This window comes from Danio aesculapii, chromosome 17, assembly GCF_903798145.1.
Source record: "Danio aesculapii chromosome 17, fDanAes4.1, whole genome shotgun sequence".
Lineage (NCBI taxonomy): Eukaryota > Metazoa > Chordata > Actinopteri > Cypriniformes > Danionidae > Danio > Danio aesculapii.
The window spans coordinates 2,926,569-3,049,179 of record NC_079451.1 but is presented as its reverse complement, the minus strand read 5'-3'; the positions used below and the strand labels follow the sequence as shown (position 1 = coordinate 3,049,179).

The window sequence follows — 122,611 nt, the reverse complement described above, 5'->3', positions numbered from 1 at the left end:
TGTTTTTACTGAGCATGGAAGCTTGCAGATCCATTATGTTAGCATTTAAAGGGACAGTTCACCCAAGAATCAACATTTTCTCTCACACAAATAGTTTTTAATGAATTTCTGTTGAACACAAAAGAAGATATTCTGAAGAATGTTGAAAAAAAAATGCGTATATAAAAATACTACACCAGTCAGTGGTTGTTTTTTCAGCATTCTTCAGAAAATCTTCCTTTGTGTTCAACAAGAAGAAAGAAACCAGTTTGGAACAAGCGGAGGATGAGTAAATAATGACAACATCTTCATTTCTGGGTGAACTATCCCTTTAATAAAGCAATTAAAACCGGTTTGTGTGTCTGAATGAGGAGCAGAGCAGCGACTCCACAATCTCAGTATTGCGACACATTTTTTAAAAATTCTTTGTGTTACTTGAGTGGCTTTTATTTATTATTAACACACCGTCTAAACGTGTCGAGGAATGTTTCACCTATGTGTGCAGTTGTGTGGCTCCCTAATGCGTCTGTCTCATTAACACTCATGCTTTCTGTCCACTGTAGAGCACGAGCTGGACTGTTGCTCGAGAGAAAGCTCACTTGCGCTACACGGATGCGAATGTATAGACTGTTCATTTAAATCTGAGCTGGAAGACCAATCTAATAAAGGTTTCTTCTCTTATGCTGCTTGTCGTGTCATGTAAGAGGTGAAACTAAGACACAGACACACACTAGGATGGGAAAAAGTTATCAAAACTATTCATGGCACAATTATAATAGTCTTATGACGATCATGTTTATGACAGATTTTTGACAAGTTACTTTGTTTTGAGAATGTCAGGTTGTCAGAATCTCAAACAATGTCGTCTTTGTATTTAAAATAACATAACTGAGCAGATGACATTTTAAAGAGGACCTATTAAGCCCCTTTTTACAAGATGTAAAATACATCTCTGAGTGTGTTTGTGAAGTTTCAGCTCAAAATATCACACAATTTATGTTTTCTAACTCTTTGAAACTGACCCCTTTTTGGCTTTGATTCTAATTGTGGTGTTTTGGTGACTGTCGCTTTAAATTTAAATGAAATTGTGCACTTTTTAAAAGAGGGCGGAGCTACAAATGCCTGTGTGTCAGCATAGTGGCAGATTCAAAAACAAGACTAGCGTCCTATGCTAGTGAGGGAGAGATGGTCACTAGTGGGCGGGGCTTTCCCCCTCTGATGACATCATACAAATCGAGAATGTCAGTCAAAGTGTTTCTGCAGACTGTTTTTGTCAAACGTGAATATACATTTTTAAAATTAATTTTGGCTATGTAATTTTGGCTGACTATATTCACAGACTGTTGCCACACAACTGCGTTTAAACCCCTTATAAAAGGGCTTTTGCATAATAGGTCCCCTTTAAAATATAATTAAATATTCGTGACACTGTATTTGGCACTGTACTTGATAAATTTAAACAACAAATTAATTTTGGTCCACTTCAAAAAGTGATCAAAAATATTCATGACACAATCATAATGGGCTTCATATAATAACAATCATGTTTATGACTGATTTATGACAAATTATATTGTCTTGGTAAGGTCAGGTTATCATGACAAAGATAAAAACAGGTTGTGTTGTAATTATGTCAAGATGTCATGACAAAGACATTCATTTTCCTTCAGCTTAGTCCCTTTATTCATCAGGGGCGTCACAGTGGAATGAACCGCCAACTTATCCAGCATGTTTTACACAGCGTATGCCCTTCCAGCCGCAACCCAGTACTGGAAAACACCCATACACTCACATTCACACCCATTCACTACGGCCATTTTAGTTTCTCCAATTCCCCTATAGCGCATGTGTTTGGACTTGTGGGGGAAACCGGAGCACCCGGAGGAAGCTCACACCAACAGGAGGAGAACGTGCACTCTCCACATAGAAATGCCAAATTATCCAGTCGGGACTCGAACCAGCGACCTTCTTGCTGCATTTTTATGAATCCATTTAAACCAAAGACTATAGAACATACAAGACGTGTCACTCGTATAGTTTTGAATGGGGGAAAGTGTAACGGTCAATATGATGAATAAAGCCCCGTCTTCTAGTACAGGAGCCAATCATCAATCGCTGTATACTGAGGATTCTCCTGGGGGAGGAGCTCGGACCAAATGTGAGTTTCTGCAAATTATGTGTGATTAGAACGTTTAGAAATGAAACTAAAGTGACAGTTGTTTACTTCTGTAGGTAATTTTTAATATGATCTTAAATCCTTTAGAGCAGGAGAAGCTTATTTTAACATATTTAACAATCATACTGACCCCAAATATTGACCAGTTGTGTATAAAATATTTTAGAAGCAAAAGTGTGCACTTTAATTTTGACACCCACAGACATAGTCTCATACAGAGCCTCATTTCAGTTGTCAAGTGTTGTAAAAATTTATCAATCTATTGAATTAATCAATCTATTTAAGAAACATTGGCTAGAGTTCTGCATTATAAGCTTAAATTATGAACCGAGACTGCATCAGATCTTTCTTTCAAGCTGTCAGTGCAGAAATGAACAAAACAACAGGCCTAACACAACATATAAGATTAAAATATCGAAAAATTATCCGATGGTCACTTCGGTCAATTTTCCTAACGGATAAACAGCTGTCGGTAATATTGCAGCATGCTTTCACTTTTCGCATTAGACTTGCGAAATTAGGAATGACATCCCGCCCTACTCATTTTCTCTTCGTATAGTTGTATATACGGCTATCACACAATCATAATACACTGTGATATAGCCTGGGTCGTTAGTTCGTTGCATTGTTTTGTTTTCTCACTACAATCGATCGGCTTAATCGAGCGGAGACCATCCAACACAATCTCACAACAATTCGTAACTTTTTGATTTAGTGGCTAATTGGTATGAATTCGTACGATCTAATTCATACGTTTTAGTACGATTTGCTCATCCCCCAATGACGGTTGGGTTTAGGGGTGGGGTTAGGTGCCACGCCTCCTTTTTAAAATCGGATAATTTCGTACGAATGAACTCGTACGAATTTGTACGAATTAGCCACTAAACTGACAAAACGTAAAATACTTACGTTTTCTCGTGAGATCAGGCTGGACCATCTAATTCAGGCAATCTCGGACCGATTGATTTGGCGCGGATGCGAGTGTGATTGCTCGCGTTTACGGGGCAAACGAGACCGATTCCGAAACAAACGTCTATGTGTGAAAGCGCCCTAAGATTGTATTTGCACGCAATTGACAACTTTTGTTTGTACGCCGCCCCGAGCGTCTCGCACGCTGGCCCCAGGCCGTCGGGCAGTCTGTCGAGCCCCGAATTATGCTTCGGTTCGTTTTACTTCATAACAGGAACTGCTGCATAAATGAAGGCATGTAATAGCGACACCCGGTGGTTATTTATTGAATTACGTTCACTTTTGTATAGCGGGCCAGATTCTATTGATATTTATAAAAAGCCTCTTGGGCCGCCACAAAACTGATTGCAGGCCGCTGATGGCTCGCGGGCCTGAGTTTGGACACCTCTGGTCTACATATTTAATTTCATTTAAGCGCAATGATTTGTTTCTAATCTCCAGCAAATGAATAAATGAGCAATAATAACGAAGAGTGGTCAAAAAACTGAGTTATATCCCAACACACATCCTATTCTTATGCCCTATATGGCGATGCAGACGTCTCCAAAACCTGACAGGTGGACAAATCCTAACATGTTTTTATTAAAACAAATATAAATATGCATATAATAAATAATACTGATAATAATACTAATAATATTACTTCTATACTATAATTAATAACAATTATACTAATACAAACTGTCATAAATAAACTGGAAAAGCCCCCCGAGATGAAGCATGTGGTATTTATATTGATGTAGAAAATAATCATTTCTGTAACATTTTAATCCTTTAATTGTTTTCATCTGTAAAGATGTTTGTGTATTGCTGTACATCCTGTGTGTATTAAGCAATGTGTACGCGTTACTAATGCGCTCTGTGCTGGACTTTAGATTTGCTTTTAGATGGTCAATGTCGCGGTCTATTTCAGTTCCTCAAAATAGCAACGCTCCCTTTAACACACCTCCTTTCTAGACCGGCACACCCACGAGTCCACAAAGTGGCTCAAATGGATTAACTATCTAAACAATGTGTTGCAAAACGGGAAAATTAGGGCGGCGCTGGTCTGAAAATAGCAACAAATCCTGCCAAACATGACCTGCACCTTATTGCGCCGGGTGTACGATAGGGCCAAATGCACGTGGAGCATTTAAAGATGGCTGCTGAGTGAAAGGGACTTCGTTTACATAACTGAGCAGATGACAGTCGTCATAAAACCTCCATCATATTCATGATGTGTCATGTCTGAGTATAAAGGTGTCATGATAGTCTTATGAACACCCTCTTCAAGTACAGTGTTACCTAAACACCTACTATTTAAAAAAAAAGTTCCAGGTAGTAACAAAACATTTCTTATGGTTCTGGTTTTAGTTAACCATAATTATCCTGATTCTGACCAACGCTGAATTAGTAAGCACGGATTGTGTAATTGGCAGTGATCAGGTCACACGCTAAGCTCAAAAGCCAAGGACGACAAGCTAGCAAAACATTGTTAGCCTGAGCAACACAACAGAGCAGATCCCTCATCATTCTCCAGCGTTATGAGTCACAGCGAGGACGAGCCAATGATCTCAGGCAGAAAGAAGCTTCAAAAAAGTATGGATTTCACCAAGACTCTCTCTGTGTTTGTTGCGTTTGGAGGCTGCTGCTCGCACGAATGTGAAGAAGCTTTATTTATAGTGGGAAAGGGTTTGATTATATTCAAATATTCTTCACGTTGAGCAGCATTTACCACATGAAAAACATACTGTAGTAACTTTGCTTCCGAATTGCAGGTTTTCTTTTAATATTCCTTGAACTGACATGATTAAACATCAAATGTTTCATTGACATTAAACTGAAGAAATTATTAAAATAAAATAATCAGAATGCTTAAATATGATTGGAAACATTTGATTCTTTTACTTATTGTTGTTTAAAGGGCACCTATGGTAAAAAAAAAAACTAATTTTCAAGCAGTTTGGACAGACATATGTGCATGTATGGTGTATAGACTGTCATATTGGGGTGATATAAGCACACCCAGTGCTTTTTTTTCAATTTAACAACATAAAAACGGTGGACCAATTGGAGCGGTTTTCAGATCAACCGCTACTTTACGTAGGAGAGCGGTCCCCCCGCCCACCAATATTGATTGACAGGCGTGTCCTCATATCCTCAGTTTGTTAATTCACGTCCGCCATTTTCAGCGTGAGTCGAAGCGATATCACTAAAGGAACACGCTAGCTCTATTTTTAGATGCAAGGCTCATTGGGCTCAACACAAGAGCAATATTCTCCACATTATCGCTCTAATCGGAATTATTGGTTGTATCTTTAGGTAGGTTTGCAAACATGTGTACTTCTCATTGAGTCTACATTATACTTCAGCCGTTTGCATTTCTCGCGATCCCAGAAGCTCCCTGTGATCTTAACTAGCATGCGTTTTAGAAGTCTAAACATAGGTTACTATCAGGGTACACTCAAGTCGACGGCTGGGCGCCGCGGACCGCTGCAGAAACCTATGTTTAGAATTCAAAAATGCGTGGCGCGACGATTCGGGACACTTCGAGTCTGCCACGCTACAGAGAGTTTCTGGTGTGCCGTGTCGCGGCTTCGAGCGGTGCATCCGGTGCCTCAGTCAAAGTTAATTCAGTGTGCGTGGTTATTAGTTTCTGTGTACAAGCTCGGCACTTGAAACTAGCACACAGTTGGCTGTAAAACTGTACAAAGACACAAATGATTTTGTACTCTCTGCTTGGTCTGTGTCAGAGTCGTACATGTACGACTGAATGGTGATCCTCTTTCTCCTTCTCTGAGTCTGCCTGTCAGACTCTGTTGCAAACGCAGAGCGGGTGAGCTCATGGCTCCGCCCCCTTGTTACGTTGTACATCACCTGTTTTACATTATTATTTAACCAGTTTACCTGATTACTAGCCCTAAACTGCTCCTTTTTTCGGAAATGTGTTGCGGGTCTGAATGACATGAGAGGATGTATAATTACAAATGAAATGAAGTTGACCAGACAAAACATCAAATATTTTGTGTTCATATTGTCTGCAATGAAATACAAGTCACTGCTTTCACCCAGAAATCGCTAGAGAAATTCTTTTTCGAAACTTTATTTGAGTGCGTCACTGTAAAAATATCCCTAAATTAGACGTTTTCCATATTTTGTGATTCATGTTTTAATTTTTACTTTATTTATGCTTTTGAATTGCATTATGGGACCTTGATCTTTCTTCCGACAACTTTTAACCTTGAAAAGTTCGCAAAAAGTGACTTTTATTGTCATTTTTAATAGTGTAAAGTGATGTATTGTCTTGGTTTGTGTTGAATGTTACACAACAAAAACCTTGTAATAAGCTGCCAGTACATTTTCTGCCATTTTACAGCCTTATTTCTCTATATATTATTTATTATACGCTATATTAAATGACTAAAATGTCAATAGAAATCACTTTGTTAAACTGTAAAGTCGACAGAGCAGAGATCAACATCCCATCATGCAATTCACAACCGTAAATAAACAGAAAACACTTACAGTGGTGTAACGTGATGTGAGGATGACGTGCTGTAAGTAAATAGTGGAGTCAAATCCAGAAGTCTTTTAATAATAAATACATCAGAGACTGACGAAGAGGGTCTACACTGAAAAACAACAGCGGGCGGGCGGGATCAAAGAAAAAGAAAGATGTGAGTAGAGTCACGTAAACGAGTGTGAGAACTAATGAACTAGCAGAGATAACGAGACTGTATAAAGCAGAGGACTAGAAGAGCTCTGCTGTTTCTCTGTGCGACTTTGGCTGAAAGCTTGTGAATGCCAGCTGTGCTTCTGAGAGGGATTAGAGGTTCATGTGGTTCACTCTGTTCCAGGATCAGGTGGATCTGGTTTATGATTTCAGCTTGTTGAGGAAAGGGGAGAACGGATGTACAGTATGTTGATGTACTTCCAACTGAATCTGAATATTCATTCCCTCATGGCAAACTAACAGTAAGAGAGGCGTGGCTAAGAATATTGTGTCTGAAGCGTCAACCTGACATCATCAGAGATGTACCGCCTCTCTAAACGCTGAAATGCTCAGACTTTGATTGAAGATTACCAAATGATTTTTTCCCACGGTGGATTGACCTGCACAGTTTATTTGTTCACCAAAAAAAGAACTGTGTGCTCTAGCAATATACATAAACAGGGGCGCCACTAGGGGGGGAAGTTAGAACGATTCTAAGGGCCCACACTTTTCTGGGGCCCCCAGAGATACTGTTAGGGGCCCAACATTGTAAATGTTGATTTCACATGGATTTTAATATTTAATCTCACTTTAAAGTCGGCATGAAATGGAAGTTAAGATTGTCCTTATTTTCCCATATCATTGGATGTACAACCACTTGAAACTAAATATGGGTGTATTATTTTGTCCTTTGGGATTGATTGGATTGTTAAAAGATGGGTGTTTCTAACAAAATGAAGAAAGATTGATTAATGGACAAAAGCCCGGCAGAAACAAGATATGTACTGATAGCCCTGCCCTAATGGACTGATAGCTTTGCTTTGAATGACTGATAACTCCACCCTAAGTGACTGATAGCCCCGCCCAAAATGACTGATAGCTCTGCCCTAAATTACTTATAGCCCTGCTCTAAAGGACTGAAAACTCCACCCTAAATGACTAACAGCCCCACCCTAAAGGATTAATAGCTCCACCCTAAGTGACTTATAGTTTGCCCTAAAGTACTAATAGCCCTGCCCTAAAGGACTGGTAGCTTTACCCTAAAAACTGATAGCCCCGCCCTAAATGACTTATAGCCCCACCCTAAAGGATTGATAACTCTGCCCAAATTGACTGATAGCCTGAGCCTAAAGGACTAATAGCCCCGCCCTAGGTGACTGATAGCCCTGCCCTAAAGGACTGACAGAGCTGCCCTAAGTGACTGATAGCCCTGCCCTAAAGGATTGATAGCTCTGCCCTAATTGACAGATAGCTCCGCCCAAAAGAACTGATAGCTTTGCCCTAAGTGACTGATAGCCCTGCTCTAAAGGATTGAAAGCCCCGCCCTAAGTGACTGATAGCCCTGCTCTAAAGGACTGATAGCCCCGCCCTAAGTGACTGATAGCCCTGCTCTAAAGGATTGATAGCCCCGCCCTAAGTGACTGATAGCCCTGCCCTAAAGGACTGATAGCCCCGCCCTAAGTGACTGATAGCCCTGCTCTAAAGGATTGATAGCTCCGCACTAATTGATAGATAGCTCCACCCTAACGGACTGATAACTCCACCTTAAGTGACTGACAGTCCTGCCCTAAGTGACTGATAGCTCTGCCCAAAAGAACTGATAGCTTTGCCCTAAATGACTGAGAGCTCTGCCCTAAATGACTGATAGCCCCAACCTAAAGGACAGATAGCTCCGCCCTAAGTGAATTATAGCCCTGCCCTAAAGGACTGAAAACTCTGCCGTAAATGAATTATAGCCCTGCCCTAAAGGACTAAAAACTCCGCCCTAAAGGACTGACAGCTCCACCCTAAAGGATTGTTAGCTCCTCCCTAGGTGACTGATAGCCATGTCCTAAAGGACTGATAGCTCTGCCCTAAATGACTTATAGCCCCGCCTTAAAGGACTGATGACTTCGCCCAAAATGACTGATAGCCCCACCCTAGCTTCACGCTAAATGACTTATAGCCCCGCCCTAAAGGACTGATAACTCCGCCCTAATTGACTGATAGCCCAACCCTAAAGGACTGATAGCTCCGCCCTAATTGACTGATAGCCTCACCCTAACGGACTGATAACTCCACCCTAAGGGACTGACAGCCCTGCCCTAAAGGACTGAAAGCTCCGCCCTAAATGACTGAGCCCCACCCTGTGCTGCATTTATTAGGAAGTTTGCTGAAGGTGGCAGGTGAAGCGCAGCAAGGTGTTTGCATCTTTAATAAACTATGACAGTTCGTGTTGATTGAACAGTAAGAATGATTAATAAATCCATATGAAACAGTCCCTTATGTGTGACATTGCACCTTCAGTTTCGCGCTCAGGTGCACTTTGCACTCACACTACAAGCGTATCGCGCCAAGGCCCAACCGAACCACACTCTGGCAACCTCTTCCAGCCGGGCTAGGGCCGCCCAACCGAACCACTCCCGGGTGCGGTATGGAGCACTCAAACTTGTCAAACAAACCAGGAAATGGGGGTCAAACATTCTTGGGCACGGTTCAGATAGCCTAGTGTAAGTACACCTTAAAAAACTGATAGTCCCACCCCTATGATTTATAGCCCCCCCAAAGGACTGATAGCTCCGCCCTAAAGGCATTCCATGTGACCAGAATTGCAGGAAAGTCATTTTGAGAGCGGAGGAAAGGTTATGATATTTGATTAAAGATTATGAGGGTAAATTAATTTTTACAAACTAATGAAGTACACAGATACATGGTTCATATCAAGCACTACTACATTTAGATTTCATGTCGACTTGAAAAGGTTTCCATGACTCAAATTTATCCACATCTGGGCGTTTTCTCTCAGATATCAGTAAATTTGACAAGACCCTTTTACTACATCAGTTTGACTTTGGTTTACATTACACAATGTTGATTTAACGGTTTGGAAAACAGCTGTGGCACATTAGGAGAGCTGCTGATCGGCTGGAGTGACCTCATGTGAGGAGAGAAATACATGAACTGAACAGCACAAGAACTCTTCGGACTGCCAGAGCAGCTGTTTGGTGTTTAATCCTGCTGATGTGCAACAACCTGTAACCTGCAGAGTCAACCTGAACAACAGCACAAAGCCAAAGAATTGATCTGGTTCTGTTCCGGTTAGAGGAACCGTCAATTCTTATTTATTTTTTAGCAAATAGGCTTGTTTTACAGCTATCCTAGAGTTAAACAGTTGAAATTGGCCAATTTTGGATCCATTTGGCCGATCTGGATCTTTTAGCTTAGATCATTGAATCGAATTGGACCGTTAGCATCTTGCTAATTACCATAATTTTCCTATTTAAAGCTTGACTCTACTGTAGTTACAGCATGTAATGAGACTGACAGAAAATAAAAAGTTGTTATTTTGTAGGCTGATATGACTAGGAACTCTCATTCCAGCATAACACTTAGGAAACTTTGCTGCCATAGGCTACCATGGATGCAGCAGCTGCTATGATATTACGCAGTAGCTGAAAATGGGCTAGCTTCTGTCAGTATAACCAAAGTGGAACTCCATAACTCCATAACTCCAAAGATTGGAGATTATGGGGTTAGATTTGCAACACAATTTTGTATGCTAAAGATGATTTTGAGCCTGCAAAATGTCTTGTTTGCTTGCATGTTAACAATTCAGTGTGCAAAAGATCATGTATTAAGTCCGCAAAATGCCAGACATAGGGCTCTATTTTAATGATCTAGGCGCAAAGTCTAAAGCTCATGGCGCAAAAGCATTAAGGGCGTGTCTGAATCTTGCTTTTTTAAGGATGAAAAAATACGCTCTGCCCCGCATGGTCTAACAGGGTTGAGCTTATTCTCTTAATGAGTTATGGGTGTGTTCTGAGCATACTCTGGATTAAACTAATCAGAGTTTCATCTCTCATTCCCTTTAAGAGTCAGTTGCATCGCACCATGGTGCATTTAGTATTTACATGGCGGACTTTGTAAGTCGTAAAACTGAACGCTTCACTAGCGAGAAAACAGAGCATCTGCAGCGCAAGGATAAAGAACGAGCCTCCTCCATTCAGCCTCTTTACTTTCTCTTTACTTTAATCCTTTACTTTCGAGGATTAGAAAACGATGTTGTACGCACTCCACTGAAGACATTCATTAGCCTACAGATTTAAATTTGTTTGTTAAGCGGAAAGATTTGCTTCAAAACTATTTCTAAATTCAGTTCTAATTTCCATAAAACAATGAATATTAATAACGAATTGTGGTCAAACAACTGAGTTATATCTAATCACACGTCCTGTTCTTATGCCCCATTTGGTGATGCAGACGTCTCCAAAACCCCACAAGTGGACAAATCTAAACTTGTGTTAATTAAAACAAATATAACTATGCAGATAATAAATAATACTGCTAATAATAACATAATATACAGATGCAGATTGTCATGAATAAGCTAAAAAAGCCCCCCAAGATGAAGCAGGGAGGCAGTTGTGTTTATATTTATGTAGAAAATAATCATTTTTGTAACATTTGAATCTTTTTTTCATATGTAAAGATATTTGTGTATACATCCTGTGTGTATTCAGCGATGTGTAAGCGTTTGGGCCTGCATAGGTGCCTAACTAACATGCTCTGCGCTGGACTTTGGACCTGCTTTTAGTTGGTCAATGGTGTGGTCCATTTCAGTTCCTCAAAATAGAAACCAGCCAACAATGCGCCTTAACACACCTCCTTTTCAGACCAGCACACCCATGAAGTGGAACAACGTGGCGCAAAACGTGAAAATAACTGTTGCGCTGGTCAGAAAATAGCAACAAATAGCGCCATATTGTGCCTTATTGCGCAGGGTGTATGATAGGTCTCATAGTGTGATGTATTGAACCAACAAACCAACCTTTTCCATTGAGAGAATTACAGTTTTTAATAGACCTATAATAATAGAATAGTCCTATGATCTATTTATGAAACACCTACTCTATATTATATATATGTATCAGCACATCACAGAATTTACCAGTCTAGAAAATATCTTTATCCTATATCCTCCTGAGCCCCGCACATTGACTTGTGTCCTCTGTAGTGGACATTTAGTTTTCATGAATTTTCTTTGAATTTTTTAAGCTACTCTGTCAGTCCTGTTGTACCAGCCTGATCTCACGAGAAAACGTAAGTATTTTACGTTTTGTCAGTTTAGTGGCTAATTCGTACGAATTCGTATGAGTTCATTCGTACGAAATTGTACGATTTTAAAAAGGAGGCGTGGCATCTAACCCCACCCCTAAACCCAACCGTCATTGGGGGATGAGCAAATCGTACTAAATCGTACGAATTAGATCGTACGGATTCATACGAATTAGCCACTAAATCAAAAAGTTACGAATTGCCGTGAGATTGTGTTGGTTGCACTGTTCAGAGGACATTCTGGGCTTTCTAGTGATATGTCATTTGATTGGCTGGCATGCTAGGAACCACTTCTTACACTGCATTCAAAATGGCTGACATACAAAAAAGCACATTTTATGTGAAGGAGAGAGGCATGTAAAATTGAGCTTTTTAAATGTTTTTTTTACTATTATTATTACATATATATTTGTTTATTAAAGTGTCAGGAACAATACATTTAGCTTTCAAAGCTGTTAACTTGTTTGAGTTTCAAAATATCATCCTCTTTTAAATGTCCACTATAGTGGACACCAGGACCATCTTAATGTAATTAACGACTGCATGTTGTAGGAGGCAGAACTGAAGCAGAGAGGATTCTTTATAAGATAGTTGAGGGAGACTCTGATTTAGAGTCCATTAGAGACAATTAGAGAATGACAATCAGTTTAAATCACTTTTATGTTCAATTTGTTTTGGATTAACATCACTTTTCGGCTCTCTTTCAGACTAAACTGCTTCAGGAATTTCAATACAAAAGGAAAAAATGGCTTTTGTTTTGTTTTTGTTACATAAATATTGGATTATTATCCCTTTACAGCCATATCCTGTACAGTTTTGTTGTCTGAGTGGCGGTCGTTTTGAACTAAAATGGTCCTGTGGTCCACTACAGTGGACATGCTGTAAAATTAAAAATAAAAACAAAATGTAAAAACATTTTTTAGCCCAAAGCATGTAGGAAATTACAGAATTTTTTTTTTTTTTTTTAATTATTCGGGTCTCAGGAGGATTTAACATTTCATTTTCTTAGTACATGATTTAACTACAGATGAGTCAAGCATTAAACAGGAAAATTATCAAAACTCTGGTCATTTTTAATCGGGATGCTAACGGTCTAATCTGTTTCAATGATCTATGCTAAGCTAAGCTAAAAGTGCTGCTGTCAGACCCAGAGATCGGTTGAAGGGATTCAAAAATGGTCAAACTTATCTGTTTAACTGTACGGTAGTTGTAAATTGAGACTATTTCCAAAATTAAAAGTGTATAGTGTTCCTTGAATGTGTTGAACTGCAGAGCTGCAGGAGGAAGCTGACCTTGAGTGCTCTAATACAATAGTTCTGATGCTGATGTAATCGTTCTAATGGAATATTTAGCTGCTGTGTTAGAATAGAGCGTTTTTTTCTCATCTTGGCACCAGACAGACTCTCAGAAACACTGAGTGTGTTTTTCATGACAACAGTGTGCTGCGCCAGCAACTTTCAGCTAATGGCATGTTGCACAAACACGGCACGCTTGAGAGTCCTTTTCCTTTGTTTAATATTAGAGCACATAATAAAACAAAATAAAACCCTTCACCACTGAATTAAACATTTTAAAAATTGCAACTTTTATCTCAGAATTGTGTGATACAAACAGGCAATTCTGGCTTTTTTTTCCTCCAAATTGTGAGATGTAAACTCGAAATTGCATCTTATAAAGTCAGAATTGCAGAACTGAGAGATTGTAGCACGCAATTCAGAGATAAAAAGTCACAATAACATTATTTTTCATTCTGTGGCAGGAAAATGTGCTTCCATAGATCTTAATTTTAGGTTTTGAAGGAATCAAACAACAAAAAGCCTATCCCAACTGCTAATGAACTGTTTAATGTTTATCACGCCTTCAAAAAGGAAATATATACTATTGTCCATTAATTCATATGGATTTTCACATCTTTAAATAATGCCATTTGCAACTATTTGGTCTAAAATTGAAATTAAAATTGCGTTGCAATAGGTTTATGTTGTGTGATTCCTCTAAAAGTCTAAAATTATTTCTGTGTTATTAATGCTATTTGGCCTCCATTTTAGGTCAGTCTCCATACTTTGTAACTCGCAATTGTGAGTTTATATCACACAATTGTGACTTTTCTCTCATAATTGCGAGATATAAAGTCAGAATTTTGTCTTTGTACTCGCAATCGCATCTATTTCTAGCAATTGTGAGTTTATATCACACAATTGTGACTTTATTTCTCATAATTGCAAGATAAAGGCAGAATTCTTACTTTGTAACTTGCAATTGCAACTGTTTATAACAGATTTCTGGCTTTCTAACTTGTTATTTCAACTTAATTTATCAGAATTCTGACTTTTTTCACACAATTGCTAGTTTATATCACGCAATTTTTTTCATAGAATTTTGACTAAATTTCTCAGAATTGTGAGCTTATATCTCTTTATAACTTGCAATTTCGAGTTTGCATCTCACAATTCTAAGGGGAAAAGTCAGAATTGCGAGTTTATCACACAACTCTGAGGTAAAAAGGCGCAATAAACGGTTTTTAGGCGGGAAAACTGGCTTCCATACAATCTAAACAGTAATCATCATCATCATCATCATCAGTGCTGCGCTATGATTGGCCGGCGGACATTAGGACCTGCGCGCGGCCGCCGGAGATCCGCTCGAAAGAGTCTGGAGAGGCTGTTCACTGCGCACGGCTTCATCACCATCATCATCATCACACACACACGGAGCGGGTCCTCAGCGCGCTCACAGCCGCTCATGATGCGCAGGATTCGGGCCAACGCCATCCTCATCCTCACCGTGGCCTGGATCCTCGGCACCTTCTATTACCTGTGGCAGGACAGCAAACCCTCCTCCTCCTCTTCATCCTCCTCCTCTTCCTCCTCTGCGGGCTCCCAGCAGAAGATCCACGGGCAGAAATCCTCCTCCGGGAGGCTGGAGGAGCGCACACTTCCTCTGATCGTGAGTGATGATGATGATGATGATGATGATGAAGCACGCTGATGTTTATTACCGCACATTTCACATCTCTGCTCTATGTGTGTTTGTGTGTGAACGGCGTTCACTGCTGATATATGGAGACTGTGTGTGCGTGTGTGTGTGTGTGTGTGTGCGGCGTTCATCACGTATTGGAGACCCATAAAACATGAAAACCTTACGTGTGTATGTATGTGTGTGTGTGTGTGTGTGTGCGTGTGCGTGTGTGTGTGTGTGTGTGTGAATCTCAACGTGATGTCAGGTGGATGTAAGAGGCTTTTCCTTAATCCAGCTGCAGGTGTGTGTGTGTGTGCGTGTGTGTGTGTTTTCAGATCCATGTGCTGCCTTTGTTGGGATTTAAGCTACTGTAAACTATGCGGGCTATCAGTAACCTGCTGTGTCTCCTGTCAGTAATCCAACAGGAATGTTATTAGCACTGAGTATTTGAATATTAATTTAAAAATAATATGATAATAAAGTCCTGACAGACTCAGAATGGTTTTAGTGAAGCTGATTTCTGTCAGACGATTAACAAAAGTAAACAAAAAGGAAAGATAATTGAGAGTTTCTGCCTCACATTAAACTTTTTCTTAATATTCAGAGCTTTTTATGCTCTTTTGTTTTGTTTTTTATATTTTAAATGTGACCTTATGTCACAAAACTATTCATAATGCTAAATGCTGGGATATTAATATTAAGATAAACCAGTTTTATGATGGGGTGACATGGTGGCTCAGTGGTTAGCACCGTTGCCTAACAGCAAGAAGCTTGCTAATTCGAGTCCTGGCTGGACCAGTTGGCATTTCTGTGTGGAGTTTCCATGTTCTCCCCGTGTTGGTGTGGGTTTCCTCTGGGTGCTCCGGTTTTCCCCACAGGCCGCATCTGCTATATGGAAATTTGAATAAACTAAATTGGCTGTAGTGTATGTGTGTGAATGTGAGTGTGTATGGGTGTTTCCCAGTATTGGGTTGCATTCACTGGGGCATTCGCTGTGTAAAACATATGCTGGATAAGTTGGCGGTTCATTTCGCTGTATTCTAATGAACTAAAGTGTAAATAAATGCAGGGTTACACTCATTTTATTCAATTTGTCCCAACACGAATCAATTAAGTTTACAAATTTAAGTGTATTGAACATAAAACAATTAAGTTGTCCCCCCAAAAATCTCAATAATTGTGTTTTTTCAGCTCATTTTCAATTTGTAGATTGAACAAGCAGCAATATATATATATATATATATATATATATATATATATCCCTGCTAAAAAATCCAGCTTAAATCAGCCTAGGCTGGTTGGCTGGTTTTAGCTGGTTGACCAGCCTGGTTTTAGAGGGGTTTTGGCCATTTCCAGGCTGATTTCCAGCCTGGTCTTAGCTGGTCAGGCTGGAAAATTGACCAGCTAAATCCAACTAAAACCAGCCTGACCAGCCTGGTTTAAGCTGGACATAGCTGGTTTTGGCTGGGCTCCCACCCAGGCTAGACTGGTCAAGCTGGTTTTAGCTGGTCATCACCCAGCCTGACCAGCTAAGACCAGGCTGGAAATGGCTGGAAATGGCCAAAACCCCTCTAAAACCAGGCTGGTTGACCAGCTAAAACCAGCCAACCAGCCTAGGCTGGTTTAAGCTGGATTTTTCAGCAGGGATACATATATATTTGAGTGTATAGTTTGTTAGGATAAGACAATATTTTACTGACGAAATCACCTTTAAAGTTGTTTTAATAATAATTAAAATGAAGTTTTCATATATGTATACAGTAGGAAATTTACTACAAGTCTTTGTGGAAGATGATCTTAAGCCTAATATACGAATTATCTTTGGCATAATATTAAAATCAATGGTGTTTTGAGCTTTAGGGTCACATTTAAAAAATTGCACAATTGAACTTCTTCACTCAGCATGGGTTATATGCACACAGACGTTTAATTTCAGCCAGCCAGTTATCGCTTCCTGTCTTTCCATTATAAAATGCCACGTTTAAGGTCTGTTTTCTTTAAAAATCAGTGATTTTTACTGGCTGATTGATATACAAAGTAAAGTGGGTCTCAGAACGGACAAGAAGCACTGCATTACCTTCTATTTCCCTCCGCCGTGTCTTTAAAATATAACAGTGTATTTTACCCCAGTATCTTCAGTGGAGTTTCAGTGCTCGTCTGCTGTTCAGCGCTAGCAGTCACTCTTTCATCTAGTTTTACGCTTGAACAACTAAATGAATGCTTAAGTGTATTTAACTGATTATATTTTAATTACGTTACTACATCGATGCTGGAAAAGGAACCTTATGAAATGAAAAATAGTCACATTAAGCTTTCACCAGAAGTTTATCAGCGGCGGATAAACACAGCCTGTTGACTGTTTGTGTCTTGCGATTTCAGGTTATAGGAGTTTATTGCAATAGTGTCCGGATGCAGCCTTTATGATGCAAGCTGAGATTGCATCACTCAGCGATGCAGTGTCAGACACAATGCACTCAATGGAGTGAGTGACGAGTAGGGTTTAGGGGTGGCGTTAGGTGAGCGCATTAAAAAGCATTGGATGCAGCTCAGATTGCACGGCACCAGGTCTGCATCCAGACCCCTCTCGTTTATTGTGGAAGAAGCTTTATTTAGATTATAAAATGTCATTTTTAATTTCACTGAACAGTTCCTCAGTGACACAGACATGCTTTTTCAGTTGTTTTTAAGAGCAAATCAGTTTTATGTGAACCTCTATTTTTGTAAATGTCATTCCAGCATGCCAAAAACCTAATAATTTTAAAGGCAAGATATTTCCTGTAGTACTGCTCTGAAAATGTTGAACCTTGATTCATTTCTGTTTGAATACACTGCAAAAATTATTTTCTTACATTGATTTTTTTGTCTTAAATCTTAAACCAAGAAGCATTTTCTAGACAAGCAAAACATATGTTCTTGTTTTCAGTGTTTAAGTCTTGTTTTAATGCCAAAATGAAGTGAGTTTTTCCTTAAAACAAGCAAAACAATCTCTTTTCGTTTTGACATGTTTTGCTTGTATTAATGAAAAACTCACTTCATTTTGGCATATTATTTCTTAAAACAAGACAACACGGCAAGAATCTCACGGCAATTCATAACTTTTTGATTTAGTGGCTAATTCGTACGAATTTGTACGGTCTAATTCGTACATTTTCGTATGATTTGCTCATTCCCCAATGGCGGCTGGGTTTAGGGGTGGGGTTAGGTGCCACGCCTCCTTTTTAAAATCGTACAGTTTCGTATGACTGAACTCGTACGAATTCGTAGGAATTAGCCACTAAACTGACAAAATGTAAAATACTTACGTTTTCTCATGAGAGCAGGCTGAACAAGACAATATATTTTGCTTGTCTAGAAAATGCTTCTTTTTTTAAAGTTTTTTTTTTGACATTTGGACTAGAAACAAGACAAAATATCTAAGTAAAGCATTTTTTGCAATGTACCTATAGGCATGGGTGGGTATAAGATTCTGACGGATGATAACCTTGGATAAAAATATCACATTTTCTCAGTATTGTGATTACTGCTCTAAAATAAGTTCCTTTTAAATGTCTGAGTAAAAACTTTTCCCCATTTTGAACACAATATATTTTATTTTGAGAAACATTTATAATAATTTAAGCATGTTTAAACATAAACCGTAAACATGTCAGGCTAAATAATGAAAATTAATCATTGACTACATTTACATGGACACCAATAATTCGATTTTAATGCGATTAAGACAATACTCTGATTAAGAGTTTACCATGTAAATAGCGATTTTTGATTAATCAGATTAAAGTCAAAATTGAGCTAAAGAGAAATCGAATTAAGACGTGACGATTATAGTCGCATTATTGAATTGCAGTACAGACATGTAAACACCTTAATCAAACTATTACCGTCATGTAGGGCTTTTCGCTGCGTTTTGTGACAGGATAGTCCACACACACACACACACAGCAGTTTGACACTCTGCGCCTACCGAGTCAGTGCAGACCACAGACACCTGCATGAGAAACCATAAGTATTTTACGTTTTGTCAGTTTAGTGGTTAATTCATACGTATATGTACGAGTTCAGTCGAATGAAATTGTACGATTTTAAAAAGGGAGGGTGGCACCTAACCCCACCCCTAAACCCAACCGTCATTGGGGGATGAGCAAATCGTACGAAAATGTACGAATTAGATCGTACGAATTCATACGAATTAGCCACTAAATCAAAAAGTTACGAATTGCCGTGAGATTGTGTTGAAATCAACACTCTTCCAGCAGTTCATAGTTGCATCCAATATCTCGTTTATCACGGGGGGCATGCCCGAATGAAAGTGAAAGTGTCAAACCGCAGTTAAAGTCCACAAATTAATAATGAAACACCCGAAATGACATGAAACTCCGGAGGAAATGCGGACAGTGCGGTGACGCAATAACGTTAATATAAGTATGTGCTATAACATGTAAAACGGGATCATGACAGAAACGTTCAAAAAGCGACTCATGTAAACACCTTAATCTTATTATTGTCTTAATTAGATTAAAGCAAATAATTAGATTACTGATGTCCATGTAAACGTAGTCAATGACTTCTGCTGTCTTCATTAATATCAAAAGCAGAGATTCCTTTACAGTTTAAAACTTTGGAGATCTTTTCTGCTAGAGATACTGTTGTCCTAAAAAAAATGATTGAAACATAAAAAAAAGCTACAAAACATTAAATAAAAATCTTACACAGATCTTAGGAACAATATAACTGAAAACTTTGGCGGTTTTAAAACCTTGACCTTTCCCAACCGCGGTATACCTTGAAATCGGTTATCGTCCCATGCCTAGTCCTACCAAACCAGACTACTGATATCAGTCTGAAAGATCTGCTTCTGATAAACTTATTGCAAAAGTCCTACAAACACAACGTGAAAGGGCGAATCCATTCAGATTAAGTCAGTTCAGTGTTTCTGGAGCAGCTGTTTGTTTTGCTCCTCACAGTTTGACTCCACATTCACCAGGTAGAGAGCAAACGCTCAGATCCGACTTCTCAGTAGTCTGTCGGCTTCAGGGAGAATGTGGGATTTTACTAGAAAGATTGTTAATCAATATATCGACTTCTCGCACAACACGTGAACATGACCTCAATCATTTTTGGTGATGCAATATATATCACTCCCATATATAAAGACAACTCTAGCAACATTTGGCCTGATTGTGCAACATCTCTATCTCTATTGGAGGTGTCAGTATGGTTAAAAACACTGTAGTATTTATTGTAAATTACTATAGTATATTTTCATATGGATGCCGATCTGGTAGCAGATATTTGCAACACAGGCTCATTGTGAAAACGTACCACTGCGGAAGTTTCTGGAGACAGCGAATTACGTAGGCGGAGGTACGTATGGCTGCATTTAATTTTTTTAAACGAACGCTACGGGGCGGTGTGACGCCATTCCTTTTCGCGCTTACCAGCTGACCGCTTGCCTCCGTATGGACGGCTTTCCGGCTGCAACCAGTTTGTCCCGTTAGCGCGCCACATATGTTGGCGGATTTGAGATGCAGAGAGGAGTTGACCACGAAGATGGGGGTTCGATTCCGGTGTATAGCGGTTCCAGAAAGCAGGTGAGACAAAAACAGAATCCAAAATATAAAACAAACAAGCGAATAGCAGGGTGAGGATGTGGTAAAATCTGAAAATCAGACGAGGGCATTTGTTTGGGATTGCTTTTGAAACGTGTTGGTTGGGTTTAGGGAAGTGGGTGGGCGGCTCAATCGATAAAATTAGTTGGGTTTAGGGAGGGGGGAGGGTGGGTCAGCCGATCGTTTGCTCAGTCAGTCAGAAAGTCTGTCAAAAAGTGAGTCGACAGCGGCCTCTGGTGGGTTTACGCGAGAACTACAGGCGCGAATGGCACTTGCGAGGGAAATTTGAGATCTGAAAAAGCGTAAACAGCGGCCTCTGGCGGATTCGCGAAAACGAAAACTGCAGAAAAACGTGCCGCCTGGACGTATTTCGCGGTCTCCAGAAACGTCCGTGGAGGTACGTTTTCAGAATGAGCCTGGGTTGCATATTACAGCCTCTGTTACTTTTTACCGTGCTCTTTTATTTTAACATGTATTATTATTTATTTGATTAGTATATACACATCTTCACATTCTGATTCCAATGCCTCATTATTAAATAGTTAAAATGACTATAAATAAATGAAATATTAAGAACGAGATATGATGTGTTCTTTGGAAGAGTGTACTTGCTTTGTGAAGATATTAAATTGTCATTCTGGCATTATATACGGTAATGAGTGGCATAAAATGACTATGATATCGTTTATCGTGATATATTTCGGTGCAATATATCGTACAACAAAAAATAAATATGATGACAGGCCTAAATATACATGTAGAAATCAAGCAGTTAATTGCTTCTATTGATAATTTGCTTAAATGCTAATGAAGAAGTGAGAACGCAGATGCTTTAACAGTCGGCTTAACCTGGAAGTTGCCGAGACTTTTATTTCAGTGTGTTGATGTACTCCTGACTGATTCTGAATATTAAGTAGGGGGCGGGGCTTTATCTTTGCGCACCATTCCTTTGTTACACACTAACAGTAAGAGGGGTGTGGCTTGTTATTTGTTATTTTGAAAACCAAAACAAGTCTTATATAAAGAGATCAGATATTTTGTTAAATTATTTTTATTTTTGACTATTAAAACTATTTACCTTAGTAGTGTTGGTAAATTAAAATAAATCCTAATATTCCCAAATTTATTGTTAAAAAATATTCAATAATTATCGATATCGAATGATATGAAAGATGATATCATAAACATTTTCTTCGCAACATCGCCCAGCCCTAGGTGTGGCTTAGAATATTGTGGCTGAAGCGTCAAACTGACATCATAAGCGAAGGGCCGCCTCCAAATGCAGAAGCTAATGCTCAGACTTTGATTGAAGATTAGCAAAGCAAACATTTTTATTTCAGTATATTAAAGTCCGCATGAACTGGAAGCTGCGACTGTGTTCTTTTTCTATTGTGATGCAGTGAAACAGAACTGAGAAAACAGTGGGCGTGGCTTGTTTTTTCTACTGCGAGCTGATTGGATGTAGGGAAGTAGGCATTTCATTCAGAAAGATGGGGGAAAGGGTTTGGGGAGAGTTAGTACAACCTAACAGACTCCTTCTGCTCACCATTTCTGTTTGCTGTCAAAGCTGAGAGCTGGAGGGGCGTGGTTTCGTGTGTTAGCCCCGCCCAATATCTCAGTCGGACCGAATCTGAGGATTTAACTGAAAACAAACAGGAAGTGCATTTTCAGATTTACAAGGGCAAACCATTGTTCACCAGAAAGCTAGCAATGTGAATCAATGTGGTTCGTTTTGATTTCATGTGTACTTTAAAGAATAAGATGAAAGCTTTGGCGAGAGTTCTGCTCGACTGAACTGTGTGCTGTGGCGCCATGGCAACAGGGCATCTCCAAAGCACTGGCTACATGTGACGACCACCGCTGGGTCAAAACAAAACAACAGATATTTCTCTGCTTACCTGCACCGAAAAATAAAGGATTGAAATATGATTCCTTGGATTTACTCATTAATACATGGAGATGAATTCTATGAATCACTTCAAGTGAACATTTCAACATCCGAAGATGTGTTATGGTTGACAGTTTTAACTAGAATACCCTCCTCAAGTGAGTCTCTGTAGTTTTGTTTACGTTTAGCTTCACTGAGTGCACTCTTGACATGTTGCCATGTCCACATATTCTAAGCACTCACCATGAGGCGTTTTTGATGTAAGTGATCTGCTTTGGAGATACCAAACGTAATAAACGTAGTATTTTGGTATGTGGCTTAATTGCATAATAAAGAGTTCAGGTTTAAGTTTATGATGGGCTTTCTTGTTTGCTGTTTGTTGTAGCAAGATCTGGCAACAGCTCATTTCCTGTAATGTTTTTGCACTGTGCATAAAACAAGACAGACACAACCTGAATGTGCTGTTAAATACACCACTAACAGCTAGATCCATTTGTTTTTGTGCACACTCGCGATAATTTCCACAAATGCACTTTGTAGTGGCGTAAAGTCCGTTACTACCTTGACTTTGCGTTGGTAAATGCGGTGGTCCAACACAATCTCACGGCAATTCGTAACTTTTTGATTTAGTGGCTAATTCGTATGAATTCGTACGATCTAATTCGTACAATTTAGTACGATTTGCTCATCCCCCAATGACGGTTGGGTTTAGGGGTGAGGTTAGGTGCCACGCCTCCTTTTTAAAATCGTACAATTTCGTACGACTGAACTCGTACGAGTTAGCCACTAAACTGACAAAACGTAAAATACTAACGTTTTCTCATGAGATCAGGCTGGGTGGTCACTCCTATTTATAGAACATACAGTGTGTGCATGGCCAATAGAGGCTATTATTAGCAGTGGTCTTGTTTTCACAGTCAACCCATTAGTCGTGGTAGTAATTCTCTACCAAGGGTAATCCCGCGTCAGTCTACTTTCTTTGATATCTGATCTCCGCTTGTGTTTTAGATGAGATGAAGTGACTCCTTGCACTCCATTAATGACAGAAACACATTAACTAACACAGGCTCAGTGGAAATACTGAAATGCTTCAGCCTACATTTTTGTGTGTGCAAAAACATACTTAAAGAAAGAAATTAATCAGTGTGTGCAAATCTAAGAAAATCTTAAAGGCAGGTCTTCAATCACCGAACACAATACAAATGTAAACAGAGTCGACACACTGCCACTTTAGCTCTCAATAGGCAATTTAACTGGACAACATTTCGACAACTTGTGTATTTTTCTTATTTACCTGTTTATTGGGTCATTTGGGGGATGATTGTTTGCAGGTGTGATGTCTAGAGGTTGACTATATCTCTATCGAGGGTTCTCTTGTATTTCCTGTGTTTGACACCCAGTGGTTGAACTAGGTATTGCACTCCTGGTTCAAAAAACAAGCATGCACAGGTGACCAGACTGACTACATAAACAGGAGAGAGCCTGACTATCGGGCCTAAAGGCTGATTTAAGGCTGGCTTAAGTCGTGTTCTAAATAAAAGCAACGACACACAATAGAGTTTTTGCCGTAACTAACACCTGAAATGTATATTTTAGAAACGCCTTACATTTCTTGCAGCTGAACAACAGAAAACTGACAATGATCACCTCAGGTACACCTCATGTGCTTTATTCAGTGTTAAATGCTAATAATGTGAGTTTAAATGCCGTTTTACATCACATTTATTGCCGTACTACTAAAAGCTGCAGCAGATAGTTCACCTCAGATCTTGAAAATAAAATAAACCGTCTGAAATTGAGCTTTAGAACTGAGACTCAGTGCAAACCAACACATATCAGTGATTCAGCATCTATATTTAATCATGTTAAAGATGTTTAATATGTATTAATTAGATTATAAACATTAGCGTTTCGTTGGAGTGCAGTGAGTGTACTATTCTGTGCTTCTGAATGCCTGTATTTACATTGCTGTCGTGTTTCGTCTGGTGCAAACAGCCAAATTGCTTATCACTGCAAATCTCATCACGTAGTGTGTTGTTAGGATACAGGGCTACAATGTGAATCTAATGCTAATCTAATGTTTACACTCGTAATATTTATAATATTTGCTAATTAATAACCTCCTCATGTGAAACTCTGAATCTGCGTCTCATTTCAGAGTCCACTACTGTCCACCGAAGGTCATATTTCGGTCGCAGACACATACTTTGAGAACCTTCCTTACTGGATGAATGAAATATAATTGGCTAAACTGGGTGGGTTAAAGGGACCAAAACAAAGATAAACGTTCGTTAGTCAGATAAACAAGTATGTTCACTTAGCATGTTTCTGAAATATCTGCAAACACGCTTTTCACGCTTTAGAAGACAGCACCTTTAACTTGTCTTTTAAGAGCTAAAGTGGCAGTGTTTGCTTTTTTATCTTTTCAAAAACATACTTAACCGAATGTTAGACTGCAGTTTCTAGGTAAATGAACAGTAGGGGGCAGTATGATGCCAGCAACATTTGTTCATTTTTACATTAATGATAGTTAAGGGACCTATTATCGATGAATAAATGAGTCTTTTCATGCAGTTTTCGACACAACACCAAATAATTACCTCAAAGCAACATGACGACGTCTAAGATTCGTAATGAATACGTTTGTCTCATTTATCTCTATATGTGGTCAACTAGTATGGTCATCCATAGCTCACTTTGTTTGGCGTCGAGTTCTGTAAAGTACGCTTCAACAAGAGATAAAAGCAATGTAAAATCAAGGTTAAACTATGTTGTCGTAGAACACTTTACTCTTTACTCTTTTGAAAACACTATTGGTTGGGTTTGGGGAAGGGTTTAGCTCTTCTTGTGGATGTGTACAATAAGGACGTGTAACTGAAATGTACAACAAAATGTACCATAGGTAAAGTATTTTAGATTCGCAATAATGTATTCAGCGCCCTCTAGTGGACCTGTCATCTGAAACGTACAACGCAATCGCACAGCTATTTGTAACTTTTTGATTTAGTGGCTATTCATTTGTATGATCTTAATTAATCGTTCCTCAGTGAGAGGCGAGGTTGGGGTAGGGTTTGGCACCAGACCTTCTTTTAAAAATCATACATTTTGAATTCAATTGTATGAATTTGTACGAATAAGCCATTTTCTTGATAATATGTCAAATTGGGCTGGCACCATGCAACAAAATGTACATATTTTAAATTGAGCAAAAATACAGGCTCATATTTCCAAGGAGAAACACATTAGCTAACACAGGCTCAGTGGAAATACTGAAATGCTTCAGCCTACATTTTTGTGTGTGCAAAAACATACTTAAAGAAAGAAATTAATCAGTGTGTGCAAATCTAAGAAAATCTTAAAGGCAGGTCTTCAATCACCGAACACAATACAAATGTAAACAGAGTCGACACACTGCCACTTTAGCTCTCAATAAGCAATTTAACTGGACAACATCTCGACAACTTGTGTATTTTTCTTATTTACCTGTTTATTGGGTAATTTGGGGGATGATTGTTTGCAGATGTGATGTCTAGAGGTTGACTATATCTCTATCGAGGGTTCTCTTGTATTTCCTGTGTTTGACACCCAGTGGTTGAACTAGGTATTGCACTCCTGGTTCAAAACACAAGCATGCACAGGTGACCAGACTGACTACATAAACAGGAGAGAGCCTGACTATCGAGCCTAAAGGGTTTAGCTCTTCTTGTGGATGTGTACAATAAGGACGTGTAACTGAAATGTACAATAAAATGTACCATAAGTAAAGTATTTTAGATTCGCAATAATGTATTCAGCGCCCTCTAGTGGATCTGTCATCTGAAACGTACAACGCAATCACACAGCTATTTGTAACTTTTTGATTTAGTGGCTATTCATTTGTATGATCTTAATTAATCATTCCTCAGTGAGAGGCGAGGTTGGGGTAGGGTTTGGCGCCAGACCTTCTTTTAAAAATCGTACATTTTGAATTAAATCGTATGAATTTGTTCGAATAAGCCATTTTCTTGATAATATGTCAAATTGGGCTGGCACCATGCAACAAAATGTACATATTTTAAATTGAGCAAAAATACAGGCTCATATTTCCAAAGAGTCTGGGCTGGCATTTCCAAGTGCTGAAAGAAAAGCGTATCGTGTGTGCGTAGAGATGAATCGCTGTAATGTAACTCAAGCTGATTTTTTTTATGCACCGAGTCTCTGGAGCATTGTTGCACAACACTTTGATTTATTCGCCCTGAGCAAACAGCAGATCCTCCCTTCACTGTGGCCTTTTTTGCAGCGCTAATAATCTTTTACGAGGAGAACAAACGCAGAAATATCAATTCAAGCATTTCTCTCGTGCTCGGCGGTTTAGGAAGAGTAAAAACGGCAAATCTGAGCAAGCGGTGTTTGTGTTCGTCGAACTTTTCCCGTCATCATCACTAACCGATGATGTTTGTGCAGTTCTGCTGATTTTGTTGTGCTTGTTCGTTTGTTTGCACGTAATCAGCCAATCGGCTTGGACACACAGCACAGGCCAGATGTGTCTTATCAGGGCTGAAACTGAATCTACTGATCTATTGTCATAACAAATCCAGTCCCCACAACCCACATCTACCCCTCACAGTAATGTAAAAACATTACTGTTGTCTTATAGCATTTGTATAATTGTTATAATTTAAATAATTTAAATAATTTAATTTAATAATTGTTATAATTTAAGTAATTAACTTCCTGTATCGCTGCTGTTCACTAAAGTTGTGTGTGTCAGTGATCACACATCTGCAGTAAAGCACAGCACGGTTATGAATAGAGGTTCTGGATGAAGCAGGTCTGTGGACAGCCAAGCGCATCCATAAGCGTCTGCTGCTCTCGTAAAGTGATTATGAAGTGCAGACGGAGGAATCTACACCTCGATTTTTCACTTTCTGCAGAAGCTGAAGGTGAAGTCGCTCTGAGCTGAGAGTTCCTCAAAAGCACATCAACACTCTGACACCCTATCTTCAAGGAGTGTTACAGTTCTTTGTGAAATAATCACAGTTCGACATGTGCTAGTAAAGGATTCTAAAATAGCAGGCACATCTTTAATGAAACACTTTTGAAAAATAAAAGTAATTCATTTATTTTCCTTATTCCCTTTATTCATCAGAGGTCGCCACAGCGCAATGAACCGCCAACTTATCCAGCATATGCTTTACACAGCAGATGTCCTTCCAGCTGCAACCCAGTACTGGGAAACATCCATGCACTCTCATTCAAACACATAAACTACGGCCAATTTAGTTTATCCAATTGACCTATAGCGCATGTGTTTGGACTTTAGGGAAAATCAAAGCACCTGGAGAACACCCACGCCAACATGGGGAGAACATGCAAACTCCACACAGAAATGCCAACTGACCCAGCTAGGATTCGAACCAGCGACCTTCTTGCTGTGAGGCAATTGTGCTACCCACTGAATGGTGAAAGTAAACACATAAAATTTAGTCCAAATCATTACCTGTGGCTCCTGGTGGCACACTGGGGTCTTGTGATGCAAAATGATCACTCTGTGTAAGAAATTAAACACTACCCTATTGAAATTAACTGCTTAAACCAGCCTAGGCTGGTTGGCTGGTTTTAGCTGATTGACCAGTCTGGTTTTAGAGGGGTTTTGGCCACTTCCAGGCTGGTTTCCAGCCATTTTCAGCCTGGTCTTAGCTGGTCAGGCTGGACAATGACCAGCTAAATCCAGCTAAAACCATCTTGACCAGCCTAGTTTAAGCTGGACATAGCTGGTTTTGGCTGGGCTCCCAGCCTGGTTAGGCTGGTCAAGCTGGTTTTAGCTGGTCATCTCCCAGCCTGACCAGCTAAGACCAGGCTGAAAATGGCTGGAAACCAGCCTGGAAGTGGCCAAAACCCCTCTAAAACCAGCCTGGTCGACCAGCTAAAACCAGCCAACCAGCCTAGGCTGTTTTAATCTGTTTTTTTCAGTAGGGTGTTTACAATATTGAAAGCTTTAATCCAAATCCTTGGCAAATTGTTCTCAGCGCATGTGTGAGGTAATTAATAATATACACTAATACTGAAATGGTTAAGGCATTTTAGAATGACCAAAACAACATTTAAGATGTTTTACAATATGCTCAGCCTGCTGGTTTGTCCATTCACACACATTTTCCTCATCATATGATCTCTCATAACAAACCTTTAATGCACATTCTGGAATTTGTTCAGTAAAAGTGTTTCCATCGTAGTTTAGGCGCATCTTTTTTTATAGAATAAAAGTTTATCCTGCTCAGTTATGCATGTTTTTAATGCGTATTTTCAAAAGTTATGTGCATCATGACGTTTCCATCAATCGTTTTCATGCGCATATCCAAAATACGCATTAAAATATGTGGGTGGAAATGAAAGGCTAAGGCGAGAAATACCGCTTTGTCTTTAAAAAAGGGGAGGAGACCGACAGAAACTCTGAGTTTAGAGAATAAAACCTGCTCCTGACCAGGTTAGGTTAACCACGGTATCTGACTCTGATTTAAAGTTACCTCTCTTTCAGAAACAGGCTTGACTTACCCTGCTTTCTCGAGTTTGACAAACCTGCCATTTTTAAACGGAAAACCCAGAGTTTCTCTTATTTCAGGGTTAAAATACTCTGAATTTTCACTTTACCTCCTTTCTGAAACGGGTCACTGGTGGTCATGTCTGCGGCCTAACAAAATATTACAGAAAGCAAATCTTTTTGAGATATCAACTTTAAATTTGGAATATAATTGAATCCGATATTTAGCTTTGACTTCGTCAATCTTAGGCCAAAACTTGTTTTGCAAAATACATATTGTATGTGTTATTATTATTTTCATAAACATAAAGGCACACAGCTTTTATTTGACATCACTCTTTGAGTTTTATCACTGCAGCTACATTCAGCACCAAAACGTTGAAGATCGCCAATCATTTAATTTAAACGTCATTTTCATGTCTGTGTTTAAACAGTGGGGGAGATGATTAAGGTTAAAGACTAGCACTTCTCCAAAACAATGTTACAGTCAGGGTGTGAGTTACACATTCTGGGGGGGTCAACTTTTTCGGTAAAGTTAGTTTGAGTAATACATGAGTAATAACGTACTTCAGTGAGTATTTATTTAAATTACATCTAATTTAATAATAGTTAATTACTTTTTGGTCAAACTATGCAGCTAATTTGACTTTACTTTTGGGCGATATGTAGAAACAAACAGCTGTATTTACAAGAAAAGTGTGAACAAGTTGGTTGATATGGCAAGCACGGTGCTCTAGAACAGTTTTAAACTGTTGAATGAGTTTTATTTGGCAAGGACTGACTGACTCGGTTATGCATTCAAAATGGTATGAACTGTTATAGGGGTGGTCAGATGTATATTTATATGATCTATTATTGTAATTATTGATATCATTGTTTAAAATACAGATCACAGCAAACGATTTCTCACTATTGAAAGTGCTGACCCACCAATTCATGTTTTGCTGGCATTCAGGGGGGATCAAGCATTAATTCCCCCTCTCAAACCCCCTTGTAATTCGCTCATTGGTTACAGCGTACTTTCTGTAATCTCAATGAGCAGAGCTGAGCCTCTTCAAGTGTGTCATCTCTCTTTAGCATCACCTCTAATGTGCTGTGTGTGTGTGTGTGTTTGTGTCAGGTAACTCATGCGCCGCAGCTGGAGCAGCAGGGTCAGCTCTTGGGCTTGTTTGATGAAAAGGCGTTTCTGTCCAGTAAGCAGCTGAGACCAGGTGAAGATCCCTATAGGGAGCATGCCTTCAACCTGCAGGAGAGTGACCGGCTAGGCAGCGAGCGCGCCATTAGAGACACACGCCACTATCGGTAAGATGGACATTTGTTCATTTATTTTTTATTTTTTTTTATGAAATAAGTCGCCCAAACACCAAAATTTATGAAAATAAAGAGTTGTAGTGATCATTTGTACACTGATGCACATGTAACTAGTATAAATGGTTTTTAAAGGGAGAGTTTGAAATGAAATGAAATGTACTCTCCTGTCACTTCAAATTTTTGAGTTTCTGTTGAACACAATCTTTCAATCTTTCTTTTTCAAGATACTTTGAAAAAAGTTGACTAGAAACCATTGACTTTCATAGTTTGGAATTTCCCACATTCAAAATCTTCTTTTGTGTAGCATTCAACAGAAGATAAATAACTCATAAAGGATTGGAACCACTTGAGAGAGATTAAATAATGAGTGAATGTTTATTTTTGGGTGAACTGTCTCTTTAACATGGATAATCTATATATATATATATATATATATACATAGTGCATCCGGAAAGTATTCGTAACGCTTTACTTTTTGCACAATTTTAATGTTACAGCCTTATTCCAAAATGGATTAAATTCGTTTATTTCCTCAACATTCTACACACAACACCCCATAATGTTTCCACTGATCATTCTTGAGATGTTTCAGCAACTTCATTGGTGTTCACCTGTGGTAAAAGTCATGTGATTAGACATGATTTGAAAAGGCATACACCTGTCTATTTAAGGTCTCAGGGTTGACAGTGCATGTCAAAGCACAAACCAAGCATGAAGACAAAGGAATTGTCTGTAGACCACCGAGGCAGGATTATCTCGAGGCACAAGGCTGGGGAAGGTTACAGAAACATTTCTGCTGCTCTGAAAGTTCCAATGAGCACAGCGGCCTCCATCATCCGTAAGTGGAAGATGTTTGGAACCACCAGGACTCTTCCTAGAGCTGGCCGGGCATCTAAGCTGAGTGATCGGGGAAGAAGGGCTTTAGTCAGGGAGGTGATCAATAACTTGAAGGTCACTCTGTCTGGGCTCCAGTGCTCTTCTGTGGAGAGAAGAGAACCTTACAGAAGGACAACCATCTGTGCAGATATCCACCAATCAGGCCTGTATGGTTGAGGGGCCAGACGGAAGCCACTCCTTAGTAAAGGGCACATAGCAGCCCGCCTGGAATTTGCCAAAAGACATCTGAAACTAAATTCTTTGGTCTGACAAGGCTAAAATGGAACTCTTTGGAGTGAATGCCAGGCGTTACACATGGAGAAAACCAGGCATCGCTCTTCACCAGGCTAATACATCCCTACAGTGAAGCATGGTGGTGGCAGCATCATGCTGTGGGGATGTTTTTCAGCAGCAGGAGCTGGAAGACTAGTCAGGATAGAGGGAAAGATGAATGCAGCAATGCAGGGGTGCCGCTGACCGTTCCTTGGCTGTGTTTTGAATCATTGTCTTGCTGAAATGTCCACCCCGGTTTCATCTTCATCCTCTTGCTAATGTAGATGTTGGACTGAAGCAGCTGATATTTATTTACACTGATGAAGGGCAGAGGGTTGCTGAAGAACTACTGAGAGATTTCAGCTGCTGTCTGGGCTTTCACTGCCTTTCTACACCTTCCTTTTTTCATGTGTTCATTTCATTTTATTACACAGAACTGATTTGTAAAAGAATTATTATTGTTTTCTTTGCATATATGGATTTCTTTGGTTGTTATTAACATCTTTTTCAAGATTTTCAAGTCAACGGCACCTTTAGAAATATGTTTTCTGACATGTTGAATACTTATTTTGACCACTATATATATATATATATATATATATATATATATATATATATATATATATATATATATATATATATATATATATATATATATATATATTTTTTTTTTTTTTTTTTTTAAGATTGTAATATATTACTTTTAATAGTAGCTTTACCTAACACTGCATGTCTATCATGACTGAATGAATGCACTCTGATCCACTCATCTAATGAATAAACAGCACAAACCTTTGAGGGTTGAAGCAACACAATTCTAAAATGTTTTTTTTTGGGGGATAACTTAATAATTTTATGTTCAATTCACTTAAATTTGTAAAAAAAAAAACTATGAAGTTAACTTAATCAATTTGTGTTGGGACAACATGTAGGAGTTGTGTGGAACCCTGCATTTTCTTACAGTATTAGAACAGCAATTATTGTTAATTACTGTTTATCTTTTTGACTACATTTTAGGTGTCTTTTTTCATTAACAATATGACATGCTGATGTTGTCGCTGTTAGTATCTAACAATACTCATGCAGTCCCATATTCGCCTCATCTTAGTTTTGGAAAAAAGGTCACCGTTTAATGAACATTTATCACCCTTTTTTGTTGATGAAATTAAAACTGAGGTCAAAAACAACTAGATTAAAGAACGGTGGATTACTTAGAAAATGAGCCTTCAAAATTTGAGTCAGTTCTGAATATTTCTTTGACAAGCTACGCTTTTCTGACAAGCTATGGTTTTTTTCACCAGTTTTTTTTTAAATGCAAACCAATGGGGATCAATCTGACTCACAACAGAAATCCAGTATCAACTAGAACCAAACAATGTTCTGAAATATGAACTCAAGAAGAAATAATGAGGCTGTCAAAGCAGTTTGATGATAAAATTTCAGATTAAATAGCTAAACTTTAGCATTAAAGCTACAAACTGCAGCGTCAAAGTTCTTTTAAAGGAGATAGTTCACCCAAAAATGCCTAATTCATTTATGATTTACCCACTCTTTACTTGTTCCAAACCTGAGTTTTTTCTGTTGAACACAAGAGAAGATATTATAAGAATGTTGGTAATCTGTAAGCATTGACTTCCATTTGTTTTCCCTGCTGTGGACGTCAGCGGTTACCAGTTTTTAGCAGAATATCTCGGCTTGTGTTCAAGAGAAAACCTCATAGTGGTTTGAAATAAGTGGCGGCACGGGGGCTCAGTGGTTAACACTGTCGCCTCACAGCAAGAAGGTCGCTGGTTCGAGCCTCGGCTGGGCCAGTTGGCATTTCTGAGTTTGCATGTTCTCCCCATGTTGGCGTGGGTGTCCTCCGGGTGCTCTGGTTTCCCCCACAGTCCAAACACATGCGCTATAGGGGTAAGCAATGTGAATGAGTGTGTATGGATATATTCCAGTAGTGGGTGGCAGCTAGAAGGACATCCATTGTGTAAAACACATGCTGGAATAGTTGGCGGTTCATTCCGCTGTGGTATTGACCTCTGAAATAGAGACTAACCCGAAGGAAAATGAATGAATGAATGGTTTGGAAGAAGTCATACTCGCCCTTGACAGAATTTTCAGCTTTGGGTGAACCGTCTGTCCCTTTAACACATTGTACAAGGTTGGTTTAAATGCATTCCTTAATGCCTGTAATCTGTGTGCTGGTCTTCAGTGTGTGTAATGTTGTCCTGCTGTGGACAGTTAAAGTCCTGACACTCCTGTCTTTGTGTCTGCGTTCACAGATGTGCCTCCATGACCTTTGACCCCGACCTGCCGCCCACCAGCATCATCATCACGTTCCACAATGAGGCTCGCTCCACCCTGCTGCGCACTATTAAGAGGTGAAAACACATATCCAACGTAACGTAATTGATTATCATTTTAGCTGTGGTGTGTTCTTCTATATTGTATTTAAAGTTAATGTTTTTAAAACACTGCTGCAACATTTACTACAAACATATTTAAATGTATGATGAACAAATTCTAGCAGAAATTACCTTTTAGTTTTTGTCAGTACAATTAGCGGTTCAGTAACGTTAAATATACATATAAAGTTGTACTACAACCCTACTCAATTAGGTCTTTGTTGGGAATTTATACACTTACCGGCCACTTTATTAGGTACACCTGTCCAACTGCTCGTTATTGCAAATCACATGGCAGCAACTCAATGCATTCAGGCATGTAGACATGGTCAAGACGATCTGCTGCAGTTTAAACCGAGCATCAGTATGGGGAAGAAAGGGGATTTAAGTGACTTTAAACGTGGCATGGTTGTTGGTGCCAGACGGGCTGGTCTGAGTATTTCAGAAACTGCTGATCTACTAGGATTTTCACGCACAACCATCTCTAGGGTTTACAGAGAATGGTCTGACAAAAAGAAAATATCCAGTGAGCAACAGTTCTGTGGTCGCAAATGCCTTGTTGATGCCAGAGGTCAGAGGAGAATGGCCTGACTGGTTTCAGCTGATAGAAAGGCAACAGTAATCGTGTCAACACCACAGCCTACCTGAGTATTGTTGCTGACCATGTCCATCCCTTTATGACCACAGTGTACCCATCTTCTGATGGCTACTTCCACCAGGATGCGCCATGTCATAAAGCGTGAATCATCTCGGACTGGATTCTTGAACATGACAATGAGTTCACTGTACTCAAATGGCCTCCACAATCACCAGATCTCAATCCAATAGAGCACCTTTGGGATGTGGTGGAACGGGAGATTCGCATCATGGATGTGCAGCTGACAAATCTGCAGCAACTGTGTGATGCCATCATGTCAATATGTAGCATTTCCAGTATCTTGTTCAATCTCTGCCACCAAGGATTAACGCAGTTCTGAAGGCAAAAGGGGTCCAACACGGTACTAGCAATGTGTACCTAATTTTGACTGCATTATAATTTTGATACGCTGAATGATTTCAGTTATTTCACAGCTACAGTCAAAAATCATACCAAAACACAACAGAAGACTTTGGAGGAGATACTAGCACTACACACAGGAGTAGTTTGAGCAATAAAACCTGACAAATGTCTGAAATAAAACATCTATAAGTGTCTTTAGGTGTAGAAACCATAGCATAAGAAGAATAATTGACCATTGAATTATTAGAAAATAATGCACACCTGAGGTGTGACAGCCAGATCAGGTATGCAGTATATTTCTAATAATTCAATGGCCTGTTCCCAGTTATTCCTCACTTAAACACTCTTTAGAATCTTCCTTGTTTTATTGGTGGTTCCACAAAGGGTTGTTTTTGTGATATATTATTCAAACTATTAATGTTTTTGAAGAACTGTGCACTAACATTTGGGTTGGGGTTTTGTATATTTCACACTCCTCTTCAAAATCAAGCTTCTGTATAGTTTATATGCCAGTAAACGCTGCTTGATCAGTTTGAGAGTGATTGAATGATTGAACATTCGGTTCACACTTAAAGCTGTAGTTGGCACATTTATTTCAGCTCTTGCATGTAAATTAAACTCATAATCTCAGTGTTGTTAGTGCTGTGAGAATCAGTTTGAACGCTGCTGGAAAACACAGCATTCATCTCTTTTCATCCTCTTTTAATTTCAGTGTACTAATGAGAAGCCCACCTCATCTGATACTGGAGATTATTCTTGTGGACGACTTTAGCTCTGATCGTAAGTACAGCTTAATTTCACTGCAATGCAAACGTGTTTACACACACATAGACGCACACTTGCATTCACACACTTAGGGCCTTATCATACACCCAGTGCAATGTGGTATCAAGCTCAAGCACCTATGGGTGTGCTGGTCTGAAAAGGAGGTGTTAAGGTGTTTGTTGACATGTTGAGGAACATGAAGTAGACCGCGCCATTGACCAAATAAAAGCTGATCCAAAGTCAATGATGCAGTTTTTTTTTGTTATTTAAAGAGTGTGTAAAGAGGTCCAAAACACACATGCATATAGACATTATTATTATTGTGTACATGCATATAAAAATGGCTGGCTCCACCTTCTTCTTTACCTCAGGGGGCTTTGGTGAATTTCGACTTGTTTTGTAGATGGTCTAGTCCAGGCATAGGCAAACTTGATCCTCGAGGGCCGGGGTCCCTGCAGAGTTTTGCTCCAACACTAATCAAACACACCTGAACACCCTAATTAGAGTCTTTAAGATCACTAGAAAGCTACAAGCAGGTGTGTTTGATTAGGGTTGGAGCAAAACTATGCAGGACACCGGCCCTCCAGGATCGAGTTTGCCCATCCCTGGTCCAGTCTTTAACATCCCGCACGAGCAGATCCGGTTCCTTGTGCGCGTCTTCATGTAAATAGTGAATGGCATGAATGCAACTTGGTCTAAAGTAGGGAAGTTTGGATCATTGTACTGACTCGGACCTTTAAGTCTCGTTCATTGAGATGAACGAATCTTTTTTTGAGTCATTTCCTTCCTTTCGTTCAATTTGCTCATCAAAACTCATCTACAACTACACCAAACATTGATCACACTACAAACAAGTCATAACTAGAATGCTTTAAGAAAGAGAAAATAATCAGTTATTGTTTACCTGGTCTCACAAAGGCTGCGCCGGACCATATGTGTGCGCTTGCAAGTTTAAATCCGTCCCCACAAGGTCAAAATTGACTGGTATTGCTGTACTTGAGGACATTTGGTCCCCAGAACTTGGGGAATACAAGGTACACACTTACACAGACACTTACAAACAGGTTTTAATGCTTTTTGGGAACTCTCCATAGCTGTAATGATGTTTCTACTGTACAGAGTGTATAAACTTTCCTATTTCCCGTGACTAGACCTCAAAACTAAACCCTCACAGTAAACATTCTGCCGTTTATCATTTTCATAATATTTCATTATGTGGGATTTATGTGGTTTTCCTCTTGTGAGACAGAAAGTTCCCACAAGGTAAAAAGAATGACTGGTAATGCTATACTTGTGGGGACATTTGGTCCTCGTAAAGTCTCCATCTGGAGCTCCTTCATGGGACTCGACACTTGTAAACACTCACTTGATCAGGCTCGCGGCTCTCAGCACTGCCCACACTTGTCACAGCTACCAAGCCAACCAATCACAGAGCTTCGTTACGCATCATTGCGATGTGTAGTTACATTTTTTAAGAGGTGCGCATCAGTGTTGATGCCAGCCACAGCGAGGGGTATGCGCCCGCACGTAGGCTGGACTGGACCATACATGTGCGTTTAATGCAGAAGTATAAATCAGCTTTTAGAAAAAACCCTAAACCCAGTGCTCACAAGAAACAATTTGCATTTTTACATTTTCAAAATACTTAATTCTGTGTGATTTATGAGCCGTTTTCCTTCTGGGGACCAAAACAAATGTCCCCACAAGGTCAAAATTGACTGGTATTGTTGTACTTGAGGACATTTGGTCCCCAGAACTTGGGGAATACAAGGTACACACTGACACAGACACTTACAAACAGGTTTTAATGCTTTTTGGGAACTTTCCATAGCTGTAATGATGTTTCTACTGTACAGAGTGTATAAACTTTCCTATTTCCCCCATCTTGACCTCTAAACTAAACCCTCACAGTAAACATTCTGCCGTTTATCATTTTCATAATACTTCATTATGTGGGATTTATGTGGTTTTCCTCTTGTGAGACAGAAAGTTCCCACAAGGTAAAAATAATGACTGGTAATGCTATACATGTGGGGACATTTGGTCCTCATAATGTCATGAATACATTATGTACACACACACACAAATGTAGTGTATTCTGCTTTTGCATGTGCTGCTATGTGCACTATGAGGATCTCTTAGTGAATGTTTCTCACTGTATGAACAACGAGTCTGAATCCGCCTCTACTGTTGTCATGGTGAGGAAACAAACGGCACCATCAGAACTGAGCTCTCCTGTGATTAATGTTGCGCAGCGCTAGAGAGAGACGTGCGTTTGGCAAATGAGCATTTTCCTTTTACAGAGAACATGTTGAGCTCAGGCACTCTTTTCTTTGGCATGAAGACCACACAAACCTCAAAACACATGCGGATCAGTGAGAGTGGAGATAAGACTGCTCTACTGATGGCTTCAGGTCTGATTCATGACAGCGACTGTTTCAGGTTTCTGAGCTAATATATTGGAGGTCTCCTCAGGGTTATGACCATGAGCCAGTTCAGTTCTGTGTAAATATGCCTGTGCATTTATGATTCCATAAAAATAATTATATTCAATTCACCTTTATTTGTATAGCGCTTTTACTATGTAGATTGGGTCAAAGCAGCTTCACATAGAAGATCATAGTAAATTGAAACAGTGTAGTTTTCAGTGTTTAAGTTCAGTTCAGTTTAGCTCAGTTCAGTGTGGTTTAATAATCAGTGAGAGTCCAAACACCGAAGAGCAAATCCAACGATGCGCAGCTCCACGGATCCCGAATCATGCAAGCCAGTGGCGACTGCGGCGAGGAAAAAACGTCACTATTATATACACTGAATATGCTGTAAAAATGAGGTTCTGTCAGTTTTTCAGTACAAATATTGATTCAGTATAAATCAGTATATTGTGCGTTTACTCTGAGAAACAAAATCGTTTTGTTTTTTGAAAAATCTATTGAATTTCAATCAATCAAAAAAGGGGCAACTATGAGTAAACCCGTTGCCTTTAAAGCGATTAGTTGACTTTACCTAAACAAGCGAGTAAAGGCATTGTTGTAAAGCATTTAGCTTGAATAAATGCATTGCTTTGAAAGAGATTAGTTGACTTTACTTAATTAACTGAGTAAAGGCATTGCTTTGAAAACGATTCGTTGACTTTACTTAATTAACTGAGTAAAGACATTGCTTTGAAAGCGATTCGTTGACTTTACTTAATTAACTGAGTAAAGACATTGCTTTGAAAGCGATTCGTTGACTTTACTTAATTAACTGAGTAAAGACATTGCTTTGAAAGCGATTCGTTGACTTTACTTAATTAACTGAGTAAAGGCATTGCTTTGAAAGTGATTCGTTGACTTTACTTAATTAACTGAGTAAAGGCATTGCTTTGAAAGTGATTCGTTGACTTTACTTAATTAACTGAGTAAAGGCATTGCTTTGAAAGTGATTCGTTGACTTTACTTAATTAACTGAGTAAAGGCATTGAGTTTAAAACGATTCGTTGACTTTACTTAATTAACTGAGTAAAGGCATTGCTTTGAAAGTGATTCGTTGACTTTACTTAATTAACTGAGTAAAGGCATTGCTTTGAAAGCGATTCGTTGACTTAAAGGTGCAGTAGGTGATTGTCTTTTGATTTTAAACATGTGTTGTTGTGCTGGTTGAAAGTCTCTTCACATTCCAATAGTATTGATTAAAGTAAATTATCTAAATGTCTTTATATGTATTTTTATACTCTGGGTAAGGTATAAGAGTAAAAAATGTTTGTCCAGTTAAAGATTGTCAGGCCGACAATTCCCATAATTCTGATTAGTATCTCAAACTGTCTATCAGCAAATAGCACGTGCAGACCATTTGCACGCACGCCACGCATTCATGTGCACACGAGACAGTCACAGCGGTAAAAACAAATGCTGAATCAAAATGAAGCACTTAATAAAAAAAAGAAATATTTTATTTGCTAAGTTGTTAGACGTGACTTAATGACATAAGAGAATTGTTCAAATAATGGACTTTTTTTAAAGATAGTACATTTAATGTAATGTTTTCTCGATCATAATTGCATAATAAATAGAAATGTGTTAAAGTTTAATATTAACTTTAATATTAATAAATAGTCATATTTACAGCATGCTCCATTATTAATAATGATAGTTAATGCTTTGATTAATATTAATTAATGAGCAATAAATTAGTTCTATTATTTACTACTCTTTATAATGACCCAGTCAGTTGGCATTTCTGCGTGGAGTTTACATATTCTCCCTGTGTTGGCATGGGTTTCCTCCGGGTGCTCCGGTTTCCCCCACAGTCCAAACACATGCGGTACAGGTGAATTAGGCGTAGTTTATGAATGTGAATGAGTGTGTGTGGATGATTCCCAGTGATGGGTTGCAGCTGGAAGGGCATCCGCTGCGTAAAACATATGCTGGATAAGTTGGCGGTTCATTCCACTGTGGTGACCCCTGATGAATAAAGGGACTAAGCCGAAGGAAAATGAATGAATGAATAGAAAAAGGGGCTCAAACTCGCTAAAGCTAACAGGCCAAACTGTGGTGCCCTGCTAATAACAGAGTCATGCAATGGGAGGCGTTGTTCATGGCGGTGTAGTTCTAGTGTGTATTTAGAAATTACCATGTTTATTCACAATGATTACTGCTTACAAATTAGTGTCAGTGATGGCAGCTCGCAGATGTTCTGCCAGGGTTCAGGGCACCGACCGAAAGGCTGCCGGATTGCAGTTTCCTGACCGCCTCCATTCTGGAGAAACACACACTCAACCAAGCAAACCTGAGCATGAGTTTAGTCTTCTGAAGGGCACTTTAAATCCTGTTACTGCCAGTGTTAATCAACACGCCTGATCTCAACTTCCATCAGCGGAAGCATGTGACAGGCGGATCTTCACATCTCAGTGTTTTTAACACATGCAGATAATCGCAAACACTTGGCAGATTTCTGCACTTTATCACCTTTTAGTGCACTTTGCTAGTCAGGTGCTGCTGCTGTTACTACCTACACTTCCAATAAGTGACGTTTTTAAACGATTTTTGAGAGGAGTATGGGATATGATTGATCCTGGCATCCGTAATTAGAAATAATCCAATCTGATTAATCCAAGCCTACAATAAACAGACCGAGTTCCCTCTACTGCCATATCTTCGTTTTGGATGAATCCCCTCTTCCACCCCATCTCCTCTTTTTCCTCCTTTACCAGGGGGAGCTCTCGAGACCTCCCTGATCTTGCATCCCCTTACATGCTAATTGACCTGGCGGGAGCCCTGGGCTCAATTATCTCCCGATCTCAGGATTCTTTCCCAGGACAGCATGCCAAACCTGCTAATAGTGTCAAGCATAATCTAAATGTGAACTCTTGAAATATATAATTATATGTAAGGATAGGTAGTTGGTCTAGGTGGCTTTTGGTGGTGCATTGGGTAGCTCTGTTGCCTCACAGCAAGAAGGTCATTGGTTTGAGTCCCGACTGGGTCAGTTGGCATTTCTGTGTGGTTTGCATGTTCTCCCTGTGTTTGCGCCTCCAGGTGCTCCGGTTTCCCCCACAGTCCAAAGACATGCGCTATAGGTGAATTGGGTAAACAAAATTGGCCGTAGTGTATGAGCGTGTGTATGGGAGAATGCATGGGTGTCTTCCAGTACTAGGTTGCGGGTAGAAGGGTATCTGCTACATAAAACATATCCTAGATTAACGGTATATTAGCTTTCTCAAGCCAACAGAATGAATTGATTGGTTTGCTTGTTGTTATTTTTTTGGTAAAAGAGACTAAATGTGTAATCTATTAAAACTAAAACAGACAACACAGCATTACAGCAGACAAAGAGTTTATTAAATTACTTAGCAGAACCCCAGGGGTCACACTCGAACACATTAGCAACCCCAGAGCAGCCTAGCATTGTGAGGAGCTTTCCATGTTTAGGCAGATCATTTGTTACGCAGAACATTCCTTAATAATTAATGCTGAATATCATTTCCACACGTCTAATTTCATCGCAGCATCAGTCCACACACACACACATGTTTGTGAGCCACATGCTAGTTGACAGGCTCAGTGTGAATGTGTGTGTCAGATCAGCAGGACATCTGGCATTACAGTGAGTGTGACTTGACTTTTGTTCTGACAGTAATCTGTGGTTTATCCTCCCCGACACCATCTGCCACTCTTCCAGTCGTCTTTCTCCAACATATGCAACACACACACACACACACACACCACCATAGACAATATGTACTTGCTTTTATGTCCCGGTTGGGACTTAAACCTGAATGCACACAGACTCATGGGGACTTGAAATTGAGGGCAAACATGCTTACGCAGTCAGAATGAAGTGTTTTGAGTTTGGGATAGGGTTAGGGTAGGGAGAATATATGGTTTTGTGTTCCTACATCTAAGAGAGTCCCCACCGGTACAGTATATAGGACCAAGTCTGTGTGTTTGTGTGTGTGTGTAAACATATTTATATGTTTTACAAGGACACAAAGTTGTATAATGACATGAGAATTACTTAAAGTGGTGGTTTACAGCAGTGTTTCTCAACCACGTTCCTGGAGGCCCACCAGCATTGCATGTTTTGGATGTCTCCTTTGTCTGTCACACCCATTTCAGGTCTTTCAGTCTCTGCTAATGAGTTGATGATCTGAACTAGGTGTGTTTGGTTAAGGAGACATGGAAAATATGCAAAGCTGGTGGTCCTCCAGGAACGTGGTTGCGAAACACTAGTTTACAGGGTCACATAGTGTGTCCCTGTAATTCAAAACTCTTAAAAATCATACTTGAGTCTTTTGAAATTGAACATTTGCACAGTGTCGAGATCCCGAAGCACAGGTGTTTCGAAACACTGTACTGAAGCATGATCCGAAACACCCAGGTCACTTGAATAAAGTGTTTCGAAACACCTGGTCACGTGACTAACGTGATTCAAAGCATCGATCAGTTCAGAAGCGTTTCGAGACTTGGAGAATCTGCATTTGACTGACAGGGTCATACATAAGCTTTTGTCTCGTATGGCCTAGTGGACTGTGCGTGTGCATGTTGTTACAGTCTTCATCTGACTTTTGGGTTCGAATCCCGACTTGTACAAATACTCCAAAATTGTGATTTAATGTATTTTAATCATGTTACTGTTATGGTGTAGTCTAGATAGGATACAGCTGCTGATACGCCATCAATTTAGCATCATTTTTGTAACTGAAAAACAATAATTAATATTTTACAGTACTGTGATTGTTGGGTTTAGGGTTGGGGTAGACGTTAATAAAATACAATAAATGGGAAATTTAATGAATAATATAAATAATTCTTGTTAACTTCAGTCCACAACTGTATCTGATCTAGCAACAGCCCTGTTTTATGACCAAAACAAGCTATATTTATTCACAAAGTGTTTATTCGGATGTCAGAGCAATGTTGAAACAAAACGATACACAAACAAAGCATCACTAACTAATATTAAAGCATTTCAAAATAGCTTTATCCGCCGGGATTCGAACAAACAATCCCCGCATGGAAGTCAGGAACCCTAACCACTCCACTATTTCACTTGAGGGTTGGATCTTACAAAGTGGGGTTTAATACCTCAATTTGCTCAACTGTTCTTCGCTGAAGCTGTTCCAGTGCAATACATAAAAAATGACCACTAGGCGTCACTGTAGAGTGGGGTTTTGAAACGTTTCGAAGCGTCGACACATTTGCTTCAACTGTTTCAGTGTTTCACGAAGCCTCGCTTTGCCCACCACTAAGCTCAGGACATCAAGGGACCGCAAGGCAAGTTCAACAGGCATGACTCAAAAACCGAGTCAGGAACACAGACAAAGTGACAACTTAAATACACAGGCTGGAACAAGTCACAGGTGATCAAAATTAAAGTAAACAAGGACACACAAGGAAGAACAAAGGTAGAGGGGAAACACGAGGACCTCTAGGGGAATGGAGACAAAGTGCAGGATGGTGACAGAAGTAAAGTGAACTTCATTTTTTTAGGTGCACTCCTTGAAAAATGTTTTGGCCTACATCTTGTATTGAATAATATACTGATACAACTCTGATGAATAGTAATAAGCGATTGAAAAAATAACGAAAACCTATGGTTAAAAGGTCAACCAGGTGGTTGTGGTATCTGTTAAAGGGTTAATAGTAACAAGTTACAACAGGTTTACTCATGTTTTTGAAGAAACTAATCCTTTTTTTACTGCAGAATGATTTCTGAGGATTCATTTGACACAGAATTTGATAATTCAGATTTACATTACAGCAATAAATAATGATGTAAAATCATTTTTAATTTACAATGTTTATTTTACAAGCACACTTGTAGGTTGTTTTTAAGTGAACAATTAATCTGTGTACATTAATCCACTGAAAAAAAAAGTTTTGGTTATCTTCAATCAAAATCTGAGCATTTGCTTCTGCGTTTGGAGGCGGTCCTTATCTGATGATGTCAGTTTGACGCTTCAACCACAATATTTTGACCTAGCTCCTCTTACCGTTAGTTTGCTATGAGGGAATGATGCGCAAAAAGAAAGCCACGCCCCCTACTCAGTATTCCAGTTTCAGTCAGAAGTACATCAACGTACTGAAATAAAAGTCTCAGCAATTTCCAGTTCTTATGAACTTTAAATTCTAATATAATATAAGTAAAATGTTACTGTATTCATGTCAGAGTATCGTCAGTCAACACATTCTGCTTGTGCTGAAACCTGTTTTCTTTCACCCTGCTGCAGTGTGTTTCCACTGATCCGCATCAGCAGAAGAATGCAGATCTCCAATAAGCATTAGTGCAAGGAAAGCCAATGAATATCATTTAATTAAAGAGCTGAAGCAGCTCTGCTACTGGTGTCTGGCCTGTCAGGGGGTTTCATTTTCACCGCGGTTCCTCTAGAGGGCTAGATTTACCTGATTTGTGTGTTGTGATCCAGCTGTAATTAATCCTTCCTCCTCAAAGGTCACTCGCGCGCAAGGCAGTGTGTGTGTTTCTTTCATGGAGTGTTTATGTGGCTCTTGTCTGTTACATCCTTACCTGCTAATGCTTTAGAATAAAAGGATAGTTCACCCAAAATGAAAAATTCTGTCATCATTTACTCACCCTTCACTTGTTTGGGTTTCTTTCTTCTGTTAAACATAATATTTTTGAAGCAAGCTGGAAACCTGTAATCATTGACTTCCATAGGATTTGTTTTGCCTACTATGGACTGGGGTACCGCTTGGGGGGGTGGGGGCGTAGTACAATTCCATGGGTTCACGCAGTTTTGGGGTCCCCAGAGAGAATATCAGAGGCCCAAATGACTACCGCCCCCCTGCTCTTCACTTTTGTCCAAGACAACCCCCCCCACGCACTTCACTTTTGTCAGTGAAAACACTCCCTGAACCAACCTGTCCGCGACACCCCCCACTTCTCATCCTCAAACCTCACCCCTCCCCCCAGTCTTCACTTTCATCCATAATAGGTTGTCATAGGGCCTGTGCCGGCTAGCGGCATCCCTGACTACGGATGTCTGTAACTTGTGTCCATCCACCTCTTTATATGTGCATTTTGTAGCACTGCAGACACGTATGTGTATGTGTGAACGCTCAGCTGTGAGCAAAGTGTTTTCATCAGTCGGTTGCTCTGATACAGACTATCCCCCCTCTATTGTTACAAGTTGAAAGTCTTTAGCAGATATTTATTAATATTGTGATACTCGTGATTTGTGAGTCATACAGCTCCGGATAACTCGAAACCATTAGTCTTACCACTAGTCTCTCCTCCATCATTAAAAGGCTCTGTAGTCGTCTTGACAACACAAACACTGGTGTCACCCCAACAGAAACCTCGCCTCTTGCTTTCATTTGACTGGAGAATGACACGATTGACATATCACAATTTTCAACTCAGAGTTGCGGGCGCACCGTGCGTAGCGGTTAAAACGCAAGGCATACAGGGCGCATAAGCAGATTGCGCAAATTGCATGTAGCCATTAATAAACCATTGAAAAAAGGCGCCTCTCAACACAAAAAGCACGTTCAGTGTGATCAAGGACTTAGGGCTCATTCACATCGAACAAGTCTTTGCTTCTTTGCAAGTCTGTGATGCGATATTATGATTCATTCATTCATTCATTCATTCATTTTCTTTCGCTTTTCTGGAGCCAGGTCGAGGGGGCAGCAGTCTCAATAGAGGACCCCAGACTTCCCTCAATCCAGACACTTCCTCCATCTCCTCCGATGGGATCCCGAGGCATTCCCAGGCCAGCCGAGAGACATATTCCCTCCAGCATGTCCTGGGTCTTCCCCGCGGCCTCCTCCCGGTGGGACATGCCTGGAACACCTCCCTATGTCGACATCTAGCCACCTCAGCTGACTTCTCTCGATGTGGAGGAGTAGTGGCTCTACTCCGGGGTGACAGAACTCCTCACCCTATCTATAAGGGTGCACCCTGCAACCCTGTGAAGGAAACTCATTTCGGTGGCTTGTAGCTGAGATCTTGTCCTTTCGGTCATGACCCAAAGCTCATGACCATAGGTGAGAGTAGGAACGTAGATTGACCAGCAAATCGAGAGCTTTGCCTTTCAGCTCCTTCTTTAACGCAACAGACCAATACATCGACCGCAATACTGCTGCCACTGCACTGCTGTGCCTGTCAATCTCACGTTTCATCCTTCCCTCACTCAAGAACAAAACCCCAAGATACTTGAACTCCTCCACCTGGGGTAAGGACTTTCCTCCAACCTGGAGATGGCTTGCAGGTGCTGATTCTCATCCCAGCCACGTCACACTCGGCAGCAAACCACCCCAGTGCATGCTGAAGGTCCATGTTCGATGAAGCCAACAGAACAACATCCTCTACAAATAACAGAGATGAAATCCTGTGCTCCCGAAAACCACATCCCCTCCGGCCCAAGGCTGTGCATAGATATTTTGTCCATAAAAATTATGAACAGACTTGACGGCATTATGAACTGTATTGTTCATAATATGTATTGTATTGTTGATATTATTATCTGCTGTAATAACGACAAGAAAGCCTCGATTAGAAAACGGAAAGCAAAATGTTATGATAAGCACTTGAAGATACATTATATAAAATATGTATTGCCCCACCTCCAAGTTCTTCTGATTGGTCCACTGGTTTGGGACCTGGCAGTGATCAGCTGTGCAGCATGTGAAAGTTGAAGATTTTTTAACTTGACACGCATCTAAAAAAACAAAAAGACGCGAGCATAATAGTCCGTAAAGTCTTTACATCTACCTCTTTACATTCAAAACAAAAAAAAATTGTACTTTGCAAAGGAAAAACGCATTTTGCATTACTCATTATGTGTGAATGGGCAAATCAGCAGAGACAGAGTGAGAAATATTGTGTTTGGTTAAAACCCCTCATCCAAAATATGTCATCACAGTGGTTCAGTATTATTATTACCTCAAGAACTGAGTCTGTGCGTTCATTGCGTACACAAAAAATGACTTATAATTTAAGACAAAAGGCCCCACTGTGGCTTCTCTTACATTTTTCATTGATATTTGGCACCAGATAATCAAAAAGTAATGATTTTCCTTGACTCATTGCATGGACACACTGCTTTGTTTTGTAAATATTTGATTTGATATTCTAGTTTTGCTTATAATTTCTTTATTTGCTCATCATATTTAGTGGAAACATGTCTAAAAATTATCAGATTTAATCTTCTTTCAAAATATCTTGTTGAACAGAATAAAGAGACTCATAAAGATTTGGAAGCACCTGAGGATAAGTTTAGAGTGTAAGTTTACCTTTTTGGGTAAACTCTTAATTTGAGGTGAACCTTTAATTTGAGGTGTTGATACACACACTCCTTCAGAATGCTCATAGGTGCATGCTGGGTAATCTGACCTCTCTCTTTCTCTTTCTCTCTTTCTGTAGCTGAAGACTGTCGGCTGCTCTCTCAGATCCCAAAGGTTCGCTGCCTGAGAAACGAACGCCGGGAAGGTATGAATGAAATAAGAGCTAAAACCACTATAAAACTGTTTCTTCTTTGGCTCTCTGCGAAGGCGGTTGCACTTTTTTCCTCTCTCTCCCATATCTCTCTTAGCTGGCTCCTTTTGTCTCGTCTTTTTCTATCTCTGAGGCTGTCCTTGCCCTGCTCTCCAAACAAATAAGGAATTATGGATTTGATCAACTGGTCTCTGAACGCAATTGACACCATCTTCTTGAAAAGAAGTTTGGGTTCAGGGGAACCCAACTGTCCTACGGGGACAATCGCAGCTGGATACATGATGAACGGGTGGGAGAAGTGGCACGTCATGTGCCTGGCTGCTCTGTCCCTGGAGGATATTGAAGATATCTATCTATTCGGAACTTTGATAACAGGGTTTCTGCTGATGGGCTGCTGATGAGATTACTATATATGGGCAGTGTTGATTCAGTTCAATAATAGCATAGATATATATAATAGAGAACTACATAAATAAGGATTTTTAGGATTTAGATGCCTCTTACACTGTACTGTTTTCTTATACTGTAATCTTATACCGAGAAGAGAGACCTTGTTATGTCCCTGTTTCCCTGTATGTCCATATATATATGACCTTTAAGCTTCATTTATATTCTCGTTTAAGAAGAAGCTTGTTTGCAGAGTTTTATTGTGGAGCAGTGAATGTGTGATGGCCTTATCTCTGGAATGTGTCTAATGAACACGTGTTTCTCAGGTCTGATCAGGTCTCGGGTCAGAGGAGCGTCTGCCGCTTCAGCCTCCATCCTGACCTTCCTAGACAGCCACTGCGAGGTCAACACTGACTGGCTGCAGCCCATGATCCAGAGAGTCAAAGAGGTGCGCTTACATCACACACACACCATGAAACAGTGCACCCCACAATAAAACATGTCATCACTTTCTCACATATGTATATGTGTGAATGACAGCTTCAGGTCTTCATAAAGAGATCAAATGAATATAAAAATGACAGATTCTCTTATGAGTAGGACTCATTTGACCACACAGCCTTCATAGTTATTCCAAGTCCTAATTTGGTGGTTGGTTAATTGACTAATTCATAAATTGAATAATCAGTTAATCGATTGATTGATAGATTGAGTGGTTGATTGATTGATTGATTGGTTGGTTGAACAGTTTCTTGATTTAATTGATTGATTGACTGATTGATTGATTGAACAAGTCATTGATTGGTTGGTTGGTTAATTGATTGGTAGAACAGTTTATTGTTTCATTGGTTTGTTGAACAAATCATTGGTTTGCTGATTGGTTGAGCAGTTTTATTAAATTATTGGTTGATTGATTGAACAATTCATTGATTGGTTGAGCAGTTTTGTTAATTTATTGGTTGATTGGTTGAACCGTTTATTGATTCATTGATTAAACAATTCATTGGTCGATTGATTAATTGATTGAACAATTAGTTCATTGGTTGGTTGGTTAATTGATTGGTAGAACAGTTTATTAATTCATTGGTTTGTTGAACAAATCATTGATTGGCTGATTGATTGATTGATTGATTGGTTGATTGGTTGATTGATTGATTGATTGATTGATTGATTGATTGATTGATTGATTGATTGATTGATTGATTGACCAGTTTATTGGTTAATTTGTTGATAGATTGAACAATTCATTGATAGGTTGAGCAGCTTTATTAATTTAGTGGTTGATTGACTGAACAATTCATTGATTGGTTGAGCAGTTTTATTAATTTATTGGTTGATTGAATGAACAATTCATTGATTGGTTGGTTGGCTAATTGATTGGTAGAACAGTTTATTGATTCTTTAGTTTGTTGAACAAATCATTGGTTGGCTGATTGATTGATTGATTGATTGATTGATTGATTGATTGATTGATTGATTGATTGATTGATTGATTGATTGATTGATTGATCAGTTTATTAGTTTATTAGTTTATTTGTTGATTGATTTAACACTTTATTGATTGGTTGAACAGTTTATTGAATCATTGATTAAACAATTCATTGATTGGTTGGTTGGTTAAATGAATAACAAATTAATTAATAGGGGAAGTATGCAATTTCGTACACAGCCTTTGTTTTTGCTATCAGAAAGTTTTGTTTATATTAACAGATAGTTGCTAGGCAACAGAGATGCATATTCAAAGGCACAGGCAAAATTAGTGGACACTGAAATGCATGCGGGACAACACAGTGGCTCAGTGGTTAGCACTGGTTGCTGTTTCTGGTTGCTGGTTTGAGTCCTGGCTGGACCAGTTGGCATTTCTGTGTGGAGTTTGCATGTTCTCGTCATGTTGGCGTGGGTTTCCTCCGGGTGCTCTGGTTTCCCACACTATACAAAGATATGCGGTACAGGTAAACTGAATAAACTAAATTGGCCATAGTGTATGTGTGTGAATGAGAGTGAATGGGTGTTTCCCAGTACTGGGTTGCAGCTGGTAGGGCATCCGCTGCGGAAAAGATATGCTGGATAAGTTGGCGGTTCATTCCACTGTAGCGACCCCTAATGAGTACAGGGACTAAGCAGGAAAATGAAAGAATGAATGAAATGCATGCGTTAATTTTGACCGCTAAGGTAGTTCAATAAAGAAATAATCCAAACTTTTGAGTGTCTTGTAATTTTAATAAAGTAACAATGGTAGAAAGACATTTAGAAGATATCAGGGTATTACAGGTGCGTGGGTTTTCTCTTAACAAAGTTTTTCAATTAAAACTTTTCAAACAGTCAAAATGGCCGCCTCGGTATTTCTAATGTTAAAAATGAAAAATGTGGATCACCTTCCTAATTTCAGACAGTTTATGCAGTTATGAGTAGGTTTCTGTGTTCCAATGTTTACGTAAAATAACGTAACAATAAAACATTACTACCTTGCTTTGGTTACTTTTGCCTTTTATTCTTGCTTAAAAACATCCAGTGTCTCATACTGATGCCATGACCTGTCAAACGTGTAGATCATCACACCCCAAAAACTAGCCTGACAGACGCTCACAGCAGCCTAACATTGCTCCGTGTGTCACAACACTCAATAGAATCCAGTTCACAGTTTATCATCATGAATTCAATTCATATTTTCCAGCTATTCTTCAAACAAGTCTGTCCTTTGTGCGCAGCATTGTTCTGTGTATTGATGGGAAACACTGATCATGTCTACTTTAGAACCGTTTTTGCTTCAGGACTCATATTTTACATTAGACATCAAGCAGTGACGCAAACAGAACCACAGTTGTTTACTGTATGAAATGAAAGACAAATGTCCTAAATCTTTAACACTGAAACAAAGGCAATATAATATGCAAATGACGTAGTTTTTGGATAACTGACGACTTCTATTGTCATTTGAATCAGTGAATCATTTACTGGAGACTCACTCTGAACAGATGAATTCAATCAGTGAGTTGTTCACTATAGACTCACTCTGAATGGATCAGTTGAATCAGTGAGTTGTTTACGGGAGATTTGCTCTGAATTGATCATTTGAATCAGTGAGTTCTTCACCAGAGACTCACTCTGAATGGATCAGTTGAATCAGTTACTTGTTTACTGAAGACTCACTCTGAATGGATTATTTGAATCAGTGAGTTGTTTACAGGAGACTCACTCTGAACATATCATTTGAATCAGTGAGCTGTTTACTGGAGACTCACTCTGACTGGATCAGTTGAATTAGTGAGTTGTTTACCAGAGACTCACACTGAATGGATAATTTGAATCAGTTACTTGTTTACTGAAGACTCACTCTGAATGGATTATTTGAATCAGTGAGTTGTTTACAGGAGACTCACTCTGAACATATCATTTGAATCAGTGAGCTGTTTACTGGAGACTCACTCTGACTGGATCAGTTGAATTAGTGAGTTGTTTACCAGAGACTCGCTCTGAACAGATCATTTGAATCAGAGTTGTTTACCAGAGACTCACTCTGAAAGGATCGTATGAATCAGTGAGTTGTTTACCAGAGACTCACACTGAATGGATCATTTGAATCAGTTACTTGTTTACTGAAGACTCACTCTGAATGGATTATTTGAATCAGTGAGTTGTTTACAGGAGACTCACTCTGAATGGATCAGTTGAATCAGTGAACTGTTTACCGGAGACTCACTCTGAAAGGATCGTATGAATCAGTGAGTTGTTTACCAGAGACTCACACTGAATGGATCATTTGAATCAGTGAACTGTTTACCAGAGACTCACTCTGAAAGGATCGTATGAATCAGTGAGTTGTTTACCAGAGACTCACACTGAATGGATCATTTGAATCAGTTACTTGTTTACTGAAGACTCACTCTGAACAGATTATTTGAATTAGTGAGCTGTTTACTGGAGACTCACTCTGACTGGATCAGTTGAATCAGTGAGGTTTTTACCAGAAACTCACTCTGATTGGATCAGTTGAATCAGTAAACTGTTTACCGAAGACTCACTCTGAACAGATCATTTGAATCAGTGATTGTTTACTGCAAATAGATTGTTGAACACAAGTGTTGTTTGAGCTTGGCACATGGTCATTTTCATACATTTGCACACATTTGTGCACCCATGGGTGAGCTGGTCTGAAAAGGAGGCGCGTTGTTGACACATTTCTATTTTGAGGCATCTGAAATAGACTGTGCCATTGACCAACCTAAAGCTGGTCTAAAGGATTTTATTTATTTATTTACAGACTACATTAGTGAAAGGCGGGTTCAAAAATGTGGGTACACATTGCTTATTACACACACGGGGATGCACAGCAGCACACAAATATCTTAAACAAGTATGCCTTAAACACCCATAACTCGTAAAAAGATAAGGACAACCCTTTTAGACCAATCGTCAGCTGTTTTTCCTGTCCATAAAATAGCACACACACACACACACACACACACACACACACACACACACACACAAATAACACAGTGTTGGGATTAAGTCTTTCTGCAATGCGTGAGCTGATGAATGCCTGAACTGATGAACAAGATGACCAAGATGTCTGAACACCGGTTCACACGACAGCTTGTCAGGATGTACGTTTTGAATGTTCTATTCTCAGATATACTTTCTCTGTCTGTGTGACCTCAGCAGAAAGTGACAGAGTTTTAGCGGTGTGAGCATTCAGCTTCAGAAATGAGTCACAAATGGCCAGAGTCCAGTCTGGTTCTTCAGAGGGATGTTTTCCCAGAATCAGAGGGAGAGGACGGCAGTTTGTCTTCTCACAGCTGCGCCGTGTGGCGTCTCTCATGCTAAATCATCAAGAGCGATCACCATCTTCATCTTCATCATCTCCTCAACCACTTTCTCCAGCAGAACAGCTTTGTTATGGAGCCATGATGAAGCTTTTCTATAGCGGTATAGCTGCAATGTGACTGATTCTTCACTGTGCTAATGCTAAAAGGAGCATCAAACATACAGTTGAATGCAAAATTATGAGCCCTATGATATAATATATTCCTCATATGCTGTTTATCAGAGATTTTTCAACACATTTTAATATATAACAGCTTTACTAACTCATTTCTGTAGTCTTTGCCATGACGACAGTACATATTTTACTAGATGTTTTGCAAGATACTAGTAGTTAGCTTAAAGTGACATTTACATTTGGTTTATTTATAAGCTAATTTCGAGCGGATCGCGTACTTATGATTGACCACAGCTGGTCCTGCATTAGCTAACACACGATTTACAAATCAGAAGAATCCTAACACACTATAAATAACCAGAGATTCTTACCTTAGTTACCTTCATCCTGAAAAATCGCTCATTCCACCTCAGTAATAATACTTTAAAATCTATTCTGAATGTAACTGGAGCCAGCGTAAAGACTTGAGGATAGATGTGATGTGCTCTGATTTTCTTTGATCCTGGCTGCAGTGTTCTGGATGAGCTGCAACTACCTTTTTGGGAAGGCCAGTGAGGAGGCCATTACAGTAATCCACCCTGCTGCTGATAAAACCATGAACAAATTTCTTGAAGTCTTCGCTGGAAACAAAGCATCTAATTCATGTTTTTGAGATGATAGTATGCTGATTTACTTACTGCTTTGACATGACTTCTGAAAGTCAGATCGGACTTCAGAATCATTCTTGACCTTATTTTTTGTTGTTAAAATCAGATTTAGAAAATTCAGATCATTATTTGGGACAGTATGCAGGCATTTAAATAGCTCTGAGAGTGCTGTTTATGGGATGGACTCTGGGCTTCCCCGCACATACTGAAGCTCTGAGTTCAGTGGTTTTGTATAAAGCGTCAGCTCTAATTGAAAACACTTGATTTTCTTCTGCAGCTGTAATATGAACTTCCCCCGGCACCAGTTTTTTTAGATGACACACATGCTTACATGCTCATAAATAGTTTTTATGAACGCACACGTATACTCAACAACAAAGTTTCAATCTTGTAAAGTACACAGCATTTATGCTGTAATAAATCAGAAATCCAGCCTTGGTGTATAGTCATTTTAAAAACTGGATGCGTGCTATACTTTGTTTTATTGCCTTGCCAATAAAATACATTAAAATTAGTCAGCAGTGCTGTGAGGATGTTTGAATACAGCTGTCGAGCGAGAGACCATAAATTTGACATCTTTCTCTCTTATGACAGCCTGATCCTTCTCTCTCTCTCTGTGCTTTGGAAAGTTATTTTAGTTTTCTGGACTGTTGGATCAGATGGATACAGAAAAATAAAATGCATTTGAGTTTAAAGAATACGCTTTATCTTCATCAAAAGTTAGAGTTATATTGAAGAAGTGGAATTAACAGAGTTGATGAATAATTTTTGGTGGACAATGCAGTTCCAGTCTTATAGTTCTGTATTGATATATTCTTCAATATATATTTGCTGTACCGAGTACTCAGTATGATTACAATTGTCATGTTGGAATAGATTACCATTAACGACAAAAGGAGGAGAAGATTTACTTTTATTTATTTATTTATTTTTGTTTGCTTTTGTTTTGTTTTTAATATATATATATATATATATATATATATATATATATATATATATATATATATATATATATATATATATATATATATATATATATATCAATGCTCAATTGGTACTAATGGGCCCAAAGTGTGCCAAAAAAATATCCCCCACACCATTACACCACCACCACCTGCCTGATCTGTTCATACAAGACAGGACGGATCCATGCTTTCATGTTGTTGATGCCAAATTCTGACCCGACCATTCGAATGTGGCAGCAGAAATGGACACTCATCAGACCAGGCAACGTTTCTCCAATCTTCTATTGTCCAGTTTTGGCGAGCCTGTGTGAATTGTAGCCTCAGTTTCCTGTTCTTAGCTGACAGGAGTGGCACCCGGTGTGGTCTTCTGCTGCAGTAGCCCATCCGCCTCAAGGTTGGACGTGTTGTGTGTTCAGAGATGCTCTTCTGCAGACCTCGGTTGTAACGAGTGCTTATTTGAGTTACTAGCCGCGTTTCCACTATCGCGCCAAGGAGGGCCAACTGGGGCTTCGGGGCGGGGTTACGTACAAAGGCGGAGTTTTCCTGTCAGGTAAAGAGGAGACAAGATGCTTTCTTCCCTTACATTTGTTTTGCTATCGCGCTTTATCAACTCACTAAGAAGAAGAAAAAATGGATTGCAGACAGTACTGGTCAGTTGAGGACACCAGGGCTCTTCTGAACATTTGGGCCGAGGAAAATGTTCAGAGGCAAATAGACGGCGTTAAATGCCGCTGAACTCGAATGTCCTTATCCAGGGATTGCTGTCTGGTCTTACACCAACCGACCACAAACAGTAAAAAAGCAATCGCTTCGGTGTTCTCCATCTTCCAGCTCTCGTAGTGATGCCAGGTTGTGTTTGTGGTTATAATTTGAGTTTTTTGTTCCCGCTGAAGTGGGCGGGTTGTGTGACGGGTTGTGTGACGTTTGATTCGGGGGACGTTCTGGGGGCGGTGTTTGCGTGACGCGCTGCGAGCAACTAGCCCGACAGTGGAAACGCGACATGATTTCGGCCTCATTTCTCAACCTCCCGGGCTATTGACCCGGCCTGGCCCGATAAAAGCCCTGGCTCGCACTGGCCCGATAGTGGAAATGCGGCTATTGTTGCCTTACTATCAGCTGGAACCAGTCTGGCCATTCTCCTCTGACCTCTGGCATCAAAAAAGCATTTGTACCCACAGAACTGCCGCTCACTGGATATTTTCTCTGTAAACCCTAGAGATGGTTGTGCGTGAAAATCCCAATAGATCAGCAGTTTCTGAAATACTCAGACCAGCCTGGCTGGCACCAACAACTATGCCACGTTCAAAGTCACTTAAATCCCCTTTCTTCCCCATCCTGATGCTCGCTTTATACTGCAGCAGATCGTTTTGACCATGTCTACATGCCTGAATGCGTTGAGTAATGCAAATTAAGTTAATGTAATTGGTTACTACCCACCTCTGCGTACGAATGAAATTGTATGAAGTGAGTGTGTCCATTGCAGGGTCGAGCTGCGGTGTGTAAATGGCCACAGATCATTGCGCTTTTTACAGTGCGATTGGTTGTCATGGAGACACACATAAACAACAGTCGCCAGGTGTTTCTGCTGCTCTGAGATGCGCTGATGAGCGTGTAAATGAAGTGAACACAAGCGCCGGTGATGAACTGTGGACGTAATGAAGTGGTGTGTGTGTGTGTGTTGCAGGATCACAGCCGTGTGGTCAGCCCCATCATCGATGTCATCAGTCTGGATAACTTCGCCTATCTGGCCGCTTCTGCAGACCTGAGAGGAGGTGGGAGAACTCTGTGTGTGCGTGTCTATGTTTGTGTGTGTGTGTGTGTGTGTCTGTGTTTGTTTTTGCATGTTTGTGTTTCTCCGTGTGTGTGCATGTATGTGAGTGCATGTGTGTCTGTTTATTTGTGTGTGTTTGTGCTTGTCTGTCTGTATGTATTTGTGTGAGTGTGTGTACACATGATTGTGTGTCTGTGTGTTTGCTTGGTGTGCGTGTATGTGAGTGCATGTGCGTCTGTATGTTTCTATATTTGTGTGTGTTTGGCTGCTCGTGTCTGTGTGTGTGTATGTGAGTTCATGTGTATCTGTGTGTGTGTGTGTGTGTGTGTGTGTGTGTGTGTGTGTGTGTGTGTGTGTGTGTGTGTGTGCGTGCGTGCGTGCGTGTGTGTGTGTGTCTGTGAGTGTGTGCATACTTGTGTTTGTATGTATTTCTGTATATCTGTTTGTGTATGTGTGTGTGTGTGTTAGTGTGTGTGTGTGTGTTTGTGTCTGTCTGCATATATGTGTGTATGTGTGCGTGTGTGTTTCTATAGGTTTGTTTCTGCGTGTGTGTCTGCATGTATATGGTGTATGAGTATGCATGTGTGTTTATAAATGTGTGTGTGTGTGTGTGTGTGTGTGTGTGTGTGTGTGTGTGTGTGTGTGTGTGTGCGTGTGTGTGTGTGTGTGTGTGTGCGTGTGTGTGTGTGTGTGTGTGTGTGTGCTCGTGTCTGTATGTGTGTGTTTGTTTGTCTGTCTGCATACGTGTGTGTGTGTGTGTATGTATGTCTGTAGAAGAAAAGTTCAGGTGACTCACACACACACATTTCCCCCCTCTAATATCAGGTTTCGACTGGAGTTTACACTTCAAGTGGGAGCAGATTCCTATAGAGCAGAAAATGGCCAGAAATGACCCCACACAGCCCATCAGGTCTCTCTTTCTCTTCATTTACTATAAATGAGGCATTTACATAAATAAAAGATCATCTTCTAGCAAACAGATAACTAGAGTGAAAAGATATATCTGAACACATGTGAAATATATGCTGTGAACATGACATGTTTTATAAATGTGAAGTCCAAATATAAATCTGCATGTCATTTGCATATATAATGCTATACATCAGTTTTCTGCATTGCTGAACTGAAATCTGCTGACAGTTTCTGAATGTAAATGGCTGTATTTTCTGTATTTACCAACTGCTGTTTACACAGGACGCCTGTAATAGCTGGAGGAATCTTCGTCATAGAGAAAGGCTGGTTTAATCACCTGGGCCAGTACGACACACACATGGATATTTGGGGAGGTGAAAACTTTGGTAAGTGTTGCTCAGATGTCAAAATATTTTTTCTTCTTGCTAGAGAAATAATTGTGTGCTGTAGTAGATGCCGCTCATTAATATAGTTAGTGTATGGTTAAAAACGAGTTCCCATCAAACAAAAGTTAAGATTGTACATTTTCCCATATCGTGACATACATCCAATTGAAGCGCTCCTGAAGTGGCAGTGCATGATTTGTCCATTGGGAACTGATTGGATCATTAGAAGACGGGCGTTGCCAACAAAATGGAGGAAGATTGACGATTGGATGAAAGCGGGAAAGAAAGAAGACACACGCCCTGATAGCCCCACCGTAAAGGACTAACAACCTTGCCTGAAAGGACTAATAGCCCCACCTCAAAGGACTGATAGCCTCGCCCCAAAGGACTAATAGCCACACCTTAAAAAAGTAATAGCCCCACCCTGAAGAACTAACAGCCCTACCCGAAAGGACTGATAGCCCTGCTCTAAAGGATTGTTAGCCCCACCCTAAAGGACTGATAACCCTGCTCTAAAGGACTAATAGCCCTGCTCTAAAGGATTGTTAGCCCCGCCTTAAAGGACTGATAGCCCTGCTCTAAAGGATTGTTAGCCTCGCCCTAAAGGACTGATAGCCCTGCTCTAAAGGATTGTTAGCCCCGCCCTAAAGGACTGATAGCCCTGCTCTAAAGGATTGTTAGCCCCGCCCTAAAGGACTGATAGCCCTGCTCTAAAGGATTGTTAGCCCTGCCCTAAAGGACTGATAGCCCTGCTCTAAAGGACTAATAGCCCCATCCGAAAGAACTGATAGCCCCTCCCCCAAAGGACTGATAGCCCCGCCCTAAAGGACTAATAGCCCTGCCCTAAAGGACTGATAGCCCTGCTCTAAAGGACTAATAGCACTGCTCAAGAGGATTGTTAGCCCCGCCCTAAAGGACTGATAGCCCCGCCGAAAAGACTAATAGCCCTGCCTTATAGGACTAATAGTCCAGCCTTAAAGGACTAATAACCACGCCCTAAAGGATTGATAGCCCCACCCTAAAGGACTAATAGCCCCATCCGAAAGAACTGATAGCCCCTCCCCCAAAGGACTGATAGCCCCGCCCTAAAGGACTAATAGCCCCGTCCTAAAGGACTGATAGCTCCGCCCTAAAGGATGGATGTCCCCGCCCTAAAAGGCTGATAGCCCGGCCATAAAGAACCAATAGCGCCACCCTAAATGGCTGATATCCCCACCCTAAAGCGCTGATGTCCCTGCTCTAAAAGACTGATAGCCCCGTTCTAAATGACTAATAGCTCCGCCCTAAAGGACTGATATTCCCGCCCTAAATGGCTGATAGCTCTGTTATTAAGATACTGATTATAACATTATTAATTTATGAGATTGAGGGCTTTTTTTATTACTAAGAAATGAAGTGCAGAGAACAAAACATATATATATATTCGCTTAAAACAAGCACTACTATATAAAAATAAGCAGAGCGCATTTTAATTTCATGATAAGCTTAAATTGTGACCCTGCCTTATGCACTATAAAACTACAACTGATATGTGTAAGAACAGTAAAGACATTGAAAAAATGAACACAATTAACGAAAAACAAACAACATTTAATTAATTTTAATTGCTTAAAATAAAAAAATATATAAAAACAAAAGCAACAACAGGATCTCAATGAGACAAAAAAAAAACACTGGCAAGCCTGGCTTGAGTTTAGAGCCCTCTAGTGGCTGTAAGGAGAGGAACCTTGCACAAATGTGACCCTGGACCACAAAACCAGTCATGACTGCGTTGTTTCTGACTAATAATGCTATTTCGATTCGATTTGCAATTTAATTTAATAAACTGCTCAATATTCTCAATAGTGTGTAGCACAGACATTAACAGAATGGATCACAACATGCTTTATTGCATGTTTGTGTTTTATTCATATATTTATTTCACATTCATATTTGTGATTAGCTAAGCATAATATTTAGACAGTGATTCAGAGAGCAGATCTGAGCAGATAATATTGTATTGATATTACTGTAAACTTAATAACTAAATCATTTTGGCTAAGGTATGTCTTTAAAAGCTGAATGAGTACTGCTGACGGTACGAACTAACTTTACCATCTGAATAAGTAACAAACACTGATCACACACTTACCAAATCTGTGGAGACAGGATAACCAACATCAACAGGAACCGCATCTTGTTTTAAAAGGAGACGAGTGGCAAATCCGGATTTCACCATTTGCAAATGCGAGAAGCTCTAGGGTAAAAAAATGTTACAAACATATTTTCAGCGCTTGTTAGCAGACCACTGTAATCCACACATGTGCGTCCACACGCGAGCTGTGCTCTCATTGCAGGGAAATGAAAAACAAAACCTTCGTTGCGGCACATTTATAAATCTAACACTGGCAACCCATGTCTTCGAACAATTTTTCTTCTTCCACTTGTTTTAATTTCTGTTGGCAACACAACGTGGCGTCTCTCTGAACACTGTAACAGGTAAAAGGAGTCTTCGAATCTATCATGCGTATTAATGAAGTTGCACCTCATTCACAATAGAGTGCGTTGATTGGTTCGAATCAAGTCTTTCTCTTGAGCTAATGCTGAAAACTCAAAGACGTCACGTTGTACCCGCGGTACAGACAGCCAATCTCCACACTGGAATTGACATAAGTATCTAATCGCCGTGACATATCTTAAACGTATTTACATTTACATTACATTTACATTCTCATTTAGCAGACGATTTTATCCAAAGCGACTTACAAATGAGGACAAGGAAGCAATTTACACAACTATAAGAGCAGCAGTGAACAAGTGCTATAGACAAGTTTCAGGTGTGTAAAGTCTAAGAAGCAAAGCATTAGTAATGTTATTTTTTTTGCGAGAGAGAGAGAGAGAGTACAGATAGTGGTATATCCAGAGAGGCAGTTGCAGATAAGGACGGAAAGTGGAGACTAAATAGTTGAGTTTTTAGTCGTTTCTTGAAGACAGCAAGTGACTCTGCTGTTCTGATGCAGTTAGGGAGTTCATTCCACCAACTGGGCAGATTGAATGCGAGAGTTCGGGAAAGTGATTTCTTCCCTCTTAGGGATGGAACAACGAGGCGACGTTCATTTACAGAACGCAAGTTTCTGGAGGGCACATATATCTGCAGAAGTGAGAGCAGATACGAAGGAGCAAAGCCAGAGGTCACTTTGTAAGCAAACATCAGAGCTTTGAATTTGATGCGGGCAGCAACTGGCAGCCAGTGCAAACGGGTGAGTAGCGGAGTGACATGTGCTCTTTTGGGTTCATCAAAGACCACTCGTGCTGCTGCGTTCTGAAGCAGCTGAAGAGGTTTGATAGAATTAGCTGGAAGCCCGGCTAGCAGAGAGTTGCAATAATCCAGTTTGGAGAGAACAAGAGCTTGAACAATGAGTTGAGCTGTATGTTCAGATAGGAAGGGTCGGACCTTTCTGATGTTATAGAGTGCGAATCTGCAAGATCGAGCAGTTCTAGAAATGTGCTCAGAGAAGTTCAGTTGGTCATCAATCGTTACTCCAAGGCTTTTTACCATTTTGTATGCAGTAATGGTTGCCCCATCCATCTGGATTGAAAAGTATCGTATCGTATTTATTGTATCGCATCGACGTATCGTATCTTTTTAAACCGGAAGAACGAATTTACTCGAAATAACGCAAAAACAACCAACTTCCACTTTTTTTTGTGAAATATAAGTGTCTGAATAGTGTTTTTACCAACGCGGGACACATATATGACTGTCAACATCTTTAAAATTAGTTTTGGTGTCTCGTGACCCTTTAAATATTGATGAATTATGTTTCTATGTTTAGGCATGAATTGTTTCCATGTCTTGTGGTTTTCTGTTGGTGTAGAGCTGTCGTTCAGAGTGTGGATGTGTGGCGGCAGTCTGGAAATCCTGCCTTGCAGTCGCGTGGGCCACGTCTTCAGGAAACGACACCCCTATGACTTCCCAGAGGGCAATGCACTCACCTACATCAAGTAAACTTTACCAAACCTATAATCTAGAGCTGCTTTTCCACCGCATAGGATGGTTCGGTTTTGCTCAGCTGACTTTTAAGTGTGTTGTGTCAAATGTTCAATGACGCTGGTACTAATGATGAATCTCTCTGACTATTAAGGGATCAGCAGTGTGTATATGTCACGTTTTGGTAAATTAAGGTAAATCAGTAGCAGGTCTTGAGAATTTGCAAATCTGAATATGACAATATTTAGTATTGATGTTTGTGTTTGTAAAGTCAAATTTACACTGAATCTCTCGATTTGCAAACACAGAGAATAATTCGAAGTTGCAGATGAATAGCTGTGAAGTCGTCAGATGTCATTCAGAAATCATTAAGTAAAGATATTCCATTTTTACTACCATCATTAGTAATCTGCATTGCTGGGAACTCAACTTGTGCGATCTTAAATGTGATTATCTCAATGTTTTTTATTTTAAACCCTCAGATTCCAGAGTTTCAATCTGTTTTTCAGTGCTTTTTTTAGACAATTTGCATAAAATCAACAGAAAATGGTAAATTTTGCTAATAACAAACCGATCTAAATGGTGTAAAGAACAATCACCTCACAAAAACGCATTGTCTTAACCGTATCCATTGGTGTGTATAAATAAAGCACTGACATTTTATGTGTGTCTGTGTGTGTGTGTGTTTTAGGAACACACGGAGAGCTGCTGAGGTCTGGATGGATGATTATAAGCAGTATTATTATGCTGCAAGACCATCAGCGCAGGGCAAGGCCTTCGGGAGGTCAGACATCTTTTTTTATTACCTGTGTACAGGTTTCCATGTAAATCTAGTTATGTTGACCTGGTGAAAGGATTTGGATGTCTTGATTAATTTGAATTCAGATTATAAACCTATTTACTGTATTTTCTTCCCAAATTCTTTGGGATATTTATTTGCAATTCTACTACATACAGTTGAAGACAAAATCATTAGCCCTTCTGGGAAATTTTTAAGTGCTGATGTTTTGTTTGTTCTACACATTTTTAAAGATGCAGTATGTAAGTTTGACACCCAGTGGTGTCAAAACATGCAAGAGCAGGTTGCCAGATTGACGACACCAACAAAGGCTGATTTAAGTTGTGTTCTAAATAAAAACAACGGCACACGATAGAAGGAATATTTCATATTAAAATGAGTTTTTGTTTTAACCAACACCTGATATTTATATTTTAGAAACAGAACAACAGAAAACTGACAATGATCAGCTCAGGTACACCTCATGTGCTTTATTCAGTCTTAAATGCTAATAATTTGAGTTTGAATGCCATTTTACATCACATTTATTGCCGTACTACTGAAAGCAGCAGCAGATAGTTCACCTCAGATATTGAAAATAAAATAAACCATCTGAAATTGAACTTTAGAACTGAGACTCAGTGCAAACCAACACATATGAGTGATTCAGCATCTACATTTAATAATGTTAAAGAGGTTTAATATGTATTAATTAGATTATAAACGTTAGCGTTTCGTTGGAGTGCAGTGAGTGCACTATTCTGTGCTTCTAAATGCCTGTATTTACATTTCTGTCGTGTTTCGTCTGGTGCAAACAGCCAAATTGCTTATCACTGCAAATCTCTTCATGTAGCATGTTGTTAGGACACGTGGTTACAATGTAAGCTGCTAATCTAATGTTTACGCTCGTAATATTTATATTATTTGCTAATTAATAACCTCCTCATGTGGAACTCTGAATCTGCAGCTCATTTCGGAGGCTGCTACTTTCCACCGGAGGTCGCATTTCAGTCGCGGTCAGATGCTTCGAGAGCCTTTCTGACTGATTGAATCAAATACAAAGTTTTCCAACAAGGAAACCCGGGGTGCTGAAAGATAATTGGCTAAAGTGGCAGTGGGCGGGTTAAAGGGACCGAATTAAAGACAGACGTTCAGGCACATAACTCACATTTTCAAGTCAGAATATCTGACGTCAGCATTGTTTTTCAGATAAACAAGAATGTTCAGTTAGCATGTTCCTGAAATATCTGCAAACATATGGTATTTTTGCTTTAGAAGAGTCAAAAGATTACACACGGCACCTTTAATCAACAGTTTTATTAACTACTTTTTAATAGCTTTTTTTGCCATGATGACAGTACATAATATTTTACTAGTTATTTTGTAAGATCCAGCTTAAAGTGCCATTCAAAGGCTTAACTAGCCACCTATATTAACCACCTCATGTGGAACTCTGAATTTGCGTCTCATTTCGGAGGCTGCTACTGTCCACCGGAGGTCGCATTTCAGTCGTGGTGGCATGCTTTGAGAGCCTTTCTGACAGAATGAATCAAATACAAGGTTTTCCAACAAGGAAACTAGGTCAACTAGGCAAGTTGGGTTAATTAGGCAAGTCATTGGACAACAGTGGTTTTATAGCCAGTATATTAGCCAAAATTTGCTTTTTTTTTATTTCAGCCAAACTAAACAGGAAATGCCAAATAAATGTCCTTGATTCATTAAAGATCCCTTCAGAAATATTTGCTAATAATTTTGCCTTTACTTTAAATCAGATTTATATTCTGCAAATGGACGAATCTGTCCAAAACATTCAGAAATAAAAGCCACAAACCAACATAATGATGAGAAAAAGACAAACAACTGTTCAACTGGCTATAAATGTACTGGGGCAAACAAGGAACAGGTGAACACAATGAGTTGCTATGGAAACCAAAAAGCAACCAACAACCAAACGCATATGGTGACTGGCACAAATGATGTGAATGAAAAATACAGCAGGGACTAACCGGGTTCTGTCTGTCTATACAGTATTGCAGATCGACTTGCTCTGAAAAGGAAGTTGAACTGTAACTCTTTCCGATGGTATCTGGAGAACGTGTATCCTGAACTCAAGTGAGTCACTGCACTGAGTGCCTGAGCATTAAAAAATGACATCTTTCATGAATTATTAAGTGCTATGTTAGATGTGTTTTGTTGTGTTTGTCAGAATTCCAGAGCAGGAGGAGGCCTACAGTCTTCTCAAACAGGGTGGTCTGTGTCTGGAGAGCCACGGCACTGACAGTCTGGGTTTAGCGGAATGTCGGAGCACACCCAGTATACCAGCCTCACAGGTGAAGATTACATGAGCATTACATTATACACTGAAGCTGAGCAGGGCTGAGCCGGGTCTGTACCTGGATGGGAGACCACATGGGAAAGCTAGGATGCTGCCGGAAGAGGTGTTAGAGACCAGCAGGGGGCGCTCAACCTGTGGATTGTGTGGGTCCTAATGCCCCAGTATATTGATAGGAACTCTATACTGCTCAGTGAGCGCCGTCTTTCGCATGAGTCGTTAAACCGAGGTTGCGACTCTCTGTGGTCGTTAAAAATTCCAGGATGTCCTTCGAAAAAGAGAAGGGGTTTAACCACGGCATCCTGACCAAATTTGCCCACTGGCCTCTCTCCATCATGGCCTCCTGACCATCGCCATTTCATAACTGGCTTCATCACTCTGTCTCCTCTCCACCAATCAGCTGATGTGCAGCCTGACGCAATATGGCTGCCATCACATCATCCAGGTGAATGCTGCGCATTGGTGGTGAATGAGGATATTCCCCCCCAAAAATGTGTGTCAAGCACTTTGAGTGTCCTGAAAAGTGCTATATAAATGTAAGGAATTATTTTATTATTATTATGCAGTGGTGTGAAGTAAGAAATTACAAATACACAAATTACTGTGAGTAGGTTTTCTCAGGAATTGTACTTTACTAAGTATTTTTTTAAAAATGTTTGCTTTCACTTAAATACATTTTTAGTGCAGTTACGCCACTGTTTTCCTTCAACCTGCAGTTTTTCTTGTCTGTGGTGATTGGCTAAAGTAGAATAATCAGTCCTGTGATTCCAATCCAATCAAATCGCACATAGAAAATCGCATCCTACATAACAATCTCAAGACCCAGAAGAAACAGAATCATTATACGCAATGACTGAGAGACAGTTTAGAGCGCATATCACTGATGAGAATCTTATATCAGCGCTTTACAGTTTGTTTGAGCTTTTTTAACCAATACTCTTAAACCCCTACTCTTTTTCGAAGGACATCCTAGAATTAGACCACAGAGAGTCGCAACCTCGGTTTAACGACTCATGCGAAAGACGGCGCTCACTGAGCAGTATAGAGTTCCTATCAATATACTGGGGCATTAGGACCCACACAATCCACAGGTTGAGCGCCCCCTGCTGGTCTCTAACACCTCTTCCGGCAGCATCCTAGCTTTCCCATGTGGTCTCCCATCCGGGTACAGACCCGTCTCAGCCCTGCTCAGCTTCAGTGTACCATTAGCCGCATTTCCACTATCGGGCCAGTGCGAGCCAGGGCTTTAATCGGGCCATGCCGGGTCAATAGCCCGGGAGGTTGAGAAATTTGGCCGAAATCATGTCGCGTTTCCACTATCGGGCTAGTTGCTCGCAGCGCGTCACGCAAACACCGCCCCCAGAACTTCCCCCGAATCAAACGTCACACAACCCGTCACACAACCCGCCCACTTCAGCGGGAACAAAAAACTCCAATTATAACCACAAACACAACCTGGCATCACTACGAGAGCTGGAAGATGGAGAACACCAAAGCGATTGCTTTTTTACTGTTTGTGGTCTGTTGGTGGAAGGCCAGACGTCCTCATTTCTGCAAACGCCGTCTATTTGCCTCTGAACATTTCCCTCGGCCCAAATGTTCAGAAGAGCCCTGGTGTCCTCAACTGACCAGTACTGTCTGCTATCCATTTTTTCTTCTTCTTAGTGAGTTGATCAAGCGCGATAGCAAAACAAATGTAAGGGAAGAAAGCATCTTGTCTCCTCTTTACCTGACAGGAAAACTCCGCCTTTGTACGTAACCCCGCCCTGAAGCCCCAGTTGGCCCTCCTTGGCCCAAGGTATTCGGCGGGCCGAAAAAGGCCGGACGCTGGCCCCAAGGAAGCCCCGCTTTGGCCCGATTACGCCCCGGAAGTGATAGTGGAAACGCGACTGGCCTTGGCTCGCCCTGGCTCGCTCGCTTTAGGCGCGATAGTGGAAACGCGGCTATTGAGTTGACCGTAATGTAGAGACATGAGCAAAATAGTTTTTTTTTATAACTGAAATTATAGTAGAGTTTAATTTAGTAGAGTAGAAACACAAAAAAATCATGATAATTGAAGCTGAATGGATGATTCTGGAAAAATAAGTATAGCAGGAGTCTAAGTTCGTATTTTAAACACAAAATCTCCGTAAATACACATAAACACATTATTTTAAGAAGTAACTTGAGTTTTATTATTCAAAACGGTTTTGTTTTTGAAACGTAATAGAAAGTTGTTCTTAGAGACGCAAAATGATCTGCAACCGTCCAGAAATGACTACACAATTAATTATCATTTTGCATCACCCAATGATCCATCTGTTCTCTTTTCGCAGAAGTGGAGCCTGATTGAGCCTCAGATCCGTCAACACGACCTGTGTTTGGCCATCACGGCCTTCACCGCAGGGTCAAAGGTCAGACTAGAGCCCTGCAACATCAAAGAATCCAGACAGGTGCGTGAACACATTACTGACCCACGGACAGCTAAAGTTTTGATGACTTTAACGAAAACCAATCGCATGTATGTTTGACGTCTGCGATTTGAGCTTAAAAGTTCACTGAAGTCATTTCAAGCTGAAGATTAAGCCCATGTCCACGCTAAAAAGCATATTCTTCCCTCCGTTTTGGCCTTGGCCACATTGAGACAACGTTTTTAGGTAACCAAAACTTATCTTTTTGAATGAAACGCTGTCTAAACTGGATAAAGTTAAATAAACGTCATTTTGCTGTTACGTTTCATAGAGATGTAAAGTAAATAAACAGCAGGCGGATATGACAAAGTACATGAACAAAAGAGCTTTCAGTCGTTTTAGTGTGGATGATGGAAAGAATTAAAAACTATATTGTGGACATTAAACGTTTTAGACGAAATCATCTGGATTAGACGTAGCCTAAATGTTGCCCCTCATAAAAGCTGCAGTTTTCTTTTACACTTTGCTTTATAACTTTTCCTCCATCCACTTGCTCAAAGCTTTCAGCCACAAACGGACGTCTTCCTATAAGCCCACTGCATATGCTTCCACTTACAAGCTTAGCTGGCTCAGTAGGACTGGCTTTTATCCTTTTTCCCCCTCCATGTTTCATCGGTCTGACCTCCGCTCCCATCTACTCAGTCATGTTCGGCTGATTTAGGATATCTCCAGAAATCAAAACAACATCCCTAACAAACAGATCAGATTCCATATAGAGGAGATTTACTGCTGCAGTCTTTGCATGATGCATGATGACGAGAGCTTTCAAGAGTACTCTACGAATCAAGACTTGTGTGGCTTAAAATAACCTAAATAATGGAAGATTTGAACTTGATTTGATTAGCAGTGCCTGACTTATTTTTCTTAATGCAATACATTGTTGTTGTTCATCAATGTCCAGATTTTAAAGTATCCCTGCTGAAGAATCCAGCTTAAACCAGCCTAGGCTGGTTGGCTGGTTTTAGCTGGTTGACCTGCCTGGTTTTAGAGGGGTTTTGGCCATTTCCAGGCTGGTTTTCAGCCATTTCCAGCCTGGTCTTAGCTGGTCAGGCTGGAAAATGACCAGCTAAAACCAGCTTGACCAGCCTAGTTTAAGCTGGATATAGCTGGTTTTGGCTGGGCTTCCGGCCAGACCAGCTAAGACCTGGCTGGAAATGGCTGGAAACCAGCCTGGAAATGGCCAAAACCCCTCTAAAACCCGGCTGGTCGACCAGCTAAAACCAGCCAACTCGCCTAGGCTGGTTTAAGCTGGATTTTTCAGCTGGAATCTCTCCACTTTTTTGAAAACAAGCTGATTCAACAACTCTCCTAGAGTTATTTTTTGATCCATTCAGCCGATCTCCGAGTTTGGGGGGAGCACTTTTAGCTTAGCTTAGCTTAGCATAGATCATTGAATCATTCATTCATTTTCCTTCAGCTTAGTCCCTTATTTATCACGGGTCACCACAGCAGAATGAACCGCCTACTATTCCATGTTTTACACAGCGGATGCCCTTCCAGCTGCAACCTAGTACTAGGAAACACCCATACACTCTCATTCACACACACGCACTCATACACTACGGCCAATTTAGCTTATTCAATTCACCCATAGCGCATGTGTTTGGATTGTGGGAACACCAGTCGCATCTTTTTAATTCTCCAATTAAATGAAAGCAGAGGCGGGGTTTCCGTTGAGGTGACAGCAGTGTTTGTGTTGTCAAGATGATTACGGATTTTCCCTGCTTTAAATGGGAAAATTGTTACAACTCTGGAAACGTCATTTTTGAGCAAGATGCTAATGATGTTATCAGATTCAATGATCTATGCTAAGCTAAGCTAATCTAAAAGTGTTCCCGCCAGACGTGGAGATTTGATTCACTCCCCAAATTGATTCAAAAATGGTAAAACTCCATTCCAGAGGAGTTGTCAATTGAATGTTGCTTTAATGCCTTTTAATGTTTTAGAGCAGGGGTCACCAAACTTGTTCCTGGAGGGCCGGTGATTTTAGCTCCAACCCTAATCAAACACACCTGAACAAGCTAATCAAGGTCTTACTAGGTATTCTTGAAACAATCAAGCAGGTGTGTTGAGGCAAGTTGGAGCTTAACCCTGCAGGGACACCGGCCCTCCAGGACCGTGATTGGTGACCCCTGTTTTAGAACCATACTACAGTAACGTATTTGTAATACGATAGTCCCTATGGTAACACAACAACTATAGTAATGTAAACAAATGACCCAGTACTGTAGTTTTCTACAACTATAGGGTATTTAAAACTGCAGTACATCACACTTTACTGCAGTAAGAGCTACAGTAAACTACAGCATTGGTCCTCAAGCCCCAGGCTCAATTGGTACCGGGTCGCACAAGAAATCATGAATTATTTCTGTTTTATTTATTAAGTCTGAGTCTGAACGATCTTTTATTTTAGAAAAATGAGCGTATTCTCTCAGTTACGTCTTGAGCGCCCAAATTTAACCCAGAAACAGCAAAATGAGTAAGAAACAGACGACTTTGGAAAGTTTCTATGTTAAGGGAAAAATGCCCAGTGAAGGACCCACGAGCTGCCAAGGAATGGATTCGGAAGCCATTTGTCAACAAATCAGGTGAATCCACCATGGCTGGGCAAGAAGAAAATCAACTGCTGGTGATCCCAAATGATGGCACACCCAGTTGAAAACATTTTCAGAATTCAGTGAGCGCGTCACGAGTCACGTGACAAGAGCTGACCAATCAGCTTCATGTTTTGTATGGAATATATACATTTCTGCACTCATAAATAAAACTTGTATCAGAGTGCAGCAATGTTTTGTCAACTGGTCATCATCTGAGAAAACGGTTGATGGTTGCCTAGCAGTCTACGTACACCCACCTTCTCGGGCCGCGGTAAAATTGTCAATCGTTGACCGGTCCGCCGAGACAAAAAGGTTGCGGACCACTGCACTACAGTATTTCGGACAGTTTATTAGTTCACTGTAGTTAATACTACAGCATACATATCAACAAAAAAATACACAGTGTAATACACTTAAGTATCTGTTTTATGTGGCGGATGCCCTTCCAGCCACAACTGGTTTTAAACCATAGTTGGTGATTCATTCCGCTGTGGCACCCCCTGATAAATCATGGACTAATCTAAAAGAAAGTGAGTGTGTGAGGGTTTAAAAACACTATAGAACCTACGATCAATTACTATAGTGTTTTTTTCTCGTGTTTTTTTGCATGTTCTGTGAAAAAGGCTTCATTTTTAGTCCCCATTCTGTAGTTCGACAGTGGAAAGTTCTGCCTCCATTATCTGTAAACGTTATTAATCCTTGTGTTTTTGCTTGTAGAAATGGAAGCCTCGAGGTCCGGCACTTCAGCACATGATCAGCGGCTTATGTCTAGACAGCCAGCCCCCCTCAGGGCCTCCAGCCATCGCTCAGTGCCGCCCCCAGGTGGCCAGCCAATCCTGGGAGCCGCAGCTGGTCACCTGACTCTGAGAGCTCACAGGGGCGGGGGAAGGGGTGGAGTTTAGTGAGGTTGCTGAGCTCGAGGGAAAAACGTTTGCACACTGTTTTAGTTGAAGGTGCTGCTCTGAAAAGAATCCAACATGGCTGTGTCCAAAAGGTCTGACCTCGGTGTTTTGTTGTGGAAAAGAACATTTTCGCCTGCCAGATTTAAGTCGGCTTCGCAACAAAGCGTTTTCGGACACGGCCATTGACTTCACATGGCAAGGGTCGGCTGCTTTGTGACATCTTGGGTTGCTTTACTTTTCTGGAATGTTGCGTTGAGGTATCAACAAAAACAAGAGAAAAGATGTATATAAATGCCTTTTACTACCTTTCAGACCCATTACTTGTATATATTCCCTCATTCCCATGAAGACTGTGGTTTATAGCGGCATAGGCTTTAAAGGAACTCTCCACTTTCTTTAATAAAGGCTTGCTTTAGAGTTAAAGTTGACCATTTTTGAATCCATTCAGCCGATTTCTTGTTTTGGAGGAGCCATTATTAGCTTAGCTTAGCATAATGAATTGAATCGGATTAGACCATTAGCATTTGGTTAATTTTTTTTTTTAAAGAGTGATCATTTTATGATCAAATCCTAGTAAATCTCTTGTGTTATCTGATGGAGTGCAACAGTGCATAGTCATACATCATGGTACGGCAGCAGAGTTTCTTGACTATTACGCCAGAATGAAAGTATAGTTCCTAGCAATATTTTAACCTTAAAAGCAGTGCACAGGCTAGCACCTGGTTACATTTTTGCAGTGTTGGGCAGTAGCGTGGCTATAAGTAGTGACGCTACTAGCTTAATTACATTTCTCAGTAGCGTGGCGGTAATTAAATAGCTTTTCAGTAGCGAAGCTATTTTAATAGTCAAGTAGCGCAGTAGCGTCCACACAAGCTACATTTACCGATAGCGAATTAATAAGCAACGACTCCGACATTCATGGAGATGTGAGGCCGGTGTCTAGCCGATGAAAGTAAATCCATATGATGGCGAGAATGACGATTTCTTCTTCTTCCTGTTTTACGGTGGTCGATAACAAACTTTTTGGTGCATCACTGCCACCTCTCGCTATGGTCGGTGACGTCGCCAACCAATTAGGCTAACATGCTTGATGGAAAGATGACTGAGGGAGAGGAGTTATTCTGAAGCAGGTTTCCTCGTGACCATACCTCGAGAAGTACATGTTAAGATGCAATAATGTCAATTCTGATGCTCTGCTCAAAAAATACTTGTGAAGTACTTTTTTCATTATATATATATATATATATATATATATATATATATATATAGAGAGAGAGAGAGAGAGAGAGAGATAGAGATAGAAAGAGAGAGAGAGAGACCTTTCCCTACTGAAAAAACCAACTGGTTGGCTGGTTTTAGAGGGGTTTTGGCCACTTCCGGGCTGGTTTCCAGCCATTTCCAGCCTGGTCTTTGAGTCTAAAAAAATAAGTATTAAAATATTATTATATTAGGCTAAAAATAGTAATTTTTCAATTTCCATCAGTCCTGTTTTATGACGTAACTTCAGAAGACTCATATTTAAATTTTAAATTTTTTTAACAAAATGCTAACGGTCCAATCCGATTCAATTCATTATGCTAAGCTAAGCTAAAAGTGCTTCCACCAGAACAAGAAATCGGCTGAATGGATTCATAAATGATTTAATTCAACTATTTAACTCTACGAGACCTGTAAAATGAGCCTTTAAAAAAAAAAGGTTGTTAATAGTTGTACTCATGAAGGACTGTTTTTATTCATCACTGTGGAAGATTTAATTTTATTCCCAGATATGTTCAGTATTAGACTGGGATTAAGTGCAATGCCTCAAGATGAACATGTATATACCACAGAAACTGTCATTCAGCGACAGAAAGGCTTTAAGACATCGAGAAGTTAATCCTGAACAGCGCTCTGAGGTTCTGTTGGAAAAAACATGCTGTAACAAAAGACAGAAACGGCTCCAGAATGATTCAAGTCAGACAAGATTTAATAACCAAATGTTTTATTAAATAACGTCAACTTAAATGAGGTGGAAAGTGCTTTCACTGAGCTTTTGTTCTGCATGGTACTGTGCATCAGCACAGAGAAAAGGCGTCTGCGAACGCGTCAAGCCCAAAGACTGTTTTCTTTTTTATTTGTTTGCCTTTTGAGAGTTTGTATTTACTTGAAGCTGCGACATTTTTCATTTCCAACGTGTGCTAGGAATATGTTGTTTAAAAAATTAAAGAGAATCTAAAATCCTGAGTCTGTCTTCATATGCTACACTGAAAAAAATTATTCAAAGATGATTCCTTGGATTTACTCAATTTTTTTACGTCAAGTGGTTGTAAACAATTTATTTGGGCTGAATTTAAACAAACAAATTAAGTTGAACATTGCTCAATTTAATTTGTTTGTTTAAATCCAACTCAAATAAATTGTTTGCAACAGTTTTGCATGCAACACTTTTTTCAGTACAGTAAAAATGATCATTTCACTGTTGCTGCATATAGCGAAAACTGAATGCTGTGACACAGTTTTAGACACGGAGACTGTTAAAAAAAGTCCCTTTTAGTAGCACAGACATTCGTGGATTCATCAGTCTAGCGATCGATAATTGGCTCCTGTACTAGTAGTAGGAGGGGCTTCATTCTATTGACCGTTACACTTTTCCCCATTCAAAACAATACGAGTGACACGTGTATTTTATAATAATAATCATTTTAAATAGCGATAATTGCTAAATAGCAGCTATTCCATTTCAGTTGGTCTTATTTCAGTATTTATCTACAAAAGTCAAACATTAAATAGAAAAATTAGCGAAAATCTTTGGTCATTTTTGAGTGAGATGCTAATGGTCTAATCTGATTCAACGATTTATGCTAGGATAAGCTAAAAGTGGTCCACCAAACCCGAATATCAGCTGAATGGATTAAAAAATGGTAAACGCAGCTGTTTAACTTTAGGTGAGCTGTAAAATTAGCCTATTTCAAAAAAATTTGTAGTGTTTCTTGTCTCTCACAAGTAAAATGTCTATGCCCTCTAGTGGTTACTTATTTAAACTACATGTGACCTCTTCTTTTAGTGCTTCGGCTCTGCATGGATGAATGCGATTTGTCGCACGGAAGCTTGCATAGAAATCTTGAAGAAGAGGAAAAAAGATATAATATAACCATGCAAGACCTATCGAAGCCCGTCTCCACTGCTAAATAAAAAAAAAAAACAAGCATATTGTAACTTTTTCATCTAAGGATGTTGACTATTTTCTCAACATGATATAAACTCGCAATGATTTTTTTTTCTCAGACGTAAACTCAAATAAATAACACCAGAACAACCTCATATAAATATGCAATTCCCGGAAATATCGTTAGAATAGTGATATATAATCTCGCAATTTTAAGAAATAACATCAGAATAGCACAATATACTGTAAACTTGGTTTAACGTCACGTCTTAAATTTGTTCATTTGAGTTGACACAACATGAATGAATTGTGTTTAACCCGGTGTAATTACAGTGTAATTCTAATCCTTTTGAAAACGTGGTTAGCACTGTCCCCTCACAGCAAGAAGGCCGCTGGTTCGAGCCTCAGCTGATTCAGTTGTCATTTCAGTGTGGAGTTTGCATGTTCTCCCCGTGTTGGCGTGGGTTTCCTCCGGGTGCTCCAGTTTCCCCAACAAGTCCAAAGACATGCGGTACAGGTGAATTGGGTAAGGTAAATTGTCAGTAGTGTATGAGTGTGAGAGAGTGTGTGGGTGTTTCCCAGTGATGGATTGGTGCTGGAAGCTGGAAATCATGTGCTGGATAAATTGGTGGTTCATTCTCCTGTGGTGACCCCAGATTAATAAAGGGACTAAGCCGAAAAGAAAATCAATGAATGAAAAAGTTATGAACGCGAATCGGATGTTATGCAAAGGTGTAAGAATGCAAATGGCTACAGGTTATCCCAGGGATGGGCAAACTCGATCCTGGAGGGCCGGTGTCCCTGCATAGTTTTGCACCAACCCTAATCAAACACACCTGCTTGTAGCTTTCTAGTGATCCTGAAGACTCTAATTAGGGTGTTCAGGTGTGTTTGATTAGTGTTGGAGCAAAACTCTGCAGGGACACCGGCCCTCCAGGATTGAGTTTGCCTATGCCTGGGTTATCCACATCAATAAACCTTTGCGAAATGACATCTGAAAATCACTTGTTTAATAATTGCTTGCAGTTTTCACAGCTATACAACAAATTGAATAAGTCACAGAAATTGAGGTTATGAAATCGTTGCATAAAATGTATCACGTCTAGTGATAAGTCCATGTACAGGAAGTATAAAAAAATCATATATTTATATATATTTATAGAGTAGATAACTATAATAAATTGGCAAGATGTAAACAGTTCATACATATGTGCATACATGACGCCTGCGTCAAAAACGAAAAAAAAATGCAAATGTAGGCAGCAAATGGTGAATAAACCACGAAGAATCATCCAGTTAACACGGCGAGGCCGCGACAGTTGTCTCCAACCATTCGATGAGTGTTTTCATGAATTCATAACAGCCTCTAAAGCCCGGCTCAAACTGTGCGATTTTGAATAATCCTATATGACTGTAGCATGTCTGACCGCACGAAGATGATCCCCATTTCACATTGTAAGAACTCAGTTGTCAGATTGAATGGCAATCAAGGCAAAACATGGGCTGCGTTCCACTCCAATTTTACACCGTATCCAAACTACAGTTGAAGTCAGAATTATTATCCCCCCTGAATTATTAGCCCTTGTTTATTCCCCCGAAAATACCTGTTTAACGGAGAATTTCTAAACATAATAGTTTTAATAACTATTAAGTTGTTATTATTATTACTTAGTTATTTATATACTTATATTATTAATATCTAAGGTTATGTGATAAGGCAAGTTATTTTATAGTGATGGTTTGTTCTGTAGACTCGAAAAAATACATAGCTTAAAGGGGCTAATAATTTTGAACTTAAAATTTTCTTTTTTTTATATTAAAAACTGCTTTTATTCTAGCCGAAATAAAGTAAATAAGACTTTCTCCAGAAGAAAAAATATTATTATTATCATCAGACATACTGTGAAATTTCCTTGCTCTGTTAAATAATTCTGACTTCAACTGTACATGTGACATGACAAGTTTAACTTGACAGGTACATGTGACAAGTTTAGTCCTATCCATCTGTAACAACGACGCATGAAATTTCTTTTTTACAAACAGTTTCTATTTCTGCAATATCGCAGCAAAACAACAGCATAAACTACTATGACAATGATCCCCTCAGGTAGTGATTATGGGCTGAATTGAGTGTTAAATGCTACCAATGTGAGTTTGAATGGCATTATATGTGACGTCTTGGTATACTACTGAAAGCAGCAGCAGATCACCTCAGATCTAGTCAATTAAATAACTAGTAGGCGGTTAGAGAATGAAAGTCAGAACTGTGATTCAGTGCAAACCAACAACATCAGTCACTGAGACTGTGCACTTTTGATCAAGTTAAACAGGTTAAATATGTATTAATTAGATGATGTTGGGAGCGCAGAGGCTTTTATTTAAATGTTTCTGTCATGTCACGTTTAGTGCAGACAGACAAATTGCTTGCCACTGGAATCTTGTTGCGTTGCATGTAGTTAGGACACAAGTAAAAACTTGCGAACTTCCCTTCCCTTGTTCTCTAGAGAGAATCCCTGCCACCATTTTCGAGTGTGTTCCACTTCATCAAGTAAATGAGGGAAGTTTACACGGACATACCCTCAATTTTGACCAAGGGAGCAAGTCGGCTTTATATGTCCACTTTAGCACCTATATGTCCCAGAATGCAATGCAATTGTAATGTCACAACAGTGTAGTTCCCAATTGCTCAAGGGGTTTTGAGCAGGGGTGCCCAATCCTATTCCTGGAGATCTACCTTCCTGCAGAGTTCAGCTGCAACCTTGACCAAAAATCCACCTGTCATTAATTACCAAGTGCTCCTTCAGATCCTACTTCATTGGTTTTGTTGTTTCTGGGGTTGGAGCTGAACTCTCCAGGAAAGTAGATCTCCAGGAACAGGACACTCTCCAGGAACCAGAACACTCCTGGTTAAGGGCATTTAATTTAAACCCATTCAGGTGCTCCGCCAGTACTGAACACTTTTGTGACGTAATCAATGACACCGTGTCCAAACTACGTGACATGACATGACATGCAATCAAAAGGTATCAAAAATATAAAAAAGGTCTGAGAAGTTTTGTCGTATCCATCTTGCACGTAGCGTCCACTACTAGCAGAGCACCTGAATGAGTTTAAATCAAATGCCCTTAACCAGGAGTGTCCTGGTTCCTGGAGAGTGTCCTGTTCCTGGAGATCTACTTTCCTGCAGAGTTCAGCTCCAACCCCAAAAACAACTAAACCAATGAAGTAGGATCTGAAGGAGCACTTGGTAATTAATGACAGGGGGATTTTTGGTCAAGTTTGCAGCTGAACTCTGCAGGAAGGTAGATCTCCAGGAACAGGACACTCTCCAGGAACCAGGACACTCCTGGTTAAGGGCATTTGATTTAAACCCATGCAGGTGCTCCGCCAGTACTGAACACTTTTGTGATGTAATCAATGACACCGTGTCCAAACTACGTGACATGACATGCAATCAAAAGGTATCAAAAAATATTTAAAAAAAGGTCTGAGAAGTTTTGTCTTATCCATCTTGCATGTAGCGTCCACTACTGGCAGAGCACCTGAATGAGTTTAAATCAAATGCCCTTAACCAGGAGTGTCCTGGTTCCTGGAGAGTGTCCTGTTCCTGGAGATTTACTTTCCTGCAGAGTTCAGCTCCAACCCAAAAACAACTAAACCAATGAAGTAGGATCTGAAGGAGCACTTGGTAATTAATGACAGGGGGATTTTTGGTCAAGTTTCCAGCTGAACTCTGCAGGAAGGTAGATCTCCGGGAGAGCACCTGAATGGGTTTAAATCAAATGCCCTTAACCAGGAGTGCCCAATCTTGTTCCTGGAGATCTATTTTCCTGCAGAGTTTAGCGTCAACCCCCAAAACAGCTAAACCAATGAAGTAGGATCTGAAGGAGCACTTGGTAATTAAAGACAAGTGTGTTTGATCAAGGTTGCAGCTGAACTCTGCGGGAAAGTAGATCTCCGGGAACAGGATTGAGCACCACTGCCCTAAACCTCTTGAGCACTCTGGAGCTATTACCACTCGGGAACCCTTGAGCACCCGGGAACTACCTAACAGGATTGGGCACCACTGGTTAAGGGCATTTGATTGAAATCCTTTCAGATGCTCCGCCAGTAGTGGTCACTTTTGTAACGTAATCAATGACACATCTAAAAGAGTATGAGATGGAGGGAAGTTAGCGAGTAAGGGCATAAAAATTGGACTGGAATGCAGCCACGGACACGAAAGAAAACCAGAATTTGACACCATCCATCCGTGACACTTTCACTATCCCGCGATCTGACGTGATATCTCATGGTAAACATTGACAAACTGTAACAACTAATTTGCTATAATAATAAAACCAGAAAAAACGGTTTTGCTGATTGCGTCCACAGATTCTGCGCTCCTATCGGTTGTTGGTTTGAAGTTCGTCGCAGTTGAATCACACTGCAGGAAACCTTCTGAAACTGCCAGAACTTCCGAAACTTCAGAAAATCTGATCTCAACGGCCAATAAAGTGGCGTTCAATGAACGTGTCAAACCAACACCACAGATTTTAGCCTATGATTACAGGAAACTTTTCCCAAAATTTGTCTCATGTCTGAAATTGCACAGTGTGAGCAGGGCTTGAGACGATTCTTTCCAGAATTGAAATGGACTAACAAACATAAGGCACTTCATGACCACATACACACCTATAAAAAAACACTCCTGAAAAGTTCTGTAACTGCCAACGCACAGCCCCAGTTTGACAAAGCCATCCGCCGCTGTGTTTTTGTTTTGTTGAGTCTCAGATCTCCGACCTCACAGGTCAGAGGACGCCATTCGCTCTAGCCTAAAATGTCCAAGTGCTTCGAGCCAAGTGCTTGAGCTAGCCGGAGACGAGCTAACCTGTAAACAGTGATGTGAAATGTGTGGTTTTCCTCATTTGGCCTCCGCCTGCTCCAGGAGCGGATTGGCCTCTTTCTCGGGGGTCTTGACGCTGTCCGTCCTCACGATGCAGGTGGGCCGGTGGCGATTGAGCATCAGTATGAGCTGCTGCCGCTCGTGCTTCAGCTCCTCGATCTGTGCTTTCAGCTCCGAGTTCATCATCTCCAGGCGCTCCGACTCCTTCAGCGGGAGAGTTGAGGATGCATTAGTACCAGTGCTGGGTGTAGTTAGCTGCAAAGCAACTACTTACTGTAATTCAGTTACTTCTAACTGATAAAGTAATTTTTAAGTCACTTATTTAAATGTATTTGAATAAATAAATGACTGAATTAATTAGGGCTGAACGATAAATCATATTTAGTCAATAGATCGTAATGTTTCATATCAGCATTCTAATAAGCAGTGACAATACATACTTTATTATCAGGAAAATCTCAACACGTCATAATCCTAATAACTCAGATAAATCATAATAACTCAGTTAAGCAACATGTTGTCGAGGTTGTGTGTTTATTAATTCTGTTTAATGAAATAATGGCAGTTGAATCTTCTGTTTATTCCTACGCTATAAGGATTTCCCATAGGCTGGCATTTCACCCTGGGTTTCTTCAGAGCATATTTACTAACGTGAACTAATATTGAGGAATACTTGTGCGGCATTTGTTGAACATACTTTGACATTTACTAAACCATTTGTTGCAGCTGGAAAGGCATCCGCTGCGTAAAACATGTGCTGGATAAGTTGGCGGTTCATTCCGCTGTGGCAACCCCAAATTAATAAATGGACTAAGCCGAAAAGAAAACAAATGAATAGTCCATTTTTAAAATCCAAAATCATGTTTGTTAACATTAGTTACAATTACACGGCTGTCTGGAATACTCAATTCTGATTGGCCAGATTTTGAAGTATGTTATTCCGAGATAACAACTCCTGTTTTCGTTTCTGTCAACTATGAGTTAACTAGTTTAACTATTACAACTCCGAACAATGTTTTGTGTCTAATTTTTATGTTTTGTGGCAAGCAGCCATGTAATAAGTAGGATAAAGTACATCCAGACGGTTGTTATCGCGGAATAAATCCCTTCAGTCTAAGCCTATCAGGCTTTATATATAGTTAACATGAACTAACAATGACGAACCTTATTTCCATTAGTTATTATAAAAAAATATGAATACTGTAATAAATGTTTATACATTAGCTAACATTAACTAATACAACCTTAGTTAGCAAAGAGTTCAATTTCTATTGTCTGTGTTGATGTTTTTGTGGATTTTATGTATTATTTTATGTAGTCAAGTGATTGAATTGCTTACTAAGCAATTAGGTCACTTTTCAGACGAAGTCATTTAAATAGTAATTTAAGTACAGTTTATTTATAAATTAATTACAAGAGGATCACGTGCTTATGATTGCTTGCAGCTGGTCCTGCAGTATCCAATTTATGATTCACCAATCAGACGATTCCCAAGCCACTATAAATACCGAGTTCCATATAACAGCCATTTTCGTTTTGAAGAATCCCCCCTTCCACCCCTACTCCTCCTCCTTTCCTAGATGGTTGACATGGTGGCCCATTGGATAGCACTGTTGCCTCACAGCAAGAACATCACTGGTTCTACTCCTTACCAAACCAGCCGATGTTTCTGTGTGGAGTTTACACGTTCTCCCCGTGCTCACGTGGGTTTCCCCGGGTTCCCCGGTTTCCCCCCACCATCCAAAAACATGCAACTTAAGTTAATTGACTAATCCAAATCAGCACCATAGACATGCTCCTCTAAGTAGTTATCTCTTAAGAGCAATCCCTATCTGTTCATTAGCTACAACAGCAGGGGAGTTCTTGAGATCTACCTGAGCTCAAACTCCCCTCTCGCCTTGCAAATGTGAGGGAGCCCCGGGCTCGAGGATCTTGAGCTCAGGGCTCTCTCCCGGAACAGAATACCAAACAAGCTTTATAATCAATCAACAGCTAAGTGTGAACTCTTGAAACACCATTTTAATGATGTAATTAGCAATGAATTACATTTTGAAGTAACTTACCCAACACTGATTAATACTGCATGTTTGTGCTACCGCATTCAGAGTGAATCAAAACTGTATTTTCAAAATGGGGTGTTGTTCAATAGTTTCAGGACAGCTTTGATGAAAGGTGGTGATCCACTCCAAATGTTGACTACTCTACATGTTGACTCACTACTGAGACTTTTACCTGGACTTACCTTCTGTAGATACTCGGTCCGCTCTTTCTTTTTGTTTCGACATCTGGCTGCCGCCACTTTGTTTTTCTCTCGTCTTCTTTTCCTCCGCTCTTCCTCTTCATCTTTCTGCATGAAAGACAACAACAAAAACAAAATGTCTCACCCTCAGGTGGTTCCAAATCTTTAGGAGTTTCCTTTTTCTGTTGAACACAAAAGAAGACATTTTGAAAAATGCTATAAATCCGTAACCAGGAAAAAACAAATACCATGGAAGTCAATGGTTACAGGTTTCGAACATTTTTCTAAATATCTTATTTTGTGTTCAACATAAAAAAGCAACTCAAACAGGTTTGTGACAAGTGAAGGATGAGTAAATGAAGACAGAATTTTTTTTTTGGGAGAACCAGGGCTCCCACTCTTTCATGGACACCAAACCTAAGGATTTTCAGAGACTTTTACAATCACTAATAATTTTATTAGTGCATAAATAGCGTCATGAAAGTCCTTCCTGCATTTAACATTTCACTCACATGTATTTACATTATAATCACATTAAAAATTCATAAAATATCAATGATAATGTTTTGAATGTGATTTTTTTTTTTAAATTTTGACCGTTTTAATCAGTCATGTTTAAGAAACTTTAATACAATTAAATATACTGGTAATAATCAAATGCGGTTTATGAAATATCGATCAAATGCATTATTTGTCATTTCTTGCAAAAGATTTAAAGGGCATTTCACCCCTTTTACAAGATGTAAGATAAACCTTTGGTGTCTCCAGAATGTCTCTGTATAGTTTCAGCTCAAAATACCCATCAGATCATTGATTATAGCCTCCAGAATCTGCCCATTTTGGTGTCTGAGTACATTGTCGCTGTTTTTGTAGCCTGTGGCTTTAAATGCAAATGAGCTGCTTTTCCCCGCCCACCACTCCGATGTGCATGTCTGCTTCTCATCATGCGTTATGTCAGATAAACAGCAGTCAGTGATAGAGACGGACTCTGATGACGCTGAAACACAGCCCATTAGCCAAAAACACCAAGTAAGTTTATTGGATGTATTTGTTGTGGAGTTTATTCAAGCCTTTCTGAAATTATGAGTCTCACACAAATGCCGTTTGCAGTGCTCGCGCGCACGCGCACACAGACACACACACAGATACAAATACATATATATATATATATATATATATATATATATATATATATATATATATATATATATATATATAAAGAGTTCAGATTTTGAAGTATGTTATTCTGAGATAACTGTTTTCGTCTATAAGTTAACTAGTTTAACTATTACAACTCAGAACAATGTTTTGTGTCTAATTTTTATGTTTTGTGGCAAGCAGCAATGTAATAAGTAGGATAAAGTACATCCAGACGGTTGTTTTCGCGGAATAAATAAATAAATATATATATATATATATATATATATATATATATATATATATATATATATATATATATATATATATATATATATATATATACACAAAAACCTGTAAATGCCGTCTGGAATTTTCTTCTAAAATGAGTATTTTTATCAGGCTCTCTAGTGTTTAGGTTCAGTAATTTCAATTTTATAGCAAAGAATGTTATTTTCCTGGTTTTCAAAATGAAATAACTCAACATAAATAAAGGAGGCTGAGAATAATGCTCATTTTCGATGGAAATTTCAGATGGCATTTAGAGGTTTTGGCATCTGAACTCTTCATATATACATTTACTGACACCATGCGGCCGTGGTGATTATAGCGGTTAAGAATTACAGCAACTGTATTTAGTCTTTATTACAAACATGTTCTGTTTTAAAAGTGTTTTAAACTCGCATTTAATCACATAAAAAAAAATCTGAAAAAAAAAAATTGCTAAAAAAATGTGAAAAAATGTTCTGTGGACGTGTGTTTAGATGGTATTATAGAAACATGGCACTGGTCAATCAATCGGCGAATGGGGAAAACTACACTCCTACGTCACGTTGTGGTGGGCCTCAAAACCACTGGGATTTGAGTCCTATTTTAATAAAAAAAGAGACTTATTGTCTTTATAAAATGAAAGCGACTTTGAGAAAATCTCAATATTATACAGGCTTTTTCCATGGGAAAGCTATTAAACATTTCTGAAAAGATTGTTTGCGACATGGAAGAAAGTAAAGTTGTATTTGTCTGTAATAAACCTCACTGCGGGTCTTTCAGTTCAATTCAATTCAATTCACCTTTATTTGTATAGCGCTTATACAATGTAGATTGTGTCAAAGCAGCTTCACATAGAAGATCATAGTAAATAGGAACAGTGTAGTTCAGTTTGTAGTGTTTAAGTTCAGTTCAGTTTAGCTCAGTTCAGTGTGGTTTAATAATCACAATTTAATAATTTCAGGTCTCTGCTGATTATGTAAAAAGAAACCCTGGACTGCTGGTGATTACGAAATGCTTGAGTCTTTGTCAGGATTGACTAATAATAACTCGAGCTGTGGGATATAAAGAAGAGTTCTTCAATAAATATCATTCAGTCAGGCTACATTAGCATTAGCCATTTTCTCACCTCTTCATTAAACAGAGCTATTCACAGCCTTTCATTAGCTCCATTTAAAGCTTAATTTACACTAAGATTTAAAAAGTCACTACTGATACTATACTATTATCACTAACATTCAACTAAATGAAACCCTGCGAATGTAATGTAAAAACCCCTGAATGTTTATAAACGTGTGTTCACATTTAATCTTACAGTTCTCTGTCATTTAGCTCAGTTAGCAGTGAGCTAAGGGCTATTATTAGTGAGGTCTTCGTGTGTTAGATTTGCTCTAAAATATTTCCTTGATTTGTTTGTGTTATTATCGTGTCTTTTATAAGGTTTTCTGTATCTCCAGTACAGTACATAAAAAGATCCAGCGATTTCATTCTGAGTCAGTCAGTGTCTGTCCGCTAGATGGAGCCACTGCAGCGTGGTCATGAGTGTAAACAGCACTGTGCAAGATTCACACACTGCAAGAAAACACCACAAGGGGGCGCCAGTAATACTAATAATAATTCACAATCAGCATTCTTCTGCCTTTTTCAGTCAAATTTAGGCACTTTTCAAGCACTTTCCAGGAGAATTTAACTTTACCAGCGCTTCACAAGTGTATCAAGATAAATATATGTAATAATAATCCATAAATACATACTTCATCACATTATATCAGAAGCTATAGCTATATATTGCTGCAAATTGGCGTCACGTTGGCACAGTGGGTAGCACAATAACCTCACAGCAAAAGGGTCGCTGGTTCGAGCCCCGGCTGGTTCAGTTGGCATTTCTGTGTGGAGTTTGCATGTTCTCCCCGTGTTGGCGTGGGTTTCCTCCAGGTGCTCCGGTTTCCCCCACAGTCCAAACACATGCTATGTTGAATCGGTTATGCTAAATTGTCCGTAGTGCATGTGTGTGAATGAGTGTGTATGGGTGTTTCCCAGAGATGGGTTGCAGCTGGAAGGGCATCCGCTGCGTGGAACATAGGCTGGATAAGTTGGCGGTTCATTCCGCTGTGGCGACCCCAGATTAATAAAGCGACTAAGCTGAAAAGAAAACGAATGAATGAAAGTTTGCTCACCTCAGCTTTGATCGGAAGTGTCCGCTTGCCCAGTTTTCCCAGTAGATGTAAAGGGGACAGCATGGCCCCAATGTGGCAGAGGTCTGCATATTTCAGGTGTTCAGAGAGTGTGGTGGCAGAAATGCCCGCTAGAGGGCCCAAACTGGGCAGAGAGCCCGCCGTCACTGAGGGGTCCGGGATCTGACCGGGCATCATGTCACAAACACCCGCGACCACAGCTGAATAACAAGAAAAGAAAACAGCAGAGGATGCTTAGTAGACTGTCCAATGCAAGCAAATCAGTCTTTCGAAGCAAACTAACTAATATTATGACTAAATAATTAATATTAACGCTGCACATTATATCAAACAATTATAGTTATCTTGACAATGGTATAAGCAATATCCATATCACAAATAAGATCAATAAGTAAACTGTATGTGTCAAGCATTTGTCTGCTATATGCATAGGTTGTTTATCCAAATCTGACCAATCAGATGAGGACTTTACTATCTTTTACTATCTAAAATGACAACAGCCAATAAGAATCAGAGTTTCCACTGAGGTTTTCAATATTTTATGGTGTTTTAAAGTCTAAATGTTTTCACCTTGACTTTTTAAAGATTTAATCAGCTCCGAAAAATGTCTCTTACATGTTTATTTAAGTATATATTGTATAAAATTCCTGATAAAATAGCGTTTGCGAGCTGGTCATATCGTTACCGCAACATTCAACACCAATATTGCATATTTTCCTAGTATTATGCGGCCCTAATTAATATTATAACACATTTTTCTTAAAAACATTGTGTAATTCTTAGTGTGCTGCATGCAGATGAGTGGGTTTGACAAACCACCTGTAAGTGACACACTTTTTTCCTCTTCATATGCATCGGACACCTTCTTATGAGCATCACATACTTTGTGCAATAAGAAAACATTGAGCAAGTGTTCTGCACACACACACAGGTGAGTGGGCTTGACATGCTCGGAGGGAGATGAAAAAACCTAACATTAAAGTAATATACTGCTAATCTCTCATGAACCTCACTTGTTGTAAGTCGCTTTAGTTAAAGAGTCTGCTAAATGAGTAAATGAAAACTGCACAATATTGGGACGAAAAAAATATGAAATTGTGATATTTTGATGTTCTGCAACATATATACACTCACTGGCCATTTTATTAGGTACACCTATCCAACTGCATATTAACGCAAATTTCTAATCAGCCAATCACATGGCAGCAACTCTGATGCGGAGTATAAGAATGGGGAAGAAAGGTGATTTAAGTGACTTTGAAAGTGACATGATTGTTGGTGCCAGATAGGCTGGTCTGAGTATTTCAGAAACTGCTGATCTACTGGGACTTTCACGCACAACCATCTTTAGGGTTTACAGAGAATGGTCCGACAAAGAGGAAATATCCAGTGAGCGGCAGTTCTGTGGGCGCAAATGCCTTGTTGATGTCAGAGGAGAATGGCCAGACTGGTTCCAACTGATAGAAAGGCAACAGTAACTCAAATAACCACTCGTTACAACTGAGTTCTGCAGAGGAGCATCTCTGAACACACAACACGTCCAACCTTGAGGCGGATGGGCTACAGCAGCAGAAGACCACACCGGGTGCCACTCCTGTCAGCTAAGAACAGGAAACTGAGGCTACAATTCACACAGGCTCACCAAAACTGGACAATAGAAGATTGGAGAAACGTTGCCTGGTCTGATGAGTCTCCATTTCTGCTGCTGTCAACAACATGAAAGCATGGATCCATCCTGCCTTGCCTTGTATCAACGGTTCAGGCTGGTGGTGGTGGTGGTGTAATGGTGTGGGGGATATTTTCTTGGCACACTTTGGGCCCATTAGTACCAATTGAGCATCGTGCCAACGCCACAGCCTACCTGAGTATTGTTGCTGACCATATCCATCCCTTTATGACCACAGTGTACTCATCTTCTGATGGCTACTTCCAGCAAGATAACCCGCCATGTCATAAAGCACAAATCATCTCAGACTGGTTTCTTGAACATGACAATGAGTTCACTGTACTCAAATGGCCTCCACAATGACCAGATCTCAATCCAATAGAGCATCTTTGGGATGTGGTGGAACGGGAGATTTGCATCATGGATGTGCAGCCGACAAATCTGCAGTGACTGCGTGATGCTATCATGTCAATATGGAGCAAAATCTCTGAGGAATATTTCCAGCACCTTGTTGAATCTCTGGCACGAAGGATTAAGGCAGTTCTGAAGGCAAAAGGGGGTCCAACACGGTACTAGTAAGGTGTAGCTAAAAAAAGTGGCCGGTGATTTTATGTTCAAAATATCAAGCAGGCAGCTACAAATCTCTGCTAAAGGGTTAATAAGAAGTGCAGTGCTAGATATGCCAGAGTAGCCAGTTTCTGTTTGTTCATTTACAAGCTTTGCGGTCATTTGTCAATACAAAAATCACAAAATCAATCCAAAAATGACGTTATAATGGAAGAAAAAACAGCCACGAACATAATTAAAGGGTAGTAAATTTGAACAGCACACAAGAGTCAACTAATTAAGTGTAAAATAACATTGTTTACAGTAGCCAACACTTGAAGTGGATCAAAACCTTTCGTCAAAGTCTTAAAACAGTTCAACAAACACCAAATAAGTACAATTAATCTTTGTTAAAGCTACAAATTTAATAAGTTCTTCTGCCTAAACATTTGAAACGCACTCGAAAACTTACAGTTATGGGTCTCAAAGAATTATATTTCACTCTATAGGTGTTAAACTTTGTTGTAATAATTGTAACCCCAACTCGAGATTGTAGATCATTATAGCATCACCGATGCTGAAACAATATGGCACAGCCATAAAACAAAGCAAATCATGAGGAAAAGAAATCCTAAAGTAATGCCTTTAGTGTCCTAAATCAATGATTTAATAACTTTACCAAAATAAAAGTCCCACTCAAAACACAACCAATGCAGGAAATCCAACAAAACAGCATGATGTTTTATCCCGATCCTCAATCTGTCACTAGAATCCATTATCAAACAGACTGCAGCAAACGACACACATTCCTTCAAACACATGCGCTGTCAACTCTTTACATAAGACATCCAGAATCTCTCTCCTACATCTGACAAACGTATAGAAATGACCACTTACAGACCCTTGGCAAGAGAAGCTGCTCTTTTTTTTCACAAAACTAGACCCAGACACATTCTCCGCTGAGAAGCCGCTGAGAGAGGAACTGAGCGCCAGCCAAGGTCCGCCCTCTGCCCGTGTTTCCTCCGTCCAAATCTGCGTACAGTTCTGCTGTCAGCCGAGAGGAATGCGGCCGCAGAGGAACAGGACAATGTCATCGGCCTACACCAGCCCTGCTCAAATAAAAACCTTTCAGATGCACCAAGCATTCTGTAGCTTGAGGAGGGGGGGGGGGGGGGGGGATACGATTTCCTTTAGAAACCTTCTTAAAACCTGCTCAAATAGTTTGCTCCCTAACTAAAGACCAATGTGCTTCTTGAAGAAACAGCGAAAAAAATCACTGCCATATGTGAACGTCTGCACAGCACTTCTGACTCACAGGAAGCACTTAATTAGTCATTGCTAAGGCAAGCTATCATTGCTCTTACTGAGAGTAAAGCCGTGGTCAAACTAGAGTTTTAGCATGTCAAATTGTGTCGTATGGCACTGTGAAAAGGGGTGAGATAAAACAAGATGATAAGACATCGATAATGTAAACGATTGCTCCACATTTCACATTTCTGTACAGAGAGCTCAGGTTTTGATTACGGCTGCAGAAAATATGGCAGATTCTTGTTGAGTATTGCGATGACGATATTTCTTACAACATAACATTTCCCTAGAACAATGCTGTAATAATGATATTAAACAGGTAAAAGATCTACACTTAAAATTTGTGTCGAGGTGCAAACATCACATACTTTAAAACACTATGAATGAGTGAAAACCTCCGCAGATATTCGTACTCTGATTGGCTGTTGTCGTTTTCCGCCATTAGCGTTTATTATCAGCTCTGGGTTCAACTTTGGACTTCAGCCTATAGTAGAACAGCAACTACAGCAACTTGGATATGGAGCCAGATCAGTCTCAAAAATAATACATTTACTAAATAAAATTCATACGTTCACAACAAAATTAACATTTATAAAATCCAATTTGTAAATTCAAAACACGATTCATAAATACACAAATCCAATTCGTAAATTCAAAACACGATTCATAAATACACAAATCCAATTCGTAAATTCAAAACACGATACGAAAACACACAAATCCAATTCGTAATTTCCAAACACGATTCAAATATACACAAATACAATTCGTAAATTGAAAAAACACGATTCAAAAACACACAAACCCATTTGTAAACTCAAAATATGATTCAGAAATTCACCAATCCAATTTGTAAATTGAAAACACGATTCAAAAACATACCAATCCAATTCGTAAACTCAAAACACGATTCAAAATCACACCTATTTAAATTCGTAAATTGAAAACACGATTCAAAAATACGCAAATCCAATTCATGAATTTAAAACACAATTCAAAAACACAAATCCAATTCGTAAATTCAAAACACGATTCATAAATACAAAAATCCAATTCGTAAATTCAAAACACGATAAGAAAACACACAAATCTAATTCGTAAATTAAAAACACGATTCAAAAATACACAAATCCAATTCGTAAATTCAAAACACGATACAAAAACACACAAATCCAATTCGTAAATCTAAAAAACATGACTCAAAAACACAAATCCAATTCGTAAACTCAAAACACGATTCAAAATCACACCCATTTAAATTCGTAAACTGAAAACATCTGATTGGTCAAATTTAGATATTACATATTCTATTACCGCGATAACGATTATCTAGCAATATATTGTGCAGCGCTAGGTTTGATGTTGAACTTAGGAACGCAGTGAAATGTGAAAGCTTGCGTTTCTGGTCCTATGCATTCACATGCGTATGAATGGAAGTCTACGGGGTCTATGCGTGGCGGCGGATTTAATCATTTAAACAAACCCCAAGTAAGCCTCGTCATGTGACATTTGATTTGCGAACCGTTAAAAGTGCAGTATGAAGGATATCTGCAGGTATTTTCTCGAATAATTTTTGAATAATGACAGAACTTTCATTTGGGTGTTCATTTAGTTTGGGTAAACCCAGTAATGTAATGAATTACATTTTAAATGAGTGTTATTTTATTACAGTTACATATAGTCAATGTAATTGTGTTACTTATGTTACAAATATAGTTTTTGGAAGAAATAAAATGCTTCTTAAATAACATTTTCTCCTGCAACTTCAGTTAATAAGCATGCGCTTTTAAATTGCTGGAGAACGCCATCTGAAATGGCTGCTGTCAAGAGTGCTTGCTTCTTCAAGTGGAAATACAGACATTAATTTCATTGAGCGTAAAAACTCAAATATTGCTGTGAAATTCAGTCAATGTACAGCCTCTAAAACAGTGTTTCCCAATCCTGTTCCTGAAGGCACACCAACAGTCCACATTTTCAACCTCTCCCTAATCAAACACACCTGAATCAACTCATCAGAACATCAGAAGAGACTCCAACACCTGAAGTTAATGGGTCAGAAAAGGGAGACATCCAAAATATGTACTGTTGGTGTGCCTCCAGGAACAGGGTTGGGAAACACTGCTCTAAAGAACTTGCGGCTGCTTTTAACTTGACCAGCGACTTGTTCAAGCACTTAAACAGAAAACATTCTATGACAATACTCCTCACCAAGGAGTGAATATTAAATATTAAAAAGAGTTTATTTCGTATTGCTTTTAGGTATATTTTATATGTTTTAAAAGTAACTTCAAAGTAAAGTAATCAGTAATGTAATCAGATTACAATTTTCCAGTAGTAGTCAGTAATTTGTTATCTATTACTTTTTTAAAGTAACTTACCCAACACCGTCCAGGATCGACACAGATGTTAATCCAGTAACATGTCCTACTTGGTGAAATCAGGTTAGATCAGTGTTTCCCAACCCTGTTCCTGGAGGCACACCAACAGTACATATTTTGGATGTCTCCCTTATCTGACCCATTAACTTCAGGTGTTGGAGTCTCTTCTGATGTACTGATGAGTTGATTCAGGTGTGTTTGATTAGGAAGAGGTTGAAAATGTGTACTGTTGGTGTGCCTTCAGGAACAGGGTTGGGAAACACTGGGTTAGATAATAGAACCACTTTAAACTATCATATGAGCCATAATCGTTAATTAATAAACTACTATTTATTGTGGTGTATGTTCACAATTTTATAAACAGACCCGAGATTCTTTCATTCAGAAAGATTTGCAGAGTAATTTGTGCTTTAGATAATGATCAGAATGCCAAAACTACAGGGTGTGTGATATTTGTAGTCTAATATGATATGGTAATAGTCGTTTAATGCTATATAAGCTTACATTATTGAGTATATCACTCACTTTAAACGAAACAAACACATATTTAGAGAACTAAAGCTTTGGCGGTGTGATGAAGCCTAATAGACTGCAGTTAGAAACAGCCTATAATTCAAGTAATGAAACCAGAAAATATCCTCGGCAATCCATATGGCAGTGTTAATGACGTACTGAATGATGTTAATTGACTTTTTTATTTAACTCTAAATAAAGCTGAAAGAATTATGACCCGAAGCGACCGTGCAGAAACACACTTCAACACTCTCAGATGGTGTGAAGTCACTTTATGTCAAATAACCCTTGTGTGTTGAAATGCCCATCTGAGTGAGCGTCTGAAGTGAAAGTAGTCTGTTCCACTTACGCTCTTTTACTTTCAAAATCACTAGTGTGTTTGAAGAAGGGCTTAAACCTGACCTTAAACTACAGGGCTGTGGAACGCTTGATTCTGATTGGCTGTTGAATGTTTTAAGGCATGCTGATCTAGGCAAACCATACAGTATATAGTTACGACGGATGTTAATGTTATTATCATCTTCTCGGACATCGTCATCAATATAATTGTATATATATATTGTTAATAAATATTGTACACAATAAACAATGGTGTTTACTTACTTTGTTTCACAATTATTGCGATCGAGACGGGCGAATGGGGAGCGTTGCTTCCGATCGCCATTCAATATAATAGACTGAACAGTGTTCTATCATTTATCACAGATGATCAGTCATTATTATCTGTAAATATCGCAGATACTCGTTTGCTGGCCTTGCTGAATGATCTAAATTGGACAGGTTTCATTTATATAATTGATTCATCAATTTATCATGAATAGCAAGTTAATATAAGCAAGAATACATCTTTATATGTAATAAATGTTTAACACTATATTAATATTTTAATATTAATTTTAATATTTTAATATATTTAATATTTTACTCAAGCAATTTGATAGTATTTGCTTAATTTTCTAATAACTTTATTAGCGATTTCCCACATCAAACACTATAGGAATTTATAGTAAGCAATATATTGTTTTTAAACCATAACGTACTGGTAATTTGTTGTAATTATAGTTGCAACAAATTTAGCATTACAAATTAACTGATAATAATTAATTAAAAACAATATATATATGGTTTGAGCCTCGGCTGAGTCAGTTGGCATTTCTGTGTGGAGTTTGCATGTTCTCCCTGCGTTCGCGTGGGTTTCCTCCGGGTGCTCCAGTTTCCCCCACAGTCCAAAGACTTGTGGAACAGGTAAAATGTCCGTAGTGTATGAGTGTGAATGGTTGTGTGTGGATGTTTCCCAGAGATGGGTTGTGGCTGGAAGGGCATCCGCTGCGTAAAACCAATGCTGGATAAGTTGACGGTTCATTCCGCTGTGGTGACCCCAGATTAATAAAGGGACTAAGCCGAAAAAGAAAATGAATGAATGAATATATATATATATATATATATATATATATATATATATATATATATATATATATATATATATATATATATATACACACATATATATATATATATATATATATATATATATATATATATATATATATATATATACACACATATATATATATATATATATATATATATATATATATATATATATATACACATATATATATATATATATATATATATATATATATATATATATATATATATATATATATATAAATACATATACATATATATATGTATATATTATATATTACTAAAAGACAAAGTAAAAGATAGTAGTTTATAATCAGATAATCAGTTAAGATAAAATAATACATAAACTATATTATATACTGTTTAAATGATTAACTATAGTAATTAATTTTAATGTGACACATTATTGTTTGCTTTTTATATTTTACAACAAAGCGATTTTAATCAATTATGATAATATTAAGATCCAGAATTAGTTTATTACACTTAATCCTGCAATTAGACGGTCTGTTATGTTTTCTTTGTGTATGTGGACACTTGAATAACGTCATAAGTGTTTAACCTATTATTTTTATTTACATAATTTAAGTTCAGAAACTGCGAGATGTTAAAATATTCGTTAAGATATAATAATAATGACTGAAATGGGAAATCATATTTGTGAAACTCAATAGGTGGCGATAATGCTCCTAAGGAGTTAGTAGTTACCATATATGATTTGCCTAGATCGTTTGTGCCTGAAACGTGTGCGGTTCTGCGGGTCTGCAGCTGGATATATCTCATGACTTCAGTTACTTTACAGTGAAAAATCACATCAAAACACAACAGAAGGCTTTATATTAGATGTGTAAGAAACTAGTCAACACATTGAGGGCGAAAACTGGTGACTGTCGCTTTAAATTCAAATGAGGTTTTTCAGAAGAGGGCGGAGCTACAAATGCCTGTGTGTCAGCATAGTGGCAGATTCAAAAACAAGACTTACATCCTATGCTAATGAGGGTGACATGGTCACTAGTGGGCGGAGCTTTCCCCCTCTGATGACATGTACAAAGGGAGAATGTCAATCAAAGTGTTTCTGCAGACAGTTTTCTCAAGTGTGAGGATAAAAGATAAAACTAATACATTTTTACCATTAGAGGCTGGTAATATTTACATGACGAAATCTTAACTTAAAACCCTAAATAACTCTGTAATCGGGATTATTTTTAAGTGTGATTGTGTGCATTTCATGACCACGTAAGATGGCCTTGGGGAGGTGTATGAAGTGTGTCGCTTTCAGCCTACACACAACCCCGCACACTCAATCTACACAAGCCATCTCACTGAAAGCCCCAATGGAAAAACCGTTTCCACCGTAAAAACTTCGAAACTTTTAGCACACTTCCAAATGAAACTTCATACAAGCCAGTCAAGACAAGTATGTATTGAGGGAATGACAGCATGACGGATTTGGAAAAATAAACAGAATACAACACTGTTCTCTTTGTTTAGGTTTTGACTGGAAACTTCTATAGAGCGCTGCGATTCAGAGTGGGCAAAATTACCCCCCGCTCCAGCCGATGTGACCGTTACCACCTTATATTCATGTCATACTGCATTAACACAGGATAAATTAGGTTGACAACAAGACAACTGATGAATAAAGATGATTAAAGTCCACAAAATAATTCCAATACTCAATTCAGAAGCATAGTAAGAGAAATGATGTTCAGCTTTTAAAACCAAAGTGACTTTGAGAGTTTAATAGGATGTTGTAAGTCACATATCTCACATTTTTCATGCCGTCTTCCTACAGTATATACAGCACTGAAAATCATTGCAAATGTTCGCTGTTTCACATTAAACGCGAGTGAAACTCATCTAAGCAAACATTTTTCAATCATCAAAAAATTTCAAGCGGTTTTTAAAAGAAATATGTTGAACTGCTTTAAATAAAGCACACGTCTTAAAGGGTTAGTTCACCCAAAACTTTCAAATTTACTCACTATTTACTCTCAGTGTTATGATCCCCAGCGATCTAGCGGCTGCACATCATTGGTAAACACACAGTTCGCTAAAGAAGAGTCAGTTGCACCATGGTGCATTTGGTATTTACATGGCGGACTTTGTAAATGGAAAAACTGAACGCCTCCACTAGCGAGAAAACAGTGAAACTGAGCATCTGCAGCGCGAGGATAAAGAACGAGCCTCCTCCATTCAGCCTCTTTACTTTCTCTTTACTTTCTTGGAACAAGGAAATGGTGTTGTACGCACTCCACTGAAGACAATCATTAGCCTACAGATTTAATTTCGTTTGTTAAGCGCAAAGATTTGTTTCTAAACTATTTCTAAATTCAGTTCTAATCTCCAGCAAACTAATAAATGAATAATAATAATGAAGTGCGGTCAAACAACTGAGTTATATCCAAACACACGTCCTGTTTTTATGCCCCATTTGGTGATGTAGATGTCTCCAAAACCCAACAGGTGGACAAATCTAAACTTGTTTTAATTAAAACAAATATAAATCTGCATATAATAAATAATACTGCTACTAATAATATTACAAAAATGCTAATTGTCATGAATAAACTGAAAAAGCCCACAGAGATAAAGCAGGGAGGTGTTTATATTTATGTAAAAAATAATTATTTTTGTAACATTTTAATCTATTTTTTATATATATATGTAAAGATATTTGTGTGTTGCTGAACATCCTGTGTGTATTCAGCAATGTGTAAGCGTTTGGACCGAATAGATTCATAACTAACATGCTCTGCGCTGGAATTTTGACCTGCTTTTAGTTGGTCAATGGCGCGGTCTATTTCAGTTCCTCACAACAGCAATGAGCCAACAATACGCCTTAACACACCTCCTTTCTAGACCAGCACACCCATGAGTCCACAAAGTGGTGCAAATGGATTTGTATGGAATAAAATCGCTGTCATTAATATTTCGCGCGTAAATAAAATTCACGCATCCGTAATTATAAAATCGTAAAGGAAAACGGAGCGTACTCGTAATTTTACGAGGCTACAATTCCAAAATCTGCGATTAGAACAGACACAGATAGGACATTTTGTTTTTCTGTTTGTTTATGACTGATAATTTTACGATGGGTGTACTTTACAAACACGAATTACAGTTTCTCCACGGACACGAAGTCCTGATTACGAGTACGAATCAAACAGCGAGACTTCACTGTCTAAATTACGTCACCGCTTCCACAGGCATTAATAAACAAGCGAGAGTCATCGATCATAACGGCGCGCCTGCTGGACGTTCGAGCTTACACACACCGTCTCAGATAAGATTTCTGTTATTCCCTCTTTGAGAAATGTCCGTCATGAGCTGTAATAAAGGTTGAGACTCAATGAGGTCCTATTTCGCTGTGTTTCTTGGACATTTTACTGAATCAAAATTAAGAACGGGCCGAGGATAGAGAGCTAGCATAATGTAAGTTAACGTTACAGGCAGCGAGCGCAGAGTCTCTCAGTGAATCACTGAACGGTGTTTAACTATAACATGACATATGTTGATTAAGTCACCTGCTGTATTTTATTCCATAGATTTGCTATTCAAACAATTTAGCGCAAAATGTTAAAATTACTGTTGCACTGGTCTGAAAATAGCAACACAACGCACCGTACACATCTTGCTGCTTATTGCGATGGGTGTATGATGGGGCTCATAGTCTAAGTTTAAGAAAGTTTGTGTATTTAAAAGCAGGAGGCTGTTTTGGAACTTTGTGAGTTTTGCTTACTTTTTGTTTGGTTATTTGTGTTCACTATGCACCACTTGTCATTTCCTTTATCCGTCTATGTTTACATTTTGTGATGACATTTACAAATGTCAGGTGATGACATTGTCTTTTTTGTCAAAACCTCCCCAAAAAGAGTATTTGTTTGGCTTGGAATAGCCTTCTGCTAAAGATCTTTGTGTTCATCTTTGCTTGTAACACTTGGAGTGACAGAGACAACGTTAGGATCCAAGTGCAGGTTTATTCGGTAGTCAGGCAAGCAAGGGTCGACACAGGTGCAAACAGATGAATAAAGACAAATCCAGAATCGTAGTCACTATAACAGGCGAGAGGTCGGAAGGCAGGCAGTGAACAGGGACAAACAGACAAACTTGGCAAGTGACAAAACACGGAGAAACAAGACTAAGGAAATCGAGTTGAATTGTCACTTTACAGGTAAACAAGACTCGGCCATCTGAATGACTGCGTGTGCTGCTTAAGTACTGTGGAAATCAGTCCAGAAGCAGCATCAGCTGTGGGAGTCCAATCAGTGGAGACTTGGAGCAGGTGTGTGTGTGGGATGACTGAATTTGCAGTTCATAAGATGTAGTCCATGTGAAAGTGAGTGCTTACCAGCGACCTCTGGTGGTTAGAGATCGCTGGTAATTATGACTTTGCTACAGACAAAAAATAAAACCTCATTTCAAATTAACTGTATTTTCACTGAAACCAAATCTAAGAAGTATCGGAATCGGTACTCGGCGAGTACACAAATTAAAATACCTATACTCGTATCAGTTTGTAAAAAAGTGGTATCGGCTTATCCCAAATTACTACAGTATTATCTTAATGTGGGTGTGTCTGTGTGTGTCTAGAAGAGAAGAAACGATATTTCAATCTGAATTAATGGTATGGGTCAGTACAGTGGCTCAGTGGTTAGCACTGTCGCCTCACAGCAAGAAGGTCACTGGTTCGAGTCCCAGCTGGGCCAGTTGGCATGTCTGTGTGGAGTTTGCATGTTCTCCCCTACAGTCCAAACACATGCGCTATAGGTGAATTGAGTAAACTCAATTGGCCGTAGCATATGAGTAACATACGCTGGGATAGTTGGTGGTTCATTCCGCTGTGGTGAACCCTAATTAATAAGGGACTAAGCTTAAGGAAAATGAATGAAAGAATAATGCTATGGCTTTTTACTCTCTTTTCTTAATCTATGTTAAGATGCTTTGATGCAATCTACATTGTAAAAAGCGTACTCTAGTAATAAATACCGACTTGAATCATTGCGGTTTGTTCAGCGACTCTACTTGTGTGGATTTAACTGTGTGTCTTAATCAGCATTCCTGCATCCGTCAGTACAATAAAGGTCAGTGTCACTCGCTGCATTATGCATGCAGTCATAATAGCACTGTTATGCAATGAGAAGCGCTTTCACACATTGCTTCCAGATTTTAATCGCCCACTTCTTTTTGAGTGGAACTGAAACCCTTTTTTTCAGAGCAAATGAAAATGCTTGCTGGGCATTGTTTCTGCACCAGGAGCACCACAGTTCATTTCACTTTGCTTTCATGTCACTTGTAAATGTTTGCAGTGGTGAAGCTTTGAAATAATGTTGTAGGCATGGGCGTTGCTAGGCCTATTTTAGGGGGCTGTAGCCCCTCTAAAACTTTAGCGATTAGCTCATAAACTGTACACTAAATTATCGCCTCAGTCCTCTTTAAATTTGATATGAAAACGGCGGCAGAATTCGCTCCTCCCCGTCTTTTGTTTTTCATTTGATCAGCAAACCACAGCCGTGGACAGCGAGAGAACGAGATGTGTGTTTATTGATAAAGTATTATAATATCTGCTTCTTTGCAGTTCTTTGATATAGATAACCTTGTATCACCTGTATCCCAATATCACGGAGGAGCAGTCGGGTTTTCTCTGCGTTCACCTTATCAGCACAGATGTGTCCTCTAGCGATAAATGTAACTCTTAATAAACATTTCTCTATTTCAAATTGAACTACCAATATTAAACACTTTACAGTTCGTGTGGCATCAACTATACGGTCTTGCACAGAAAGGGTTAAATACAGTGACAGAAGCACTTAGAGAATGTACTCGTTTTAACAGTCACTGAGTTACTGACAGAGATAGAAACATCAAGTGTTGTCCAGTATTATAAAAATACTTCAGTCAGCGCCAATAGCCTAGTGGTTAAGTGCGCTGACATATAGCACACCATGGTGTTCACGGCGACCCGAGTTCGATTCCTGGCTCGACGTCCTGTGCCGACCCTTCCCCTCTCTCTGCTCCCAATACTTTCCTGTCTGTTCTTCACTATACTATGCCAATAAAAAGGTTATAAAAGAAAATAAAAATATTTATTATTATGATTCACATCGTGAAATATGTGAATTAGCCTGTAAGTTTAGAAATATATATTTATATGTGTGTCATTTAATTAGAAAAGTGGGAGCTTATTTATTTAATACATGGAACAAAAAATGCCCTTGAATATATAAAGTGGTTTTTATTACAGTAAAACAGGTGGGTTGAGCTTATTTGGCTCATTCAGAACTCAAACGGCTATGCCTGTGTATAAAATACAGTGGAATACTTGTATACAACCCATATTAAACAAACATTTTTTAGAGTATTACTATTAAATTACTACTTATAAAATGTAATATTAGACTTATATATATATATATATATATATATATATATATATATATATATGTATATATATATATATATATATGTATATATATATATATATATATATATATATATATATATATATATATATATATATATATATATATATATATAAATATATATATATATATATATATATATAAATATATATATATATATATATATATATATATATATATATATATATATATATATATATATATATATATATATATAATTTTGTTCACCTTATAACCCTGCTAAAAATTCCAGCTTAAACCAGCCTAGGTTGGTTGGCTGGTTTTAGCTGGTTGACCAGCCTGGTTTTAGAGGGGTTTTGGCCATTTCCAGGCTGGTTTCCAGCCATTTCCAGCCTGGTCTTAGCTGGTCAGGCTGGACAATGACCAGCTAAATCCAGCTAAAACCAGCTTGACCAGCCTGGTTTAAGCTGGACATAGCTGGTTTAAACTGGGCTCCCAGCTTGTCTAGGCTGGTCAAGCTGGTTTTACCTGGTCATTTTCCAGCCTGACCAGCTAAGACCAGGCTGGAAATGGCTGGAAACCAGCCTTTAATTGGCCAAAACCCCTCTAAAACCAGGCTGGTCGACCAGCTAAAACCAGCCAACCAGCCTAGGCTGGTTTAAGCTGTTTTTTTCTGTAGGGAAGGAGCTGAGCCCACCTAAAATGAAATCCTAAAATCGCCCCTGGTTGTAGGGTGTGCTGAAAGACACCAGCATTGAAATTAGCAAGACAAGCACTAAAACATAGCTACCTTACCAGCATACTGTTTTATTCAACAGGGTTTATTTCCCACATCTCCCCTTAATATAATTTCATAACATAACTCTAAGTAAATTCTATATAAGGGGATCATATTATTGATCAATGACTATCAAAGTTGTTCACAGTTATGGTGCTAACGTTGTTTTGAAGTCAGAAAGTACCATAGTAAACAATAGGCAGAGTGTCACAAGTTATCTGAACGAATGTGCGGATATAAAACCCACTTTATCTCAGTTCCAGTACACTATACGCAGTGATAACGTTGAATGTAGTGCACTAATAATCTAAAGGGCACTTAAATGTGAATGTTGTATTTGCACCACGCCCTGCAGTGACTCAATGAGATATCCAAGCGGAAGTTTCTCTTATGTAACGCACGAACTTATGTATAAGCGATGTTGAGTTTGTCAGTCCCGTGTCCTCATCCTCCTCACTATCACCTAGATAGTGACATGTGTACGAGTACAGACGGACACGTTCAAATTAGGTTGCATTTAAAGTGTGTAGCAGAATGTGTGGTGCTTATGAAGTCGCTTATTTTTGCAATGTAACGTTTTGTTCTGGTATGCATCCCTCTTGGGATGTGTCTTCAAACCTAGCGCGTTCCCTGTGTGGGATGCTTTTTTGCGCATCTCCGCGGCGGAAGAGCTTGCGCGTGCACTCGGGTGGTGTCTCAAAACCTAGTGCGTTCCCTGTGTAGGATGCATCTTTTTGCGCATCTCCGCGTCCGCGGAGATGCGCAAAAAGATGCATCCTACACAGGGAACGCACTAGGTTTTGAGACACCACCCGGGTGCACGCGAGAACACCGCGCTCGCGCAGCGGTGCAACTGTGATGCGCAAAAAATCGCGCGATTCAGACACGGCCGTGCAAAACCAAAACTCGAAGCAACCCCCTTGCAAAAGTTGCCAAAGTTGTCCTCTTACCTGACTTCGGCCTCGAGGTGAGCGAGTGGAGTCCCTTTGTGACGTCAGCCTGAGGTCGCGAGTATATCTTAAAAAGCGGGAATCGTTGCATCAGCTCTGATCCCTGATCCCCCCGATCGGGAAAAGCGAGGAATGCGGAAGTCGGACGTCAGCAGGGAGGATGGAGAAATGAAGTGCAAGGGAAAACACACATGGAGAAGTGCAGAAGTGAGGAGCAGGGGCTCGCTCCACCCCTTAGAAACCAGAAAACAAACATTCCGGCCCGCCGTCTGGACACGCGGACGAATACGAGCTCCTCTGCTGCTGACTGAAGTGTCCAAATGTTATGATGATGTCGGTCACATCTTCTTTAAAGGGGTAGTTCACACAAAAATGAAGATGTCTGTCAGCGTTTTTTCACCCTTCACTTGTTACAAACATGTTTGACTTTCATTTCTGTTGAAGTCAAGGAATAGGGTGGCTTGAGAAAGCTAGCATACTGTTATACTGCATACACTTATTATTCCTCCGTCTTCCTCTTAGACTTTTAAGAACGCATCTCCTCCTAGACTGTTCATAATACAACCACCAAACTAACTCCAAACCTCCAAACTATGCTGAATTATGTTGCTATGTCTTTTCCAACTGATTCGACTTACAGTTTTCCCAAAACTGACATGGACAATTCTGAAAAGTCCCCTTGACTTAATATTAGACCTAACTTTCAGACCTCATAACTTTGTGCCAGACTGTCATACAGACTTAAGCTTGGCCTCATTTAACTCGGACAGCCAATCTGTCAATTACTGATGACCTTTTAACTTACTAGGCACACCCTAGCAACCACTTACAACACCTTACCAACCGTCCCATAGACTTCCATTATAAAAACTGCCGTTGACTTCACATTGGACACACTAACGACATACCAATTTATGCTAACAATACACTGGTCATACTTGAAACATACCAGCAACATGCTAATCATACTAAAAACATAATAATCATACTAGCAACATGCTAATTCATACTAGAAACATACTACCAACATGCTAATCATACTAAAAACATAATAATCATATTAGCAACATGCTAATTCATACTAGAAACATACTACCAACATGCTAATCATACTAAAAACATAATAATCATACTAGCAACATGCTAATTCATACTAAAAACAATATTTGTACTAGCTACTACTACTACTAGAAACATACTAGCAAGCACTCAGAACACCATTGCAACCACCTAGCAACACCTATAAATGCCTTAGCAACCACCTAACAATGCCTTAGCAACTGCCTAGCAACAACTTAGAAGACCCTAGCAACACCTTAGCAAAAACATAGAACAACTTAGCAATTGCCTAGCAACACCTTCGCAACCAGTCAGAACACCATTGCAACCACCTATCAACGCCTTAGCAACTGCCTATCAACCACTCAGAACCCCTTAGCAACCGCCTAGCAACACCTTAACAACCACCCTTATAAATGCCTTAGTAACCAACTAGCAACCACTCAAAACACCATAGCAACTGCCTAGAAACACCTTAGCGACCACTCAGAACACCCTAGCAACACCATAGCAACCAACTAGAACACCATAGCAACTGCCTAGCAACCATTCAAACACCATAGTAACCGCTTAGCAACACCTTAGCAACTACCTAGAACACCCGATCCACCGCCTAGCAAGAACATGCCGATCCATACTAGAAACATGCTAACCTATATTTAGTTCTCTATCCATGCCGACTGTTTCAAACTTCTTAAAAACTCCTTCAGTTATTTAAACTTTAAAACTTCTACAAACTTTTCCGACTATTGAATATAGAATATCCCTTGCACAGCTCTTTAATCTCTACTTCATCTTTTTGGTGGTACTGTATGTACAGTATAAGGTTGAGTATAGGGAGGACCAGCACTGGCTGTAATAATAAACTTTTATACAAATACGGAGAAATGCATTTTTCATGTTGCCAGGTTTGATTAAATACACTCAGCGACCACTTTGTTAGATCTATATCGCTAGCACATTAGCCTTCAGATTCTGCCTTTATTCTTCATGGCATATAGCATAGGAAGATGCTGGAAATATCCCTCAGAGATTTCTGCTATATGATTGGCTAATTAGCTAGGTTAACAAGCTGCTCAACAGATGTACAAAACATGGTGGCTAAATGAGTGCATATGGCTCTCCATTAAATAAGTATAATATAATAAACAATATTATATAAATCTTTTAATTCTTAAAGTGTCATATTATGAACTCCGAATCATCCAAATGAAATTATTTTATTCCTAACAATCTTCTGTAATATTTTTGGGTCACAGCATACTTTATTTGTATCGGTCTATAACTCACAATAGTTTTTGCAGGTATAGTATTACGAGTATTAACTTTTGGTTGTTATTTGCACACTGGACATCTGTATACTGTAACACAAATAAGTTGTGTTTGACAATATACAGTTGAAGTCTTTATTTTAGATTCTATTTAATAGAATTATTAGCCCCCCTGAATTATTATCCCCCCGTTTATTTTTTTCCACAGTTTCTGTTTAACGAAGAGATTTTTTCAACACATTTCTAATCATAACAGTTTTAATAACTCATCTCTAATAACTGATTTATTTTATCTTTGTCATGATGACAGTAAATAATATTAGACTAGATATTCTTCAAGACATTTCTATACAGCTTAAAGAGACATTTAAAGGCTTAACTGGGTTACCTAGGCAGGTTAGAGTAATTAGGCAAGTTATTGTATAATGATGGTTTGTTCTGTAGACTACAGAAAAAATATAGCTTTAAAGGGGCTAATAATATTGACCTTAAAGTGGCGTTTAAAAAATTAATAACTGCTTTTATCCTAGCTGAAATAAAACAAATAAGACTTTCTCCAGAAGAAAAAATATTATCAGACATACTGTGAAAATTTCCTTGCCTTGTTAAACATCATTTAGGAAATATTTTAAAAGGAAAAAAATTCAAAGGGGGGGCTAATAATTCTGACTTAAACTGTATCTATTAAAACAGTTACTAGTTGAAAGCTAAATAAATAAAACCTTACGTTGTGTCAATTGTATTTATACTCTGCCAGACTGGTTCCAGCTGATAGAAAGTCAACATCAACTCAGATAAGCACTCGTTACAACACTCTGCAGAAGAGCATCTCTGAATGCACAACACGTCCAAACTTGAGGCAGATGGGCTACAGCAGCAGAAGACCACACAGGATGCCACTCCTGTCAGCTAAGAACAGGAAACTGAGGCTACGATTCACACACCAAAACTGGACAATAGAAGATTGGAGAAACGTTGCCTGGTCTGACGAGTCTCCATTTCTGCTGCCACATTCGGAAGGTCGGGTCAGAATTTGGCATCAACAACATGAAAGCATTGATCCATCCTGTATTGTATCAACGGTTCAGGCTGGTGGTGGTGGTGTAATGGTGTGGGGGATATTTTCTTGGCACACTTTGGGTCCATTAGTACCAACTGTCATGTCAACGCCACAGCCTACCTGAGTATTGTTGCTGACCATGTCCATCTCTTCATGAGCACAGTGTCTCCATCTTCTGATGGCTACTTCCAGCAAGATAACGCACCATGTCATAAAGCACAAATCATCTCAGACTGGATTCTTGAACATGACAATGAGTTCACTGTACTCAAATGGCCTCCACAATCACCAGATCTCAATCCAATAGAGCACCTTTGGGATGTGGTGGAAGGGGAGATTTGCATCATGGATGTGCAGCCAACAAATCTGCAGCAACAGAGTGATGCTATCATGTCAATATGGAGCAAAATCTCTGAGGAATATTTCCAGCACCTTGTTGAATAAAGGATTAAGGCAAATCTGAAGGCAAAAGGGGGTCCAACCCGGTACTATTAAGGTGTAGCCTGTGAGTGTATCTATTAAAAAGTTTACTTGTTGGCAGCTTTATATAATAATCCAAAAAATATAAAATCCAACTGAATTTACTGGCGTAAGAATAACTGATTTAGTACATCCATTTTGCCATACAAACCAAGGACGCAAAACACCACCTGCATGGTTGTATATCGTTGAATATTTATTCAGCAATTAATGCTCATTTTGCTCTTTTCATTTGACGAAGAAGTCAAATTTAAAATGTAGAAAAATAAATTATCATAAAATACATCTCCATCGATATAGCACTGGATGTTTTCATGGAAAACTCTAAACATGTAAAAACAACGTGAAAACGCGGCTGAATGATGACACTGAGGTATGCGAGAAGTCGAATGGCTGTTATATTCAAGCACAACACGAGTCGATAACCTATTGCCATAGAAAACAAACACAAAACTGCAGTCAATTCCACTGAACTTAGCACCAGATCAAACAAATATGGAACTGATACATATATACTATATATGGTATATATATTTATATATATATATATATAAACTCATGATATCTCGTGCATGCGTTTCAAACCGGAGCATAGTTCATATCTGCTCGTAAAGATAATTATCCATGCTCTTGTATTCGGGCTACATCGAATGTATCTGGAAGAAAGTAAACCCCCGTCCCGCACACGTTACATGGACGCAGCAGCAGCCATAGAACAGCTGGCTTCACACCAACATCACACATCTGGACATCATAACACCGTGATATCCCATAGATATTAAGAACAATATCGTGACGTTACATCATTAGTCATTGCACACTGAATCGGAAATTTTCGCACGTTGAAAAATAAATTCGACCTCACGTTGGGTCAAATGTATTTACACACTGGCTCAGAAACGTTCGTACGTTGTTAAAAATTCGGGTCGGGTTTGAACTTAGTTTTTCGTATCCAAAAACCGTACGAGCAAAAGTCAATGCACTTTATAATAATGCGTGATAGAAAGACAGAATGTGGTGGATGGTTGAGAAACACTGCTGTAGACACAGTAAACTGCACAGTTTAGTTCCATCCCAGCTTTAACACACTTATGCCGCGGTCACACTAGAGTTTGAGTATGCGGGAAAACTGCCGTACGGCGCTGCGAAAAGGGGTGGGATTAAACAAGATAATTAGCGATTGAGCGCCCTTCTCGACTGTCTGCAGTTCACTTACACTTTCTACCAAGACACCCCAACACTCGCCCCCCCATTAACCCCCCGCCCGGTCTTCACTTTGGTCCGTGAAACCCCTCCACCATCCAACGCCCCGCCATCACCCCCCGCCACCACCCACTATTCACTATCATGCGCGACACCTCTACATTCTCAGGTAACATGCCGGATCCTTTACCCCGATCTGTTCCGGGACCACGCAATTTACAAATTAAGCACTGCCAGGTCATGTTTTGGTCTTCGATTGGTCTCACGCAGGGCAGCATGGTGGCATAGTGCCCAGCACAATCGCCTCCCAGCAAGAAGGTCGCTGGTTTGAGCCCCAGCTGGGTCAGTTGGCATTTCTGTGTGGAGTTTGCAAGTTCTGCCGGTGTTGGCCAAAAACATGTGGTATAGGTGAATTGGGTAGGCTAAATTGTCCGTAATGTATGTGTGTGTGAATGAGTGTGTATGGATGTTTCCCAGTGATGGGTTGTGGCTGGATGCACATCTGCTGCATAAAAAACATATGCTGGATAAGTTGGCGGTTCATTCCGCTGTGGCGACCCCAGATTAATAAAGGTACTAAGCCGAAAAGAAAATGAATGAATGGTCTCACAGTCACGTGGTGCAATTTCGCAGTAAGAGTTCACCAAGCTTGAACTTTCCAAAGCAGCGAACTGCGAAATTTGTCGCACGACCTTGCATTTCCGGTCTGCTGCGTTCGCTTGCATATGAATAGAAGTCTACGTGGCGAAAAGTGCAGTGTGATCGCGGCTTTACCTGTAGGTTTCAAACAAGCATGAAGGACTTAGTTAGATCAGGTGTGTTTATTTAGGGTTGGAACTAAACTGTGCAGAGCTGCTGCCCTCCAGGAACTCAGTTTGACACCTGTTCTGTAGACTACTGTATAGACTAGGGATGGGCAAACTCGGTCCTTGAGAGCCGGTGCCCTGATCCCACCCTAAACAAACACACCTGCCTATAGCTCTAGTGATCTTGAATACACTGATTAGCATGTTCAGGTGTGGTTGATTAGCATAGAAGCAAAACTCTGCAAGACACTGGCCCTCCAGAACAGAGTTTGCCCATCCCTGGTATAAACTGAAGTGTCTGTTCAAGATTCATTTAAGAAAAGAAATGTGTTTCATGTGACTGAAGTATCACAAGCATCATAGTATCACAAGTATCATAATCCCACTGATTTCCTGAAATGAACTTTGCATTACAGGATAATCCCACACAGGTGTTAAAAAAGGAGGTGAACTCTCCCTCCTCCTTTGAGAAGAACGTTTTTTCTTCTTTAAAGCAGATTAATTAATATGCATCAGACTCTGCAATTTTGTGTGCATGACGAATTTTTCAGATACGAAGAAATGCATATGAAAATTTCGAACTTCAGTGTGCAAAGACCTTTTTCATGTACATTTATAAGGCAAGAAGGGTTGGAGAGTTGAGGATATCGACGCTTGACTCTGCTTTGGTCACGCCACCTTTACAAACGTCCAGTCCCTCGGCCAGGGAGTCCAGCTCGGGGCAGGCGAAGGTAAACACGGACAGGTAGTTGCTGCAGGTGGGGGTGGAAGTGCTCACCACTGGGGTGCTCAAAGGCTCCAGATCATTGGCCACCGACTTGTAGAGTGTTTCCCAGTCTGTGATGCCCAGCGAGCCGCTCAGGTCGATGTCCGGGACAGAGCGAGCCGAAACACGGTCCTCATCCCCGCCGCCGGCCAGAAGCTCGTCCCTGACATCCAGAGACGGCTCTAGGTCGCACAAGCTGACCTCCGCGCTGGAGCACAGCAGGATGTTGGAGTTCCCAGAAATGGCGCTGGATGGTACCGTAGGGATCTCCAGGTCCTGCAGGGAGGTGCCATCCTGCGGACTGTCCTCAGGGAGTTTGCTGGATGTTTCTGGAGCGGGAAGAGGCTGAGGAGACTCAGGAAACAAGCAGTCCAGCTCTTCGGGCATTTGGCAAAGAGGTTTATGAGTGGCCAGGACGTACTCTAGCCGCTCCTTCTCCTTCAGGAGGCTCTCGATTTCAGCCTGGAGGGCAGCTTTGTCTTCTTCTAGCTTGTCTGTTTCCTGGAGAAAATGAAAAAGGGATTGTAATCCACTGACAGAGATAAATCAACTTGATATTTTCAGAAACTATGTGACTTACATTGAAAATGTACCAAAATAAATCCAATTTATTATTGACTCAAGGCGCACTAACACTATGCTATCCGAACCGTGTCCAGGCCTGTTTCCAGATTCGTTTGAGAAGTGTGAATGCTCTGAATCGGGCACAGGTGCGGTTCAGTTGCTGGCCCGGTTGGAAAAGGTGTGCCAGAGCGCGGTTCAGTTGGGCTATGGCACGGTACGCTTGTAGTGTGAGTGCAAAGCGCGCCTGAGCCCAAAACTGAAGACAAGACGAGACTTTTAAGGGGTGGTTTCATATATGTTTATTAATCATTCTTACTGTTCAATAAATCCAAACTGTAGTAGATTATTAAAGACGCAAACCCCTCACTGCACGTCAGCTGCACCTTCAGCAAACCTCCTAATTCCTGCAGCGCGAGGACTTTACGATGGTTTATGAGCGTCAAAAGTGGCTGATCTGTTCGGCGAAATATTTGACCAAATGTCACTGCATCCTAAACCACTAAAATGATATAACTAAAGAAATGTCCGCTATGCTGAGCAAGAGCGCTTCTTAAACTGAACAGCGCATCATCGATGACGTAAGTGTGCTCAGGCTCGAACGCGATGTATGTGTGGGCCGTCGGAAGAGACGGGAGGAGGGACAAGCGTGCTTCGGCCTGGTTTAAGGCAACTGTACATAGTGTGAGTACGCCCTTACTCTCAAGTGGTTCCAAAACTTAGTTTCTTTCTTCTGTTGAACACAAAATAAGATATTGGGGGGGGGGTGTATCCACTGACTCCCACAGTGGGAAAACCACAGTGGGAAAAACAAATACTATGGGACTCAAGGCTTCCAGCCATCTTCAAAATATATTTTCTGTTCAATAGAAGAAAGAGAGTCAAACAGGTGTTGAGAAAGTGACGGGAGACTGAATGTTGACTGAATTTTCAGTTTTGGGTAAACTGTGCCTTTAATGCCTGGCACATGTTGTATGATTTTGGGCTGTCCCAGATGAAAAATAACCAATCGGAAACAATAGTGTAAATTTCTTTGGCCGTGGCTCTTACATTTAACTGTGAGAGACGTTGAAAGATGCAGATTTTCATGGTATTGCAACCAACAAGAGCCTACATAAATATCCAGAAATTCAAGCTGGGTTTCCATCCTAACGTGACGCAAATCTTTTCAAATTGTGCATCACGTTATTAGAGAGACTGACTATAGTATTGGTAACCTAGCAACCAACAGTAAACAAGACAAGCATAAGTGAGATATCATGTGGGTGTGATGTTCGCTATTCTGCAAAAGCATTTCTTGCTATACACATTAACCCACTTAGTCCAAAACCACCTCAAGCAAGTGTATAAACGTTTTTATGGGATTTTTATTTCAAAGTTGTCATTTCCATCACTTGTTTCTCATGTAATGCTCCAAAAGGTGCATTCAAGTGATGGAAACCCTGCTACAGTGGACTTACTGTATGTCTGCTATAACGTCAGGCCTATTACAATTAAAAACGTTTCCTCATAAGACTCCGTAAGTTGGACAACATTTCAAAACAGCGTGATATGTAGAAATTACTTTTAGAATAGCGTTGGGTGATTCAAATATTTATTAATCTGTGACCATCACAGGCGTAACTTGTTGGAAATTAAGATTTACGTATTGTCTGAGATCTGAATAAGCTTTTCGTTGATGTAAACATTGCTAGGATAGGAGCGAATTTGGCTAATTAACAACTATTTAAAAACCTAAAATTTAGGGATTCAAAAGCATCAAAATGCTAAGAAAATAGATAGAGGTAAAGTTGGTTTTATATTCGCACATTCGTTTATTTAGAAGTCCCTATATTGTTTACCATGTTACTTTGAATATTCAATTGGAATTAGCATGCTAGTATGACTTCAAAACAACATTAGCACTATCTAATTCACTGTGAACAATGTTGTACTTTGATAGTCATTTGCTGCTAATATGATTTCCCTATTTAGCATTAGCTAAGAATACTTTTCTGAAATTATATTATTAAGTAGACTGTCTGAATATCCGAATATAAACCAACTTTACCTCTATAGAAAACAGTTGTCAAACTAAGCTCTTAGCAAGACTTCACACATGTATAGTAAGAAATGTTCAACACACCTTAACGGAAGATGATCATTACTTATATATCCTATGTTTTTTGACCTAGCTCGATCATTTAACCCATACATCATATTATTTCCCACGGATATACTCTATATACACTATTTTGTTCTGCAGGGTGATAAAGTGCAGCTTTCAGGAGTGCATGTTTGTGTGGTGTTGTCTGCACTCACGGCCTGGAGGGTGTCGGTGAGCTCTCTCCGTCTGTTGCGGCACTTCGCTGCAGCCATTTTATTCCTCTCTCTCCTGATCCTCTTCTTCTCCTCTTCCTCAGGAGAGAGCTGCTCAAAGCGAGACCAAATGCACTTGTCATCGTGAGGAATCAATGCGTGCAACAACAACAACAACAACCCACTAAAAAAAAAATGCAGGACTTGGAACTAAACACCACTGGCAAACGCGCACTGCAATGCGTCTAAAAATAGTCTATTGTTGCAGACTCGCTGTGACCTGAATATAAAGTGGATGCTGGCGGTCTAGGCAGCATGCCAGAGCGAGAGCTGCATCCCCATCAATCCCAGGCAGCAGTCACACACACAGAGCATGCAGTGAATGCAGAAATCTACCTGCTCGCTCTTGCTCTTCCGTGCAGCGCATTTCGCTTTGTTTCCCGCCGGTTTGCTCTTCGCCGGTTCATTGCTGTCGGTTCTGCCCTGGGACGGAGACACGGAGGTGATGATGGTCGGCTGGACCATCCACTGCAGGTCTGGGGTGCTGGAGATCGCGGTGACCGTCGGGACGAACGCGCCCGGAGACTCGCCCTGCGACCGCGATGGACATAATAAATATCGCTGTTAGTATTATAGGATAGATGCATTTGTAAAACAAGCTTAATAATTGAAAATGGTGATTATTTTGTGTACGTTTTCACGTTAGAGCCTGTCTTTAAATACACTCGAAGGTCTAAAAATAGTCTCCTGATCAATATTTAACTTTTGCATTGTCTCTGACGTCAATGCTTACGCAGAGCCGCTGTGGGCTCTCCTCAATGGATTTATTTTTCTCAATGAACAGCTGCATTTCTTTTACAATGCTTCACCTTGTTTCCCTGCATCGCGAAGATGCAAAACATCACATTCAATGTGAGATAAACAGATTATTCAATATTCAATAGCTATTGCAGATGTGGATGTTTAATAATAGCAAAAAAAATAAATTTTTAGTGGCTTATAATAAATATTATGAACTGCATATCTATTATAAACCAACATGCACCAAATGAGACGGGTCTCTGCTGATGCATGAAAGTGAAAGCATCTGACAGACAGTCATACCTGCGCGCTGCTGCTGCTGCTGCTGCTGCTGCTGTCCATCGGTTTGTGCGGGCGGGTTTCCCCGGCCAAAGAGGATGGGGAGTCCGGCTCAGTCTTCTCTTTGCTCGGGAACATTTCTAATTCCGACTAAATTCCAGCTTGTATGATCCAGACGCCTCGCTTCTTGATGTTAGAGTCGCTCTCTCCAGGTTTATAAACCTGGCAAGTGACACTCAGCTCCGCGAGCTCCTATTTATAGTCGTCTGAATTTTATGAATGAAACGGACCGAACCATTTCCTCCCGCGGGGAGCGCCTGTACAGACACTGGGGGGAAACAAGCTTTCAGAACACGTGCGTGCACATGATGGTTACATTTTAATTCATAATTAAAAATGTGTTTGATTAAATTGGCGTTGCTGTATTAAAGCTGCGCGCGGCGTATCAGTAACCCCTATGAGACGGATAAAAGTGGTCTCTTCGACATGTTCATTCATAAAATTCTGATAGACCCTAAAACGCATAATGTATTATTTTTATGTACATATTTAAAAAACTGATCATTTCATGCAAACCGAGGCTCATATTTGATATAGATTAATTAAATTACGTTTTTTTTGTATGTAAATGAGCTGTTATATTTATTAAAATTAGACAGTGATGTGGAAAATAAAGCCTAACTCTTTTTATTGATCGAGATGTATTAATTCAATCCGTTTTGCAGTGGGATATAATTAAATGCATATGCAATACACCGTGTCTTATTTCATGACCCCTTCAGTTTCAGCGTCTGCACCTGCTCTCGCGTCATGCAGTGACGTAACAGTGTCAAACAGGAAAATGTCCATATAAGGATAACTACGTGGTGGGATTCCAGTGTTGAACATGTGTCTGTGCTGCGCCGTTTGGGTTTTTCTCTCATTCAGTCGCCTCGCAGTCATGCAAATGCGCAGAAACTCAATAGGAAAGCGTAAGTTATGATCCCTTTATATCAGGGACACACTTTCTACAAGGATCCTGCAAAATGTTAAGAGCGTGATGCTCAGTGACGCAATGCACTTATGTATTCAGCACGTTTTCCACACAGCCCGTGTTGATGTGTTAAAGAGACATGCTCGCTTTATTAAATATGCCCATCAATAACACTGAATATTTCACAACAGATAAATCAATGAGGCTTCAAGGAAATGATATGGTTTATTTACCTGTGGAGCAGTGTGTGTATTCAAATCTGAAGATAATCTGAAACACCAAAGCATAAGTCTCGATAATATGACTCTAAAAAACGTCGAGTTATTTATTAAATGACTCAACCAGTTGGGTTAAATATTTGGTGCTTTGTTAGGTTATTTTTAACCTTTATTATTGGGTTATTTATTAATAACTCAACCAGTTGGGTTAAATATTTGGTGCTTTGTTGGGTTATTTTTAACCTTTGTTATTGGGTTATTTATTTAACAACTCAGTCAATTGGGTTAAATATTTGGTGCTTTGTTAGGTTATTTTTAACCTTTATTATTGGGTTATTTAATTAATAACTCAACCAGTTGGGTTAAATATTTGGTGCTTTGTTAGGTTATTTTTAACTTTTATTATTGGGTTATTTATTTAATGACTCAACCAGTTGGGTTAAATATTTGGGGCTTTGTTGGGTTATTTTTAACCTTTATTATTGGGCTATTTATTTAACAACTCAGCCAATTGGGTTAAATATTTGGTGCTTTGTTAGGTTATTTTTAACCTTTATTATTGGGTTATTTATTTAACAACTCAACCAGTTGGGTTAAATATTTGGTGCTTTGTTAGGTTATTTTTTACCTTTATTATTGGGTTATTTATTTAACGACTCAGCCAATTGGTTAAATATTTGGTGCTTTGTTAGTTTTTTTTTACCTTTATTATTGGGTTATTTATTTAACGACTCAGCCAATTGGGTTAAATATTTGGTGCTTTGTTAGGTCATTTTTAACCTTTATTATTGGGTTATTTATTTATCAACTCAACCAGTTGGGTAAATATTTGGTGCTTTTTAGGTTATTGTTAACTTTTATTATTGGGTTATTTATTAATAACTTAACCAGTTGGGTTAAAAATGTAGAATTTTAACAGTCAACTGATTTAACTGACACAGAACAGCTGTACTAATATGCGTGCGTAATGTTGTTTTTGTTTTATAACAATTATTTAAGCTCTAACACAATACTGTGTATTTTTTTTAATCACAGGACCTCTCCGTGTCGTGTTTTTTCTATCCGTTTCACCAGCACTCTTAATTATTGATGACACAAATGCGCGCTTCGTGACCCATCTATATTAAATGGACAAAAACGCTGTGTCTGGAACTTAAAATGTAGTGGAAATAAATCATTCTCAATATTTTTTAAAGCTGCATGTTATTTATTTACACAGCCACAATTATATAATTAATAGTAGTGCTAGTAATAGTAGCATTTGGAATACCAGAATGGAAAAAATAACATTTAATCAAAATAACCCAATGCATTGGGTTAAAATAACTCATAGCTGGGTTATATATTTTTACCCAGCTATTTTAACTGAGTATTTACAATAAAAATAATGTGGATTTTTACAGGTATTCTCCTAAAAATATCGAAACTCTTTGTTATTGTGGATAATAGTATCGCTTAAGCAATGGGGCTTCTTCATCCAACGTCATATTCATTCATTCATTTTCCTTTGGCTTAGTTTGTTTATTCATCAGGGGTTGCCACAGCGGAATGAACTGCAAACTTATTCAGCATGTTTTACACAGCGGATGCCCTTTCAGCTGCAACCCATCACTGGGAAACACCCATACACTCATTCACACACATACACAACGGACAATTTAGTTTATTAAATTCCCCTATAGCGCATGTGTTTGGACTCTGGGGGAAATCCCACGCCAACACGGGGAGAACATGCAAACTCCACACAGAAATGCCTACTGACCCAGCCGGGACTCGACCTAGGGACCTTCTTGCTGTGAGGCGACAGTGCTAACCGCTGAGCCACCATGCTGCCCTAAATTCCATTGATCAAACTTAAATTAAATCTAGCTGATAACATTATTTATATTTTAAGTCAGACTAATTAAAGAAATTCAAGTGTTCTTCATTTCTAGATATTTTTATTTAAATACAAAACTATTTAAATGTGGCAAGAATGTTACAAAAACTCATTTGTAGGCTAATATTAGTATGCAGTGAGATTCATTATGGCTATTTAATAGAAAATGTCTTTGCTTGATGATCGCGAGCTTGATTGATCATGAAGAGCATGCTCTAATTAAGCCTATTTTATTTAAAGGTGCAGTGTGTAAGTTTGACACCCAGTGGTTGAACTAGGTATTGCACTCCAGATTCAAAACACACAAATGCAGGTTGCCAGATTGATGACACCAACAGCAGTGTGGGCCTGTATAGTCATGTCAACTTACATCAAACTGACTAAGAAAGACAACCTCATTCTGATAACGTACCCTTATATACATTTCTGTAGAGCAACAAATACATCGCAGGAGCTCAGTTTTTTTTTTCAGTTTGTTTTCGTGAATCCACCAGAGGTCGCTGTGTACGCTTTTTCAGATCTCAAATTTCTTTCCCGAGTGCCATTCGCGCCTGCTGTTCTCACGGTAACTGACTGACTGATTGACTGATCCACCCTCCTCCTTCTCTAAACCCAACCAATAGTGTTTTCAAAAGCACAGACTGACCCGCCCACCCCCTTCCCTAAATCCAACGGACAGTTTAAAAACGCAGTCCAGAAAAAGAAAAGCCCTCGTCTGATTTTTACCATGTTTCCAGATTTTACCACATTCTCACTCTTTACTTCTTTATTTTATTTTTTGGCTTTTGTTTTTGTTTAAAGGGCACCTATGGTAAAAAAAAAAAATCTACTTTTCAAGCTGTTTGGACAGACATATGTGCATGTATGGTGTATAGAGCGTCATATTGGGGTGAAATAAACACACCCAGTGCTTTTTTTTCAATTTAACAACATAAAAAACGGTGGACCAATTGGAGCGGTTTTCAAACTGACCGCAACTTTACGTAGGAGAGCGGTCCCCCCGCCCACCAATATTGATTGACAGGTGCGTCATCATATCCTCAGTTTGTTGATTCACGTCCGCCATTTTCAGCGTGAGTCGAAGCGATATCACTAAAGGAACACGCTAGCTCTACTTTTAGATGCAAGGCTCATTGGGCTCAACACAAGATCAATATTCTCCACATTATCGCTCTAATCGGAATTATTGGTTGTATCTTTAGGTGGGTTTGCAAACATGTGTACTTCTCATTGAGTCTACCTTATACTTCAGCCGTTCGCATTTCTCGCGATCCCAGAAGCTCCCTGTGATCTTAACTAGCATGCGTTTTAGAATTCTAAACATCGGTTTCTATCAGGGTACACTCAAGTCGACGGCTGGGCGCCGCGGACCGCTGCAGAAACCTGTTTAGAATTCAAAAGATCACACGAATTTGTCACGATTTTAGCACGATTTCCTTCACATAGGGTGTCGTGAGGATTCGTAAACGTCAAATGGGCGTCGTGACACAAGATTCTTCTCGTGTAATGTGGCATAGTTTACGACAACCGATACCATGCCTGCGACACCACACCATTCCAGAAAGTCTAGCATGTTTCAATTTTTTCTCGTTCTTCACGACGAGTTCCGTCACGTGGGTGACACTGAGCAACAAGAGCACACAATTTCTTATCCATGTCGCAAGGAATTCCCCTAAATAATGTTGCTATTAGTTGTCTGCAAGCGCCAGTGTTTGTTGCGATTGAAATAAGATTAATCAAAATTGAAATTGAGGTAACAAATATTGTTATAGCAACACTTGTGACTGCTTTGGGAAATAACGCTTGTCGTAGACGTCACGGGATGACTGATCATGAAGGAACGTGTAGTCTGGCACATTTGTTACCCACGACAAGTAAAGAAAAAAATTAGCATAATCTGACATAGTGACTTTCGTAACCAACAAAAAAAATCATGTGATCTGACCGGGGCTTTAGCCGCTTTCTGGAATCGTTCTTCACCAGACTCAAACCCCGTTGTCGTGGCCAACTCCTCTCTAAGTCTCAAATCCGCCGACGTACATGGCGAGCCAACTGGACAAACTGGTTACAGCAGAAAGCCATCCATACGGAGGTAAGCGGTCAGCTGGTAAGCGAGAAAAGGAATGGCGTCATACCCCCCTGTAGCATTCATTTTCTAGACGAAATAACCTCTGGCTACATAATTCGTGATCTCCAGAAATGTATATAGGGCTACGTTTTCTAAATGAGCCTATGTTGCAACAAGAAAGTTGAAACCTGATTGACTTATTAAAATAAGTTAAAGTAACTTAAAAATGTTTGTTGTCATTGAAATATGTATACAGTGTAGCAGCACTTAAAAAAAGAGAGGTGGCCCAGGGCTTCGTATTGGGGTTTGCTGGGTTTTAAAAAAGCTCCTGCAGAAACAAGCAGCCGGTCTGGGCCTTGGAAGTAGACTCATGTAGGGAGGGAACACTTATTTCCTGGAATGTTTGGCTCTTTCACAATACATCCATTCATCCTGGAGTCTCGGTTCTGGAGGAATACTAGACATGCTGCTCAATGTACACATAAAGCATGCCATAAGTGCAATGAATTATTATTATTATTAATATGGGAAGGGATGATTTATGTGTCCCGCATCATGATGTAGGCTACCTTCTAACTAAATCCAAACTTAATTTTCTGAGGAGGGGAAACGTATAATTGTTTTTTGCTTTGAGGTTTCTCATTTAAGCAATCATTTGCTGCTGAAATATACACAATTTTTACATAAACTCATGGAAGCACCTAAGAACTACAGTCCCATTAAGCTTTGCGGTTAAATACAAGGAAGAAATATACAAAATTATTGTTGCTTGGTCTCAATTTCAGAGGTTTTTACATTATCTGGAGACTAAAGTGGTTCAAGTTTGTGTTTACATTTAATACTAGACAGAATTTAAGATAAAACTACATTTCAAGAGTTTACACCTAAATATTGCTTGATACTAAATGCAGGTTTGGCATGCTGTCCTGGGAGAGAACCCTGAGATAATCAAGCCCAGGGCTCCCGTCTGATCATTTAGAATGACAGAGGGTCTGAGATCAGTTGGGGTGGAAGGGGGGGGGGGGGGGGGGGGGGGGGGATTCTTCCAAAACGAAGATGAGCCAGTAGGGTGAAATCAGTCTATTTATTGTAGGCTTGGATCAATCTGATTGGATTATTACTGACTACAGATGAGAGACCAGCTGCGATCAATCATATCAATCACAAGTGTTATGTGACTTGCATTATGGGATGTTGATCTCTGCTCTGTCGACTTCTGATGTTGAAAATTCAACTCTACAGTTTAACAAAGTGACTTTTCTTCACATTTTAATAGTTTGGAGAAATAAAAAATAATATATAGAGAAGTCTGTATAATAACAGAAAGTGCACTGGCAGTTTATTATCGTAATATACAACACAATATATCACTTCAAACTATTAAAAATGTTCATAAAAGTCATGTTTTCAACCTTTTTAAGGTTAAAACCTGTTGGAAGAAAGATCAAGGTCCCATAATGCAATTCAAAAGCAGAAATAAACAGGGGAAATAAAAAAATATGAATCACAAAATACGGAAAACTGATCATTTACGGATATTTTAGTGCAGGGGTGTCCAAACTTTTCGGGCCGAGGGCCAGATGCAAAATAAATAAATAAATAATGTTGTCCCGGGCCAATTTTGTAAGAGCTGTAAGAGCTGAAGGCCTGATGTTTTATTTCATAATGTCTTTTAATATTATATTCCTTTATTACTGCAACTGATTCCTGGCATATTAAACAGACACATATTTCGCTGACCTAGAAATATTCTTTGCCCCAACGTGACTGAAATTTCCTGCACTCACTGTTGATTTTCCTTTTTCTTGGTTGTGCCATGGCTCGCCAAAACGTGATTATCAATTAGGTTTCCTTCAGTTTGTTCGGTTTGTTTTACTTCATAACAGGAACTGCTGCCTAATTAAAGCGACACCCGGTGGTTATTGAATTACGTTCATTATTGTATAGCGGCCCAGATTCTATTAATATTTATATAAAGCCTCGTGGGCCGCCACAAAACTGATTGCGGTCCGCAGATGACCCGCAGGCCGTAGTTTGGACACCCCTGTTTTAGTGTATTTAATCACCTTTAAGTGGGTTAAAACCTTTTTGAGTTTCTTTATGAAGGTTTTATGAAGAAAGCTGATAACCTGTAACCATTGACTTCCATAGTAGGAAACACAAATGCCATGGACGTCGATGCTAACAGGTTTACAACACAATAAAACAAATTATTTTGTGTTCAACAGGTTTGAGACAAGTCAAGGGTGAGTAAATAAAGACAGAATCTTCATTTTTGGGTGAACTATCGTCTTAACCATCACAAACTACTGTTAAACATAACAATATGACTGAAGTATCCTGAGTAATATATTTTCTCGAAAGCTTTGACACTACAGATTCACGTTTCAAGCTCTGTACGCTTTCCTTTTTGTAGATAGAAATAACATTTAGGGTTTTCCGTGTACCTCTGCTCATTCATTCATTTTACTTCGGCTTAGTCATTTTATTTATCAGGGGTCACCACAGTGGAATGAACCGCCAACTATTCTAGCATATGACTTAAACAGCAGATGCCCTTCCAGCTGCAACCCAGCACTGAGAAACACCCATACACTCTGTCATTCACTAATGTATGGGCTAATTTAGTTTATTTAGTTGACCTATAGCGCATGTGTTTGGACTGGTGGAAACCAGAGCACCTGGAGGAAACCCACGCCAACATGGGGAGAACATGCAAACCCCACACAGAAATGCCAACTGACCCAGCAAGGGCTCGAACCAGCGGCCTTCTTGCTGGGAGGCGACAGTGCTAACCACTGAGAAAAAGACTCTCAATAAAAAGCAAAAATAAAGCAGACCAAAGACGCTGAAGACACAGGAGTGTGTATTATATTAGCAGGAAGAGTGTGTTTTCCTGTACAGAAGTCTTGAAGCAGATGGTATATCGTCAATAAAGGCATTTATTCTGGAGTCCTGTGCTACAAACTTTACCTCATAATTATCATGAACAGGTAATCATGAAGTTATTTTATTAAATTAAATGCTAAAATAAATAGTATATACTTTACCTATGTTAATAAATACTAACTGCTCTGCTCTTTGATTAGCGGACAACTTTGAAATCCTTAAACTCCAGGTCGTGGATGGGGTGTTCATTCTGGAACTCTGCTTTGGCGATGCGGGACTTTGGGCTGCCGGTGGTTTGGAGCCATTGCTGCATCTGCTGGACTTTAGAGACGGGACCCTGGAGCTGCCCTTGAACCGTCCCGGCATCAGTGTTCTGAACCCAGCCAACTAGACCCAGCCTCTTCCCTTCAGTCTGCGCGCACACACACACACACACACACGTGCACAATGACACAAACTACAGGAGTATACACTCACCGGCCACTTTATTAGGTACCGCTCGTTAATGCAAATTTCTAATCAGCCAATCACATGGCAGCAACTCAACGCATTTAGGCATGTAGACATGATCAAGACGATCTGCTGCAATTCAAACCGAGCATCAGAATGGGGAAGAAAAATTATTTAAGTTACTTTGAATGTGGCATGGTTGTTGGTGCCAGACGGGCTGGTCTGAGTATTTCAGAAACTGCTGATCTACTAGGATTTTCACGCACAACCATCTCTAGGGTTTACAGGGAATGGTCCGACAAAGAGGAAACATCCAGTGAGCGGCAGTTCTGTGGACAGAAATGCCTTGTTGATGCCAGAGGTGAGAGGAGAATGGCCAGACTGGTTCCAACTGATAGAAAGGCAACAGTAACTCAAATAAGCACTTGTTACAACCGAGGTCTGCAGAAGAGCATCTCTGAACACACAACAGGTCCAACCTTGAGGCAGATGGGCTACAGCAGCAGAAGACCACACCGGGTGCCACTCCTGTCAGCTAAGAACAGGAAACTGAGGCTACAATTCACACAGGCTCACCAAAACTGGACAATAGAAGATTGGAGAAACGTTGCCTGGTCTGATGAGTTTCGATTTCAGCTGCCACATTCGGATTTCCCAGGACTGTCAACGCCACAGCCTACCTGAGAATTGTAGCTGACCATGTCCTTCCCTTTATGACCACAGTGTACTCATCTTCACGCAGGATAACGCACCATGTCATAAAGCGTGAATAGTCTCAGACTGGTTTCTTGAACATGACAATGAGTTCACTGTACTCAAATGGCCTCCACAGTCACCAGAACTCAATCCAATAGAGCACCTTTGGGATGTGGTGGAACGGGATATTCACATCATGGATGTTCAGCTGCCAAATCTGCAACAACTGCGTGATGCTATCATGTCAATATGGAGCAAAATCTCTGAGGAATATTTCTAGTACCTTGTTGAATCCATGCTAGGAGTTCTGAATGTAAAAGTGGGTCCAACTTAGTATTACTAAGGTGTCCCTAAAAAAGTGGCCGGTGATATATATACACACACACACAGATAGGCGCATAAACATACAAGGGCACAAACACACACAAGTGCACACACACATGCAAAAGCTGCATTGTTGTTTTAAAATCCTTATTCATAATAATTCATTTTAGAGAATTATTTTAACTCATTAAAATATATATAATTCAATTGCTTAAATATATTAAAAAACAAATGCAATAGAGTCTTCAGAAAAACCGTTTCAAATTTAAAACTATTTTTCTTAAGTCAACAATAATATCTAGCTTGTATTGCATACAGCAGTTTACTAGTGCCTGCCTATCTATTTTCTAGGAAATAACAGTTTATACATACACCAACTTATTATAATAATTGTTTACCTTTTCTTTTTTGTCTACATAAATATCCTTAAATAGAAACTCTTTCATTTTCTTTATGGTTGGGACAGACACTTGCCTGTGTGTATTTGCGAAAGAAAACCCCCTGCACTCGTCCGTACACCTCATAATCCACCGACAACAGCTCTTCTTCACTGGACATGATCACCTGAAATACAGAACATCCGGACGTATGAGCATAAATATATAATCAATCATAATTCATACTCAGTGCTGGGCAAAGATGAATCGCGATTAATCAAATCAAGTTTATTTTGACACAATATATGCACGTGTACTATATAAATTTATTATGCAAATGTAATACACACATATACATATAGAAACGAAACCATACAAAACGTATGTTAAATGTATAAATAATTGTACAATTTGTATCACATACATGTACATTTCATAACTAAATATAAATAAACATTTTCTCAAATATATGCATGCATGTATTTATGTATACATAATATACACAGTACACACACTTCAATTGTCAAAAATGTTTATTTTAATAATCATTTAATAATAAAACAGATCATCGTGATTAATAATAAAACTAATTATAAAAATCAATATTAAAACAGATAATCAATATTAATTATCAAGCAGATCGTCATGAACAATAATGAAACTGATCATAATAATCATTATTAAACAGATAATTATCATCATAATTATTATAATTATAATCATAATCATAATTATAGATAATTATAGTCATAATTAATAATCAAGCAGATCATCGTGATCAACAAAACAGATATCCATTAAACATAATTAATAATCTAGATCTTAACATTTGTTTAATTCATACATAACAGCTACAAGAAACTGAACCAATTATATTCACAGCGGATACTAATATAATATATTATAATATAATATAATATAATATAATATAATATAATATAATATAATATAATATAATATAATATAATATAATATAATATAATGTTGGTAAGTTAACGTTAATATTCAAGTATCTTATCCAAGCATGTAAACAATAGGCTAAGCATGTTATATTACAGATTTGTGCAGGATACGCGCAAACATAACGTACCGGTGGATGAACGATCATAAACTGCTTTTTGTTATCTTCAATTCGCAGTTAAATTAATTTTATTAGTTTCAGAAATGGAATTAATTCACTCGTGAACTGCTTGACGGCAGTTTCTCGAACTGGACATGCGCATTATCATCGTCACAGCGCGTCCGGCATCCGGGTTACCCATGACGTCGTGTACAAAACTAGCCAATAGCAGCGAGAAAGAAGTTTACGCTGTCTTGTTTCTAAGCAACCAGACTAAACACAACGCTTCTCTACAATATATAGGCTAATTGACTGCATTGAACCAGAGGTCGCTGATGATGTTCAGACAGGACATGCAAGTCGGTAAGTTTAAAGATGATGTTTAAGCTAAATAGACTTTCTGTGTTGTACGGTAAATGAACATGTGAAACGGTTCTTTCTCGAGTTGAGGAATTATATTGCTGTTTTACTATACATAAACTACATATATAAGCCAGAAACATCCATTACCACCGGTTGTAGCTTGAATGGATACAACTGCGGCCAGCAGTTATCGACAATTATTTATATCATTTAATAAATTGCCCACTTACGCCAACCCCCACCCCAAACCTTAAATTTAACCCTCACAGTAATGTAAAAATAGTAATTACACCAAGTATTATTCATATTATTGATTAAATTAACGTTAACGTTCCCCATTAAATTGTATTTTATTAACACCTTCCCCCCAGCCACCCCCCACACAGTAATGCAAAAATATGGATTATTGCTGTAGATGTGAGTATCCTTGGCAC

At 39.4% G+C, this 122,611-nt stretch overlaps 5 protein-coding genes across 6 annotated transcripts in view; 2 read left to right on the top strand and 3 right to left on the bottom strand.

The window, feature by feature from the left end:
• Window positions 1-660, top strand: part of vps39 (VPS39 subunit of HOPS complex) — a 28,760-nt gene extending 28,100 nt beyond the window's left edge. The window contains exon 17 of the mRNA XM_056477195.1: window positions 1-660. This exon is cut by the window's left edge and continues 1,166 nt beyond it. The gene's annotated coding sequence lies outside the window, so the exon portion shown is untranslated.
• A 13,945-nt stretch (window positions 661-14,605) lies between these two features.
• On the top strand, window positions 14,606-71,689 carry galnt16 (UDP-N-acetyl-alpha-D-galactosamine:polypeptide N-acetylgalactosaminyltransferase 16). The gene is made up of 15 exons (XM_056477463.1): window positions 14,606-14,855; window positions 30,005-30,186; window positions 33,618-33,716; window positions 35,453-35,520; window positions 47,368-47,433; window positions 48,153-48,274; window positions 56,062-56,149; window positions 56,974-57,058; window positions 57,343-57,446; window positions 61,304-61,430; window positions 62,108-62,200; window positions 64,223-64,306; window positions 64,401-64,524; window positions 66,842-66,958; window positions 70,291-71,689. Exons 1-15 carry the CDS (start codon window positions 14,652-14,654, stop codon window positions 70,432-70,434), a joined length of 1,707 nt encoding a protein of 568 aa, XP_056333438.1. The 5' UTR covers window positions 14,606-14,651; the 3' UTR covers window positions 70,435-71,689.
• A 6,620-nt stretch (window positions 71,690-78,309) lies between these two features.
• On the bottom strand, window positions 78,310-100,466 carry jdp2a (Jun dimerization protein 2a). 2 transcript variants are annotated; one of them, XM_056476922.1, is made up of 4 exons: window positions 100,297-100,466; window positions 84,326-84,543; window positions 80,748-80,852; window positions 78,310-78,709 (listed from the first exon to the last, which is right to left on the bottom strand). In XM_056476922.1, exons 1-4 carry the CDS (start codon window positions 100,385-100,387, stop codon window positions 78,524-78,526), a joined length of 600 nt encoding a protein of 199 aa, XP_056332897.1. In that variant the 5' UTR covers window positions 100,388-100,466; the 3' UTR covers window positions 78,310-78,523. The 2 variants fall into 2 exon arrangements, with proteins under 2 accessions (XP_056332897.1, XP_056332898.1); XM_056476923.1 differs by lacking the exon at window positions 100,297-100,466 and adding an exon at window positions 87,453-87,557.
• Window positions 100,467-106,684: 6,218 nt separating this feature from the next.
• fosaa (v-fos FBJ murine osteosarcoma viral oncogene homolog Aa) lies at window positions 106,685-112,162 on the bottom strand. Its single transcript, XM_056477142.1, has 4 exons — window positions 110,905-112,162; window positions 110,197-110,391; window positions 109,804-109,911; window positions 106,685-107,442 (listed from the first exon to the last, which is right to left on the bottom strand). Exons 1-4 carry the CDS (start codon window positions 111,016-111,018, stop codon window positions 106,789-106,791), a joined length of 1,071 nt encoding a protein of 356 aa, XP_056333117.1. The 5' UTR covers window positions 111,019-112,162; the 3' UTR covers window positions 106,685-106,788.
• Window positions 112,163-117,422: 5,260 nt separating this feature from the next.
• On the bottom strand, window positions 117,423-121,979 carry acyp1 (acylphosphatase 1, erythrocyte (common) type). Its single transcript, XM_056476352.1, has 3 exons — window positions 121,845-121,979; window positions 120,852-120,941; window positions 117,423-119,319 (listed from the first exon to the last, which is right to left on the bottom strand). Exons 1-3 carry the CDS (start codon window positions 121,860-121,862, stop codon window positions 119,104-119,106), a joined length of 324 nt encoding a protein of 107 aa, XP_056332327.1. The 5' UTR covers window positions 121,863-121,979; the 3' UTR covers window positions 117,423-119,103.
• Window positions 121,980-122,611: the final 632 nt, after the last annotated feature.

What these genes read in the sequence shown, in the direction of transcription:
- galnt16 (XM_056477463.1), top strand. Translation starts at nt 14,652, where the DNA reads ATGATGCGCAGGATTCGGGCCAACGCCATCCTCATCCTCACCGTGGCC. An exon ending in AATGCACTCACCTACATCAA is followed by an intron (nt 61,431 to 62,107) that starts GTAAACTTTACC and finishes TGTGTGTTTTAG; the next exon opens with GAACACACGGAGAGCTGCTG. An exon ending in AACGTGTATCCTGAACTCAA is followed by an intron (nt 64,307 to 64,400) that starts GTGAGTCACTGC and finishes TGTGTTTGTCAG; the next exon opens with AATTCCAGAGCAGGAGGAGG.
- jdp2a (XM_056476922.1), bottom strand. Translation starts at nt 100,387, where the DNA reads ATGCAACGATTCCCGCTTTTTAAGATATACTCGCGACCTCAGGCTGAC. An exon ending in CACTTCCGATCAAAGCTGAG is followed by an intron (nt 80,853 to 84,325) that starts GTGAGCAAACTT and finishes TCTTTCATGCAG; the next exon opens with AAAGATGAAGAGGAAGAGCG. An exon ending in GGACCGAGTATCTACAGAAG is followed by an intron (nt 78,710 to 80,747) that starts GTAAGTCCAGGT and finishes CTCCCGCTGAAG; the next exon opens with GAGTCGGAGCGCCTGGAGAT.
- fosaa (XM_056477142.1), bottom strand. Translation starts at nt 111,018, where the DNA reads ATGTTCCCGAGCAAAGAGAAGACTGAGCCGGACTCCCCATCCTCTTTG. An exon ending in GCAGCAGCAGCAGCGCGCAG is followed by an intron (nt 110,392 to 110,904) that starts GTATGACTGTCT and finishes TCGCGGTCGCAG; the next exon opens with GGCGAGTCTCCGGGCGCGTT. An exon ending in TCACCGACACCCTCCAGGCC is followed by an intron (nt 107,443 to 109,803) that starts GTGAGTGCAGAC and finishes CATTTTCTCCAG; the next exon opens with GAAACAGACAAGCTAGAAGA.
- acyp1 (XM_056476352.1), bottom strand. An exon ending in TCTTTCGCAAATACACACAG is followed by an intron (nt 119,320 to 120,851) that starts GCAAGTGTCTGT and finishes GTGTGCGCGCAG; the next exon opens with ACTGAAGGGAAGAGGCTGGG.